This window comes from Prionailurus bengalensis, chromosome A1 (genome assembly GCF_016509475.1).
Source record: "Prionailurus bengalensis isolate Pbe53 chromosome A1, Fcat_Pben_1.1_paternal_pri, whole genome shotgun sequence".
In the NCBI taxonomy this organism is placed as follows: Eukaryota; Metazoa; Chordata; class Mammalia; order Carnivora; family Felidae; genus Prionailurus; species Prionailurus bengalensis.
This window is the reverse complement of record NC_057343.1, coordinates 81,982,843-82,110,000: the sequence shown is the minus strand read 5'-3', so window position 1 is coordinate 82,110,000 and position 127,158 is coordinate 81,982,843. Positions and strand designations below refer to the sequence as shown.

General features: G+C 48.8%; 1 protein-coding gene across 3 annotated transcripts; it reads left to right on the top strand.

Annotated features, from left to right (window-relative positions):
* Positions 1 to 25,322: 25,322 nt before the first annotated feature.
* TUBGCP3 (tubulin gamma complex associated protein 3) lies at positions 25,323 to 96,407 on the top strand. 3 transcript variants are annotated; one of them, XM_043583028.1, is made up of 22 exons: positions 25,323 to 25,578; positions 35,335 to 35,442; positions 37,741 to 37,808; positions 42,022 to 42,099; positions 42,760 to 42,977; positions 44,816 to 44,988; positions 46,957 to 47,075; positions 47,812 to 47,937; positions 49,264 to 49,332; positions 49,740 to 49,872; positions 51,438 to 51,604; positions 67,240 to 67,350; positions 67,909 to 68,017; positions 69,751 to 69,940; positions 72,311 to 72,446; positions 73,776 to 73,844; positions 77,516 to 77,651; positions 85,424 to 85,512; positions 85,634 to 85,765; positions 89,757 to 89,897; positions 92,386 to 92,502; positions 95,342 to 96,407. In XM_043583028.1, the coding sequence occupies exons 1-22, from the start codon at positions 25,503 to 25,505 to the stop codon at positions 95,498 to 95,500; spliced, it is 2,724 nt and encodes a 907-aa protein (XP_043438963.1). In that variant the 5' UTR covers positions 25,323 to 25,502; the 3' UTR covers positions 95,501 to 96,407. The 3 variants fall into 3 exon arrangements, with proteins under 3 accessions (XP_043438963.1, XP_043438955.1, XP_043438968.1); XM_043583020.1 differs by having other exon boundaries at positions 25,332 to 25,578; positions 92,386 to 92,563; XM_043583033.1 differs by lacking the exons at positions 49,740 to 49,872; positions 51,438 to 51,604 and having other exon boundaries at positions 25,358 to 25,578; positions 92,386 to 92,563.
* The last annotated feature ends 30,751 nt before the right edge of the window (positions 96,408 to 127,158 follow it).

The following is a 127,158-nucleotide window of genomic DNA, read 5'->3' as shown; positions in this document are numbered from 1 at the left end:
CACGGGGCTCAATTTCATGACCCTGAGATTGTGACCTGAGCTGAAATCAAGAGCTGGGCCCTCAACTGATGGAGCCACCCAGGTGCCCCTAAGATGCAGTGTTTTACACTTTTGCTGTTCCGGTGACACAAAATGAGCCAATTCTCCGTCAAACCCCCGTGACGTCACATCTCCTGTGGTGCACCTTTGAAACTTTGGCCTTTACTGGAGTTTCTCTGATTTACGTGTCTGCTTTTATCTGGTTTGATTTATAGAAATGTGCTTGACACATAAGACGTGCCCAATCTCTACAACCTATGTGTCCCCAAAATATGAGAAGCCTTAATCTTGTCTTTGTAGTCATAAAGGATACGGAGTCATAGATGCAAAGATATTCCTTAGAGGGACTCATAAAAACGTGGACGTGACAGACAACCATCTTCATGTTATTATTATTATTATTATGCAATTCAGTTAATCTTAGCCATTTTATAAAGCAACAAGTCCAAGAACCAAAACCCCAAAGGTTTAGGAAAATTGGAGGCTGGCAGTGTAGAAGTGCCCAGAAAGACAATGCCTGGCCTATAGTGATCACACCCAGGGGTGCTAACCAAATAAATCTTTGGAAGGACAACAGTAGAAACCATTATAATTTGTCACAACCTTGTGACATCAAACTTGAGAGCTGAGGACACTCACGTTCAGAAAGATAAGTAACTCAGATTTCAAAGGACCCCAAGTCTGGCTCCAAGTCCCTTGTCCGTTCATTACCATGCTGCCTGCGAGGCCACAGAATGAGAGGGACCGGGTGTGGGCTTGTCCACGGACACGCCATTTAGTCTCCTGTCACCAAGGCCAATTCTACTCTTGGGGGCAGCTCTGGGTGTGCCACCCCTCCCCCTAGGAAGGAGAGCAGGAAACACTGAGAGCCCTGAGGGAATCCCCCCATTTGCTCAGCACTGTGAGAGGTTCTCCACGGTGCCAAAGTCAACGAGGTTGGAACTCAGTAATTCCGGAGTAACTGCTACTCAGTAGTTCCTACACGTGGTCGGAACTCAGTAATTACCGGCTAACTGTTTGGGTGTCGGTTCACCTCTTTGCAGGGACACAATGGCAGAGTTTGCAACAGGAACAGTCTGTTCAGCATCACGCTGGGGGTGAGTGAGCTGAGCTGGGTACTGGGGGGGGGGTCCCCAATAACTAGCATGTCCTGCCTTGCGATGGTCCTCTGCACTTGTGGGGATGGGGGCGGGTCTCTAGGGTGGAAGGTGAAGTCCTGGGATGACTGTGTCTGGAGAAGGCAGCCAGCAGGCCCTGAGGGACTCGGCCTCGCTGGGTGGGTGTGATGTTTCCGACCCGGGAAGGATCTAGAAGATCCTGCAGTGAGGTGTGGGTGCCCAGCTCCCTGTTCCCACCCGGGGCCTCATGGCCCAGAGCTCATGCGCACGCGCGCACACACACACACACACACTCACACGGACGCGCGCTCAGGCCTGTGCACCTGCTGACAAACACAGACCAGGGGGTTGGAATCATCACGGTCCTGGTCTCCGAGCAGAAATGATCCTCCAGGGTAGGCCTGCTGGATCCAGGTGTCCTGACGGAGCAGTTCCGGTAAGAACTGAATGCCGACGACAGACTCAGGGTCACCTTCTCTGAAGGACTTCAAAGGTCAAGGATTATGTCGCCCAGTCTGGGGCGAGGGAAATAGTTCCCCTGAAGGGAAGAAAATGGATCAGACTGTCAAGATCCTTTCTTGCCCTGCGATTCTGTGGTTTCGGCACCACTTGGCATAAGGAAGGTTTGACTCTGAATGCACTTTGGCAAATTGAAAAGTCCAGGTGGCCTTTGCCGGGTCTCGAATGTGATCTGTTTGCACATGTGGTTGGAGGTACTTCAGATTATAGAAAATACAGCTTGTCTGGGCTCTTAGAAACCACGGCTTCGGGGTATGGTCAGCGCAGCGGAAAGTTCCAGGTCATCCAGGAGGCACTGAAGGTAAATGTAACACTTGAGCGCCCCCGGAACGGGTCCTGCCAAGTCCACTCTGGGATGCGAGGCAGAGTTCCGGGCACTGATGGAAACAGACCAGACAGACAGTTCTCAGCCTAGAAATAAGAAACCTTCAAGGGCAAGACTGCCTTCTGTAACGCCACGAAGATCGGAGTAGGGTGGACAGACTGACTGTTGTCCCAGGACCTCAGGATTTGGGGACGTCCCTCTAGTTTGGAAGAGGCAAATTTACTACTTTTCCGAGGAGGCCTTAGCTTTTCACAGTAGGCACATCCGTGAAGCTACTTATCCTATAATTAGCAGCAGGGGAATTTAAAAGGCTTGAATAAGTGAATTGGTGGTTGACACACAAAATGCCGTGAAGGAAGAGGGGACTTTTAACCATCTGACGTCGGCAGTGAGGACAAGGGCACGGCCCACAGAGTATCCCCGCGCCTTCACCCCGGGAAGGTGGCCCCGGGCTGGCGGGTCCAGTGCTGCACGGTGACCTAGGAGCCGGCCGCAGAGCTGGCCTCCGCCAGTGAGGGCGCTGTGCGTATTTATGGCCCTTGAGGTCCTCGTCCAAGGACCGTTTCAAGTTACGGGTTTTGTGCCAAACACATGACTGTCACACATCACCTATGTTATCTCACAAGGCCAAATTAGGGGTAAAGGAACCTTTTCTTGGCCCCGTGAAGCGCTCAAGGATGCCTCCTACTCGGCCTCTGAATATTTATGACTCACAGAACATCTCTCCCCTAAGTGCCTTTTGAATCATATTTAATCAGTATTCATTTATTTATTCATAGCAAACTCTTATTGAATGGCAAAGTATCGATATTGGGTTATAGGTATTAATAAAACGTGGCCTCTGCCCTCCAGGAGCTCACAGTCAAGGGATAAATCACAGGAGTGGCGGGGGAGGGGTGCTGTGAGCAAAGGCCACTCCTGGGCACCCGAGACCCCTTCCACAAGCTGACAGAAGCAGGAGTCACGGGACGAGACACAATCAACCCGTTTCATAGAACAGGGGGCCCCAAGAAAAGAGAGTTTTCCAAGCGGCCGTGGCCCCATATGGGGCGAGCTCGGGTCGGACGAGAAGTGAGCACAGGCTTCCAGCCTGGCTGCTGGGAGTGCACGGTGGCCTAGATGCCAGCAGAGAGGCTATCTGGAAGGATGGGAGCAGGATGGGAGCTGGGGAGTCTCCCAAACACCGACACCTCCGTTTCAAAGCCCGTCGGTGAGGCTTGAGCCTTGGAGGGAGTGCCCAGCTCAGCGATTCAACAGCTTCCTGGATAAGGACATTCGTAGTGTCCCGTGTGCTCATCACAACCTTACCAGGTACACACACAGGCCAGCTATTTTTATCCCCAGTTTCCATGGGGACGGTCCACCATAAACAAAGAGTGCCAAGTTAAAAAAAAAAAGCTTGCTGGCTCTCATTTTAGTTACATTTTGTATTTGTCTGGTTAAATATCAATGATCTACCCAAACATGTCAGGATGCCATGGTCAGGAGTTTGAGATTTGCTTCATGGCATCATGGAGGGGGGTGGGTAGTGAGTCTCTGAGCGGGGGACGCTCTGGGCCAGGGCCATGGAGGGAGGTGTGAGTTCTACAAGGGGTCGGGGGGGGGGCATCTAGGGACACTGAACAGCAGGTGCATGTGGACAAGGAGCGTGCAGGTTCTTCTTCAGTGACAGGAGTCAGAGGTCACAGAGAAGAAGGGTGACCACGGGTCAGGTGAGTGCAACGCCCCCGAAGAAGAAAAGAGCAGCTGGAGCCTGAGAGCCTGAGGTCGGCTGGGGACAGGGGTCCTTGGGGATGGGGGCGGGGCCGGGCGTCTTTCCGCTGCCCTGGACGCTGAGGCTTTGACCACATATCAGCATCACGTGGGGACATTTTAAAATCACCCTGCCCGGGCCCAAGCCCCGGAGGTCCTGATGGGGTTGGAGGGAACCCTTCAGGCCAAGGCCGAGAAGCAGGGGGCAAGGTGCTGGCCGGGACCTTGTCGGGGGTCGCTGTGAGGATCGTGTATGTGCACCCAGCGGGCACACCAGGACCTGGCTTTCTCTCCGTCTCTCGCGCCTCTGTCTCCATTATTGCAACGTCTTTTCTTCCATCTCCCGCATATTCTACGAGAAATGTCCTTGATGTCAATGTTGCGACCTGTGAGATCATTGCAAAAGAAAACCAGTTTTTTAAACCATCATTTTATTTATTTTGCCAAAATTGCACTTTTGAGTCTATTGTTGGCAGAGACCGCAGCATCGTTTTGAAGCATTATCGCAGAGTCAACAGTGGCATTACGGAAACCTGATCTAAAACACTCTTCCTATCCTGCTTTGGTATTGATTTACTATCAGAAGACCACTTTCCGTCCATCTCAGCCAGATGGTAAGAGGAACGTGAGGTGGGTCGGATGCACATTTCCTGACAAGGTATTTCTCGTCCAACCTGAAGGGACAGACAACCTTTTCCTTTTGCCCGACACACCTTGTCGCATTTTTTTTATGGAGGGAAAAGAGCATGAAACTGTGTTAAGAGACGGTAGGATTCTTGGGGCGCCTGGGTGGCGCAGTCGGTTAAGCGTCCGACTTCAGCCAGGTCATGATCTCACGGTCCGTGAGTTCAAGCCCCGCGTCAGGCTCTGGGCTGATGGCTCGGAGCCTGGAGCCTGCTTCCGAGTCTGTGTCTCCCTCTCTCTCTGCCCCTCCCCCGTTCATGCTCTGTCTCTCTCTGTCCCAAAAATAAATAAAAACGTTGAAAAAAAAATTAAAAAAAAAAAAGACGGTAGGATTCTAAAGGATAAAAATAAATCCAAAGGACACATTTTGCCTATTTATGTGTTTCCTTCATTTTGTCCAGTTTTATAATTGATAAATGACCCTGTGTGAGTTCGAGGCGTACAATGGGTTGAGGTGATAGACGTCCGTTTGAAATGCTCACTGCCTTACGGTCACTTAGCACATCGGCCACTCGCACAGCTACCTTTTTTGTGTATGTGTGTATGGCAGTAACATTTAAGACCTGCTGTCTCAGTGAAGTTCAAGTGCTCAGTACAGTGTGTTAACTGTAACTGCCTTGTTGCACATTAGATCTCCAGAACTTAGTCACCTCGTAACTGAAAGTTTCTATCCCCTGGCCATCTCCCCACTTCCCTCAGCCCCCGCCCTCCTGCAGACACTCATCCGCTCTCTGTTTCTACGAGTTTGGCTTTCTTGGGTTCCACAAACAAGTGAGATCATGCACTATTTCTCTCCTCCGTCCGACTTCTTTCACTTAGCATGACTTTCAGGTTCATTCATGCGTTTGCAAACGGCAGGGTTTCCTTCTTTCTCGTGGCTGAATCATATTCCTCTGTGAGTGTGCAGAGCACGTCATCTTTGTCCTTCGTCCCTCGATGGGGACTTAGGTTGTTTCCACGTCTTGACTGCTGTGAATAACGCTGCAGTGAATGAGAGCAGAGATCTCTTTGAGAGAGTGGTTTCGTTTCCGCTGGACGTACACCCAGCAGTGGGATTGCTGGATCCCATTAGACTTTTGCCTTGAAGATTTTGAGGACCCTGCACACTGGTTCCCACGGCGGCTGCACCAGTTTGCACTCCCACCAACCGTGCACGAGGGTCCCTTGCACCAATTTGCACTCTCACCAACTGTGCACGAGGGTCCCTTGCACCAATTTGCACTCCCACCAACCGTGCACGAGGGTCCCTTTCCTCCACATCCTCGCCAGCACTTGTCTCTTGTGTTTTTTATAACAGTCATTCAGTAGACGTGAGGTGGTATCTCCTCGGGCTTTGGGTTTGCATTTCCCTGACGATGAGCAGCGTTGAGCACCTTTTCATGCGTCTTTGGCATCTGGACGTCTCCTGTGGAGACGTATCTACCCGAGACCTTTGCCCACTTTCGAATCGGATGCTGACGATTACCCCTTGCTAGTGAGCCACGTGAGTTCTCTACCCTTTGGATGTTCACTGGTTATGCTGGGCTCCCGAAACCCTCCCTTGTCTGATGTTTTCTGGAGACAATTTTGTGATTCTTCTTCAAATGCGTGCTAAAGTTTTTCGGCGAAAGTATCTGGGTCTGGATGTTTCTGTTTTGGTAACCTTGGCAAGATGAATTCTTAAAAAAAGGTTATATACCTATTCAACCCACGTACTCCATTTCAGCCGAATTTCGGTAGTCTGTGGTTTTCGAGGAGCTGGTCCCCTTCTCCCAAGTTTTCCTATGTAGGAGTGTAAGCTGCTCACAGCAATCCTTGTTTATCCCTTGACGGCCACCGGATCTGCAGCTGGGGCTTTTATTAGGTTTATACCTCATATTGGTGATTTGTGTATCCTGACGATCTTTCTCAGCCTTTCTAGAAATTTACCAATTTTGTTGACGTTTTTGGAAGAACTAACCCGCTTTGCACTTCATCGATTTTCCTGACGTTTCTTCTGTTCTCAGTTGTATCGATTTCTGCTTTTCTCATTATTATTTTCTTCATTTTTCTTGCTTTGTATTTACTTCGGCCTTATTTTTCTAGTTTTTTCAACTGGGAACTTACAGCATCGATCTGAAACTGTCCCTCTTCTCCAATGTAAGCACTTGGCACGAGACGTTTCCCTGTCAGCGCTTTTCTGGCCGCATCCCACAGATGCTGATAAGCACAGGTTCCTCTTCATACAGCTTCACGTCTCTCCAAAATTTCTTTTCCAACTTCCTCTTTGGCTCATGGGTTACTTACAGGTGTGGCGTCTAGTTTCCACACGGTGGGGACTTTTCTGTTGTCTCTCTGTTACTGATTTCCAGTTTGATTCCGTTATGGTCAGAGAACACGCTTTCAATTCTGTGGGACCTATAATCTGGGTTATTGGTTACCTCGGTGACTGAGACACTGCTGAGGGCGGGGCTCTGAAAACACTCGTGTGGTTCCGTCGGTTGTGGGTTTTCTGTCGTTCTCAGGTATCTTTACCGACTTTCCATCTGGTAGAGCCGTCTGTGTCACGGGGGAGGATGTCTCCGACTACAATTTTGGGTTTGGCCAGCTATGTTTTTAGCTCTGTCAGTTTTTGCTTCATATACTGTGAAACTCTGTTTCCTGGGGTCTGCATTTTAGGATTATATACATTCTTGGTTGATTGATTCTTGTGTCACGAGGTGATGCCCCTTCCTGTCCTTAGTGATTTCTTCATTCTGTAGTCTACTTTATCTGCTGTTAACAGGGGTCTTTAAAATTAATGTTTGCATGATATATCAGTTTCCCTTCTGTTCTTTCCATCTACCTGTTAATTACATTTGACTTGAGCATCTTACAGACAGCATATAATGAACTGGGTTTTTATTTACTCTGATAATCTCTGCATTTAATTCAATTTTAATATTCTGTGTATACAGGCTGCTTACATTTAAGGTCATTGCTGATGCATTAGGGCTTTGCTTTGCCATTTTATCATTTGGGTCTGCCTCTTCTGTTTCTTGTTCCTTTGTTTCTCTTTTCTTAGTTGGGTCGCTTGAATATTTTTTAGAAACGAATTGTATTTTTAACATTTAAAAAATGTTTATTTTTTGGAGAGAGAGAGAGAAAGAGAGAGAGAGAGAGAGAGAGAGCAGGGGAGGGGCAGAAAGAGAGGGAGACAGAGAATTCAAAGCAGGCTTTGTGTTGACAGCACAAAGCCTGATGCAGGGCTCGAACTCGTGAACGGTGAGATCATGACCTGAGCCAAAGTCAGAAGCTCAAGGAACTGAGGCACCCAGGCGCCTCTATTTTTAACATTTTTTACTGTGTCACTTTATATGGTTTTCTTAGTGCTTGTTCTAGCGGTTACAGTATTCATACATATGGGTACAATACACATGCACATGTGGATACAGTGTTACAGTGTAGGCATGGCTACAGTAAGCATGTACTTGGACACACGCACATTTTCCCTGGTACTGACAGCAGTTCTAGAACTTCAACTCAGGTGCTGAAATCTTGCCTCCGTTTAGATTCTTTTCCCATCTCCGTTAAGAAATTTTGATGCAGGGACGCCTGGGTGACTCAGCCGGTTAAGCGTCCAACTCCTGATTTTGGCTCGGGTCATGATCCCAGGGTGGTGGGATCAAGCTCCGAGTCAGGCTCCGTGTAGAAGTCTCTACGGAATTTGGAAGCAAGGTTTCCGGGACCTTGAGGAGCCAGCTGCCGTGAGGAGAAGGTCATTTACTGGCGTCTAGTAAAACCTCAGTCATGAGACCCTGCAGATGCGTAGCAGGGGCCACATGCTTGGAGGATGATTGCCGACATATATTTGGGGGGTAGAGATCAAGGAGGTTTCCAAAGGGATTTTTAGATGTTAGAGAAGATTCACGGGATCCTGGGGGGTTGGGACAATGTCAAGCTAAGGTTGCCTTTAACCCTCAGCAAAGTGTCATCATCGAGGCAGCTGAGCTACCCGGGAGAAGGTCCCTCTGTCCAGTTGTAAGGAAATTTAATTTTTTTCTTCTGCTTTTGTTCTCCACATCAAATACAATTGTCTTAAGTCTTTTGTTTACATGTGTTGAATTCCACCATTAGACGGTGTTACAATTTTTGCTTTAGCCATCAAAAATTAAAGAACTCTATGGAGTAAAGGATAGTTTATTATATTTACCCCGGTTATTACCATTACTATTATCATCCTGCTTTTCATACTGAAATTCTGTCTTCTTTGGTCATTTTCTTTTCATTTGGAGAGTTTCCTTCAGCCATTCCTTAAGGCTGGGTCTGCTGCTGCTAATTTCCCTGAGTTTTCCTTTATCTGAGAATGTTTTTATTTCCCCTTCATTCTTGAAGAATAGTTTTGCCAGGTATAAAGTATTAAATAACAAACATTCAACCGAGTACATTTGAGATCTAACTGGCTTTATTAAATGTTTCATGAATCATCAGCAGCCCATCTAGTTCTGGGGAATTGTACAAATGGAAGGTTTTTATGGAAGGAGGGTAGGGCAGGGAAGTTATTAGCAAAAGGAAAGGATAATTCCAGGCACGGTCTGTTTCTAGGGCGAAGGCACATGGGTGACCTCATCTTCCCTTGAGGGGACAGAGAGGCCCAGGTGGCCAGTGCCCATCAGAAAATTCCTGACCAAGACTTCACTCTGGGGAGGTTGGAAGTGCAGTCACATTAGGTATTGAGCCCTGGTGTGGGGACTTGGCCTAAGTGGCGCCATTTTGGATCTGTGGTTTTCTCTGTAACAATTGTGGTTGAGAGTTTGCTCTCTCCTGGCCCTTCCTTCCTCTTGGCCTCCATGGTTTCAGACAGGACATCGATTGTCACTCACATCGGGTTTTTTTTGTAATAGGTTACGCATCATTTCTCCTTTGTCTTTTGTTTGAAGAGGTTTTATTTTTATGTGCCTTTGTGTGGACTTTTTTTTTAAGTTTATCCTGATTAGCGTTCACTTAGATTCTTTTTTTTTTTTTTTTTTTAGTTTTTGATCTGTTACCTTTATTTTTTTAACTTTGCCTTCCAAGTTTAACTTTTTAAAAATTATTTCATCTTTTTTAGTGTTTATTTATTTTTGAGAGAGAGCAAGCACGAGCAGGAGAGGGGCAGAGAGGGGGGACAGAGGATCTCAAGCAGGCCCCACGCTGACGGCAGAGCACCTGATGTGGGGCTCAAGCTCACGAACTGTGAGGTCATGATCTGAGCCAAAGTCAGACGCTTAACCGACTGAGCCACGCAGGCACCCCCTCTTTATTTTCTGCAGTCTCTTTTCTCTCTGTCGCTCAGGTGGGGGACATGATCTTGATCCGTCCTCAAGTTCACTGACACGGTGCCACCACTGAGCTCCGCCAACCTTCTTTCACTTCTGTTGTTATATTCTTCAATCCTGTAATTCCTACTTGGTCCTTTTTTGTCACTTCTCTCTGTCGAGATTTTCTGTGTTTTCATTTGTTTCAACCTTCCGTCATTGCTTCTGGAAGCATTTTTATTATGGTTGCTTTACAAACCTTGCCAGACAATTTTACTGTCGGATTGATTTTGGTGCTCACGTGAGTCTGTTAGCTGGGACCAAGGATTGGAACCAAGGGCCTGTGAGGAAGCCCCCAAGACATCCCGAACTTACCTTCAGCTCATTATAACACTAACATCTCCTCCTACCAGAGGAGTTTTCCACCAGTTTTTGAAATACGATGTGTGTGCCAGCATACAGACAAGCTCCCCACCCCCACCTGGGACGCTGAATGCAAACCTTCGGTACAAACCCTGTGGGGAGACAGCGCTTTGAGAGCGAGCTCCCTGCCTCCTTACTCGTAACAAATAATAAAAAGTTCTTGGCTTCTGGGGCACATGGGTGGCTCAGTTGGTTGAGCGTCTGACTCTTGATTTCAGCCCAGGTCATGATCTCACAGTTCATGGGATCCAGTCCCTTGTTGGGCTCTGTGCTGACAGCAAGGAGTCTGCCTGAGATTCTCCGTTGACCTCTCTCTGCCCCTCCCCCATTTGCTCTCTACCTCTCTCAAAAAATAAATAAGTAAACTTAAAAATAAATGTTCTTTGCATTTAGGGGCACCTGGGTGGTTCCGTCGGTTAAACACCCAACTTTGGCTCAGGTCATGATCTCACGTTTCGTGAGTTCGAGCCCCGCGTCGGGCTCTGTGCTGACAGCTCGGAGCCTGGAGCCTGCTTCGGATTCTGTGTCTCCCTCTCTCTCTGCCCCTCCTCTGCTCATGTTCTGTCTCTCTCTGTCTCTCAAAAATAAGTAAACATTAAAAAAAACTTTTTAAAAGGATTATTCACCACGACTAAGTGGGATTTATCCCTGGGCTGCAAGGCTGGTTCAATACCCATAAGTCAAACAGTGTGATGCATCGTGTCAATAAAAGGACAAGAATCACATGATCCTCTCCATACATTCTGTCCCTTTTCAAGACTCACGCTGTATTTTCCCTGCTTCCTGTCATGACAAGTGACTTCCACGTGTATTCTGTGCATTTTCCATATTCTGTAAGGAGATTCTCGATCCCATTCAAGCCTCCCATTTGCTCTGTTTGGCTCAGCGTGTGGGGCCCGCCCACTTTTGCCAGCTGTCATTCCAACGCCAGTTTAGTCTGGGGGCTCTCTCAATGCGGCTGAGGTCTGCTCCTCATTCAGCGAGGTTCAAAATCTTAGTAAATGAAAACTCGGTATGGACATGAACTTCATACCCCGTGTGTGCGGGTGGAAGGCACCAAGACTCAATCAAAGTGGTGACCGGCATCACACTGGTCCTTCCTGCGGCCAGGAGGAGAAGGGGCCAGAGGGCTGGCCAGCCCGACCTGATGCCGGCTGGCAGCCGTTTGCAGGTGCGAGGTCTCTGTGCCCGCTGGGTTAGGATGTGTCCGTCCATCTCAATCATGTTCTCTGGCATCTGAGAGGTGTTTGTTCAGTGGCCAGAGCTGGATTCAGAGTTAGGGTCTCCCCTGTGAAGCCGGAATGTTCTCTCCCAGAAGGAAAATGCATAGCAACAGAATCCTAATTAATGCACTAATTCCTTAATGTGACACATGTACGACGTGGTTACAGCACGTTTACGTCAGATGTGCGACCTCAGCGGTGACTCACACTCCAAGGGGACAGTGACACCCCAGAGAGCGGTTTCTGCATCGCGTAGACAGAACTATGTGGGCAGGCCATGGCTCATGGATTACTACAACTGAAGTAATTGTATATATTTAGACCTTCTGCTACTTTTCAATTTATCTCTGATAAGATTTTAATACATGAAACAATACTTTAATACATGAAACAATATTCACACACCTGTAATGCTGAACTAGGCTTCCTCTTCAGATAGATTCAGGGTAATGAAATGAGTCTCCCTGCAGCCTTTTGTGTCATCCGGAAAAAAGAAATCAAACTTAGAAACCCACTAGTAGACATTCTGTAACCACTTTTATGCCATGGTTTGCAAAGGCTCACCAAGTACCTGCCTTTTTAAACATTGACTTATTGAAGCCTTTCAAAACCTTGCAGAGGAAGTGCATGTTCTCCTTCTGTGTTAAGGCGGAGAAGCCTGGAGGTGGGAGAGCGAGCCTGCCCAGAGCCACGGGGCGGTGGGAGGTTTGAGCACAGGCTTTCCGGAGAAATCCGCCGCACACTTGGCTGCGTCCTCCTCTCTCTTCTCCATCATGAGCGGATCGGCCTTGCGAGCCTTCTGAAAACGAGACGGGCTGTCGTAACAGCAGCTTTTCTCAGTGAGGCAAAGACTGAGGGCCAGGGCGGGGGCCAGCGGTACACCTGCCGCGACACCAGGGGTTCAGCGCACCTGCCCGTCCCTGTCTCCGCTGCAGTTCGGCGCTCTGGCCGGCAGAGGGCAGCACGAGGCCGGCTCCGGGCCGCCCTGGCCTGCTCTCCCGGGTCACCTGCGGCAGTGCATCTGGGGCCCAGCGGGGCAGGTGTCCGGGCGCCAGGAAGTCGTGCGGGGCCCAGCGCCGGCGGCAGGCAGCACGGGGAGCCCTTTCCTCTCCCTCCCCGTCCCCGGCCTTTACGGAGGGAGGTGAGGTCGTTCTGAACCGCTTCTTCCATCTGGCGACACTCGTCTCTGTGGGAGTGAGTGTTTCTGCGCTGAACGCCGTCTTCAGAAGCTCTTCTGGCCAGAATCCCAGGTGGTTTCCTGAGGTGACGGATCACCAGGAGGGAAGCTGTGGCCGCTCAGTAGGTGAAGTGCCCACTCTGGACTGCGGCTCGGGTCATGATCTTACGGTTGGTGGGTTCCAGCCCCGTGTGGGGCAGTGACATCTCAGAGCCTGCTTGGGATTCTGTGTCTCCCTCTCTCTCTGCCCCTCCCCTGCACGTGCTCTCTCTCTCTCTCAAAAATAAACAAAACTTTGAAATTAATAAATAATAATAATAAAGAATTACAAAGAAACTGACATTTCCATGCAACACACCAGAGACTTCGGGGAGGGAAACAGGGCCCCTTTGGGAAGCAAAAGAAATGTTATTTTCCAAAAGACAGCTTTGAGACATGATAAAAGATTTTAGGAGACGATTTTATATTAGGTTCTTTGTCTCTTAGTTTTTAAGTAGTGCTAAAATAAGAAGTATGAATGCATTTTGTAGAGCATTATTATTCAAATAAGGATTAAAAATTTTTTTAATGTTTATTTATTTTTGAGACAGAGACAGAGCGTGAGCAGGGGAGGGTCAGAGAGAGAGGGAGACACAGAATCCAAAGCAGGCTCCAGGCTCTGAGCTGTCAGCACAGAGCCCGACAACGGGCTCAAACTCAGGCACTGTGAGATCATGACCTGAGCTGAAGTCGGACGTTCAACTGACTGAGCCACCCAGGTGCCCCTAACCTTTTAAAATTTTTTTAATGTTTATTTTATTTTATTTTTTTTGAGACAGAGAGGGAGAGAGAGAGAGAGAGAGAGGGAGACAGAACGTGAGCGGGGGAGGGGCAGAGAGAGAGGGAGACACAGAATCTAAAGCAGGCTCCAGGCTCTGAGCTGTCAGCACAGAGCCTGATGCGGGGCTCGAACTCACAGACCGTGAGATCATGACCTGAGCCGACGTCGGACGCTCAACTGACTGAGCCACCCAGGCGCCCCTCAAATAAGGATTTTAAAGTTAAATTCCAGTTGGTCACTTAAATTCCTATTACAAAGGTATGATTGGTTCGTGAGCTACAGCATGAAGACCGTCGGCTTGTAAGACTCCTGAGTCTTACGGCCTCTGGCCGTTTACCGCTGTGTGAACTCAGGGAAGGCACACAACTTCTTGGAGCCTCAGTCTCCTTATTTCTAAGGGGGATCATAGTTCCTGCGTCGGGGAGGTTTGCCGAGGAAAAGGCTCATCGATAACTTTTCGTTGTGATAGAAATATAGTCCAAGGCAGCTGCACAATGTTTATGAGTTTCGTTAGTGTAGTGTTTTATCCTGTGCCGCGCACGGTGACCAGGAAGCCACAGTCTAGGGTATTTCCGTGCCTTTCCACAGTCACACAGACGGCCGACGGCAGAGCGGGGATCCACATCTCTGTTCCCCCGGCTCCCAAGCCCGTCCCTTCGTCCCCTGGCTCCCAAGCCCGTCCCTTCCTACCTCACGGTACTGCCCCGTCGCCTTTGTGAAGAGTCATGTGGAAGCAGGAAGACTGCAGTCGTCCCTAAATCGTACTAACTCTTAATAGGATTGGCTAATTGAGAAATTCAGCTTCAAGGAAACGTTTTTGGAAAAGATTTAGGGCAATTGTTCAATCCAAATTCGTGGCTTTACGACTGGGCTTCACCAGTGATTTGGGTCCAAAGCTGTTTTAAAACGGGCTTAATGTTTTTCATATGCAATCGAGAAAAAGTTGAAAACAAAATGGATGTCCAAGAATATGAAGAGGGAAGTTAGTGACATAAATTGGATACACCCATCAGGACAGGGTATTATGCAGACTATAATAGGCTGTAGCCTATCTGGTGATGTAGATTCTACACATGGAACGGAAGAAACAGAATGCTGAAAGGGATAGGAGGTCACAGAAGAGCGTGTGCAGATCCAAGTGTGTGTTCCCACGCGCACACAGAGAAGGCTGGGCGCGTGGATACTAAACCACCAGCGGTGGCCACCCCTGTGGGTGCAGTTATGCCCGACTGTTACCCTTTAGGTGGTTTTTAGGGGCTTCTCAATTTTTCAAGGTACATTTGTTATCTTGGGAACAGAAAAAGCTAATTATTTTTTATTATTTAAGTACACGTGATATACAGTATAATAGTTTCAGGTGCACAACCATCCTGCACTTTATACAATGCTCGCCACAGGAGGTGCGGTGACCATCTGGCTCCTTACGACATCATTACGATATTATCGACTACGTTCCCTGCCCCCCAGGCGCCCCTTGACTTGCTTGTCATGGAAGTTTAATTGGAAGTTTGTACCCATGAGTCCTCTTCACCGCCCCCCCCCACCCGCTTGTCCCTCACCTGTCTTCCCTCTGCATCTGCCATTTTTTTCTCTGTATTTAGGAGTCTTTCTGGTTTTTGTTTGTTCATTGGTTTTGTCTTTTAGGTTCCACATATAACTGAGATCATATTTATCTTTTCTCTGACTTATTTCACTCAATACAATACCCTCTAGCTCTATCCATGTTGTCACAATGGCAAGATCTCATCCTTTTTTAAGGCCGAGTAATATCCCATTGTACACACAGCACACCTTCTTTAGCCATCCGTCTATCCACGGACCACTGGGCTGCTTCCATATCTTGGCCTTTATAAATAATGTACGTATCTTCTCAAATTAGTGTTTTTGCAATCTTTGGGTAAACACCAGTAATGGAGTCCTGGGTCACATGATAGTTTTATTTTTAACTTTTTGAAGACCCTGCACACTGATCTCCACAGTGGCTTCAGCAGTTTGCAGGAGAGTCCCTTTTTCTCCACATCCTTGTCAACTCATTATCTCTAGTCTTTCGATCTTAGCCATTCTGACCGGTGTGAGGTGGCATCTCATTGTGGTTTGATTTGCATTTCCCTGATGATGAGTGATGGGGAGCATCAACATGTGTGTGTTGGCCATCTGGATGTCTTCTCTGGAGAAGTGTTTATTTAGGTTCTCTGCCCATTTTTCTTTTTTTTTTTTAAATTTTTTTTTTTCAACGTTTATTTATTTTTGGGACAGAGAGAGACAGAGCATGAACGGGGGAGGGGCAGAGAGAGAGGGAGACACAGAATCGGAAACAGGCTCCAGGCTCTGAGCCATCAGCCCAGAGCCTGACGCGGGGCTCGAACTCACGGACCGTGAGATCGTGACCTGTCTCTGCCCATTTTTCAATCAGATTATTTGTTTTGTTGTTGTTGTTGTTGTTGTTTGGCTTTTGGGGGGGGTATTGGGTTGTATAAGTTCTTCATATATTTTGGATACTAACCCTTTATCGGATATGTCATTTGCAAATATCTTCTCCCATCCGTAGGCTGTCTTTTCATTTTGCTGATGGTTTCCTTCACTGTGCAAATGCTTCCTATTTTGGTCTAGTCCCAATAGCTTATTTTTGCCTTTAATTTAATTAGTTAATTAATTAAGTGAATTTAAAATTAATTTTTAGAGAGTCGTGTGTATAAAATATTGCCAATAAAATAAAAATATACGGAGACAGTTTCCCAGACTAAAAAGAAAAGTTAGGAATGTAGGAAGACTGAGCTGAAACAAAAGGTCTTAGGGCCCATTGTGGGGTGGGGGGCTGGGGGGAGGGTAGCGCCCATCACTGAGGGGCGGGAGGGCCTAACAAGGTTCCATGGGAATTAGAGCAGAGCATTGGAATTGGACTGTGTTTTTTTCTCACAGGAAGGTGGGTAAATCCTATTTGTTTGTCACTAAAATGCTTTCTGGAATCCTGGAAATAGAGCTCAAGCAGTGGGCTGTTTACCTGGAAATGTGCTGTGGGACCCCAGGGGGAAGCACTCACCTGAACAGAGAAGGTAGCCAGTTTTCCGGCTGAAATCTCTTGGGATGTCGTCCTGGAACCGCACAAACGCGCAAATGCTGTGCCAGCCGAGCCGACCTCCCGTCTCCTCCTCCTCACCCTGTTCCTTCTCCCTTCCTGCTGTTTGCATGGCCTTGACCCCATTCTGTAAACCAAAGATAAAAAAGTTAAGTGTGATCAAGTTGTGGATGTCGTTAGCATTTAGGATTGTTATGTTGAATTCTCCATAGCTTCTGAATTTTAAGAACAAAGCAAAACAAATCTGCTAAATATAGAGAATTAGGAATTAAATGTGGGGAATAAGCTTAGGAACAAGGCATGAAGAATTACAAAGCCACAGGATGAACACACCCATGTTTGGGTAAACAGGGCAAAGGCCCCCAGTGTAGGACAAAGGTATAGGGATAGGGAACCTCAGGATGAAAGCATCCAAGATGAGGTAAGCAAGGTTAGGTATTCAGGGTGGAAATGCCCCCCAACTTAGTACCATAGCAGGAAGCTGTTTTCACAGGAGGGAAGGACCATGAGAGGTAAATAGGTAAATAGGGCTACAGACTGTAGCTGGGCCAACCTGCCCTGAGCAGAGGTAAGTAGCAGAAGAAGGGTGCCTTGTTGACCCTGAGGTAGCTTGCCCTGTCTTGTCCCCTAGGTCAGTTCAGGTAAACAGAGGTGCTGCCTCACATCTGCTGCAAACAACCTTCTGCCCACTTTGTTTTGTACTGACCCAAACCCCTAGCACCGCATAACTTCAAAACCTCTTTCCCTCACACCCATGAGTTAATGTTCAAGATTGCATTGTCTCTTTGTGCACGTCCATCAAGCTTGTGAGCCTTCTGATCCTAATAAAAACGGAGCGAGGACCCTTGCTTGGGGCTCTTGTCTCCTCCCGGACATTAGCCTCTCTCACGTGTTTAATCCTGCATCCGCTCTCTTGCTGGATGAGACAGAACTCCAGACCCAGAGTCTATGACAATTAAATAAAATTGTCGGGAGAGAACAAAGACCCAGTTCTAGACGGAGCCAACGCTGGCGCACCCCACTTTTAACACGGGGACAATGACACAGCAGTCCTCGGGTTCCTGGTGACGGGGGAGCCGCAGAAGGACAGCGAGGCGAGGTCACATCTCGTGGCACACGATCATTGGCCGCTTTTAACTGGGTCAGAAATTAATAAGTGACTGCAGTTTAGTTTTTCAGGTTAGAAGGAGACGGGAGCAGTTGGGCGACTCGAGCTGGCCAGCAGGAGAGCGGCCACACCACCCTGTCCTCGGCCCGGCCATCTTCCCGCGCTGACCGCGGTGCCGCTGTACCGAAGGCGCACACACAGCGACACTCGGCCCGCAGCTCTGATGCGGTCCTCTCACGTCTGCGTCACACGCCCAGTGTTAAATGCTAGCGAGGAACCGTGCAAGGAGTTGTTTGTGCAAACTGAAGTGTGTAAAACCCAGGACGGGACTTTTCCTGGCTTTCATTCTGTGCCCTGTACCTTCCCGCCAGACCGCTAAGAACACATCCAAACTAATTGTGTGTCGTCAACAACAGCAGCACCTCTGATGGAGGACGGCGGCCTGTTAGCTGTTGCGTGAGGCACAACGAGTAGAAAATGTGGCAAAGAACGAACGCTCTTCTCCTCTCGGCAGAGATGGACCGGGTTCCCCACCGCCAGGGGAATTGATGACAGATATTTACAGAAGTAAATGAGCCATCCCGTGAGTCGTGGGCTTCAAATCCATCACCGAGCTCCCAGCTCTGTGGTTCAAAGCGCCTGTGAGGCCTCAGCCGACCGTGGCCGCTCCTCCAAGAGCCCGCAGCTAAAGGTTTTGTGGCCAAAAGAGGCTGCCCGGCTGCTTTATGAACTCGGGGGAAGCATTTGTTTGAGCAAAAGGGGAGTAAGCACTGCAATCATCCAGAAAACCAATTAACTCCTTTTTTCAGCTGCCTTATCAGATTTCCGCGGCTTTCCTCACATTCCTCACATTCCTCAGGACTAACGGGCTGGAGACTTGGAGTGGGTATCACAATGGCTTTGAGGCAGAGGTGCCCTTGCAGCAGCTGTCTCCGGGCCTTCGACGTGGCCTTGAACCCTGGGTCTGGCTGGGGCCTTGGGCAGGTGATCTGTAAGTTCACGTGGCAGCCTCCGGTTCCGCTTCTGCAGAGAGTGATGACCCAACTGCCCTGTGTGATGTGGGGGCCGGGGGGCTCAGCCTGCGGGTACCCACACAGACACGCGGGCCAGCGTCCCGCCAGATAGCAGTGACATCCGAGGTGGCTGCAGTGGCCTTGTGGAAGTGTGTGACCCCACCAGTTGGAGGACACGCCGTTCCCCGTGGACGGGCCCCACGGGGCCCGGGAGTCGTGGATCTGGACAGACGGCCTGGGTCCTAGCAGCTCAGCAGCCTTGCTGGGCCCCTGGAGCCCCACACTGGAGACCAAACCATGGTCAGGGGGAGCCGGGCTGGGCAAGAGCTTTAATGAAGCTTAGAAGCCCCGAAAGGAAAGGACATTCGCACCCGCTTCATCTGCCTGGGGACCGGTCAGGAGGGCCACACCCACTGTCACCTTCAGCCTGAAAGATGCTGTCCAGTCCTTAACCTTTGAGGTTTAATCTTCCAAGTCCATCAGCCCTGGCCCCTGCTGACCTGAGACCTCGACGTTCCAGGTGTGATTCACCTGCCGGGAGACGCAGCCTTGTCCCCATCCTCCTCCCTGCGAAGCTCCAGGGTCCTTTCGGAGTTCCTCAGCCTCCAAAGTAACTGACACACCTACCCCGCCACACACACCGGGCACCAGAGCCGCAACATTCCACCGGCTTATGAGTAAAGAAGTTCGTGGTAAGAGAACCATTAAATGCGGGTTGTGAGGAACAGGGGAATTCTGTGCTCAAGCAGACGTTCCGTCACTGTCACGAAAAGCCACTTATATTCCCTTTTTCGTAGCGCTTTAAAATTATTTTAAAACACGTTTGGAATCAAAGAAACAACATTCCAGTTGACCACCACCCTAAAACATTTAATATGCTTCGAAAACTGTAAGCATAGACCCAAGTGATAAAAGAACATAAACAGAAACAACTGTGGCAAGGAGGGAGTGGGGGCTCCTGCTGACGTGGAGACGGGCAAACCGCGTCTTCAGTCCTGCTGGTGTTTATGGCACAGCCTGTCAAACGTCAACCTTTGAAAGTCAACTCCAGCTTTGAAAAGGTGTAAGCATGCCAGGGCTGGATGGGCACGCGGGACTTCCTCTACGCTCCACTGAATGTTTTTATGAATCTAAAATGGTAGTAAAAAACATGAAGTCTACGTGTTAATTTTTGAAAACGATGTGGGAATGTCAAAGGGAGACAGGCTGTGGAGGGTCGAAGCTGGAACAGTGTGAGCAAGAAAACAAGTCACGTGGTGTCGGATTGTAACTCAAAGTACAGCGTGAATATCCCTGAGTACCTACAGAGTGAAGTCCGTTATTAAGCAAAGAGGGGAGGATAAACACATCTTGCATGGAGAGCAGGTTCATACTTACCTAGATACTTCATACGTGGGGATGCGGAGCCTAGCTCCCCATGCCTTTAGCGTGTGGGGGCTGCACAGCCTGGAAAGGGAGAGAAAACGCGTGGCTTGACCAACACTGGCTCAGGCAGGTGATCAAGGTCGACAACAACAGAGAAGTCAGGTTGACAGATCGCAGCTTGGACATACAGTGACTAGAATTGCAGCTCACATCTGCGGACTCGGTTCACTTACAGTCAGTGTGATACTTTTATTTATTTTGAGAGAGAGAGAGAGAGAGAGAGAGAGAGACAGAGTGTGATCAGGGGAGGGTCAGAGAGAGAGGGAGACACAGAATATGAAGCAGCTCCAGGCTCCAAGCTGTCAGCACAGAGCCTGACGCGGGGTTGAACTCACCAACCATGAGATCACGACCTGAGCCGAAGTCGGATGCTCAACTGACTGAGCCACCCAGGGGCCTCACACCTTTTCAGTATTTAAGATTGTAAGAGGTATGAAGAAGTTCTTAATAATACAGGTGTGGAAAATGAGCGGAACGAACACACTGAAAAACTGGGAGAGAGTGGCATAGAGTTCCCAGTTTTTAAATTTTGCTAAAAAAAAACAGAGAAAATTACATTTTAAAAATACTTTCTTTATTTCTGAAAGAGAGAGTGGGGAGAGGCAGAGAGAGAGGGAGAGAGAAAGAATCCCAGGCAGACTCCACACTGCCAGCACAGAGCCTGACATGGGGCTTGAATCCACAAACCGTGAGATCATGACCGTAGCTGAAAGCAAGAGTTGGACGCTTAACCGACTGAGCCACCCTTTTTGTGATATACTTTGGCTTAACTATACCATCTTAATTTGTTTTCTCTTGTCCCTCCTGTTCCATGTTTATTTTCCTCTCTCTCTCTCTCTCTCTCACTGTGTGTGTGTGTGTGTGTGTGTGTGTGTGTGTGTGTTTTGTGGATGAAAATTTTTTATTCTATATTCTACTCTTTTTTTAGTCTGGTAATAATATTTTACCCTTTATTTAGTGGTTTCTAGGCCCTTGATTTATTAAAGTCTGATATAAATTAGTACCCTTGCCTCTGCAGGACACTTTGAAGACACGAAAACACTAATTACATCTACCGCCCGGTTTATTTGGAAGGTCATTTTTTATTTTTGTTTCTCTGGGGCACGCTTTCTTTCATTCCTTCATCTGGATTATCTGAATCCTGTGGAAGTCCACTTTCTTTGCTAATGAGAATATCTGCTAATGAGAACTGCTTCAGGAAAACAAGGATTTCAAGGCCATTCTCTGCATACAGAGGAGAGGTTTTATGCTCTGTTTTAGAAAGTCCTGCTGATTCGGGATTTCACGTTTATTCCAATGTCTCCACCCCAAATCTCAGGGTCTCACTTCTCTTCCATTAATGACCAGCCCTTAATGTAAGAGTCTTGGCAGGACTGTGTGTCCAACTTACATCATAGTTTACAACTTGAAGTTCGGAGTCTGGTCCTCAGTTCTGCTACTTTGCCAGCGCAATAATAAGACGTCCCTCGGGGCACCTGGCTGGCTTAGGCGGTAGAGCAGGTGACCCTTGGTGTCAGGGTTGTGGGTTCACGCTCTGTGTTGGGTGTAGAGATTATTTAAAAATAAGTAAATAAAACAAATCTTAAAAAAAAATAAGAGATTCCTCTGAAGGCTGCTGTTGGAGCACTCTGGTTCCATGACTGCACCTTAAGGTATACCCAAGCTTTCCAAATATACTCCAGTCCAGTCCACCCACACTGTGGTCTTGGTGGCCGTCCTTGCTGCCCTGACATCTGACTACGGCAGCTACTTAATTCCCCAGGGTCTTGCTATCAACCGGTGCTGATAAAAGCTCGGGTTGGTGCCTCCACACGTGATGGGTTCCACCTTCAAAAGGATCCTAACATATCTGAGCTCAGACACGAGCAGCTCCATCCTGGAACCCCAGCTGAGGATCTCGGCCCTGCGATCATCCCTTACTAGCAAGGACTGGAGAGCAGGGGCCAGTCTGCAAGACAGAAGCCACGCCAGCAATGCAGGGGCCTTAATACAGGGAACTGGTCATGCAGGCGGTTGCAGCAGGAGGTGAGAAACTCGGATTAGCAAGTGCAGAGAGTGGCTACTGGCATAGGGCTGAAGAGACGGCGAGAAGAGCTGATTTACCATATGCCATGTTCTGGAATCTTCCCGTGGGGGTGAGATCTGGGAGGAGAGCTTCACAGGGGAGATTGGGACCATGAAAGAAGGGGCAGGCTGGTAGCAGGTGCAGCTGTAGAGGATGTTTGGCTGCTGCCATGGAGAAGGAGAGGGCCGGATGCCACAGGGTGATCGCTGCCGTTGTCTCCTTCTGACCTCCACTTCTCTACCAGTGAAGTTTGGTAGGTTTGGCTGAACCTAGCAGGGGGGCCAGCTGTCCCGGGGGCTTGCATTGCAGTGTTGTCCAGATGTAGGGCAGATCGGGGCAGGGCAGGGCAGACAGGGAAAGGCAGGCCCGTCCTCCACGTGGCCATGCTCGAACCCTCCAGGCAAACACCCGGCACACTAGTGCTCTCTGCTGTGTGACAAACCATCCCCAAACGTAAGGGCTGAGAACGATGAGCATTTTATCTGCTAACAATTCCACAATCTGGGTGGATTCTGTTTGCTTTGCACATAGTCTCTGCATTTAGCTGGCTCGACAGCAGGGGACCGGGTTCAGCTGGGACACTGGGGTAGCTGGCTGCCCTCATTGCCTGGGGTTTCAGGGTCCTTCCCTTTCCATGTGGCCTGCACCTGTGGTCTGTCCTGCAGAGTGGCTGGCCTTCTGACACGGCGGCTCCAGGCTCCCAGGAGTGCAAAGAGGTGCTTGCCAGGCCTTCTGGAGGCTGAGGCTGGGAGCAGGCCCTCACTGCTCCTACCAAGAAAAGCAAACCAGTGGGTCTGTCCAGAGCTGAGGGGAGGGGACTACAAACAGGTGACAATTCTGGGAGGCAAGAAATGTGAACAGGGCCCCATGGTTGGTTCCTACACCATAGCATCGGGGACCTGCCTTTAAGGAGTCTAACGTCAGGGCTTAAACACTAAAAGTAGAATTTTTCTGGTTACAAAATCTTGCCAAAAAGATACTTGTGCCAAAAAGTATTTTTTGCCAGCCAAGTTCCCCAGATGGGTTAGGTCGCTTCTCCCTGTCCCGTCCTTAGTGGCGCCTGAGGCACTCGCGGCCTCTTGGTCACATCCAGTGTTTGAGGAAGTCCTGCCCAGGTCGACGCAAAGCTCCCATGTTGGACTCAGCCTGAAGCTCATGGGTTTTCCTCATCCCTGCACAGCCTGAGGCGCCCGAGGGAGACGGTGACATTTGTTCTTCCCTCTTCCTTCACCTCCCTGCTGATTCTAACTCCCTGGATTGGAGTCAGGGCAGAGGGGTCAGGACAAAGGTCAGGCATCTCTCGGTTAGCTCTGCATGCAGGCACACCCTCTGTCAGGTTGGCCCCGAGTGGCTATCTCCACATGGGCATCTGAGACCAGTTGTCTGTGAGGCACACACGTGGCTTTCCTTGTGGGTTCCACGCAGGAGGTCTTGACTCTGCAGGGTCCTGGCAGGTCCTGATGTCCCTAAAATAGTCTCGGGACTCCAGAGCGCCCTCCTTCTCCATGGTCAGCTGATCAGCAGGGGGTGGACCTTTAGGGTGGGAGTGAACATGGCCGGAGAGTTAGCATGTCTGCTGGGCCACGTCCTATCAGTCCTGATGCAGCATCTGCCTCCCGTTTTCCGTGGCTTTCTTTAAAATGTGGGGTCCTCGGTTTTGTATTTGAGTTGCCACTTGGTGGGATATCCCTGCCGCATGCCTACCACACTGCATTTTAGTTGCTGTGTTTCCATCTTCGTATTGGAAGAGCCGAGGCACCTTCAGGTAAATTTCAGCGATGGGCGTTGACAGGACACGCTGGCACCGTGTCCACTCTTCTGGGCCACGCACTGTGCAGTCTCCTTCCCTCACTGTGCCTCGCACGGTCTTGGTGCTGTGTGATGTTGTTGTCACGACTGCGATGGGGGCTCTGTTACCTCAGAAACCCCGCATGCATAGTGGATCGCTGGGAGGGAGGACACTGGTGCGACCTGCCACATCTGACGTCTGACGCTGCAGCTCTGTTCTGGGCGTGAGGTGCTGGCCTTGCAGTTGCCTCTCTCAGACACGTGCTTGACGATTGTCCCGGGGCTCTTCTGGTTTTCCTGTTCCTAGAATCCATGTGGTGCAAAGTGGGTATTAAATGCATGGTCCGCCAAGTAGGTCCCTTTAGGGCCCTACTTGGACACCTCATTCAGGTGCCATCCTCAGTGGGAAGCCTCAGGGGGTCCCGTTTGTAAGGCCTGCTGTCTTCCTCCACCCTGGGAAGGATGGGGTGGAGTTTTCTCTTGTGCTCAGCTCACTTGATTGTTGTTAGGTGTCTGTTTTTCTGCGGTATAGTGCAGCCCATCTGTGGATACAAGCTCTTTTCATCTTAATTCCAGATTCTCAGGAAGGAAACAGGTTGGTCCGCAGTGGAGTAAGTGTTGCCTGTGTCTAACTGGCTGCAGTCACGGGAACCGCAAAGCTCCTGGCCACCAGCATCTCACATCTTTGACCAGTTGGTGTGTGGATTGGCTCATTTGTTCTCGGGTGGGGCATTTCTCAGTGCCTGCAGCCTCCCCCCTGCACTTGTGTGCAGGTGTGTATAACAGAGTTTCAAATGCCTTGTGATGGCCTGCTGATCTGCCTTGTTCTCTTCGGGCCCTTCCCCCCTCAGTCTTCATAGGCCTGACTTAGTCTTCAGATGACTAGTTACCCTGGACGTGTGGGGAGGGGAGCCTGGGGTTAGGGATGGTGAATAGTCACATGCTATCTATGAAAACCTAGAAAGTGTACCGGGTGTCAATGTCAATCAAGTGTCAAAACCCATAAAATTTTGCACTCCTTTAAGCAGACTTCTTCCACCAAAAGTTAGCTTGAGCCAATGATGTTTAAAAAAAAAAAAGTCTACGGGGGCGCCTAGAGGGCTCAGTCAGTTAAGCGTCTGACTGTCTCGGGTCATGATCTCACAGTTCATGGGTTCGAGCCCCGTGTTGGGCTCTGTGCTCACAGCTCACAGCCTGGAGCTTGTTCGGAGTCTGTGTCTCCCTCTCTCTCTGCCCCTCCCTTGCTCACACTCGTTCTCTGTCTCTCAAGAATAAATAAACATTAAAACTTTCTTAAAATTATGGATTATAAAGATGCTATTGAGCACAGAGCAAATCAGTGGCCTTCCTGACCTCAGGGGTGTTGGGGGACCTGGGCCACAGGACCCCGTGTCGGGGAACATGCGGTCTGAGCAGCTGGAGCAGCTGGTGCCGGAACCCTTCACGCGCGGTAGCTGCGGTCCGGGGACCGCGCGCCACGGAGCGGGGAACTCTGAGGCCGGCGCACCAGCGCCCCGAGCGGCCGGAAGAAGCGGGGCATTGTGGGAAGGGCCCGCGGTTTCGGCGGGTTCCGTTAAAATGGCGGCCTGGTCGCCGGCGGTGCCCGAGAGGCCGTAGCCCGTCGGGGACGACCGGGGCCTGCGTGGCGTGGGGCGTGGGGCGGGCGAGAGCCGGGGGGCTCTGCGGGGCCCCCGCGGGCGGTCCCAGGCGAGGATGGCGACCCCGGACCAGAAGTCGCCGAACGTCCTGCTGCAGAACCTGTGCTGCCGGATCCTGGGCAGGAGCGAAGGTAGCGAGGCTGGGTCGGCGGCTCGGGGCCGAGGCGCGTTCCGGAGGCCGCCCGTCAGCCTGGGATCCGGAGGCCTCGCATGGGCGGCGGGATTGGGGAGGGGCGCGTCCCCGGGGCGGGGCGGCCTGCGGAGGGCTTGCAGCCCGGGGGCGGAGGCAGGGAGGCCGGACCCCGGCGGGGCTGAGTCACCGCTCCGGGCGCAGCGGGCCCGGGGGGCGAAGCCGGGCACGGCGGCTCGCGAGCGCGTCCACCTTGTTCAAAGTCACCGGGGAGGCAGGGCAGCGGTGGCCTGGGCCGGGTGGCCGGGAGCTGGCGAGCAGCAGCGTGCTCCCTGCCCCCCCGGGAAGGTCGAGCGGTCGGAGAGTGCTGCGAAGCGGGGGTGCGTGACTGTTACCTCCCTGGTTTTCTTCCAAGGGCTGAGGTTGGACTTGGTACGAAGCTGTCCTGGAGAGGCCGCCCTGCGGATGCCGATACCCAAGCCCAGCCCTGCGGGGTGTGGAGCCATTGCGGCCGCGGTGTTTTACTATTTGACATGGCTTGCCCTCTTGGTGTTTGTTTTGGCGGGACGCGAAGGGGATGCGTGGAGTCCACCCTGGAGGGATTTTCTGTGTAACTGAAGACACGGGGTTGCTTATGCCTTCAGCGCTGTGCGGTGGACGAGAAATCGTGCAGTTTTTGCTGGAAGACTTTACACAAAATTACTTTGAAAATATAATGACCAAATTTTAACTTCTCGCGATTCATGACAATTAGGTACATACTTGAGTTGATGTTCTATGATAGCTGTAGGGGTAAAAGCTGGATTTTTTTTTTTTTTCTTCCCGTCAGCCTATTCAATGACACCAACCTCACACAGTTCTTGGGACATTTTATAAAGTTTAAGTCTGTCCCTTTGGGCTCCCCAACCCTAGGCACTATGCTGGGTGCTTGTGTGATGCGGAGATGCACAGACCAGTCATTCCACTGGTAGATGTACATTCTAGGGGAGGAGTCGTGGTAAAATAGGTAATTGTAGGTTAGGGATAAATGCTGAAACGGAGATAGAGCGGGGTGCTGGGATTTTGAGGGAAGAAGTGAGGGAAAGCCTCTGCGGAGATGATTCGATGGACTGGAGTGAGGGTGGGGGGGCCCAGGAGCACCTGGAGAGGGTTCCCCAGAGAGAGGACAGGTGCACAGGTTGCGAGCCTGGCTTGTTGTTTTCAGGTTTTGTCTCCAGCTTTCCTGTACGTGCACCTCAAGCACCCCGAGTTACCTTTCTGATTCCATGTTCCTGATCCTAGGAGAAGCCAGAGGGCTGAGCTTGCTGGTTACCACTCACTCACTCTAACGCCAGCGGTCTCACTGTGCTGGCGGGTCCTCGGTTTTCCTTCCAGGATAACCCACACGGTTGTCCGTTCCCCCCATGCTCATACCTGGACTTTGAAGGCCACTCATTGTGAGGTAGCATGATGTTTCTCGATAAAAAAAAAAAAAAAAAAAAAAAAAACTTTTTTAAAATTTGAGGCTCCTTTTGATTGTTTCACCCTTCAAGGAGATTAAAGCACTTATCTTCAGCAGAGTTCTGCCTCCTCCTGTCTCTCTTTAGAACCGTGTTTAAATATAAGAGTAAATATGTTCTCTGCGAGATCCTGAGGGGATCCTCTCTGAACCAAATGGATCATAAAATCCATCAAAGATGATTCTGTTAGCTCTGTTCTGGACCGCGAGGATTGCCAAACCATTATATTTGTAATTCCAAATACATGCTATTTACTGAAGAATTTATAAGTATTTAATAGCTTGCCTTGTTCTGATTTGTTCTACCTTACTGAACAAAAGCAATATTAATTGCTTCCTTTACAGTGTTTGACATTTAAAAAAATCTTTTCGTTAGTGGGTATTTTATCTGGTAACTAAGTAGAACATTTGATTAATTCTTTTTCTAAGGTCATGTTATAAACAATTGGCCTTGTATTATTATAATATTGCTTTTCCAAGACTATGATATTGAGGAATAATTGATACCTGTTACTTTTATTTTATATATATATTTTTAATGTTTATTTCCGAAGGAGAGAGAGAGCGTGAGTGGGAGAAGGACAGAGAGAGAGAGAGAGAGAGAGAGACACACACACACACACACACACACACACACACACACACACACAGAATTTGAAGCAGGCTCCAGGCTCTGAGCTGTCAGCACAGAGCCCGACGTGGGGCTCGAACTCACAAACTGCGAGATCATGACCTGAGCACAAGTTAGATGCTTAACTGACTGAGCCACCCAGGCGCCCCCTGGTGCCTGATATGTTTATAAAGTTAATATAATCATTATTTCTCACCTTTTCCAGCCTTCGAATTTGCTTCAAACACACACATACTGCCAGCCAGTGTGTTCTGGATGTTTCAGAAGCAACCTTCCTTTTCATACTTTGTAATCCTTTTCCTAACTAGAAGATAACAAGCACAGTGGGTTTTATTAGGTGAGTATTTGAACACAAATGCTCAGGGGCGGCTCCAGTACACTGTGCACTGAGGTGAGATGACTATCTTCTGCTGTGACAGTGCTGTGAGTGTGCTCCGAGCCACGGCGCAGGCGGACGGGGTGCCGTCCTGGTGACTCGTGGGCCTCACGTGGTATTGCTGTTGGTGTCATGATTTTCCCAAGTGGTGAAGAGACCTTGATGAAGTTCCAGATGAATAAATTATGGTCTTCCTTGATTATATACTTGGGAAAATCAATGTATATTAAATATATGTTAAAAGTTACATTAAGTGTATGTTGAAATGTGCACTAAATGTCTACTGACATAGAAATTCCAGTGTTTTAGGCTTCATTGGAAAGTTGTGCTTAGTGGGCTTACTGTTATTTTAAAATGATCTAAAATTTAAAAATCATCTCGGTTTAAATTCCCAATCCAGTAAATATTGATATAACCTACACGAATAAGTAAATCCTCTTAGGGATCCTCAATCATCAGCATGGAAGGGGGCCCTGAGACTGAAAAGTCTGAGAGCCCCAAATCTAGAGCAGCATGTCTTGTTTCTGTTTTGGAGCATAGCCTTGCATTCCGTGGGAGCTGCGCGTGGAGCGTGGCCACACGAGAACCTGGTACCAGGGTTGCTGTGGCGGGACTGGTGGTGTGGCAGTGGTCCAAGGGGGGGGCCTTTTACGGTAGCTAAGCCTTCACACCTTGTCGCCGTGCATCTCTCCATGTGATACCTCGGAATTGATGTCGTGGGCACCGTCTCCAGATAGTATGACTCTGTAGGTCCGTGTGGGAGTGTGGTGTCTCAAGCGCAGAGTTCCTGTGGCCTGTGGCCTGTGGCCTGCGTCTGGAGGGGCAAAGAATTACAGGTTTACATGCTTGCTCTGTGTTGGCCTACGTGCCTTCCTGTCCCATAGGACAGCAGTGTCGTGTGTGCATCGCTTCCAAACCGTGCACCTCCACCCCGCTCACTTTCCGAATCCCAGGAGAGCACGCAGCCGCAGGCTTTGGATTCACTTATTTCTGTGCATCTTTATGTTCATTTTCTACCTGAGTGCTCGTGGAACCCTTTCGGGGTCTAGAAGGTAACTGTCACTTACGAACTCTTGGGCCCACATCGGAGTGCTCTTTGGAGCCTTCACGTTGGCATTGAGGCCATGTGGTCCCGCTGTCTCCCTTGTCCTGAATGCGAACCTCTTCTGTGCTGCAGCCACGGGTCCTTTCTAGAGGAGACATCTGATCACGCCAGGTGAAGAGAGTTTGTTTCCCATGTGTAATCTACAGGATGAAGGCCACATTATCTTGCTGAAAAGTTAAAAGCCGGGTGCTTTGAGTTGTGGTTTTAATGGCTATGGCAGACAGATCATGCATTGAAATGACATTTTCAGATTAATACTAATAAAAATACCTAACGTTTTTCAACAACTTACTCTCTGCCACACTCTGCATACACTGTGAGCTGGTGTATTTAACTCCCAATGTTGCTGGATGGTTGGAATACTTCTCACTAACCTCGTTTTGTAGATGAGGACATGCACACGGAGAGATAAAGTAGTTTGCTCACCGTCACCAAGCTGGCGAATTGCAGGGCCAGGATCGGAACCCACATCTCTGGTTCCAGAACCTGATGTCTTGAATTAATTCCTTCCTGCTCTTCTGTGTGGAATCTGGCACCTTCCATCTCTGTGCTGAGTGCAGGAACCTAAGCGCCTGTCCGGCTGTGGAACGGCCTCTCGTCTCTGTCCTCACCTGTGTGTTCTCTGCACGGCTTGTTTGGAGAGTGTGCGTGGGTACAGCGGCTGCTTGGGCAGTGTGTCCTTGAATTCACTGGTACCTGCTTCTCAGGGGGATACTCTCAGGGGCTGGGCGGAGGAACACTGCCTTCCTGCCTTGGCTCCTGATACCCAGAGCGGATTTGACGTGAGGACGTAGCACATTCCTTTGGTGTTTGCTGGTGAAAACAATGCAATACTCTAATTTTTCATCTTGGACCTAGCCAGTCATCAAAGAGCTTCAGCCTGGACCTCCTCCCCTGGGACTCCGGATGGAACACGGCTTGGATTTTGGAACTAGCGACACTGGCATCCTTTGAGGGACCGTGGACACAGTAGCCCTTGAATCTCCTCGTGTCCTTTCTCGTGGCAGGTTCCTACATGTCAGAGGGCTGCTTCCTCAGAGAGGCCTTCCCTGACCAGCCCACGTCACGAGGTCCTCCCTGTTGGCCGGCACAGTGCCTCGCTCATTTTCTTAGGAGCTCTTATCGCAGACCGATTGCCTGTGGAGTTACTTGCCTTGTGTTTCGTGTTGTCACTCAGCTGCCTGGTGAACTACTATTTTCTGTCCCGTCTTAGGGCCCGTGGTGTTTGGCGCTTAGGAGTTTTCTTTGAATTACTGATTGAACTTAGTTTTTACCTTAGAAATGGAATAATGTTGTGGGAGTGTTAAACTGGAAATCTGTAGTGGATATTGTTTGATGGTTAGGTTCATCAAACAAGGAATGATTGTCACTGTGAAGTTAATAGCCTGTATTCTGTGCGTCTACCTTTGAAACTTAGATAGATTTCACCTAAAAATACAGATGGAATTTTCAGATATTTTCTGTCAGCAGCAAAGAGAGACTGCACACTGGTCTGGCCAGCAGGTAGGGAAGTTGAAGGTGGTTGGTGAGGTGGCAGTGAAATGCTACACATGGCACAGGTGCAGGGCGTAGAGACGGGAGAGGAGAGGATTTCTGGTGTTGAGTTTTGAATTTTTGTTGGAAAAGTGGAAAGTTTATGAAACTTTTGGAGTGGAGATGTTTGTCTCAGGTACTTGAGTATGTTAATGAAGTATTTTTTTTTTTTTGTAGAACTCAGGATCATGGTAATCTAAAAACATTTTCTCAACTAGAACAGTTTTACAGGCACCCTTGCAGGTGAGAAATTTTCAGTGCCACTTTTAACGTATTAAAATTAATGTTTACCCCTTAGAAAATGTTAAAGGTGTGGAAAAGTATAAAGAAGAAAATTAAAACTACTCCCTGATCCTGGGACTCCACAAAAACCCTTCAGATTACTTCTCTTTGCTGTTTCCCTGCCCTGCTTTGTCCGCACTCACCAAGTCCCGAACACATGCTGTGCTGATGTGGTGGAGTTCGGGGAGGACTCTGTAGTCTCTCTCCTGCGTGCGTGTTTGGGTGTGCTTGGGAGAGGAGGGCGGTCTGAAGGGGTGACATTTCCACGGAGAACCGGGGGAAGTGATGGGGTGAGGCCTGGGAGGATGCGGGAGAAGAGTGTCAGGGTCCGGGCCACAAGCCGGGGGTGGGGTGGTATGCTCAAGGGTTGGCAGGGTTGGCCAGACCACGGAGCGCTGCTGGCCTGTGGCCAGTGCAGCTGGGAGGGGAGAGGCGGGACGTGGTGCTGGGGCGTGGCCGGGGACCAGGGACCAGGTCGGGCAGGCTGTCCTCATGAGTTTGGATTTGATTCTGGGCCTGACGGGAGGGTCAGGCAGAGCGATGACTATTTATGTTCTAAAAAGATCACTCTGACCGCCATGTGGATAATTTGCTCTAAGGGACAAGAGTAGACACAGGGTAGCTGGCTACCTAGGACACCTACTGCAGGTGGATAGAGCCGTGGAATGGGCATGTGGGGATGCACCGTGAGAAATGGATTCAACAGGATTTGCTGGCCTGGATAAGTGCTTAAGAGCCTCATCTCCTAAATCATCAATCAGATACGGAAAGTTTGAAGTGATTTTCCTTCCGTCCACTTGGAAGGTGTTCATTCCTTCACTGATGAGAATCTGCCATTAAACTGATTCTTACTCCTTTGAAGCTCCATCTGGCAGCTTATAGGATCTTCTCTTTATCTTTTATGTTCTGAAATTCTGCTCTATGTAAATTTTGCTGTCGTGCTCTGAAACTTTGTCTAGGTGCGGGACTCAAAGTTTATACGGATTAACACTTGGCGCTCCATCAATTTGAGGACTAATTATGGGAAAAGTGCCATTCTTCCTCGTGAATTCTAACTTGTGTTTGTTGTGTTGTTGTGTTTATTGACCCCTGACTAGCTCCATCTGGTATCTGGCCTAGTTTTTAAATATTTAATAGTTTTAAAAACATTTCACAACTGCTTCCTCTGTGTTGCTATTTTGCCTCTGGCAGCCGTCCTCTGTTCTAGATTGTTCTGTGTTGCCTTTTTCAGAATATCGTGTAGATGAATCATACCGTGTGTGCTCTTGAGACTGGCCGCTTTCACTTTGCTGATGCTTCTGCGATTCACTAGTGGTGCCGCATGTGTTAGTAGGTGACTCCATTTCACTGCAGAGCTGCGTTCCACTGCACGGATGCCCTGTGGCTTACTTGTCCCTGCACATAGCGGGGGTGTCTGCACGGGTCCTGGGCTCTGGCGGTCACGGGGAGTCCTAGGGAACGCGGCTGCAAACATTCATGTACAGAGGTTTATGTCACCCTAAGTTTCATTTCTCTGGAATAGATACAACTGGGACTGCTAGGTCACATGAAAAGTGTATGCTTAGCTTTTAAAGAAACTGCCAGAATGTTTCCAGAGTGCCTGTGCCAGCACCGCCCCCCCCCCCCCCCCCCCCCCCCCGTCCCCGGCCAGTGTGTACGGGACGCCTGGCCTGGGTGCTGGTGGTCTGTTTCATTCAGCAGTTCGGATAGATGAATAAGGGTGTCTTATCGTGGTCTTAACTTGAGTTTCCCTGATGACTAACGTCATCTATTTCTGTGCTGTTCACCTTCGTGCTGATTGTCTGTTTAACATTTTTACGCTATGTTTTTTATTGGGTATTCCCTGCCCCCCTCCTTATTGAGTTTTCAGACCTCTCTCCCTATAATTTGGATTCAGGTCCTTTGTTGTGTTTTGCAAATATTTCCTCAGTATTTTCATTCTCTTAAAGGTGTCCTTTGCAGAGCAGAAGTTTAATCTTGGATGAAGTCCCGTTTATCACATTTTTTTAAAAAAAGATTTTAGGGGCGCCTGGGTGGCGCAGTTGGTTAGGCGTCCGACTTCAGCCAGGTCACGATCTCGCGGTCCGTGAGTTCGAGCCCCGCGTCGGGCTCTGGGCTGATGGCTCAGAGCCTGGAGCCTGTTTCCGATTCTGTGTCTCCCTCTCTCTCTGCCCCTCCCCCGTTCATGCTCTGTCTCTCTCTGTCCCAAAAAATAAATAAACGTTGAAAAAAAAATTAAAAAAAAAAAAAGATTTTATTTATTGTATTAAAAAATTTTTTTTTACTGTTTATTTATTTTTGAGAGAGACAGAGAGACAGACCATGAGTGAGGGAGGGGTAGAGAGAGGGAGACACATAATCCTAAGCAGGCCCCAGGCTCTGAGCTGTCAGCACAGAACGCGATGTGGGGCTTGAACCCACAAATCATGAGATCATGACCTGAGTTGGAAGTCGGACGCTTAACTGACTGAGCCACCCAGCCCCCCAAAAAAGATTTTATTTTATTTTATTTTTTATTTTTTTTATTTAAAAAAAAATTTTTTTTAATGTTTATTTTTGAGACAGAGAGAGACAGAGCATGAACGGGGGAGGGGCAGAGAGAGAGGGAGACACAGAATCGGAAACAGGCTCCAGGCTCTGAGCCATCAGCCCAGAGCCCGACGCGGGGCTCGAACTCACAGACTGTGAGATCGTGACCTGAGCTGAAGTCAGACGCTTAACCGACTGAGCCACCCAGGCGCCCCAAAAAAAGATTTTATTTTTAAGTAATCTCTACACCCAGTGTGGGACTCGAACTCACAACCCAGAAATCAAGAGTCACACACTCCACTGATGGAGCCAGCCAGGGCCCCACGTTTAACACATTTTTTAATGGGTCAGAATTTTGTTATATTATGTAAGAACTCTATCTGAGTTAGAGTCACAAAGATCTCTTCTGTTGGTTTTTTTCCTCTAAGAGTGTTATGTTTTACTTATGTTTTACTCTTACTGTGATGTAGTCAAGTTAATTTTTGCATGGTTGTATGGTATACGGTGAGCTTCTTTTTTGATTTTACAAAAGAAACCATTTTTTCCCTCACATTTAAGTTGCTTTCTTTTTTTTTTTTTTTTTCTTTCTAAGTAGGCTTCACGCTGAGTGCAGAGCCCAATGCAGAGCTTGAACTCATGGGAAGGAGGGATGGCATCCTTAAGTTCAGTCTGCTACTTTTTGTTTTTTAAGTGTATTTATTTATTTTGAGAGAGAGAGAAAGCACATGAGCGCACACGCTAGCAGGGGAGGGGCAGAGAGAGAGAGAGTCCCAGTGTAGAGCCCAGTGCAGGGCTCAAACTCACGAACTGAGAGATCATGACCTGAGCTGAAATCAAGAGTCAAGATGCTTAACCGACCGAGCTGCCCAGGCACCAGCCAGTCTGCTGCTTGCCTTCGTGCACCTTTCCAGCAGGCCCTGTGCGAGTTGCCCGGTGAGGTGGTCAGTGGTTGTGTGGGGGACAGAAGGGGGAGAGGCCCCGGGGGGCCTGTGGTCCAGCCAGACCTTCTGCTGGTCCTCTTCTGCCCCAGTTCCTTCACACCTTCCGAGGAGTGGGGCCCCCTGCCCTCGGAGCCTCCCTGGGCTTCTGCAGAGGGAGCTGTGTTTCTTGCTGGGACTGGTGGCTCTGCCCCCTCCACCCCCTGCTGCCCCTCCAGTCAGACCTGGAACGGCCCATCTCACTGTCCTGAACCTGCTCCCACCCGTCCGTTTGCTTTGCTGCTTCTCACACTGGCTGACTTCTGTTCAGTGCAGTTTCTACCTTGTCTTCTTTGCCCTTGTGGGTTTCTGCTTTTGTTAAATAAGCAAACCACGAAATTCTTTGTCAGTTTAGTGGGGTTGTTGAAGGAAGTAGAGGCAGACATCTGTGGTTAAGCCGTCATAGGTGCCTGAGGTGCACACTGTCTATTAAGTTAGCTGCCCACTTTGGTTTTCTGTGTTTGTTGACCTCAGCCTTGGACCTTCTCGGACGTTCTCGCGAATGGGCTACTTCTCACGGGCCGTGTTCCAGCTGTGACTCTCCCTGCCCCATTTTTGTGATCATTGGTCCAGCTCATTGTCTGGGATTCTTCAGCCTTCCTGGCCTGTTGCTGTCTCCCTTTCTTGTTTCTTGGAACTCTCGTTATATTCATTTATTCATTCATTTGCTTTGGTTTCTGAATAGCTTCTCTGTTCTCTCAGTTAAGACCTTGGGAAGCTGGGAGGGAGATCTATGTGCCCGGCCCGCTGTCTCTGGCTGGAAGCGTGAGCTGGTCAGAGCTTAGCCTGATTGGCAATAATTTGCATCTTCTTACTTACTTTTCAGCTGACGTAGCCCAGCAGTTCCAGTACGCAGTGCGGGTTATTGGCAGCAACTTTGCCCCAACCGTCGAAAGAGATGAATTTCTCGTAGCCGAAAAAATCAAGAAAGAACGTACGTATTTTTCTTCAGCGCTACCAGGTGTTGGATTCTGAAACTTGTATACATGCATATGCGTATGTATCTCTGTGCATGTGTAGGTGTGGTCCCCAAGCACAGTGTGATTATAAGTACTATCACGTATATGTAAAAACATGTGTTAACAGTATGCACAACTTTGTTCTGATTTTTATCAGAACATAGTGCAATGTTTATTTTTGAGAGAGAGAGAGACAGAGAGCAAGCAAGGGAGAGGCAGAGAGAGGGAGACGCAGCATCCGAAGCAGGCTCCAGGCTCTGAGCTGTCAGCACAGAGCCCGACGTGGGGCTTGAACCCACGAACCGTGAGATTATGACCTGAGCCAAAGTCAGACACTTAACCGACTGAGCCACCCAGGCTCCCCGAGGATTGTTTTAAATACTATAGAACTGAATAATTTGAGAGTGTGAGGAAGATAAAAGGGCTTCATGTATTTTCCTGTATATCTTTTGATTTGCAGTATTTAATATTATGCGCCTTTTGACCACATGTCCTAGAACACTGTGTTGGCAGTGAAGAGGTCAGTATGGCTTCTGGGGATTGTCAGTATTCAAACTTCTAATACCTTAGAATGGTCTTTGTGAACATTTTCATTCTGGGCTGATACTGAAAGCTTTCTTAAACGTCATTACCTTGGACAAGAAAGCTCTCATTTACTCGCACCGGGGTGCTGGTGTGTGCTCTGTGTGAGGTGGGGCTTTGCTGCCCTCTGCCCTGCAGGACTGTGTGAGGGAGGGAGGCTTGGAGCACAGGTACCCACGTGCGAATATTTCTCTTGTGCCGGTTGGAGGGTTGTTTTTCTCCAGAGACCAGTTCCCAGCCCCTCACAGTTCTCTAGGCTCCGCGCCAGGAAAGCAGGCCCTGTCAGCGTGTTCTCCCTGCTGAGGCCTGGCTGTCCACTGCCCAGACGCAATGAGCTTTGCACTTCCGACTGTGCTGGCAAACTGGTGGTGACGCCGTCTAGAATTTCCATTCTTCACGGCACGGTTTGCCACCCCCAGCTGGTGCTTGGTTCACTGGGTTTGGCCGGTGGTCTGTGACGTCCTGCTGCACGGTGCGTAACCGAGCTGGACGGGAGGCGGTCCTGACACGCGAGTGCTTGGACCTTGCGGTCCTCGCCCTGGCACGCTTGGGCCCCGTGAGCAGTCAGGGGTGAAAGTGCCCGTCCACTGAGGTAACTCCGACCCTGGTGTTATGCAGCGTGATGTGTTATTTAATGTAGGGGCTGGAGTATTTATCCTGCTATTAACCTCTAAAAACTTATTTTTATTCAGTAAATGAAACTAAACGTAAGAACGCTGTACTCTTTCTGAACCCTGATGAATATTAATTACATCTCAAATCGTTCTTATATGTCAGACTGTAGATGAGCGACCACCCCAGCTGTTAGGTCTGTGTTCACAGAACCTTCCCTTTGCAGCTTGATGTTTCGAGACCACCTGGTGAGCACATTACCTGTGTAGTAGTTAAAAATAAAGTTTGTCTAGACTGAGAGTTACGGAACTGGCAGTGACGTTGTTGGAGTGGATACGGCAAGGAAGTCTTGGACTTTCTTGAAGAAGAAAGCTGTATCCGTCACAGTTTGGTTTTTTCTGGTGTATCCTCTTATGTTTTTGAAGAAAGACCTGTATCTTGCCACAGTGCGCCTCCCTGCCCCTCTCTGCCTCTTACCACCGAGGGCCCGCCACACCGTCCCTGGACCCTGCTGTGGGGCGGCCCCGCCGTGGAGACAGCATCACCCTCTCTGGGCCTGCCGTGGGGAGAGCGTCACCCTCCCTGGGCCCCGGGTCCGGGGCGGCCCCCCTGTGGGGAGAGCGTTTCTGATGGTCTTTTCATGTAATGGTCACCACCGAGTTCTTCTACTTTGTATTTGGTTAATTCTTAGATACAGTGTTTACATTTTAGCACTTTTGAAATTTGATTACAGTTTTTGGTAGATATGCTGAGTTGGGGTAGTTCTGGCCTCTTGAACAACACAAAATAATTTTCTATTTTATATGGCCCACTTAGAATCTAAAAGTTCCCATCGTTTCTGTTACTTCAGCTAACTTTCTCATAGACGCTGATTCCAGCCTAATACTGTCAGCATTTCGCAAATGTCAGATCAAAGGAATTGACCAAATTCACGGAGCCGAAATGTCACTCATTATTCTGATTCTTAAGCTCAGGATTCTTTTCAGACTTCAGCTACCTGTGACCGTGGGTGAAATAGTGTCCTAGAAGGAGTTTTGGTGTAGGTGACTAACACGTCGCTTTCTTTTCTAACTTTTCAGTTATTCGGCAGAGAAGAGAAGCGGACGCTGCGTTGTTTTCAGAGCTCCACAGAAAGCTTCACTCACAGGTAGCGTGCACTCCACTACCCGTGAGGCTGTCGGGCTGGTTTGGGGATGTGGGGACTTTTTTTGTGGGATCACATTAAACCTTTCTGTGCTGAGTAGTGGATCTTCATTGTAGATGGTGTTTGCTTTTGAAGAGATTTTTGAGATTAAAAGTAGGTTTGAGCTGGATTTAATGGGAAATTGCTTATGAAGGTGGAGGAAGCTACATTGGGAAAGCAGCCAGAACGAGGTAGCCCTCAGTTCGTGTGACGGAAGGCTGCGCATGCGTAGGAAGCTGGTAGAAGCCTCGACTCGGCTGCATGTAAGGTGACAGCTCGACTTCTCCATTATTATTCCTCAGGCCCTAATTTGTGCTGTTGTAGTGAATGACCTAAAACAGTTCTGATTTTGAACATTTTGTGATTGATTGTTGATGACTTGGCCACACGTGGTTTTCTGACCTGTTATTTTTGGAGAAGACGCTGCTCTTCTGGACACCAATAAATTCACTGAATTACAGGGTGAGAGCTTGGTCCATCTGTCTCCCTCCTGCCGCAGAGAAGAACGTGAAATCCCAAGTTTCGTGCTTTGCTCATCCAGTACTGAGTTCGCAGTACAGCGATCAAAATCCCCGAGTTGTGCCTAAGGCTGCTAGTGATTAAACTCTTAACTCTTCCAAGTTTTTCTCCTCCTTTCTAACTTAAAATGGTTGTTTTCCAAAACTTTGTTTGGAACACTGAGTGCTTATCCCTGAGCAGTGTGGTGAAGCAGAGCTGGCTTCCTAGGGCTCTCGCCCCCAGAAGCAGCGTGTGGTTCGGCCGGTGGCTGACACAGGATGAACAATGTGAGGACACGATAGTACAGCGCTAGTAATTAACCAGATGAGGAACATACGTGCAGATGAACAGCCGGCCCATCTTTGTGCTAAAACATCCAGTTCTTGGTTTCCCTGTTCTGTCCTCTCTCTTCACTGGGTACCCTTCTCGGCAGTGCATGCCGTGCGAGGTGTGGTGGGGGGTGCAGGTGAGGTCTGGGCAGGATCGGGGAGGTGATAGAGGCCTGTGGTGCAGTGTGGAGTGGTCGGGGAAGGGGTCCCAGTGGTCCTGGGCTGCAGTCTTCAGTGTGGTTGACGGAGCTGTGGACAGAGGAGGATGGCTGTCTGGGGGAGGGCAGCCCGTGCCTTGTGGAGGGCGCCGGGAGAAGGGCAGGCATGAGGGGGTGGTGTGGGCAGCAGTGAGGGTCTTGGAGGAGGTGAACCTTGGTGGGCGGGGTATGGACGCTGGAAGAAGCTAGGTGTCTAACTGCTTCACAGACCCACTTGTGTGGGTGTTCCTCCAGATCTTACAGTGCCCTGGCGTGCATCCTGACATTTAGAATTTGATACGTGCGTACATTTAAAGTCTTGAGTCTGAATCAAGGTCCTTAGGTTTCAAAATCTAAAATAATGGGGTCTGAAGTGGTTTAGAAGCATTGAAACGTCTGTGATGCTGGAGTCGTTCAGCCCGCTTGCCCCAGCAGATCTCTCTCCACCCTTCCCTGCCCTGCTTTGGGCTCGGGATGGCGCCCCTGGGGCTCCCTTGTTCCTTCTCTGCCCTGCTTCGGGGTGTCTTCACTCAGAACTGATGGGGCGGGAGGGGAGTGAGGCCAGGCCGCCCTCCTCCTGACAGGCAGTGGCTTGGCAGTGGCTCTGCTGTGCCGCTGGGCCCCGCGGACCGTTCCGCTGCCCGCGCCCTGCATCCCCGGCTCATTGGCTCTGGTGGCCCATCTCCTCCCTGGTTCCTCAGGCCTCCATCCTGGCCGTGGTCCCTGCCGGCGTTGTGCCGTCCTGTTTCCCTGGTCCGTCCATGCCTCTGCACAGTCCCTCCGTCAGACGCTCTCCAGGCCCAGCCTGCGTGTTTACATACCTGTTCTTATGGTAAAAGAATACTGCCTCCTCCTTTAAAAATGCCATTTGCTGATTGTTTTTGGTGTATGATTTTGTTTGGATTTGGAATTTTCTCTGCTCTCCACCCCATAAATTGTCCTTATTTTTCTAAAGCAAGAACTGAGGCTGTAACCCAGAACTCGCTGCCCAGAGGGACCTCCCGTTGCCTTCCTGATGCCTTCTGGGCATCTCTACACACATGCCCCTCAGGAAACTCCCACAAGGCCTTGCAGCTTGACATTCTCAGAACTGAAAGGAGCATTTTTTGTCTTTTTCCATACTCCAGGCATCCGTTCACATGCACCCACGCACACCCCTGCCCTTCCCCATTTTCTGGTGAATGATGACATTGTTCAAGTGCCAAAAGCTGGAAACCCGAATGTCACGTCGACTCCACCGCTCTCCCCAAATTCGCTCTGTCCCCAAGCCTTATTAATTGTTCTCTCAAGCATGCCTCTCTCCTGTGCCATCTGGAGTCCGGCGCCCTGCGGTTGGCCTCCCAGTGCACGGCTTGGTGATTTTGGTAGGGGAGTTAGGTGCTCACCTTTGCTTCTGCCCACGTCCCAGAGTGGTGGTGAGGGTGCAGGAGGAGGTATGTGGGAGGGCGTCCATCCCACGGGGCCCTCCTTTCCACGGCAGCAACGGGAGCTCATCTGCCTCCAACCCTTCAGGGAGACGGGAGGCAGGAGGATGGGCTTCGGCCCTCGGTGCTGCACCCGAGGGGTCACCTAGCCCTGGGAGCCCGGGACCTGCTCACAGGGCACTGTGAAGGTTCCCTGGGTGGGTCCTCAGTCACCGAATGCCAGCCGGCCTTTGGCCCTTTCCTCCTGAATGACTGCGTCTCCTTTTGTGTCCTCTGCAGTCCAGCCTCCTGGGCCTGGCCGCAGGTGCAGTCACACCTTCAGGGGCTCCCTGTGGTCAGGCTTTCTGGTCCCGTACGTGAGACCCCTCTGACCTGATGCTTCATTCCGTTTTCCGTTCCATCTCATGCCTGGCTGTGGCCAGGTGTACCTGTCTTCATTCCCTAAAATACATTTCCTTCTGTGCCTGCCCCTTCCTGTGCGTGTGCTCCGCCCACCCTTCTCGAAGACCCCATCCCCTCTGGGGGTCCTTTCATCAGCCTGGGCCACTTGAGTGACCCTCTTCTCTCTGAAATGTCCCGTACCTACTGAAGTGTGTTTGCTTATTTGTCTGTTTGCTGTCTGTTTGTCGGGGTCTCTTTGTTCCCCGTGTTGTGCTAGCTGGGCAGTTTATCATTTCTGGAAAATTGTGTGTAATTCAGATTTTTAAAGTTAGACTGTAATTTAAATACCTGAGATAAGCTTTTTCTTTAAAGAAACTTTCAAGGAATATTCTCTATAATGAGGACCTTGTGTAAAGTAAGCAGCCATCCCATAATGTGTCTTGTAAATAAAGTTATTTTTGTATTCTAGCGTGTGCGTCCCAGAGGTAAGGCTGTGAGAAGAGAGTAGAAATGCTCTGCAAACTTGAGTTTGCACGTGACTGGAGGGTGGGCTGTTGTCAGGGCTGTGAGTCAGGGCGGAGCAGTAGACAGTCCATGCAATCCGTGTGCTAATTACCCAGAAAACTGGGGTTTCTTGTCGACCACTCTTACTTCAGAACCTCAAGTTAGGTGTGCAGCATGCCGACTTACATCGTGTGTTTTACAATTTCTCTTTTTTTTCTTTCTTTAATCCTCTATGGCCTACACGGGACTTTGGTAAAAGGGGAAAAAAAGCGTTCACCTATTTTATGATGGCATTTGCCTTAAAACGACTATGTTTAGGAAGTTGGTTATTCTAAGAATTATTCTAAGGGGAAATGCTATTATTCAGGAATAGGGTAGTTTAAAAACATGTTCTCATTGGGGACTTTGGAGTTAGTTTTCAGCGGGTGAAATGATCCAAGGGTAATGACCTCTTGAGAATAGGGTTTGTAGCTTTGTAATGGGTGGCACTGTTTGCAATACCTGAAAAATGAACAAATTTAGATATGCTGTTACCGTGTGAATGTATTTATTTTTTTGGTTTTGATTAACTTCTGTGTACCAAGTACAGTTCTACGTTTAATTTTTATTTCGTTTTATTTTATCTTATTATGTTTTTAATTTACATCCATGTTAGTTAACGTATGGTGTAATGATGATTTCAGGAGTAGAGTTGAGTGACACATCACTTACATACAACACCCAGTGCTACCATGTGGCTTTTAAAATACATTTCCGTTTTGGAAATAAGGATAATTGAGGAGAAAGTTACATGAAACTGGAGAGCAGTACAAAGTTATTCTGTTAATGTTTTCTTTTTAAACAGGGAGTTTTGAAAAATAAATGGTCAATTCTCTACCTCTTGCTCAGCCTTAGTGAGGATCCACGCAAGCAGCCAAACAAGGTGAGAGAGAGGCTGTCCTCACAGCCAGCGCCCTTCGCGAAGCAGCTTCTGTCTTGTCGGCACAGCCATGCCCAATCGTGACAGGAATCGGCTTCTGTACTTAAGAAAATAGTAACTTGTCTGGTTGATTTTCTTTCTTTCTTTCTTTCTTTCTTTCTTTCTTTCTTTCTTTCTTTCTTTTTTCTTTTCTTTTCTTTTCTTTTCTTTTCTTTTCTTTTCTTTTCTTTCTTTTCTTTCTTTCTTTCTTTCTTTCTTTCTTTCTTTCTTTCTTTTCTTTCTTTTTTCTTTCTTTCTTTCTTTCTTTCTTTCATCAGTGCACTGCTTTTCCTTAAGATGTTTTCCAGGGTTGTTATTACCTCAAATACAACAGTGTCCCAGGGATGCCAGGGGGGCTCAGTCGGTTAGGCATCCGACTCCTGATCTCGGCTCAGGTCATGATCTCACGGCTCGTGAGTTCGAACCCTGCGTCCTTTGCACTGACAGTACGGAGCCTGCTTGGGAGTCTCTCCCGCCCTCTCGTGCTCTCTCGCTCACTCTTGCAAAATAAGTTTTTTAAGAACAGTACCAAATCAATTACAGAAAGAACTAAAACTTGCGTATAAATCATCTCTGTTGATTTAGGAAGTGTTCTGTGATTTCATATCTCTCTATTCTTTTCAGGTCTCCAGCTATGCTGCGTTATTTGCTCAAGCGTTGCCGAGAGATGCGCACTCGACTCCCTACTACTACGCCAGGCCGCAGACGCTCCCGCTGAACTACCAGGACCGCGGCACACAGTCGGCACAGAGCTCGGGCAGCGTGGGGAGCAGCGGCATCAGCAGTATTGGCGTGTACGCCCTGAATGGCCCGACCCCACCGTCACAGTCTCTCCTGCCGGGGTGAGTCAGGCTCGCGGGCATAGGCTGCTTATCAGCAGTAGAAATAGCAGAATCCTCAGGTTTGTAGGAAGGCATTTTGTGTGTTCACTGAAATTATCTTTAGGGCCTCGTATGTGCCAGAAATGTTCCAGGCACTGTGTCTGATATGCTTTCTCCTAGGATTTTATTCTTCCCCAAAACTCTTGTTTCACATGGGAATTCTTCCCACTTCTAGTCATGGTTGACTGTAATGATTTTTGGCCAACCCTTTCCCTGTTAACGCAAGTGCATATTAGTGAAGGCCTCCGTTCAGAAGCGTAATAGGACGGGCCTTTGATTTGGTAACTGACATTTCCCTTGCGGTGTTCCCATTTTTATCTCTCAGTGAATATTGTCTGCTTTACTGATCTATGCTATTCTCTTTATTAAATTATTTAAAAAATAAGTAAACTAAAATAAAGTTGTCTCGTCCTCAAGTGCTGTTATCTTCAAACTGAGAATTGTGGCACTCACGGATTAAGAGGAGGGACTCTGGGAGCGCATGGTCAACGTGCCATCAGCTCTCCCTTTTCCAGGAGATGCAGAGTTTGTGGTTGAGAGAAAAGCAGTGGCTAATATAGTAGTGGACTTGGAAATTTGGTTTTCTTTATCTTTTTGTATATTTCTACACATGGTTCGATCCTGGAAATCACATTAGAGCAGACTGTTACAAAGTGGGTACTTTTCCAGAACAGTGACTAAAGAGATTTACAGTCATGTGTGTTCCACGTGAGCATAATACTAATCGTTGTGTGACATAAGTACACTCGTGTTAAGTGCACCACACGTGCGTTGTAAGTGGAATGTGGTGTTCTGGAAAGACAGTGCAACATATTATACAGATTTAATCTCTGACTTGTATTCTGGCTAAAAGAGTAAACTAAATAGACTTTGTCATTTTTACCTTAAAATTTGAAGAAAACAACAAAAACAAAGCGCTGTATAGAGGACTTTGAACTGAAATGGTCCCTTAGAATTTTTCTCTGAAATTTAGAACTGTATTGAAAGTCCTAGTTTAACAAGTGTTGTTGATGACTTTTTCCCCATGAAAATAGAGAAGAGGGAGGGCTGTTTTTGGGGTCTTCTTTCCTGTGTCACTTCATTAGTGGTTGCAGATGGGCCCAGCAGTATTGCTCTGGTACTGAATCTGAGTTCTGCCCCTTAGGAGCAGTAGTGCTGTTGAGATTTTCATTTTTGTGTTGGGTTCCCGGGAAATGACATTTCATTACACTTGTCAAAACACAAGAAGTCAGCTGTTCAGAGACCAGCTCTGACACGTTCTCGAAGTTATCACAGGCAGTCTTGACCTTTTTACTCTTGCCTTGGACTTGATGTTTTTGTATGTTTGAAATTAATTTGCAAATTATGATACTTCTTTTCGTGTCGAACACCGTGAAGGCTGGGAGACAAGCGAGGATATAGAAGGATGGTCCTCCAGAGTTTAAATTGCTGTGCCCTGCAAGTGCTGAGTGAATGAAAGGTGTTAAGTTCAAGTTCAAAGTTAAAATTAGTCGTGAATTTCATTGGTTTTAGATGGGTCATGTATGTTATGTGCTTGTGAAGAAAAGTCAAGTAGATTTTGGTCTTTAGGCTGAGAAATATGTGGGAGGTGCCAGTGAGAGCCTGAATGGCAGTCTAAACATCCCAAAGAGGCCTTGGACTGGTCGGTGGATGGATTCTGGTAGGGCGTTGTGCGTCTAGCTCAGATTTCTAGCATGTAACTCAATATAGGAATTTTAGGAACATTTCCAGCAGTGTGTTGTGTTTCAAGTGAATGGTCTGCGTGTTTGGAGGTAGGAAATGCTCTCTCCTTCTTTTAGACAGCCTCATCACACTCCCGGAGTTGGAGACTGTCTTCGGCAGCAGTTGGGGTCACGTCTTGCATGGACTTTAACTGCAAACCAGCCTTCTTCACAAACCACTACCTCAAAAGGTCTCCCAAACACTGTTTCTCGCAACGTGACAAGACCAAGGAGGGAAGGGGATGCCAGTGGTGAGTAAGGATAGATCCTAACATGGGTTTTCTTTGCAATCTAGATTTTGTGCTTCCCGTGTTTGAAAATACTGTCGAGGCCCTGCTTACAACCATTGAGGGCCGGCTTGTTCTCATGATGAGAACTTCAGAGTCCTAAGTATGGTCCGTGATGCCTCAGCAAGTCGGGCAGTGCCTGGGACATTGGAGAAACGCACTGAAGATTTATTTGATGGTTAAACAGACACCTCGCTGAGAGTTTTAGAGCTCTGCTAGATCGTAAAAGAAAGTTTGCATTTCTTTCCCAAGAGCCCTTCAAATAGCAGTGTTTGGAATGCTTCCGAGAATAGAGGAATGGGCTTCGTTGTTGGCTCATAATCCGCAGATTCTATAATCCCTCCTGCCACCCTCCTGCCTGCTTCCCCCGCTGCTCTCTGTTCTTGTGCAGAATGTGAGGACCAGGTGCGTCTTGTGTGGACCTGGGAACACAGCCCAGAGTGCACAGCCCGGCCCGTGCAGCCACACTTCCTACCTGGGTCCGTCGTGTAACCCTGACAGCTGGGGGGTGGGGGGGGGGACACTGTGACTGGGCGGCTGGCTTCCAGACAGCAAGAGTGCCCCTCACTGCTCCTCCTTGTTTGCTGTGACTCCTGGCCCCTACCAGGGCCTTCAAGCCTGCGTGACACACAGAGCTCACAGATAAAAGGACTTCACAGTGTACTTGATCAGTCCCAAAGAGCAGGAGAGGAGGTGCAAAGGAAGAAAGAACAGGCAATAAATAGGAAACATACTGCAATGCAGGGAGTTTAAATCAAACACGTCTGTAGTCACATTAAATGTGTATAGATTAGACACTTCATTTAGTTTTTAAAAAATTACATTTAGACCATTATGTACTGCTCGAAAGAGATATATTCCAAATATAGAGACACAAATAGGTTGGCAGTAAATGGATGGAAACACGCATCTTGTATTTAACCATGGGAAGACGGGCTGCTCCCTCACTGTCAGAGTAGACACTGTAGGAGTGTCATCAGGGCAGAGGGATGTTTCCTAACAGGGAAAGGGTCAGTTCTTCAGGAAGGAATAATGCTCCTAAATGTGTATTCACCTACCAACAGCTTCAGATGCACAGTGGAAAACCAACAGACCTACAAAGAAAACAGACCCACAATTACAGTTGGATATTTCAATTACTCTCTCTTAGTAACTGATGGAAAAGGCAGACAAAGTAGTCAGTAACGACAGGTAGATAACATTTGAACAATATTACCCGTAGTTTGGTGGCGTTGATATTTATGGAATATTATCCCCACAACTGAAGTACGTACCTGTCCTTACCTTCTGACTCACTACCCTGGTTCTGGGAGTGCTGGGCCCTGACTGTACTCATTACATTTTTCCTCCCACCGATGTCTTGGGTTTCTGAGCATTGCCTCTTTGTCGTTGAGTAACACCTAAATTCTGACTTAGCTTTTGTTCCAAAGTTTATGGAAATCATAACTTTTCTATCGTATTCGCTTCTTTTAATGTGATTGAGAATGGAACCAAGTTCATACTCATGCCGTGAAATAAATTTTCACAAACGCCGTCTATGAAATAATTACCCATCCCTTTGTGATTGGTTGTGAAATCGGCTTCATGCCACAATGCGGAGCCCAGTTCGAGGCTTGAACTCATGACTGTGAGGTCAAGACTGGAACTGAGATCAAGAGTTGGACACTTAACCAACTGAGCCACCCAGGCACCCTGCTTTTTTAAAAAATTTCTAAAGACTTTTTGTATAACAAATTCTATGATCTCCATATCTTTTTGAGAAAACTCTTGGTTTTTAGGACTTCATACTTTTTCCATCTTAAGCTCATTTTTTTTTAATTTTAAAATTTTCTCCTGGTTGAAACACGTAATGTAAAACTAGGTGTGGTATAAAATAGATTCCATCTTAAAATGTGTTGTTCGATAATCCCTCTTACAAAACCCATGTTTCAGGTGCTGGGGAAGTTACGGAGGCGGCCCTTGTGCGGGACATTGTGTACGTCTTCCAGGGCATAGATGGCAAGCACGTCAAGATGGACAGCGTGGAGAACCGCTACAAAGTGGAGGCGAAGGTACAGTTACCGGCCCCCCGTGTGAGGTGTGAGGTGTTCAGGCAGGAAAGACGGGTGTCGGTACAGCCGGCCGGGAGCTGTTAACCTGTAGGGGCGACAGGTGCACTTGGGGTACTGGACCCCCAGAGCCGGTGTGCCGGTTGGGCACACGGGTCTGCCTCCCCGCGGGCTTGTGGCTCTGGTGCTTTTGCTGAGACCTTGCTTGCTTCTCCTTCCGTGTCTTCTCGTGTTCACGGATGCAGCCACCCACGAGCTGACTCCTGCTCTTGGTGATGGTGGTGTCGAGGCACCCGAGGGGCGGGTACCACTCGGCATCTCTGCAGTTGGTACACCATTCCGGATAAGGTGCCTCCACTTGCCTGCTTTCCCCTTCTGGAACCTTCTTCCCCACGGCCCTTTCGTGTTGATGTCGTGGTCTTTTGCAAGTCCCGGCCATTCTAGGACGTGGCTGACGTCACAGGGCCCCTGCCGTGCCGGGGAGCTGGCCAGCTACGTCTCGGGGTGATGCTGCTTGAGCCTTACACTTGCAGAGAGAGGTTCTACTTCCCTTCCTTGCTGGCACCTGCTGCCCTCGTTTCCCAGACTCTCGTTGTTCTGTCTTGGTGGTGGTGCATTCGTTACTTGTAAGTGCCATGTGTTGGGGCCTAAGCATTAGGATACTAAAAGTGTAAATGGTTTAGAAAAGCAATTGAAATTCTACTGTTAATTTTTAACTCTTGATATATTTACTTTTTAGGCAAACCTAAGTAAATCTTTGAGGGATACGACAGTCAGACTTGCTGAGTTGGGATGGTTGCATAACAAAATCAGAAAATACACTGACCAGAGGAGTCTAGACCGTTCGTTTGGACTTGTGGGTCAGGTATGTTTGTTGTTACCACAACATTTAGGATGCCTTCATTTTGGGGAGTGCTTAGTCTACCTAGAATCTTATTATGAAAGTAATTCTTGAAAAGAGGGTTCTTTTTAAGTAAGGAAGTTTTGATACTGCAACACTGGAGCCATCCTGGTCCACTTGAGAAAATAGAGACCACGGTGAGTATTGACAGAGATAACCCAGTACCACACATGGTTCACGGTAGCTGTTGGTGGAGTGTGAGCACAGAATACATAAATGCATTAAAATAAACCTGCAGATGACTGACGGTGTATCACTTTAAGATACTCAGAATGGTGTGGAGCCTGATATTTAACGAGAAGAAGTTTTATCCTTTGCAGGTTCTTCCCCCTGAGGTCTCTGGGTTTACATTCTAGGGTTCATTCTAGAAAGTTTTTGTCACAGGACTGTGTGATGGTCTTTCTTACAGATTCTGGTTTGACATCTTTTTAGTATTTTTAAAAAAAATATTTGAGAGAGAGAGAGACAGAGTGAGCGGGGGAGGGGCAGAGAGCGAGGGAGACACGGAATTGGAAATAGGCTCCAGGCTCTGAGCTGTCAGCACAGAGCCCGATGCAGGGCTTGAACTCAGGAACTGAGAGATCATGACCTGAGTTGAGGTCGGTTGCTCAACCCATTGAGCCACCCAGGCGCCCCTCACCTTTTCTGTATTTAAGATCCTAGAAATACAAAGAAGTTTTTAATAATATGGGTGTGGAAAATGAGCGGTACAAACAACACTGAAAAATTGGGAGAAACTGGCATGGAGTTGCCAGTTTTTAAATTCTAATTAAAAACAGAGAAAATTACATTTTAAAAAATGTTTTATTTATTTCTGAGAGAAAGAGTGTGAATGCAGAGAGTGAGGGAGAGAAAGAATCCTAAGCAGGCCCTGCACAGTCAATACAGAGCCCTACTCGGGGCTTGAACTCAGAAACCTTGAGATCATGACCTGAGCTGAGCTGAAATCAAGAGTCAGACGAACCCCTCAGGTGCCCCCGAGAAAATGACGTTTTAACTCTAAAGATTTAGAGGGTATATAATATTAAAAGATCATTGTCAAAGTGAATATACGTTTAGCTGTAATCTGATTTTCCAACTGCAAAGCTCGTGCTGGGGGAGAACACCCCCCTTGTGGGATGAACTATGGCCATGCTGGTGGGTAAAGCTGCCGGCAGGCCCCTGGCAGAAGCAGAACTTAAACCAGCAGAATGTACCAGTCGTGGTCCAGCGCTGAGCCTGTGGCGATCAGATGCGCTGGCGCATGAGGGATGTGCCGTGTGTTCACAACGCCTGCTTTTTCCCACGCAGAGCTTTTGCGCGGCCTTGCATCAGGAACTGAAGGAATACTACCGATTGCTGTCTGTCTTACATTCCCAGGTAATGCTTTGCTTGTATTTTAATTTCTTCCTGATTTGCCATCATACAAAATTGCAACTATATAGAGCTTTTAAGTTTCTTTGTAATTACTTTTAAAAGATAAAAATGTTTGCTAATGCTGTTCGTGAGGTCTCGATACCCATGGAGTTTCAGTGTATTCGAGAGGCAATTAATGCTGATTTTCAGAATTCTGTCTACCATTTCACTTGATCTTAGCCAAGAGGCTGAGAAGTGATCTACCATTTCAACCGATGACTAGTGGCTTGAAGAAACTATTGTTCTCTGAGGGGACCTGTCGCTTCGTTTTATGAGAATAATCCGCTCCCCATGCTGACTTCCGTGGATTAAGAAATGGTGGACATATTTGGTGACTCGTGTTTACATGTTACGTCTTTGTTGTTTTTCAGCTACAGTTAGAGGATGATCAGGGGGTGAACTTGGGCCTTGAGAGTAGCTTGACGCTCCGGCGCCTCCTGGTTTGGACGTACGACCCCAAGATAAGACTGAAGACTCTCGCGGCCCTAGTGGACCACTGCCAAGGTTGTTTTGAGTCTCATGGACCTGCTTTATTTCAAAGCAGGTTTTAGAGAATTTCATCTGCGGTCATTTGCGTGCCTGCTCTCGTGTATCCTTGACAGCCATAAATGTGCAGATTACGTACAAGTGCGTAGATCACTTATAGGGAAAGTCACCAGTTGCTGACATGGCCCCATATTTATGTTTGTGGAAGCTTAGTAGTTCATTGAAATGAGGGAAGAAAGGAGAGGGTGTCTAGTTTGTAAGCATTTTGTGGTCCTTGGTGTTGTAACTGTTCATCTCTAAGCCCCTTTTACTTGTCTCTGGCCCAGCAGCCTTCCCTGGGGGTTTCCTCCTCCCGAGGTTACGGCCCAGGTCTGGGTCCACAAGCTAGGTGTTACAAGTCCTCCAGTTTGCCTGTGTGGCTGGGGCCTCTCCCAGGCTCTGGCTCTGCATTTCTACCTGCCTTCTGAACATTTTTTCTCTCTGTTGGAGCTACCTTGACCAAGAACCTCTTTGTCTTTTCTTTGTAATGCTGGAGCGTCAATGGCCTCCTCTTAGGATTGTGAGAACTGAGTGAGGTGGGAGAAGCTGAGGGTCCGCCCCTAGGTCATGGCCCTGTGTCCGCTGCCAACCTCTTCTGTCTGTGTGAGCACAGGGGCTGGGACTCCAACACGTGTGGTCTGAGCTCGCCAAGCTGTCCGTGCCCTGCCTCCTCTACTTCCTGCCACCTCCCCTCAAAAAGAGAAAGCAGTCAGGCAAAATATGTGTCTTTTCTCAGATGATGAGCACCCCCATGTGGATTCCTTCTAGACTCTTCCTCTGTCTCTCTCCCCAGTCCCCGCACCTTTCTGTGTGCACTGAGTCCCTCGTGTCCTGGACCTCCAGCTCCTTCTGACATCTCTGCCCCTCCCTCGGGCAGCTGTGTGTGCTCCTGCCAGGAGCATCTAAGTAACATCGGGTCACATTAGACCTTCCTGAAAATCTTTCAGCAACCTAATCAAATCCTGAATTCTTACCGTAAGAAACTTTCTATGTTTGTGTTTTGGGGCCTGATATTTGCCACTGCCAGTGCTTCATCCTGAGCTGTGATCCCTGGGCCCGGGACTCTTCACCGTGGCAGGATTTTTCAGAATGGGAGTTCTAGCCACATAATGGGGTTGTAAGATGAGTTTGGTAAGCCGAGACTAGCGTGTTGTACTAAAGGAGGAAAGGAAGAAAATAGGAAGCATTAAAGTGCAAGTACTGTTTTGTAAAACTTTCATATTTTCTATATGTGTTTATATCCCTGACTGCAGTATAAAGTGTGAGTCTTAATGCGTGTCTTGGTCAGAAGAGGTGACAATTCATGTTCCAGCTTGAGTAACGAGTCAGGGGTGTTGCTCTTGAAAAACCCCGCAGTGGCTGCGCAGAGGTAGGAGAGTGCCTTGCTCTGACTCGTGAAGCCTGGGGCAGGCTGGTGCTCTCTCTGTTCCTCAACACGTTAACTGCCACTCCTCAGTCCCAGATGGTAGCCAGGGAACACTGCATCTCGATGACCTGGTCTCTGCCGGGAGTGTAATTTGGGTGTTTTGCATGTGTCCCCCCAGGGAGGAAAGGAGGTGAGCTGGCCTCTGCCGTCCACGCGTACACGAAGACGGGGGACCCGTACGTGAGGTCCCTGGTGCAGCACATTCTCAGCTTAGTGTCACATCCTGTGCTGAGTTTCCTGTACCGCTGGATATACGATGGGGAGCTCGAGGACACGTACCACGAAGTAAGGAGCGCCGTTTGAGTCTCCGGCTACTCTCTTGAGTTTTTCTCCCTGGGAACTGTTTCCTCTCGACTGTAACGCCACCGCACTGCACGAATGCCGTGCGTGTTTTGTGCGGTGCTTTGAAAACCAGTTACCTCTGAGCGACAGAGCCGCCTGGGGTCCGTCGGAGATTATCATCCCAGTTTTAATGGTGGGAAAGTCAGAAGGCCAAATCCCCTGGCCAGGTTTGCGGCAAAGCCAGACCTAGGTGTCCCGTGTTAGTCCTCGTGTGGTGCAGTATCGCACGCTCTGTCACTTTGCAAGGTCACTTACTGAGGCCCTGGCACTTTTAATGGGTGTGTGTGCTGTGTGCCTGTTGGAAGCACAGTTGGTTCTGCCATGAGGCGGCGTGTGTGCTCCTAAAAGCCACTGTGCTGTGCAAGTCACGCAGCACAAACCATAGGTCCTCTGACAAAGAGTGGAATGAGGGGCTGCACCCTCAAAACCTCGGGTATATCACATTAGGAAAGGACAGGAACTTCACAGAAGTTGTAGTGCTGTTGACACACGTTCAGTGGTTAAGCCCACCGTGCATCCTAGATTTTTTTCTTTAACATTTATTTTTGAGAGAGAGAGAGCGAGAGCACACGAGCAGTGGAGGGGCAGAGAGAGAGAGACACAGAATCCGAAGCAGGCTCCAGGCTCCAAGCTGTCGGTACAGAGCCCAACGCGGGGCTTGAACTCACGGACCGTGAGATCATGACCTGACCCGAAGTCGGACACTTCACTGACTGAGCCCACCAGGTGCCCCAGCCCTCTGTACATTCTAGAGTGAGCATGGCATTTACCCTGTAGACGCCCTGATGTGGGCTTGTGGGTGTGGGGCTCACCTGCGGTGTAGCAGAAGGCTGGGCTCCTGTTTCCACCTAGTTTTTTGTGGATGAACTTGATGTGAACAGTCATGAAATTCGTGTTATGGTCCCGTTGTTTCCTCATAGACCAGTTGTGCTGGGACCAGTGGCTTTTTAAACCAGCATGGCGGCAGAGCCGATTGTCGAGAGTGGTTTTGGGGAGCCTCTGGTGCACACGGGCAGCACCTAAGGTGCAGGTGTTGTGTGGGTTGCTCCATTTGGCCTGTAGTTCGGCTGTGGCTGCGTTACAGTCGTCCTTTGTTACTATGTGTAGGAAAGGTGGACATCCTCTTTGTGTCTAGTGTCTTGTACCGACGGATGGTCTTCATAGTTGTAAACCTTTTGAATGTCATTGAAAACAACGCCCTTTCATGTGTCTCCCTGTGCATACATACGAGTTCCTCTGAGGTCGGTCCTGCGAGGTGGGATGGCTGGCTGTTGGGGAGCGAGCGCAGTCTTTTAGTTTTGATCCTGCCCTTCCCGGCTCTGGAGTGCCAGGCCACTCCGCAGTCGGCCTTCCGTGGGTCCCCCTTCTCCAGCTTGGTCAGTGCTCCTGTCACTCAGTTCTATTGAAGGTTTTTACTCTAATGTGTGAGGTGCGGTGTCTTGGAGGCATTCTACTGCTTCCTAGTGAGGTTGACCAGCTTTTCATGTTTGTTATTTTTATTCTACCAATTGCTGGGCCTGTTCTTTGCCCGCTTTTCTGGTGGATTTGTCTGTCTTTCTAGACTTGAGTCATGGCGTGGTTTTATACATTTGGATATCTTGTGTCTGTGGTGGTTCTTTTTTTTTTTAATATTTATTTTTGAGAGACAGACAGAGACAGAGCATAAACTGGGGAGGGACAGAGAGAGAGGGAGACACAGAATCCAAAGCAGGATCCAGGCTCCGAGCTGTCAGCCCAGAGTCCAACATGGGGCTCGAACTCACGAACCCTGGGCTCATGACCTGAGCTGAAGAGAAGAGTCAGAAGCTTAACTGATTGAGCCCCCCAGGTGCCTCTGGGTGATACTGACCTTTTAAATAGCTGGTGACCAGTTGACTTGATGAAGCTGATTTTCTTCAGAGTTTGGGACAGGAATTGCAGTTCTGGTCCTATTGTGATATATATAAAATTGTTGTCAAGTAAAACAAAAGTTAAAGCCACAAACTGGTTAATTATCTTTTTAAAATTTAGAACCTAATTTCTGATTTGCAATGCTTTTGTCTTTTTTTTTGAGAATAATTTAGTTTGCAGTTTCTAGCAACTGGGTTTTTAAAGTAGTCCTTAATTACACCACTAATTCACTGTGTGCGTCTGTGTTTTCAGAATCGTCCCTAAAATACCACCAGTTCGTTATTGATTGTCTGACCTGTGTGTGATCTGGGCCTATTTATAATTGTGGGGCCGGAGAATTGGGCCTTGACTTGCAGATTGATTTTCCTCTAGACTGTTTTCTTTTCTATTTTTGGACATTGATTCACTGAGGTAAGGCAAAAAAAGCAAACTCTCCAAGACTGGGATAGTTTCACTTTGGGATACTTACTTTGAAGAAGTCTTGTCGCCCAGAATATGTGTAAGGCAAACCTTAGGTTTTATGTATTTAAGGATAAAATGCTAAGTAAACACCCTGTCTGTTGAATTCAGTGTTAGGTCATTAGCTCAAACGATCCCTTCAGCTTAATCTCAGATCTTGCCTCATCGATAAAGTTACTCTTTTTTTTTGTAGGTATCATTAACACATTTTATTTATTTTTCTAATTTTAGTTTTTGAATTTACATCCAAATTAGTTAGTATGCAGTGCAACAGTGATTTCAGGAGTAGATTCCTTAGTGCCCCTCCCTCATTTAGCCCATCCCCCCTCCCACAACCCCTCCAGTAACCCTCAGTTTGTTCTCCATATTTAAGAGTGTCTTATGTTTTGTCCCCCTCCGTGTTTTTATATTATTTTTGCTTCCCTTCCCTTATGTTCATCTGTTTGGATCTTAAAGTCCTCATATGAGTGAAGTCATATGATATTTGTCTTTCTCTGACTGACTCGTTTCACTTAGCATAATATCCTCCGGTTCTATCCACATAGTTGCAAATGGCAAGATTTTGTTCTTTTTGATTGCCGAGTAATACTCTATTATATGTATATATACCACTTCTTCTTTATCCATTCATCCATCGATGGACATTTGGGCTCTTTCCATACTTTGGCTATTGTTGATAGTGCTGTTATAAACATGGGGGTGCATGTGTCCCTTTGAAACAGCACACCTGTATCCCTTGGATAAATTCCTAATAGTGCAGTTGCTGGGTCGTAGGGTAGTTCTATTTTTAGTTTTTTGAGGAACCTCCATACTGTTTTCTAGAGTGGCTGCACCAGTTTGCATTCCCAGATAAAGTTATCCTTAAATTTTTTTTTTTTTTTTTTTGTATAGTTTCAGACTTCTGGAAGAGTTGACAGAACTATAAAGCACCCTCAGGTACCCTTTCCTCAGATTACTTCGAATACTAACATTGCACTACAGTAAACTTATATTTTTTAAGGTTTTATATTTACTGATATTCCTACTCGATGTCTGAGGTTAGAGAAGGCTTCAGGAAGTTCAGGATTTGTAAGTGTTCATTTGCCAGTTACTTTATACCCACATGGTCTTGTTTGCTTCACTAGTTCGGCTGCTGGGATTTCTCAAAAATGCACTGTGACTATAGAGCTAACATGAGTCCTTGGCGTAAAGTAGATTCTGCCCTTTGCTGTGTGCCTGCTGTTGGGTACCGCCGTGCTAGCAGGCAGCTCATAGCGTCTTACAGGGGCCTTGTTTTAACTCCCTGCCTCGTCGCCGTGCGGTGGGGCTCACCGGCCCAGGTTCTGGGGTCTGATGGCTTGGGTTTGACTGTTGGCTGCAGTTTGGAAAAGCTCTGAGTTCTGGGTGAGTGCTGTAGTCTCTGTGAGCCTTCCCTTGCACATCTTCCCTGCGTGCGTAATAGCAGCAGCCTCACAGGATTGTGTGCGTGTGTGCGGATGGAGTCAGGCAGGTAGTAAGCGCTCAGTATGTTACTAGGTTACTTGCTGTTAATTTATGTAAGAAGAATGCTGGATATAATTTGAGTGCCCGCTGGCCCTGATATGTCTGTGGCCTTTCTCTTAATTGTGGTGTTCTTTGACTTCTCCTTTTTTCGTTGACCCATACATTTATAAATGTTCCTGACTCTGATTAAGTCTCTGACTAAATTTGGGAAGTTCTCTTTAATTCACTCTAAACAATATATTTACCATAAGAATTTGGTAGTTGAGACAATTGCGTTTTGTGTTTGATCCTTACACAATTAAAATTTGGGTATTTTTGTCTCTTCAATTCTAACATTGGTTAATTTCCCCTCAATTGTGTAATGAGTTATAACTTAGTTGTAAAATCATATTTCTTTAAGCATATGGTTAACTGTAAGTAGCTACATGTGAGCCTTATGTAACCACTCATTTAAAAGTAGTTTATTAGGGACATCTGGGTGGCTCAGTCGAGCGTCTGACTCTTGATTTTGGCTGAGGTCACGATCCCAGTGTTGTGGGACTGAGCCCTGTGTCAGGCTCCTCACTGAGCCTGGACCCTGCTTGGGATTCCCTCTCTCTCCCTCTGCTCCTGTCCCCACTCATGCGCTCACTCTCGAAAATAAAAGTAGTTTATTAAATATTTGCATAATGCAAGGAAATGCTACTTTCTTTTTTTTTAAATTTTTTTTGCCCAATGAGTCAAACTGTATGATTTTTTCAATTATATTTGGATTTTATATGCTTTATGTTTTATACATTTAAAAAAAATTTTCTTTTTTTAACGCTTATTTATTTTTTGAGAGACAGAGACAGAGCATGAGCGAGGGAGGGGACAGAGAGTGAGGGAGTCAGAGATTCTAAAGCAGGCTCCAGGCTCTGAACTGTCAGCATGGAGCCCAATGCGGGGCTCGAACCCACGGACTGTGAGATCATGACCTGAGCTGAAGTCGGACGCTCAACTGACTGAGCCACCCAGGTGCCCCAGGAAATGCTACTTTCTGTAATCAGAGGGAGCACAAAACCTGGATAAACAGAGATTGTAAAAAGGACCCAAAGTAGTTCTGGAGATGAAAAGTACAGTAACCGAAATGAAACAAATCACTAGGGGGCTCAGCAGCAGATTTGAGCAGGAAAAAGGAAACACATGCCTTGAGGATAGACCCAACTGAGTTATCCCGCCGGAGGAACAGGAAGAGAAGAGGAGAATGTCAAGGGTCTGAGAGACCCATGGCGCCGGGACGCGCAGGGGGCTCCCCAGACTCCAGTGGGACAGGTCGCCATGTCCGCAGGAGCCTTGTGATCGAGTCGTGGGAAGACAGAGCCCTAGGGAAACTCTGCATGGAGAAGGCCCTCGATTAGGTCGGCAGCTGCCCTCTCCTCAGAAACCACGGAGGCCGCGAGGCACTAGGATGTACACTCAAAATGCTGGAAGGAAAATCTGCCAGTCAGGAATTCTGTGTCCTGCAAAAACTCCACCTCAAAAATGGTGGAGAAATGAAGTCATCTGCAGATAATAAAACCTGAGACCTCCTAGAAATACCGACCGTTGACACGGAGTCTCGGAGCAGTAGGAATTTGGAACAGGCTTGTAACTCGTGAAGTGAGTCCGTAATCTCAAGCTTTCCAGTAAAGAGCCCAGGACTAGATGGCTTCACTGGTGAATTCTACCAAATATATAAAGTTAGCACTAGTTCTTTTCAAACTCTTCTAGGAAACTGAGGAAAGAATACTTGTTTTTACACATTTTATGAGGCTCATATTATTCTGATCCCAAAGCCAGACAACAACACAAAAAGACTACAGAACAGTATCTTTTATGAATATAGATGTAGAAATCCTCATAAAGCACTAAAAAATGGATTAGAAGTTAAACGGACCGTACACCATGACCAAGCGAGATTTCTCCCAAGAACGCAGGGGTGGTTACAGCATAAGGAAAGTGATGTAATACACCACACTGTTCAAACGAGGGAAAAACGTACAGTCATCTCAGGCGACGCAGAAATAGCATTTGATGAAACTCAACACTCTTGCGTGATCAGAACACTCACCGAAGGAATAGAAAGGAGCCTCCTCGCCTGATAAAGGGCGTATATGAAGCGCTAACAGGTAATGTCACGATGGTGAAAGGGTGTACACTTGGTCCCCAGCTCAGGAACAGACAGCAGGTCCATTTTCCCCACCCTGCTCAGGGTTGCACTGGGAGCTGGAAGCTCTCATCAGGGCAGTTAGACAAGGGAGCAGTTGAAAAACAAAGATACTCAGATTGCAAAGGAGATAAAACTGCTTCTCTTCATAGATGACATAATTTTATACATAGAAAACTAAAGTGTTCACAGTCCAAGTCTAATAAACATGCTTGCCAAATTAGCTGGATACAAGATTAGTACATAAAAATCAGTCCTATTTTTATATACTTGCAATAAACAATCCCAAAATAACAATTCTATGTATGACAGTGTCAAAATTAATCAGATACTTAGGGAGAAATTAAACCAAGAAAGTGGAAGAATTGTACTGAAAATCATAAAACTGTTAAGGAAATGAAGGCAGACCTAAATAAACCGATGGCTCTACACGTTCATGGTTTGGAAGACGTGATACTGTGCTTTCAAATTTTTTTTTTTAATGTTTATTCATTTTTGAGAGAAGGAGAGAGAGAGAAAGCGGGGGAGGGGCAGAGAGAGAGAGGGAGACACAGAACTGGAACAGGCTCCAGGCTCCAGGCTCCGAGCTGTCAGCAACAGAGCCCAATGCAGGGCTCAAATCCACAGACCCATGTGAGATCATGACTTGAGCCGAAGTCGGATACTTAACTGACTGATCCCTCCAGGTGCCCCTCTGTGATATTGTTAAGGTAGCAGCACTACTCCAAATGATCTCACATTGGATGTGATCTCCATCAAAATTCCGTGGCCTCTGTTGCAGAAATGGCAGCACTGGTCCTCAAAGTCACATGGAAGTGCACGGGGCCTGGAAAGCCACACGCTCTTGAAATGAAGAACACAGTGGGAGGACTCACATGTCCCGACGTCACATGTTACAGGGCACAGCAATCACAGGTGTGTTTCTGGCATGCGTATGGGCTCAGAGATTCGAGAGCAGGATTGAGAGACCAGAAATACACGTGCTCATGTTTGTTGAGTGATTTTCAGCAAGGCTCCAAGACCACTCAGTGAAGGAAGAAAAGTCTTTCCAGCAGGTGGTTCTGGGACAGCTGGATGTCCACACACAAAAGAAAGGATTTGAACCTCACCTGCATACTGTGTATAAAAAGTTACTCAAAGTAGGTCCCACAGCTGAAGCTGTGTGTAAATCTCTGCGACTATGGATTAGATATGTCACCAAAAGCATAAGCAACAAAAGAAAAACACACAGAATGGGAGAATGTATTTGCAAATCATAGATGCGGTAAGGGTCTAGTATCCAGAACATATAAAGAATTATCACAACTCGGGACCAAAAAGACAAACACTGCAATTGAAAAATAGGCAGGGTACTCAGGTTTTACCAAAGGAGGTCTACCGATGGCCAGTGAGCACCGGAAAAGAGTCTCAACGTTAGTCATCAGGGAAGTATGAGTGGAAACCACAGGGGGCTGTCATACCACACTCATGGGGATCTCATTGGAGCAGAGCACAGGCCAGAGCATAACAAGTGCCGGTGGAGACTTGGCCACCTTGGAACCCTGATACAGTGCTGGTGGGGACACGGCGGTGCGGCCACTCAGGGACAGGGCTGGCAGCTTCTCGGAAAGTTACACGCACCCCCAGCGGTTCCAGGTGTGTGCCCAAGAGAGGTGAGGACACATGTTCACGTAGAACTTGTACGTGATTGTCACAGAAGCCTCATTCATTATCAGGATGGTCAAGAGGTGGAAGCAGTGCTGGTGTCTGTTACCTAATGGGTGGTCTATCCAAGTGACAGAATAGAATATTCAGCCCCAAGAAGGAGTGAAATTTTGATGCATGCTACAGCATGGATGAATCTTAAAAGCCTTAGGCTGAGAGACATAACCAGACACAAAAGCTCACGTGTTGTAGGATTTCGTTTATGTGAAATGTGCAGGATAGGCCAAGTCACAGAGGCAGAAAGGTTAGTGCTGTCAGGGGTTGGGGAGAGAGGGGTGGGGAGGTCATTGCCTGCTGGGTATGGTGTTTCTGCAAATAAATGCTGAGGGTGTTCTGGAATTTGATGGTGATGGCGGGTGCACAGCCTTGTAGTGGATAACGTTAAAGTGCTGAATTCACGCTCTAAAATGATTAAAATGGTGACTGTAATATGCGAAGGGGTGCCAGCCATGTCTGGCTCCTAAGATTTAGCTTTCCTCCCTTGCTGAGGCTTTATTCTGCCTCAGTGCTGGTTGTAGGGAGGTCCTTGATTACCTGTCACCAGGCCTGGCCATTTGCAGTCTCCAGTCCCTTTGGCTGCCCTCTGGGAACCTCGTAGGGAGGTGTGACGTGGACTGTGACTTGGGCATGAGGATGTTTCAGAGGCCCAGTGAAGCCCGAGACCCTGGGGGCCTGTCCTGTGATTCTCTGCAGCCCCAGCCTGACTGGAGTGGGACAGAGACAGAGTGTGTCGGAGGGGCTGAGGTGAGGAGAGGGAGGGAGAGCAGAGGGCCTTCTTTTTTTTTTTTTTTTTAATTTTTTTTTCAACTTTTTTTTTTTTTTTAAATTTTTTTTTTCAACGTTTATTTATTTTTGGGACAGAGAGAGACAGAGCACGAACGGGGGAGGGGCAGAGAGAGAGGGAGACACAGAATCGGAAACAGGCTCCAGGCTCTGAGCCATCAGCCCAGAGCCTGACGTGGGGCTCGAACCCACGGACCGCAAGATCGTGACCTGGCTGAAGTCGGACGCTTAACCGACTGCGCCACCCAGGCGCCCCAGAGGGCCTTCTTAGTTCACACCAGCTCTCGTCTGTACAGTAGTCTCTCAGGGGGTTTTCTGTGAGGGGGAGGGAAAGCGTAATCGTCAATTAAGAAGAGTAAATGCACACCAGAAAAATTCCCTGGTAAAGAAGTGTGTTTATTTAGTGTTTCCAGACTTCCTATTAGATAAGCGATGCGGTAACAGATGTATGTCTTTATTGACATGTTCAATAAGAAGGGTTAGTGGCCGTTTTGGATCTGTGCACCCACTTGAACAGGTCATGTGAGAATATGTGATTTCTTTTGGTGACAAAGTCACAGGTACTGTGGCTTGTTGTTTGCATTTGTGATGGAAGGAAGAGTTAAATTTCAGATAGAAGTTAGTGCCAATAAAGTGTAATTCCCTTCCCTTCCACGTTTACAGACCCTTCTGCCTTCTGGGCCCATGGACCCCAGGTCAGGAAACCCCCAGTTAGAACAAAACCTACAAGAAAAGTCGTGACCTGGCCCCAAGAATGTGGACAGGAGCTAGTTTTCTGTAGAGTCAACGTAGGTGTGAGCTTGTACTTGAAGCTCCAGTTCTCCTGCCTCGGGACGGGTGAGGATGCCAGTCAGGGGCGGGATCAGAACCTTCCCTGCTCTCGGCCCTTCTCTCTCTGACCCAGCTGTCCACTGCTCAGTGACTGTCCTGCATTAGGCTCCGACTGATTGCAGGGGGTCCTACTGTCTGTTGATGGCTATTCAGAGCTCGAGTTTGTCCTTCCCGGAAGCTCCTTCCACGTTTTCCGAGGTTTTCCCTGGAAAGGCTTGTCTGTCTCTCCTGCTGCTGGGCAGTGGTCAGTGTCCTGCCTTAGCTACCTCTGGGCTTGGCTGATTTGCAACCCAAGAATCAGTTAGAGGCCCAGGTAGCCTCTGAGCTTGGCTGTCTCTGGTATGGAATCATTCAAGACTGCCTCTGGGCCTACCAGTTGGGATTTTACTGTGAATTGTTATAAAAAGATAGGACCCTTTGGCCCAACCAGCAGGAACTGTGTTTTGTGTTTTGTGTTCTGTTATGAAATGGAAAGGTAGACAAATGTTGGAGCACTCGAAAAATTTACAGATTTTGTAAGTGATTAAGTACTTTCAACACTTGGGGGAAGTTTGTAGTTTTATTTGGTTACAAATTAGTACAAATGAAAACATGGGGTTTTCATGTTTCAGTAGTTCACATGGGTTTTCTGCCCTGAGTGATTGAGGTGAACAAATTATGCCAGTAGTTCAACGTTAATCTACTTTGTTTTTATTTTTTTGCCTTTTGGAAAATTCTTTTCAAAGGGCGAGGGACTTCATCTGGGAGCAAACACGGAAGGAAAAGGTAAATGTAAGCTTTCTTGCTTTCAGAATCCGAAAATTTCCAGACTTCACATGTTTACTTAAATGGTGTAAAAACACTCAGGGCTCCTGGGTGGCTCGGTCGGTTGAGCACCTGACTTCGGCTCAGGTCATGATCTCGCGGTCAGTGAGTTCGAGCTCCACATCAGGCTCTATGCTGACAGCCCAGAGCCTGGAGACTGCTTTGGATTCTGTCTCCCTCTCTCTCCCCTGCTCACCCTCTGTTCTGTGTCTCAAAAAAATGAGTAAATTTGAAAAAAAAAATTTAAAAAATGCTCTAAAAATCTATGTCCTTGAACTGGAAGGTCGGTGGAACTGGAGATAATGTGGTGACTGCTGTTGGGAATATCTGTGGGTGCCTTCAGCTCTCTTGTTCTGTTTCTTGTATGTTTTTGCTAAGAATTACTGAATTTAAAAGTGTACTATGTAAGATCATGTTAGCATTTTGGCACTTCCAGCCTCACCCCTGACGTGCTGGGATTTTCCTGCCTACCGTGTGGGAGACCTTTCTGGTTCCCTGTGCGGAGCCCGTATGGCTTCCTGGGTGTGGTGGGCCGCAGGGGCGGGGGGTGGAGGGGGCCACAGGGGCTCTAGGGGGGCCATGGGCTTTGGGGGGGGTGCAGAGGCTCTGGGGGGGCCACAGGGGCTCTGGGGGGCACAGAGGTTCTGGAGGGGCACAGGGGCTCTGGGGGGGGTGCGCAGGGGCTCTGGGGGGCTGCCTGCCTATTGCCACTTGGGGTTGGGGTCTTTGTATAATAATGGCTGTTTCTTAGAAGCTATGTTGCTTGCTAAGAAAATTACCCTCTTCATTTCTGTTTTTAGTAGGGAGGCCTTGGCATTTGTCCAACAGTTAATGAGAAATCATGGTACAATTATGTTATATTTTTTTCTCCGTTCTTTCTGTGTTTGACACATGGTGAAAAGTAAAGAACCTTGAGTGGAAAATGCATCAGTGAAATACAAGCAATTATGTTCTGACCTTGGTTTTTTTCGTCTGTAACTATATGTTTTTCAGAGGCTTAATTAAATGCCAGGATGGACCTACTCCTCTCAGTGTTTGCCGGGAGAGTGATTGCACCCTACTCTGCCCTCAGATGAAGTGACGCTTTCCTAATTTCTAAAGATGACTGAATTGTCCGAGTTTTTTATCTTTTAAATTAAATCGTCTTACATACTGATACAAAGCCGGCTGCACTCCATCTGTCAGGACGAATTAGTGCGTTGTTTGTGGGACTAGCTCTTCCGTTTAAGTGAATAACTGGTAACAGCAGAATTTACACCAGCCCCTCTCTGCTGAGTGGGGGGCTATGGGGCGGTCCTAGCGCGGTGATTGGGCGAACTTTTGCATGACTCCTGGTGGGCTCGTGACAGTTTTCAAGTTTCTGTTGGGTGATTTAAGTATCTCTTAACGTGATGATCGCTTCAGGATTGTGGGACCTGTTATCCCTCAAAGCAGTCATTAGTTATGTGTTTAAAATTAGGGGATAGAAATCAAATCTAAAAGTACAAAGATCAGTACATACTAGTTTGTACGTAAAGATAAGAAACTTGATCTCCTCCACATGGTTATAAACATGTTGGCATTTATTCATGTCCCTCCTTATATATGGCTGTCATGTAGCCCTGACTTAAGAGGGATGGAATAAGACCTTAGCATCATTAAGAATTTTGTTCTCTTAAATATTTACCCTCAGGAGTAGATTTCTGTGAATAGAAAACAAATCTTTTTTTGTTGGTTGCTATGAGAAGGTGATGTTACTGCAGTTTTCTTTGCTGGTATCATATGTTCTCTCATTGGTCTTAATTACTCAGTTCTTTTGAATGATATTTTTTCTGATTTAAAAATGTTTGAATAATTAAAAATTTTTGAGCATATAAACAGAGGAGAAAATTTATTAGTAATCCTGTCATGAACAGATAACCTGCCAATATTTTTGTGTATATTTTTTATAGTATATTCTTGTGTATTTTTCAATGTGTCTATCAGATATGGTACATGCGTAGTATTTTGTAAACTTTACTTTTACTTTTGTTTTAATTTGAAATAATGACAAATTTCTTTTCAACCTTCATTCACTGTATTTCTGAAACACACTACTTTGCATTCCTGCTTGACCAATACAGTGGGGTTTATTTAGTAATGAAAATTTTGTGCTGTTAAATTTTATTCTTCTCTACCCAGGGCTTCATAAAGCATGATCTCTGAAACTCCTGAATAGCACATAATAGTGTTATTTTGTGGAAAGAAGATCTGTACTTTTCATCAAATTCCCAGAAGAGTTTGTAATAATTAAGAATGAGCTTTATTTTTAATGACTACCTGATACTATTTTATACTTTGTTATACATTCTCTTATCTTTAGGAGTGTATTCAGGGGCGCCTGGTGGCTCAGTTGGTTAAGCGTCCGACTTCGGCTCAGGTTATGATCTCGCGGTCCGTGAGTTCGAGCCCCGCGTCGGGCTTGTGCCGACAGCTTGGAGCCTGGAGCCTGCTTCGGATTCTGTCTCCCTCTGTCTCTGTTCATCCCCATTCTCGCGCATGTGCTCGATCACTCTCGCTGTCTCTCTCTCTCAAAAATAAACTTAAAAAAAATTTTTTTTGAAGTGTATTGGGAGTATGGTGTGCCCTGACCAAAAGTACCTTATTCCAGTAATGCAAGGATGATATTTTATTCGTATTTTTTCATCTATGTTTACAAATGGAATTAGCCTATAGTTTCTAATTTTGGTATTATTTTTGTCAGGTTTTGCTGGTGTTATACTAGATCCATAAAATAAATGTTCTATATATTTTTCTGTGGTCTAGAATAACATAGAATGATCCCTTTTTTTTTTTTAAGTTTTTATTTTGAGAGAGAGAGTGAGAGAGAGCACACGCGTGTGTGAGTGGAGAAGGTGCAGAGAGAGAGAGGAAGAGAGAGAGAATCCCAAGCAGGCTCCATGCTCTCAGTGGGGCTCCAACTCACTAACTGACTCGATTTCAATCGAGAGTCAGACGCTGAACCAACTGAGCCACCCAGGCACCCCAAGAATATCTTAAAGTTAAGTAGGTTCTGTGCCATAGTGATAGCATTTTACATTTCTCATTTCAAGTTTTCTCTTTCTCTCTTTGTTTTTTATGTTTTGCCTGGAAACCATCAACTTTGCATTGGCATATAATTACTAAAAATATTTTTAAAATTCTTTAAATCTATTTTGTTTCTGTGGACACACTTTCCTTAGTCTGGGTTGTGCATTGTTCACCTGTTGGTGATTTAGAACTTGTGTAAGAATCACTAGAGAAGTGTGTTACGACTTAAGTGGATCTTATGGTCCCACGGGGGAGCCAGGTTGTCACGTTTAACGTGGCCAGTGCTGCGTCTCAAACCGTCCAGCTTCCGTGTTAAGATACTACTAAGTACTGAGGGCCATTTCTCTCCTCCCTGGAGGAGTGGCTGATTCTAGGTCTAGAGGAGAAAGGAGTAAGATGAGCTTGGCACATCCTCCACACCAGAAGCAAGAAAGACACCTTAGGTCGAGTCTACAGGACTCAGCAGCCAGCTTGAAGGGGCTCCCATCATCCTAGAATGGAAAACGTGGTGGAGTGCCAGTGAGGGTAATAACTCTAATGGACTGAAACATAGATGCACTTAAGTCCATGTTCATGATGATAAAACACAAAGCCACTGGTCACCGTTGGAGGCTGGGAAGTAAAGATGTTATCACATAACTCGTCCATCTCTCGATCTAGTCGCCTTTCCCCTTTTCTGATCTGTCGATACAATTATCATGACAGCTTCTGATGAGGCATTTTAGCTCAGAGAAAAGGATAGCATATTAAATAAAAGGTGCTAGCTCGGCCAGTAGAGGGAGGATGCTCCAGAAGGAAACACTAGCCCCGACATCATATCCAAGGTAAATTCTAGACGGATGAAAAATGTAAGTAATAAAAATAACATGTCAGGAATAGTAAGAGAAAATTGTCCGTAATCTAGGAGCGGGAAGATCGTAGGAAGACAAGAAAGTCTTCTTCCATAAAGGAAGACATCCACCTACACAACAGAAGTGGAACAAAGCGAAAACATGGAACATGCTGTAAACGGTGCCAAGTGGTTAACTTGGAGAAAGTAAATTAGTAATACTTCATCCACAGATGGTCATTTCCCCTAATATAACAGAATTTTCATACGTTGATGAGAAAAGGACAGCGTCAGTAGACGGTTGAGGAGATGAAAAGACAGTTTATGGGAGAATAAAAGCAAATGGCCATCAGCATCATGGAAACAGGCCCCACTTCCTGTGTCAGGATGGTAACAGTACAGGTGGCCACAGCTTCACCAGCTGACTGGCACAGTCTAACACAAGTGAGGATGCAGAACAGGGGCCATCCTCCTTGTGGGAGTGTCCGTGGACGTGCCTGTTTGGTTGGGAAGGGGAGTCTGACATGTCTCTAAAAATTAAAAATTGCTTTGACTTGGCAGTTCTACTAGAAATTGAATTTATAGAGATAAAAGCCCAAACGTATTTAGGACATAGGGCTGAGGGGCACCTGGGGACTTGGTCAGTTAAGCATCCAACTTCAGCTCAGGTCATGATCTTGCACTGTGTGGGTTCAAGCCCTGCGTCGGGCTCTACCCTGTCAGTACAGAGCCTGCTTGGGATTCTTTGTCTTCCCTTCTCTCTCTGCCCCTCCCCCATCCCATGCTCTGTCTCTTTCTCAAAAATAAACCTAAAAAAATTTAAAAAAAAACTTAAAGGACATGGGACTGAAACATGAGAGTGGCCTCGTGCCCTTTCTCACATCAGGGTCAGGTTGGGCAGTGGGATCAGCAAAAGTGAGGAGCACAGTGGACAGGGGAGAAGCTTCTGTGCAGGGTGGTTCTTGGGAAGGCACTTCCTGCAGTGCTGCCAGGCAGGCAGGTGCTGGCCACCCACACGCCCAGGTCAGCCTGCAGCCAGCAGTCCGTGAGCAGGGTCCATTAGCTCTGGCACCTCTGTGTTCTAGACCGGGAGCTCCGCAGGGGAGAACCTGCAGAGGGCTGCACGTGGGCAGGAGGGGACAGCTGAGCACAGGGACTGCCGCACCACACCCCTGGACACCCACAGGTTTTCACTAAGGTAGATGAGGCGGCCCTCCCAGCCAGAGCACAGCAGAGGCTACAGCAGAGGTTGATGATTGTGATCAGAGTGAAGATCATGAATCCTCGAGAAAAGGCCTGTGTTGTTAGACTCGGTTTAAAAAGTCTGGGACGTCTGTGATTCCATTTACAGAGGGATGTATCCAAAATGCTTTTTTTTTTTTTTAATATGAAATTTATTGTCAAATTGGTTTCCTTACAACACCCAGTGCTCAAAATGCTTTTGAAGACGGTTTTACTCTGTGAAGGGTAAGTCTCCCGTCTCTGGAGAGCTTTCCTTCAGGGTGACTTCCTCGGTGTGGCTGTCAGCGAGCGGTTTGCTGTAAGCATTGTCTTCTGACCTGGCCGTGCCTCTGCTTTCAGTTTTTCGTAGCCTCGGATCCAGCCGTCAAGACGGACCGGCTGTGGCAGGACAAGTACACTCTACGGAGATCGATGATCCCCTCCTTTATTACGATGGACCAGTCCAGGAAGGTGAGGCCGGGGGGGTGGGTGGGTGGGGGGGGGACTGGGGCTCTGCTGTGGTAATTCTGCATGTGGGCAGCAGGTGACAAAACTCTTCTATCGCATCTTAGGATCAGAAGTATGTATTGATTGAATACACTGATTAATGTGTGTTTGTTAATAAGTCTTCTCAGTTCCTACAGTTCCCTTGATGCTATCCTAGATGTCCTTGCTACTTAGTTAAAAAACAATTAAAAAAACTTTTTTTAAGTTTATTTGTTTTGAAACGACAGACACAGCATGAGCGGGGGAGGTGGAGAGAGAGAAAGAGAGAGAGAGAGAGAGAGAGAGAGAGAGAGAGAGAGAGAAAGAGAGTCTTAATCAACGCAGAGCCCGACATGGGGTTCGAACTCATGAAACCATGAGGTCGTGACCTGGGCCAAAAGCTTAACCAGCTGAGCCACCCAGGTGCCCCTCCATTACTTAATTTTTAATTAATAGTAGATTTGTTGCTTATGAATATTTATAGTAGTTGGATGACTAATCATTTTTACATCATGGTAACTGGAGGATATTTTTCCTTTTTAGGTCCTTTTGATCGGAAAATCAATAAATTTCCTGCACCAGGTTTGTCATGACCAGACACCCACTACAAAGATGATAGCTGTGACCAAGTCTGCCGACTCCCCCCAGGATGGTATGGTGGCGGTGGTGGCAGTGGTGGTGGGGGTGCGATAGAGCTGTCACTTGAAGTGTTTTCCGTCCGGTAGGAATGACAGTTTCTGAGTTGTCATCTGAAATACCTTCACACTTAGTGTGATGTGTGTAAAACATTACTATGTAAAGTTTCAATTTCTCTTTTTACGTGGAGTTCACCAGTAAGTACTGGATTAGGTGGAGCTGTTTTACTCTCTTAGAATTTGTATTACTTTGAAAAGAAAATGATCTAGCGAGTTATGCCAAAATCAGAAAATAAAGGAAAAATGTTTCTACTGGTGGCCACATGTAACACAAAGAGGCTTATTCAGAAGTTAGCAGGGGAAGTGCTGGGTGAAATGACTGCCTGTGTGAGATGTCCTGTGGTCCCCTTGTTCGTTGCTGCCCTCGCTTCCATTTTTCCCATCTGCTGCCCGCCCCACCGAGGTAATTCCACAGTGTTTTGTGTGCAGCCGACTTGATGTGTGCAGCTTTCCCTCCTGGCTGTTTGCTGTTCATGTTGTCGTTCTGACTCCCTTCGCGGTGTCAGCTACAGGCGTCATGACATGACTTACTCTTCATGAGAATGACTGTGCCTTTCGTGAGCTTAAACTCTAGGTATGAAGATGAAAATGTACAAGGAAATGAAATACTAAATAATCAAACGTAGAGAGTGGTAAATGAGTATAGATAACATGCTGTAAGTATGTGATACCGTGGAGTTAGCCACAGGCACTGCGCTCCATGGTCGTCCTGGCAACTCTAGCTTGCAAAACCCAGACTTTGTACCCTTTCACTGCTTTCTCCTCCCCTCCGGCTCTGCAACCACCAGTCTACTCCCTGCTTCTCTGACTTTGACTACTTTAGAGTCCACACATAAGTGATACTGTACGGTATCTGTGTCTGCCTTCTTTCACTTAGCGTAACCCTCCCAGGTCCGCCCATGTTGCCACAATAGCAGAATAACCTTTCTCCAGGTAAATGATAGCCCACTGTGTGTGCACACCACCTCTCGACCGTTCAGTCGTTGACGGACACTCGGGCTGCTCCCGTATCTTGTGTATCATAAATAATGTGCGGTGAGCTTGGGGGTGCGGGTATCTTTTTGAATTAGTGTTTGCATTTTCTTTGCGGAAATACCAAGTACAGTTGCTTGATCATATGGTGGTTCTGCTTCTAACTTTTTGAGGAGCCTCCACACTGATTTCCACAGTGGCTGCACCAGTTTGCGTTCCCACCAGCAGTGCACGAGGGTCCCTTTTCTCCGCATCCTCGCCAACGTGTGTCATTTCTTGTGTTTCACCCCGAGGCCAGCAGGTCCCAGAGCTTGCTCACTGTGGGCACCTTCTTGTTCGTTCTTGAGACCGTGCGGGCAGTTCAACACTGACCCTCCCTGTGCTGCCTTCTTCACCTCAGTGTCTCCATGAGGTGTTGAGTTAGTAGTGTTGTTGAAAGTGACTTGACCTTCAGGTCTAGGACAGGACGGACTGTTGTTGGGGCCTCTCATAGGTCAGAGCTCGGGCGTCCACTGTGCGTCCAGCAGATGGCGGCCTTTTTGGTTTCTTGGGTTTCTTGGGCTCGGGCTCATTCGCCTTCCTGCGCACCCGGCCCATTGGGTCTGTCGCCAGGGCCGTTTGTGAGTGTAGGCGGTGATGTTTGTGCGTGGAGCTGGTAGTTTTATCTTTATTGAAATACAAGTTATGTACGTATATGCTCTCGTTTTGTTCTTTACAGCTGCAGATTTGTTCACAGATTTGGAGAATGCGTTTCGGGGGAAAATCGATGCTGCTTACTTTGAGACCAGCAAGTACCTGTTGGACGTTCTTAACAAAAAATACAGCTTGCTGGACCATATGCAGGCTGTGAGGCGCTACCTGCTCCTTGGCCAAGGGGACTTCATCAGGCACTTAATGGACTTGCTCAAGTAAGAACACTCTTTGGATCTTTTAAATACACAGTTGATTGCAACATGAGGAGTCTTAACAGTTCTTGTTTTAAAGAATAAATGCCATTAGGGGAAATTGGCTGAGTTCTTAGAGAACATATCACTAAGATGAAATCTGAAATTTTTTTGGAAAATTTTTTGGTGAAACCAAGATTGTCACATCGAAGTCTGTTTGTTTTCTCATATTCTGTACCTTTCTCACAAGCCTGTGGGCCTTGTGGACACCCTGGCACTGACAGTCCCGTGTCCGAGGCGTGTGCAGTGTGATCACACTTAGTGCCAGTTTCAAACAAGTTCAAAAATTGTGTATTTCACACAACTTTTTCCATATTATGAATTTTAAATTGTTCCTTGGGGGAAAAAAACCTATAAAACAAAATTACTACTCTTTTCATTTTGTTCTGTGACATTTTCATGGCACCTTTTGTCCCAGAATTAGATGTGGGTCCCTCCCTGGCCTCCGTGGAGACTCTCCCAGCCCCTCAGCAGGGTGTCTGTCCCATCCCGGGCTCTAGACACACCGACCTCGGGTGCAGCCAAGCTCCTAGCCAGAGTGCGGGTGATGTCCACTCAGGCACTGAGGAATGGAGATTGGCACTTTTTGATGTTCCCTTTGGAACACTTGAAAGAGTGTGTGGCCTTCCAGTCTTACCTGTGTGATCAAGGGGTGGTTTTGGTGGCCTGGTCCTGAGATGTCACTGTGCCTCGGAGTTACCGAGGGAGCTGGCTGAGGTGAACCCTGGGCCTGCCCACAGAGGGGCTTGGTCCCTCGGGGGTGGGGCCAGGAACGTGCGTTTCTAATGAGGCCCCTGGTCCAGACACAGGCCCCTGCGGTCCCTCCTCTGCCCTGGAGCCCACCTTCAGCATGAAAAGTAGTTTAGGGCACACATAGCTGTCACTGACCTTCTACTTGCCCGTGCTGGGTGGGTGACTGTGTCGTCAGCTTGAGAAGGGGTTGGTGAACTGTGAACTGAGCACACGTACTCGTGGAAGTGTCCCGTCTGGACCCTGAGCAGGGAAGGGGCCTCTGGTGAGCTCAGTCCTGGTCTCCAGCCCAGCGCCTGCCGGAAGCATGGGTGGGCAGGAATGTTTGGAGGGGAGATGCCATTGGCCTAAATGGGGGTTCCCGTGAGCATGTGGGGGGAGCTGGCCCAGGGTGCAGCTGTGCAGGTCAAGGTGGGCAAGGCAGCTCTCACGGTTTACAGGTGAGGCCAAACGCAGGGGTGCCTGTCATGCTACGGACCAGGTCGTGTGGCTGATGTAACGTGTTTGCCTTATGCGTGGTTTTGATATTTAGAGCATCTCGTAATCAGAAGATTTGTTTCTTGAAGACATGTTTGAAGTTTGTGGCTTTAAAGTGGGGGATGTCCCTGGTCTCCAGCTAGCCTCAGACTTCTCTGAGGGATGATGTCATGGTCCCTCTTCATCGGTCTCTGCCCCACGTTTTGCTGCCACGAAGACCTGGAGCCGCACAGCTTATGTGCACGCCTGGGGGTGATGGGCAGGCTTTGCCCCCAGCGTATTGAGCAATAGTTGACCTAGATCACTGTGTGAGTGTAAGGTGTACAGCACGATGGCTTGATTCCATGTGTTGTGAAATGGTGACCACAGCAGGCTCAGCTAGCATCCATTTTCTCACATAGACACAAAGAAAAGAAAAAAAGGAAAGAAACCCCTTTTCTCCTTTTGATGAGAACTCCTAGGATTTGCTCTCGTACTGACTGGTCCTGTGTGTCACACGGGGTGTTGGCTGTGGCCCTCAGGTGGCGCACTCCAACCTAGTGCTCACACACAGCGCCTTGTTTGCACTGGGTGGCCCCTTTCCTGCACTTCCCCTCGCCGTCAGGCTGTGTTGGTAACCTGGCCGGTTCTTGCCCGGTAACGTTAGCTTTCTGTTTAGCAACCTGGACATGAGTAACCCCAGAGAAGTGTTTGCTGATAACGGGGCAATTTTTAGCTTCTAGAATCATGACGTCTGTGTATCTAGTTGTTTTGATTTAACAAAGACCTCTCTACCCATTGGGTCTGTGCAGAAAATTCCAGTAGTTCCTGTTACTGTAGGCCAGACTTAAGTTGAAAACTTGATTTGTTAATGTGTATGGCATATGTTAAGTATTTTCAATTTAAGCAGAATCAAAATTAATTTTTTTGAGATTTAAAGAAATGTTTTATTCCCCAAAAGACTTGGTGAAATCCTGTTTACAGTTAGTTTTGTGAAACTTTTGTTTCTATGTTGTAGTGGTTTGTCTTTTTAGTTTTTATAATTTCAACTCTTTCTACAATTTTAAGTTTTTGCAAAGCTCTTTAAGAATTCAAGTAACATCTTTTATTTTTACAAAATCTGTTAAGACCAGAACTTGTCCGTCCAGCTACGACTTTGTATCAACACAACTTGACTGGAATTCTTGAAACCGCCGTCAGAGCCACCAACGCCCAGTTTGACAGCCCTGAGATCCTCAAGAGACTGGATGTGAGGCTGCTGGAGGTACTGTGGCCCTGGTTCTGCTCAGGCCGTGAGCTCCCCGGGCCAGCACTCCCGCCAGTGTTCCGGTGTGTGGCGTGTGGCGTGCATCTCGTCTAGCCTGCCGGGTGGGAGTCGTTGCCAGAAGGCTGGCCGGCCTGAGCCTGCACTGTGCTGCTTATTGGTCTTCAACAAGGGCCACATCTCTAAATTGCACTGGGCTCTCCGTCTGCTCCCTGTGCAAAGTCCCCACAGGGCTGCGGATGGAGAACATGCAGCGCTCAGCCCGGCGCTCGGTAGCACATTGTGGAGTGAATCTTGTCTCCTGTTAATGGTAATGTTGCAGGAGGCACAGGGATGGCATGTAACAGTAATATTCATCAAAAATAGATGTATTTAGTTTCAGTTTGATAGACAGTGAGTTTTCTTAGGGGAATGCATGTCAGAAACATCACACACTGTTTGCTTAGCTATGATGAAGGACCATTAGTAGGGCTTGTTGGCTTTTTTAAAATGTTGACTCTTGTTTTTTTTTTTTTTTTTTTTAATGTTTATTCATTTTTGAGAGAGAGAATCAGAGCACGAGTGAGGGAGGGGCAGAGAGAGAGGGAGACACAGAATCCGAACAGGCTCCAGGCTCCGAGCTGTCAGCACAGAGCCCGACGCAGGGCTCGAACCCACGAACCGTGAGATCATGACCTGAGCCAAAGTCAGATGCTTAACCAACTGAGGCCACCGAGGCACCCCTAAATGTTGACTTTTAAGGGATTCAGGACATATGAGGCAGTGAGTTCTTGCCATAAACTGGTGACGAATTTTAGACTGATTTTATGGTATTTATTCAAAATACATGATAAGGGCACCTGGGTGGCTCAGTCTGTTAAGCGACCAATTCTTAATCTCAGCTCATGTCACGATCTCACAGTTTGTGGGTTTGAGCCCTGCATCAGGCTCTGTGCTGACAGCTCAGAGCCTGGGGCCTGCTTCAGATTCTGTGTCTCCCTCTCTGTCTGCCCCTTCCCCACTCATGCTTTGTCTCTCTGTCACAAATAAACATTTAAAGAAAAAATCTTTAAAGAAATAAAAATAAAATAAATAAACATTGAATAAAACCCCATAACACACCATTCATTTCACAGTATCCTTAGAGCATCTCCTCTGTGCCCATGGTTTAAATGCCGAGGGTACAGGGGTTGACAAACAGATCTCTGCTGTCCTATAGCTAACACTCACAAGTATTAAATGCTTTTCAAAAATTGGGCTTTATTTTACTGCCTTTTCTTGGACGAGAGATTCTTTGGCACTAAGTGCAGCACTGGTGGGAAGGCCTGCAGTGTTTGTTTCTGTCCCCAGGTCTCTCCAGGTGACACCGGGTGGGACGTTTTCAGCCTGGACTACCATGTCGATGGGCCAATTGCCACGGTAAGGCCATGCTGGGCTTTTTTAATGTTGCTGCAGCCTTTCAGCTTGCTGTTTTGTTGTTTCAGAATGGGCTCTCTTCTCTCAGAGCTTCAACTGAAGGCCATCACTTGGCCTCTGGTCAGACCCACTGAAGGAATACCTAAGCCACAATTCTGTGTGGTTTAGATAATCATTAACGAGTGCTGAAATGCTCTAGTATTTTACGAATTCCTACAAATACCCTTTTGTAGGGTTCAGCAGGAATGTAGTAAATGGAGTGCTCGTTGGAACCCATAACCCTTAGACCACAGTAGCGAATTCAGAACAGACGGAGAGAGACTAGGACGTGCACTGTAGAGGTCACACTTATGCTACTTAGATGAAGTCTGACCTTCAGTGTTCCCTGGGACCCAGGAGCACCCAGGAGCAGCCCATGCTGCTGCTGTCCATGGTGCTGATGCTGCTGTCCATGGTGCTGCTGCTTGGAGCAAAGTACCGGTTCCTCCCGGAGTTCCCAGAACGTGAGAGGCTGGCTCCTCTGCGTGCTGTCTGCGGCCCAGATGCCCTGCCTTAAGTGCCCACTTTCTCTTCAGCTTGGAGTCAGTTCTCCTTGACCAGGACGCTTCTTTGGAGTGATGTCAGCCGTTTGATATCTGAAATACTGAAGGAGAACATGCGTTTCTTTTAGTTATTGGGAAAAATATTTTGTTAAGAAGTAATGTAGTTTGGCTGTGAAAATCCTCCTTGACGGTCCTTGCAGAGTGTGACTCCATGGCCGTTCCCACGTCTCCGGGTGTAAGTCACAGCCCTGCCAGGGTGCACCAGCGCAGCTGCCTCGCACTTTGGGGCAGTAGCCGTGCCTGGGACATGTGGCTCTTGTGTCTGCTGTGAGCCGGAAGCTCCTGGTGCGCGTGTTTCACACATATTCCAGGTGTTTAAGCTGTACCAGATCAGAGCTACTGTATTTTAAATGCATAACTGCTCTTAAATTTGATTTTTTGTCATATTCAAATTAGTTTTTTCTTCTTTGACTTATATCCTAGTTTCCAGTACTTACTTGTTAAAATATCCTGTTGTGTACATTATTATTTAAATCAGAAACTTTTGTATTGTCTGTTTTGTTAATACTGACTATGTTCATATCATTTTGCCACAGATGCCAGAGTAGAGGCCCTTGTGTTTGTTATTTCCTAGAACGTGAGTGCCTTGAATGTTAGATAAATTGAACATACTCATACATGCAGTTAATTATTTCACAATAGTGTAGACTCACGAAGCATACAAAGTTAAACATTGCACACCTTGTATATAAACAATTGGTTATGCAGTATATTTTTTAAATTTTAGCTTTTTGTAAACTCTAATCGAGAGGGTCAGGAGAAATTTATATCCTAGATTTATTTAAAAAACAACTTTGGGGTGGATCTCTGTCTATGGCTAACAAGTGTTAACTTACCTGCCAATTCCAGCAGGTGGAGGGTGTGCCTGGGAGGCCGCACTGGGTGGGCGCAGGGCCCTGTGACTGCCGCAGGATGTGGGGGATGAGGTCTTGCACGTCCGGTTTTGCTATTCCAGTTCTGGGGTTTGCTGATGTCCCAGGTTGTTATATTTTTAGCTAAATGGAATCTTTTATTTAAAAATACACTTCCAGAGTCGAATTTTGGAAGAAAATGGATTTTCTGCTTTTTCCCTATTAAATTTACAGTATTATCTCCATCCCCTTTCTATTCTCATTAATTGAGATTGCCAGTTTTGTGTATAATTTAATTATAATGAGTACATATATTAGTCACATAATTTCATCTTATATAATATAGTATAATTTTAGCTTCTTGTTAATTCTGTGAAGGAGGATGTGGAGAAGTTATCTGTGATCTTCTCACTGGGATCTTGGGCAGGATAAAATCCATTGACTTGGTCTCCAGGGTGTTAGGTGAGATGCTTATTTTGTATTTATTATGTATGCTCATATCGTATCAGAAGCTTATTTCATATTCTGCTAAACTTCCTGGTGCACAGACAGTGAACCAAAAGACGATGCACATGGCAAAACTAAATGTGGGTTATCTCCCCATGTAAACGCCGTGGGATATAGGAGTGTCTCTCTGAAACAGTGCCTGTTTCTAACAAATCCTGATTAAACTATGTTTGTAAATTGGGTCACGTGAAATGCGCTCTGGGAGGCCAGCACTGAAAGGATCCCTACAAGGCAGCGTTTGTATAGCAAGGGTTTCTGTGGTTGATTTGTAAAATTATTTAATCCAGTCACCCTTTATTTCTATAGTTGCAGACACAGTAGTGTGGTCAGCACAGCAAAGTACATAATCCCCAAAACAGTCCTAACTGGTCTCAGAGTCCATTCAGAGCAGTTCCTAGCCAGTCCAGTATAGACACATACAGTCATCAGTCAGTACTGAGCACTGCTGAATATTGGCACAAAAGGCATACAGAAGAATAAACAGATAGTCCTTATAACACATGAGCCAAGAATACACAAAAATAAGAAGACAAAGGTAAAGCAGTCTACAGCTAAATGCTCAGATTGTAGGGGTCCAGTGATAAATGTCCTGTCTGGAGAAGAGGGACATTGGTGAGGCCAGGGAAGGGTGTGTGGCCTTTGTCCTTGAGGGCCAGGTGGAGTCTGGGCCAGAGGAGAGTGTGGAGCATTCCGGGAGTGATATGAGGAATGGCCCCGGGGCGTGAATGAGGCTGGGCTCCAGGGTGAGAAACCAGTGATGCAGGGCCCAGCCTGGCTCCTGGATGCACAGCGCAGAGCTGCTGGGAGCTGAGGCCCCAGGGAGGGGTGTTTCCAGTTCTCTGTACTGCAGGGAGAGGGCTGCCGACTCAGGGAAATGCATCCTTGCTCGAGGGACTGGGAAAAGTAAACGTACCCACGTCTGTTGTGCACACGTTGGTGTGTGAGATGTGTTTGGCTGCCATCTGCAGAAAACCCTGTTACTGTACACACGGGACAGACTTCCTAGACGATGTTTTGTGGTTCATCTGACATTCGTACTTAACCAGGTGTCCTGTGTTCTTATTTGCTAAGTGTGGCCCCCGTGGGAGGGAAGCTCGCCCAGCCCCTGCCCATAGGTCCATCCTCCCAGGGTATGAGACCACCACCGTCCGTCCGTTTGCAGTGAAGTGGCTCCACAGGCAGTAAATACCTGTGTTAAGATAACCCGGAGGCCTCTTGACAGACAGGAGACTCTCCTAGGCCCACCTGGCTTGAGATGTAGCAGCCTCATGTGTCCGTCCGGGTGGTTGGGGCGGAGGACACTGCTACACAGTTGACGTTGGGGTTAAGAGCCCACATTTTGACTGGGTTTAGGCAGCATTTAAAAGACCCGAGAAACTGTTTACTAGCTCTGTGACCTTAGGCTTCTGTCTTTCAGTTTGTAAAATTGGTACCAAAATATCTGCTTCTATCCTTGTGAGTTTGCCCCATGTACTACTTAGCACACAGGTCGTCACCGTGGTTGTATTTGATGATACTTTCCTAAAACGTGTTATATTAGTTGCCTATGTAATGCTTGGATTTATTAGAGTTGATTGTGTGTTCTCTGGCTTCTTTTGCCTTAAAAAAAATAAGATGCGTCAGAAAGGCTGTGTTGTCACCGTAGTGTCACCTGTGTGTCCCTAGGTCACCGTAGGTCAGAGTGCTGTCAGCTGTCCTGTGCCTTTTTTCGCAGGTGTTCACGCGAGAGTGCATGAGCCACTACCTCAGGGTGTTTAACTTCCTCTGGAGGGCAAAGCGGATGGAGTACATCCTCACGGACATCCGCAAGGGACACATGTGCAATGCCAAGCTCCTGAGGAACATGCCAGGTAACCCGCCCGGGGAGGTCGGGCCGCTCCCCTGCCAGCCCCGCGTCCCCATGCTTCTGGAGTGGGCTTCTGTGGGAGGCTCATCTGTGATACTGCTCATCCTGACTTGGTGCAAATCAGAAAGAAAATTGAATCCAGTTAGATTTTTTCAGACCACGAGATTTCTTTCAAAATTACATTTGTTCTCACTCTGCTGTTCATGTCTGGACTTTTTTTTTTTTTTTTTTTTTTTTTTTAATTTTTAAGGAAGGAAAGCTATGTTTATTTATTTGTTTATTTTACAGGAAGGAAAGCTATTTAATAAACCACTGTCTCATTTAAAATTCACTTATTGTTTTGATTAAAGTCTGTTTGGGAATCACTTTAATGTTTGTTCTGGTTCATAAACCGTGACATGAAAATTTTTTATATTATTTTACAATTAAAAGCTGTGGTAAAATTTAGATGGGTTTATTTTAATGTTACAAATACTGAATAACTGTAGTTATGAAACGCCCAGAGTCTAAGAGACCCCCAAAAACGAACCACCAGAGTCCAGAGTCAAAGCTAAGCAGCAAGGGTCATTTATTGCAGGTTCGAACCTGGACCTCTGCGCCCCCGTTGCCGGTGACGCCAAGAGGCCCTGAGAGAGGTTTTTACACCCCTTTTATAGACAGGTACAAACAAGTCATGGGGAAATCAGGAATTTTCCACAGTTACAGAGCTGCGATTGGTTGGTGTTTAAAGTTGGACACTTAACAGTATTCGATTGGTTCCTGCCTTTAGGTCAGACCACAACCGGGGGTACGGGTATCACAATGATTGATCAGGCATACACGGATGTGCCAAGCAACAATGATTGATCAGGAGTACACGGATGTGCCAAGTAACAATGGTTGATCAAGAATATACGGATGTGCTAGGCAATAATGATTGATCAGGAATACATGGGCATGCCAAGCAATTGTACAGAAGCGGAACAAGCTGGTTAAGCTTGGTTAGGTTTCAGTTTCCCATAACTTAAGCTTTTAAGTTTCAATTTTCTCAGGCCTCTCAGTTACCGATAATTTTGAAATTTTCATATTGAAATTCATTTGGTCAAAACCTTTGAGAAAGTATTTCAACAGTGTGTCTCCAAGGAAAAACAGCACTGAGCCATTCTTAACCCTTTGATGAAAGTGATTATTGAAGAAGGAGCTGTTGCTTGAAGAAAGGTGTATGTGACCTTTGCGTGATTGCTAGGTCAAGGCTGATCCTTGAGCAGCTCCCAAAGTCCCAGGATAATGACACCCCGGAAGCCGGGGGCCTGGAGGGTACCTGACTGTGTGGACAGAGTGGCCGGTTTTTACTGGGCGTCCCTGCTTTCTGTATACACAGCAGGCCTTTTCCAGGGGCATCAGGACGCTCTGATTATGCTCCTGGCCTGGCTTCCTCCGGACTCACTTCATAGGTTGATAATAAGGACCCTCTGATGTAGCCGAGAAGGACGTGAGAGGGAACGTTTTCTTGTCAATACCATAATGGTTGTGGACAGGAGATACTGCCTTCAGCTATTTCTAGTACCTGTGTGCTGCCTCGCCGGCTGGCTCTTCATGAAGGAGGCAGAAGGAGGCGTCAGTCACTCAGAGGGCCTGCCTGTCTCCTGGCTCTGCACTTGTCTCTCGTCCCCTGGTGTCACGACCTCGTGCTGTGTCTCGGGGTGACTCACACAGTCTATTGGGTGCGCCCTGGCAGGTTGACCCCTTTGCCGGCCACGTGCCTTCTCTGGGGCTGCCTGGCACTGCCGCGTGTGTGTGCCCAGGTGTCACCTCTCTGTGCCCGACTCAGATCCTCTCCAGGCAGGGCAGACGCTTTGTTCCTGTCACCCTGTTTCAAAATAAGTGTCTGTTATTTTTAGCCCTGGGAAGTCTGAGCTCTGTGACAGTTCTAAGTATTAGCTCGTGGTTTGAATATCACCTCACCAGTGTCTGTATGAATTTGCTGTTCTCTTGTATTGAATAATCAGCGAGCTTTGTTTTCTACTTGAAGGTAGTGTGGGAAAAAATAGACCTCCTCTTTTATAAAATCAATAACTTTAACATAACCGGTGCTATCTCGGAGAGCTTAGCGTTAGCTTACTTCACTGACCCTTTTCTTGTCACTGAAGCTTCTACAATCTTTTTAATAGCAACATTTGCCTCGTGTGAATATACCATTCGATTTTTTTTCCCTTTAGTTGTACTTTTTCTCACTAACGTAAATAACACCATTTGCTTGTATTATATGCCTCTGGCTATTTCTTTAGGTAACCGAGGGAAGGAACAGCTGGGTTAGCAGGGATGGATTTGTTTACTTCACATTCATGAATAGCGATCCTGATAGTTCAGCTGTGGGCACGTACGGTCACATGACTTGAGGAGCCAGGCACCAGGTTGAGGTGCATCTCGAGGGGCACAGTCCTCTGGCGGCTGTGTGCGTTCCTGTTAGCTGGCTGCTGTTGGGTGTTGTGTTCAAATAAATCGTCAATTCGAGAGGGGAAGATGGAAGTTCATTTTAATTAATTTAATGCTTTTTAAATTATTGATGACTAAACACTTTCTTGGTCATTGTGTTTCTTTTAGGACACTGGTTTTTTTGCTCATGTCTCGGTTGGGGTGTAATGTTCTTACTTTAATTTATAAAGAGTATTTTAAAGTTGTTGCTGTCCAGGCAACTTAACGAGCAGAAATCACCCAGCTAGTTAGTCTTGTTAACACAACAAATCTAGAAACATCTTGCCAATCATAAATCTGAGGCAGAACTATAGAAGATTACAGAAAGTGCTTCTGGGAGCACCTTTGGAGATTTGCATATATGTATGGTATGTGGAGCTGTCTTGGTCCATACGAACAGTATCACTGATTGTTATCCCAGATACTTTAATAATATTTATTAAAATAAGTTTTTTGGAGTAAATAGTTACACTTGAAAATGATTTGCTTAGGGGGCACCTGACTGGCTCAGTGGAGCATGTGACTCTTGATCTCGGGGTTGTGGGTTCAAGCCCCATCTGTGTTGGGTGTAAAGATTACTTAAAAAAAAATAAAAAAACTTAAAAAACCAACCACACAAAAAGAAAATGATTTGCTTAGTACAGGAGTTCTTGATAGTGTCTACCAAGATGTTTATGCCTGTTTTTATATATCTGTCATTCAGCTGGACAGAAGGCAATTGTTGATACCAAAATCATTTAAAGATTTGGTTCTAGTGGTATGGAGATTTTTTGTTGTTTTTGGATTCAATTAATGTAGAAAGTATCACAATTAATGGCAACTCCATTTGTGTTTCAAGTAATATCTAACAAAATGAAATAGATAAATACGGTCAAATGAGCTTGTAATTAAAAAAAAAATTTAATGTTTATTTTTACGAGAGAGAGAGAGAGAGAGAGAGAGAGAGAGAGAGTGAGCGAGCAGGGGAGGGGCAGAGAGAGAGGGAGACACAGAATCTGAAGCAGGCTCCAGGCTCTGAGTTGTCAGCACAGAGCCTGATGCAGGGCTTGAACCCATGAACCATGAGATCATGACCTGAGCTGAAGTTGGATGCTTAACCAGCTGAGCCACCCAGGTGTCCAAATGAGCTTGTACGCTTCTCAACCTTTGTGTGTTGAGGGAAGAGAGTGAAAGGAGGTCCCTCCCTCCCCAGAGGGTGGTATTAAAATGATCTCCTTCTTGGTCCTTGTAAGAAATGAAATTGAAGGTGGTGGAGGTGGGAGAGGCGGTGGGGTCCTTTGGGGAGACCTGTCACCACAGGACTGCTGTGGCATTCTGCCAGTTTAATTGGCAGTAGTTTCTCTTTCTTGGTGATTAATACAATAATGGTTCATCTGATGATTGACAGTGTTCCAGACCTGCAGAAATGATAACTTAAAAAACGAGTAGGCATTTTTCTCCTTAGAGGCTCTCTTTGTGTGTATCATTTTTGTATACGCTGATGAGTAGGTACTCGTCAATAATTACACATTTATTAACAGCCCTCAATGCCGGACTTTTGCTGGGCGGCATTGCCCGGGTTTGTGCGCGGTCCCTCAGCACCAGGCTGTGGCCACAGCTGACTTCCTTGTCTCCTGCCTCAGTTTCCTCATGGGGGGAGGGATGTCGACAGTGCTTACTTCCAGGTCTGTGTAATGCACTTACCAGTGCTGGCCCCGGTGGGGGTGGATACTTGTTCAGGTGTCACTGCCACCTTCCTGGTGACGTGGTGACAGCAAATGGCGTTTGCAGGAGGCCCTTTGTGGTGAGTAGAGATTCGGAACACTCTTTGAAGCCTTAGCCTTGAAAAATTAATCAGATGGGTAATTTGATAGTCACTTTTAAATATAGTAGTGTCAGTTATCAATGCAGGTTGAAGGAGGTGGTTTGCAGTTGTGAAGAAACTGTTTTAGGGTACTTTTTAAAAAAACAAACTTGGTGTAATTTTTAATGACCCTGCATGTTGTCGAAGGTGCTTCCCGCTGAAGATGCCCCCATAGCACGCCGTCCAGTCCTTCTGGAGCCTGGGGCAGGGTGTTTCATGAGACTCTGTGTTCCTCAGGCACCTGTAGAGGGCAGCAAGGAGTTAGGAGTGATCAGCCACAGGAGAGACTCCTCATTCCAGATTTTGTGCAGGAAACTGCTTTTTTTTAAATGCGTTCACTGGGAGATGCTTGTGTTTATGTATTTTTTGGACCTCGGTGCGAATGTTGCTTTGCTTTTGCGATTATTTGTAGGTCAATCATAAAAGCACAAGTATTTATGTTTTAATTATGTTTTATTTATTTTTTTAATTTACTTATTTTAATGTTAGGAGAGAGCACACACATGCACATGCGTGCACAGGTGGGGGAGGGGAGAGAAGAGAGGAAGACACAGAATCCGAAGCAGGCTGCAGGCTCTGAGCTGTTAGCACGGAGCGCAAGACCCACAGAGTGGGTCTTGAACGCATGAACCTTGAGATCATGACTTGAGCCAAAGTCGGACGCTTAACCAACTGAGCCACCCAGGTGCCCCTTAAGTATGCTTTAAATGTCTTTTCAAGGGTGTGGGACGTGCTCGGACTTGTTTGGTTCTGAAAGCCACTATGTCGTCAATGATGAAAATGAGCATCAGAGGCGAGGTTGGAGGTTGGTGATGGTGCTGTGAGGAGGGTGGCTGTGCTGGATGCCTGGTGGACACAGCAGCTGGGGTCAGGGGGACGTGCGTGAACTTGATGGAGCTCTCGGGCGCAGGGCTGGGTGACTGGGCCCTGTTTGGAGCTGGGGGGGGCACCTTTGGGGGTAATGCTTCAGTTTTAGGCATGTTAATGTGAGGTGCTTATAAGAATCTACGTGATACATCTGGTTTGAATTGGTTTGCAACCTGAGACATATCTGAACTAGAAATGAGGGTGTAGACCGTGTGAGTGGGGGTGACCCTGGGTGCCGTGGGAGCTTCTGGGAGCTTCCTGGGGGAGGGCTCCAGGGCAGAGGTGGTGGGCGGGAAGCCGCTGTGTCAGAGGAAGACAGGAAGGCACGGAGATCCTGGGGTTTCCAGGTAGCATGGATGACTAGCCAAGGCCCACAGCCAGGAATTTGAGGTTGGCGCCAGCGTGACTCGAGACACGAGAGGTTTTCGTAGATTAATCGGCGGTGGAGAAATTGTGCACCAGGTCACCCCGTGTCATGAAGTGGAGTCAGCAATGGTGGGCAGGGCACCGTGTTGTCAGCTGTGTGAGGCCCGACCGAGTTCCTCGTTTATGCGATCACATGTGACATGTAGAATGCGTTAGCAAAGTCATATAAGGCGTTAGCAAAGTCATATAAGGCGCACATAAAAGCCAACACATTATCCAAGGACTGCTGGATTGATAGTGGATGGGACCCCAGCGCACCCTCGGGGGCCCCAAGACCTAGAGATGAGAGCAGTGACACCCGCGTGTTTGTTGAGTTGAGATTTTCCCGTTGCGTGTAGCACACTGACTTGGGCAGGTGATGAGATGGGCCACACGGATTTCTGTACTCCTGTAGCCCATCTGGGGCCTGCTTACCGTCTTCATGCACGTCTGTCAGGACAGGCATGGAATCTGCAGTCCATGGGTGATGTTAAACTCTCTGTGGAAGGAATGTCAGGACACAGAGATGCCTTCTCACGAGGCTGAAAGACAAGCAGACGGCTTTCACTTGGCTCCGTGCAAAGTGGCGTGTTTGGACCCAGCGCAGTTGTGCTGGAGGGAAGACCTGGAAGTTTGGGTGTCACAGTGAGACCTGTTCGCTGTCACGTATGCTGTGTAAAGGAGCGTCTGAGTGCTGCGGGTGTTCTGAGTACACATCTGTCCAGGGGAGACTGCCTGGCCTTGCGGGGGAGGGAGCACCATCCCTGTCCTCACAGCCCTGGGGCAAAGCCCAGGATGGAGTTGTAATAGAAGCTTGCTTCCCCCGTGACACGGGTGAGTTGTACTTACAGCAGCCTTTTATTATACTCTTTTATGCTGAAAGTAATTTAGGTAAATGGGCTGGGAGTGGGAGTTGAGACATCTTAGCCCCCTCTGAGAGTTTTATTAGGAGAAGTACATTCTTCATTCGGGGCTCATGTTACCTATTCTTTTTTTTTTTTTTTTAATTTTTTTTTTTTCAACGTTTATTTATTTTTGGGACAGAGAGACAGAGCATGAACGGGGGAGGGGCAGAGAGAGAGGGAGACACAGAATCGGAAACAGGCTCCAGGCTCTGAGCCATCAGCCCAGAGCCCGACGCGGGGCTCGAACCCACGGACCTCGAGATCGTGACCTGGCTGAAGTCGGATGCTTAACCGACTGCGCCACCCAGGCGCCCCACATGTTACCTATTCTTTACGACACCGTTGACCACAGCCACGGACGGCAGGCTCCCGACGGCAAGGAAGACATCAGGGGGCTTGTCGCTCAGGCTCGTCTTCTGAGGGGGCCTGCTGTCTCCGCCAGCCAGCACAGTCCCCACGTGTCCCATACCCCTTAACCTGGAGAAAGGATTGTTTTCTAAAGTGTGCATCACCACTGTTTCTCTACAAGTCCCTATTTCGCTTCCTCGTTACTGTCTTACAAAGGGACAAGAATGGTTTCTCGAATAACTGTGTGCAGTGATGATTATTTTAACCACGCAATTAAAGGCATTTGGGGTGGAAACAAAAATAAATGTGCTTAAAGCATTCCTTTGATGGTCTCATCTCTGACTGAACCCTCTATTGTGGTGGCTCTGGTACTCTGGTGGAGTCTTTGAATGAAAAATTGGAAGTGTGAGCAGAGAATGGCTGTTCTGTGGTGACCTTCAAGCCTTTTGATGGCTTTATAATCTTGCAAAGAACAGAAGCAGAGTCTGGGCTCAGGCCCATCTCCTCCCAGTTCACCTGTCTCTCAGGTGATGAGGTCCTATTTCGGCCTTTCAGGAAATGTCACTTTTGTCTCCAGATTGCTGGGAGTCCCGAGGTCTCACACAACAGCAGCACACGTGTTGTAAAGAAGCCACGGCATTGAGCGTGAATTCATACTTGTGAAGCAACTTGTCTACTGAATTTTCAGATGCAAATATTTTGTTTTGTGCTGTTCCTTGTCAGGTCCTTATGTCACGTAAAGTAACGTGATGCTGTTGATTAGGTAGCTAAACCCTTGTGTAGCTTGAATGGCACAGAGGTTGACCATGGAAAGACTGCTCCCTGTTTTAAGGGGCTAAGAGTTAAAGCCAGCGATTGTTTGTTTTTGAAAGTGATTGCAGATGAACGGGTGGGAGCAGGTGTGCCGTTTGAGCGTGTTGTGTGTGTGACACCAGCTCTGCGGCTCTCTTGCAGAGTTCTCCGGGGTGCTGCACCACTGCCACATCCTGGCGTCCGAGATGGTCCATTTCATCCACCAGATGCAGTACTACATCACATTCGAGGTACTTCCTGAGCACCCTTTGGTTTAAATAAGTCACGATGTCTTATGTGGTGAGTTTCGTCAAAGACCCTACACCAGGAAGACACGACCTCCGTCCTGAGTCTCACGTTGTTGTTTCCTAGGTGCTTGAGTGTTCTTGGGATGAGCTTTGGAACAAGGTGCAGCAAGCCCAGGACCTGGACCACATCATCGCCGCACACGAGGTGTTCCTGGACACCATCATCTCCCGCTGTCTGCTGGACGCTGACTCCAGAGTAAGATGGACATGCCTTTTACACGGAGACCAGTAGTGTGGCCTGCGTGTTGGGCTCCTGTCCCAGGGAGATCTTAGAGATTGCCTGATGCCCACATTGTGGTAACTAATCACTTGGAGTTCAAGGTTGACTGTTTCTGGGCAGAGTTAGAATAACAACACGCTCTGAAATGTGTATGAAACTGGTAAAGTGTGTGTTCACACCCACCCGTGGGCTCTCACCCACCCGTGGGCTCTTGGGCTCGGAAGACACAGGTGAACCACGAGCGGTAGGAACTGCCCACGTTCAGGAGAGGATGTGAGGATGTACGGAGCACGGGGCTGTGCCTTCACGTGCTCTCTAGGGACAGTGGTGTTTCCTGTGTGTGCCTTCACGGAGCGAGCCTCTGGCTGCACAAGTCGGAAAACAGTATTTGTCTAGATGAACTCTAAGCATTGCTTGTGTTCCGCCGCCCTGGCTTGGTTGTTAGCATCGCTTCCCTGTGGGCCCCTGTTCCGAAAGTGGCTGTTCATGTGGCCGAACCTTCTGAAGTCGTGATTTTATTCGGACATCTGGGGAAATCTATCCTGATGTAAGAGTCAAAATGTCAGGCGCGTTTTTGACACTAAATGTGTGACTTTGGGGTCGTGGAGGGCTGCGTCTGGCTAAGCCGGCAGCTCCCCGAGGGGAGCACAATGCTTCTGGGGGCTCGCGCTGGGCACAGCTGCGTTCCCCGGGCAAGCAGGTGTTAGTGTGCCACACTGGGGAACACCGCCTTCGTCTGCGTACCACAGTGCTCACGTGCTCCTGGGTGGGAGTCGATTACCCACATGCTTGGGTAAGTGGGTTGAAACGATGGCACAGAAGTAACTGAAAGCACTTGGGGTGTGATGAGTGATGTAAGAACTCTGTGCCTGCAGCCTTTTGTCCTTGGTTACTGTTAGTGAGCCTCGTCTTTATCGGCTGAGCTCCCGGACACTCGTGGGGTCATCTTGTCTGCTTGGCGGCACGCGTGCTGCCTGTCTGCGGATGTGCATCTGTGTGTGCTGTGTGGGCACAGCGCTGTCGTGTCAAGCGGGTGTGACGCTCGTCTCTCTCACATAGGTCTGTGGGGGGTAAATGGTATAATTGATGGAAACCATCCATCGTGGTGGTGCCTGATGCACGACGGATAGTGACCTGTGTGTAAGTCAGGTCCAGAATGGTTCAGAGCCATTCTGTGTGTGTTACAGAGATCGAGCTTGGGCAGGTGTAATGCGTGAGCTCCTGAGGGTTACACCCACACTGACCTCAGTCTATGTGGGGAGTGAGGAGCAGTTAGTGGCCAACTGCGTGTGGTTTCAGCCACACGGGACAGTCGCGTACGCAACAGTCACACCTCTTGCCTCCAGAAGATTCCCACTGACATGAGCAGAATCCAAGCAGAAAGTGTTTTACCTGTAACACACTCTCTCGTGGTCGTGGAAAGTTCACATGTGAGTTGGTCCTATGTCTCCTTCAGTGAAGAAGTCAGTACGCTAAAGACTTAATGTCCATTTTTGAAATGGCCCCTTTGCTGATGGTTTTACTTTAAAATGTTGTTTTTAATTTTTTCTTTTTAAATTTATTTTTGAGAGAGAGAGAGAGAGACAGAGCACGAGCAGGGGAGGGGCAGAGAGAGAGGGAGACACAGAATCAGAAGCAGGCTCCAGGCTCTGAGCTGTCAGCATGGAGCCCGATGCGGGGCTCGAACCCATGAACCGTGAGATCGTGACCTGAGCCAGAGTGGGACACTTAACTGACTGAGCCACCTAGGCACTCCTAGTTTTACTTTTAATTTGATGATTTAAAATAATCACTAGAGGTCTTGTTTTTTTTTTTTTTGTTTTGTTTTTTTTTTTTAATTTTTTATTTTTGGGACAGAGAGAGACAGAGCATGAACGGGGGAGGGGCAGAGAGAGAGGGAGACACAGAATCGGAAACAAGCTCCAGGCTCCGAGCCATCAGCCCAGAGCCCGACGCGGGGCTCGAACTCACAGACAGCGAGATTGTGACCTGGCTGAAGTCGGACGCTTAACCAACTGCGCCACCCAGGCGCCCCGGTCTTGTTTTTTAAGGAACCCAATCTAGAATAGGTTCAAGCAATCTGTTATGAAAATTCAGTGTATTTTTGGTGTCTCCCTTAGTCAGAAGTAAGGCTTTCTGATACTGCATCATCCTGCGGGTGTGCACACACATGATCCTCGCCTCTGCATTGCCAAGGAAGGGCCTGAACCCCACCCGACTCTGCTGCCGACTGATGGTGGCCCAGAACACACGGTCACGGCCGTGCCGTGCGGGCATACTGCTGACAGAGTCCTCCTCGCACCCTGAGTGAAGAAAGAGCATTCTGTCACCTTGTACAGTAGTTAACCGCTCCTAAGTAGCGAATACATCTTTCTTAAAAACAAAAGATTAGCCCACGTCCATCTTTTGTTTTGCTTTCTTGTTATTAAGCAAGAGAACAAGTAGCCTTATGGTAAGCCTGGTGTCTGCCCCGGGTCCTGGCGTCCTCACCCTGGGGGCAGCTACAAGGTAGTGAGGTTCATGCCCAGCAGTTAGTAGCCCCATGCGGGGGCGTGTCTGAGTGGGTGCAGTGAGTCCCGTAGACAGTGCCGTGACGGTGGCCTTGCACATGTCCTCACCAACCCGAGCTCCTTCTCCAGCAGCGGTAGGCCGGGCCTGTCAGCCTCACTGCTTCCGCCTGCCCGTGAGCTTGGAGTCCCTCTGCTTTCTGGGCTTCTCCTGTGCTTCTCTGTAAAGTCACATCATCTTGTCCCATAACATTCTGCACATCTCTTGTAGGCCTTTAGTACGTGTGTGCGGTTTGGCTGGTCTGTAGGGATGCTGTCGATTTCATTTTGCTCTTTTGTCTGCTTTTTTATCCTAGTAGTTTCTAGATCCGTGTAAGTCCTGTTTTTATAGGGAAAACCATTTTGTTTCTTCCTTTCCACGGGTATGTTTGGCTCTTTTGACTTAGGATGTTAGCTGGGTCAACCAGGAGCACGCATGCCACATCCCCGACATGGAAGACACATTTTCTTCTTTCACCCCTGACTGCAATGTCGCCGGGAGATCTCCCAGGACCTTTATCAGATTACAGAGGGTCCTTGAGTCCTAGTTTGCTTAGATGCTTTGGATAAATCATGAGTGGCTGTTACGTTTTAACATGACTTTTTTCCTGTGATTTCAACATTTTCTTCCTCTCAAATTGTTAATGGGTTTTTTAAAACTCTAAGCTGGCGGAGGATCGAGTAGACGCCCCTCTTCAGTCGTGGGGCGCTGTTGTCCGTCCGTGAAAGACTTGTGTTTATTGGGTTTCACATCCCACCCCCCGCACCCCTGCCATCCCCACCGTTGGTCCAGTTGTCTTTGTGTTTGCTGTTGGGCCTTGGATGCATATGTGGCATTTTGCACGGATGTGTCTTTGGCTTCTACCTAAATGATGTTTGCTGAGCTCTGTTTCGGGGCCGCACTGGGAGGAAGCCCACCTGAAATCTCGTAGGTACCTGTGGAGGGCGCCGTGCAGCGTGGAGACGCTGGGCCCAAACACTGGCGACTTCCAGTGTGGGACCGTCTGTGTGTGCCTGCTGTGAGCTGATTTTTAAAAACTGTGCTGAATCTGTTTCTTCTTTTATTTCATTAAGAATCTCTTTTCTCATATCTCCCACGTCTGGTCTGGGTGTGTGTGGCTCCAAAGGGTGGAGAAAATGGAATTGCTTTCCTGTTCCTTTCTGCCCTCGCAGTATCTCTGCTCCTGGGGCTGCGCTGTGGCTTGTGATGTGCTCTGAGGGTGTGGGTGACATGGGACCCTGTGCCTCATGGTGCGTGCTCAGTACGCGCGAGTGGACAGGCAGAGCCCTTTGAGGGTGTGAGTTGATACCTTGTTTCTTCGTGCCTTTTTACTATTCGTCCATGTTCTTTGGAACAACTTCAGAATGAGCATGTTGGGGCTCTAGTCGTTAAAAGAAAAATCTTTGTCTCCTGTCCTCAGGCACTTTTAAATCAACTAAGAGCCGTGTTTGATCAAATCATCGAACTTCAGAACACTCAAGATGCGATATACAGAGCGGCTCTGGAAGAGTTACAGAGACGATTACAGTTTGAGGAGAAAAAGAAACAGAATGAAGTCGAGGTATGGCTGTGACACCGGGGGGTTTACCAGGTTTAAAAATGAGCTTATTGCCACCATAGTCACGAATATGACAGGTAACTTCCCTGCTGAAATGTTTGACTAACGCCGTGTGCACACCTGCGTGCGGAGTCCTGAGGCGGTGCTGACTGCTCCAGGGGACCGGTCACCATCGCTGTCATCCTGTCTTGAAAATAAATGAAGACAGCACCCGCGGGAATCCCGCGAGGGAGGTGCTGACGTCTCTGCAAACGGTGCCCAGCTCTGCGTCACCTGTCCTCTGGAGCTGGTGGCTGTGTGTGTCCACGTGGGAACTTAAGTTGTTCACTTGTGGCTGTTTTCAGTGACCTCCCTAAAGTATGTTTGTGTCCTCCGTGACCTTGGAATGTGAAGATTTATTGAGCAAGTTGGGCTGTTTAGGAGACATCTTGTATCTGATATAATCTGTATAATTTTTTACCTTTTCAAGGTGCTTCTTCTTGAGTGACAAATTTTTCAGTTGACACAGTTTGATTCGTTTTATTTTTAACTGTTTCCTTAAAATTTGTGTTAGGACCTATTTAACGTGGAAAACTCACAACCACTTAGAGCACATGCCGTCCATCAGGGTTTCTGGGAACAGGAAGAGGCCTGCTCCACTACTGTTGCCGAGATGGGGGTGTGTGTGTGTGACCCCGAAATGCCGCCTGGCCCGTGTGCAGGCACGCCCGGGTGCCAGACCGACCAAAGACTACACCCTGGCCATGCTCGCTGGGGGCGTCCTTCTGGGTGGCTTGACTTCTCCAGGGCAGGTCTCCTTGTCTATGAAAGGGGAGTGACGCTAAGTAAGACTCCGTGGTGACCTGTTGGCGTGTGTCATGCACACCAGTGACTTAGCGTTTAGGAAGCATTCAGTAAAAGCTAGTTACTGCTGTGATTTGTAAAGCTGCCCACAGCCCCGCAGAATCTACCCTTCTCGAGAATTACTAAACTATATAAAATCTGCAAAAATCAGTCCTTGGGATTTTCACATTCTTGTAGTAGCGGGGCGGCCAGTTGAACATTCTCTCTCCAGACTGTAAGCCATCAGCACCAGAGTGGAATGCATCTACATAATGAGTCAGGACTATTCGGTGTGTTTCATTCAGATGTGCTTAGGGATACTGTAGGACAGCTGAAAGCTCGAACTGTCTCAGAGAAATTATTTAAATCCAGTGGACAAAATAACTGCAGAAGCAGTCACTTGGACCTAGGGTCACTGTGGTGTTCAAGAGACTGTGCGCGAGGACGGGGGCCCAGCCTCCTGAGTGTTCCCGCAGACGGAGTTGTGTTGGAGCAGCCGTCCGTGGCTGCCCGCATGGGCTGGTGGCAGCGCCATGATGGTGTCGGCCTGGCGGCCCACAGACTCCACGCTGTGTGCCCCCTGGCCCTTGGCAAACAAGGTCTGCGAACTGCTGCGTCACAGAGATCGCAAAGGGCCCCTAAGTGGAATATGTTGTATTTGTGGATTGGAGAACCGACTCAGTTCCATCCCGGTTCTGATCCCAGCAGTTCTGGGATTTTTGTGGGCCTTCATACTTTTTTTTCTTTCGGTAAGAAATGATAAACCAACTCTACAGTTGATGTGCAAATATATAGGGCATGGTGTACAGAGACGAGACGTTGAGTAACCTGAGCACTCAGGACTTAGCTGTGAAAACACGGCAGGGAGCAGGACGGCGTTGGAACCGCCACGGGCAGTTGTGAGCAGAGAGACATCCAGAAACGGCCCTACGCCTCCTGGGACCGTCAGTTCCTGACTGAGGACAGTGGGCGATGGGTCGTCAGTAGGTGGAGTCAGGCAGCTGTGGCTTGGCCCTGCCTCACACCCACAGGCAGCACAGTGGGCTGAGTCTGAACAGGAAGGGTGACGTGCTAAAGCTTCCAGAGGACACAGAAAGAGCAGCTGTAAGAGAAACCAGTGTTTCATCATTGTCTTACCAGGATGCATTCCCACTGATAAACTGAGTTCCTACACTACTTCCTGTGCAGGCCGGCTGCAAAGCCCTTTAGTTAGACTCACCGCCCATTGAGAACAGTCTCTTAGAACCAGAAGTAGGTCTATTTCCAGTGCAGAAAGAGCCGGCATGCTTAGGAAAAGTAGCGAGAGGTGTTCCCACCACCGTCAAGGGCTCACGGACTCCCACTTTGGGCCAGTTGGCCCCCCTTTGTGTGTGCTATCTGTGCCGAGAAAGCGCGCAGTGATGGACCGGTGCATTGCTTGGTGCGAGAGGCTGCTTGGCTTGACGAATTATCGGAAGTGTCGTGTGCTACGTACGCACTGTAAAACCGTAGTCACTAAGAGTGAGGGCGTTCTCTGTGCCCATGTATGCTGATGGAAAATGTCCGTGCTCAGCGGCAGCACAAGGACACGGGAAGCACGCCTCTCCCCGCCCTCCCCTTCTAGCCCTGTCCTCCCTGGCGGCTTCTCGCACCCATATTTTAATTTCATCTGGTCCTTCCTATTCTTTAGGGCCGGTGGGGAGTGACGGCAGCAGAGGAGGAGGAGGAGAACAGGAGGATTCAAGAGTTTCGAGAATCTATCCCGAAAATGTGCTCGCAGCTGCGGATACTGGCCCATTTCTACCAGGTGCTGGCAGGGCCCGGACCACACTGGTGTGTTCCTGCAGTAGACCGTTGCCATCAGAATGGTTAGAACACAGTCCTTTCAGTCCACCCTCCACCCAGGGTGGTGCCCAGTCTTGGCTGTGACCTTCCCAGGGACGCTGGGCTCACCCCCGATGCTGGCCTGGGATGGTTCCGGTAGTGTCGGCGGTGGGCGGGGGCTCTGGGAGGGCCGGGGTGAGGCCGGAGGGTGCTGCGGGCGTGCGGGGGGCTGTGGAGGAGCCGGGCTCGCAGGGCAGCGGGCGCTGAACTCGGCACACAGCCCCAGGAGGCTGAGAGAGACGCCAAGGCCCAGAGTCCATGGGCTCTGCCTTTTATGCCTGTGGTGGTTTTGCCTTCTGGTTCCGTCTGTTGTCAGTGCGTTTTAGTGATGGAGATACAGGTGAAAAGATTTTGTGAAGAATTTTTACATTTGGTTGCTGGTAACTAATAAGACAAATCGAGCATTGACGTTAAAACCTTTGAAAATTACATATTTGTGTGCTAATGTCTCCACGTGGTTCAGGATTTCACACGAAGGTGCCACCTGTTCATGAGCATCTAGTTTCTTCCCGTGTCCTCACACTTCTGATGGCGGTCTTCCACGTGACGTGGGCGGGGAAAGACTTTGTCCCTTTCCCAAGTGTCTTCCTCTGACGTTAATGACTGTTGCGTGTTTGTTGAAAATATGTTTCCTAACGATGATGGGGTTGTGTTCAGTGCAAAAGTATCTTTACCGGATACTGTTTTCATAATGAAATACCTACTTGACCTCTGTGTGGAGAAATAGCATGTATGCACATTTCTTAAAAATGGACATCTACGGGCACCTGGGGGGCTCAGTCTGTTGAGTGTCCGAATATTGATTTTGGCCCAGGTCACAATCTCACGGTTTATGGGTTCAAGCCCCACATCAGGCTCTGCACTGCCAGCATGGTGCCTACTTGGGATTCTCTCTCTCCCTTTCTCTCTGTCCCTCCCCTGCTCATACTCACTCTCTCTCTCTCTGAAAATGAATGAATAAACTTAAAAAAAATGGATACCTAATGGTCAGCTCCATATTATTTTTTTTAATTCAAAAATTTTTTTTTTATTTTGGAGAGAGAGCACAAGCAGGGGAGAGGGACAGAGAGAGAGAGAGCGAGAGAGCGAGAATCTCAAGCAGGCTCCACACTCAGCACAGAGCCCACCATGGGGCTCGATCCCACCACCCTGGAATCATGACCTGAGCTGAGATCAAGAGTCGGACAGTGAACTGACTGAGCCTGCAGGTGCACTGCTACTATTAAGAGAGTTGTGTATCTGCTGCAGACAAATCTTGAAAATGTCTGTTCCCATGCTTGTTTCTCAAAGAGATAGGGGTGATTACATATTTCCTGAGAGAGTTAATACATTTTTGAAAAGGAATCTTAATCTGTATAATCCCAGTTTTACTGAAATTACAGTCTTAATATTCTTTCTAAATCATGGCCATTGGGATTTCTTTTCCCTTAACAGAAAAGTCCTCTTCTGTTCTCTGAATTATGGAAACAGCAGGGCATCAACAGCCACCATCATGTTCTGCTTTTGAGCCATGACTGGAGTCCCCAGCCTGAGCACAGACCTGTCCCTCACATGTCCCCGTAGTGACCTTCACACGTCTGTTTTGTTGCCCAGCAAGGAGCCACTGTTTATATTTTTGTGATAGAATTGCTTAGAGACTGTCTCTGAAGCCCTCTGTTTCCCAGAATGACACAGGTGTCCACAGTGCCCTGCTGTGCGCCGGCTCAGGTGTGTGTCCCTTGGTGTCACATGCCCGAGTCCCCAGGAGCAAGGACAGGGACCGAGGTGCTGTTGGGGTTTGGGAGGACTGTGGCATGTGGTGTTTTAGTGAGGACTTCTCTGTACATGAGACCTCCTGCGGGTCTGCAGGCGTGGGGACAAACCTCACCTGCTTGACGGACACACACCTGCTGGCTGTGACTCAGGAACCTGACGGTGGGGTTTGTGCTCCTAAGTGACTCCACCCTGCAGAGAGGCAGCTGGGTTTTGCCGTCTGAAGGTTTGAGGACAGTCATGTCCCCTCACGTTTACAAAGCCCCTCAATAAGGAGGTGACGCTCCACACTCTGCCTGTGAATCTTCAGGAAGGAGACTCAGCCTGGGAGCTGATGGTCGTGCCTTAGAGGCTGGTCCTTCCTCGTGTTTGCCTTGTGCTTTCCTGTGAGGGCTTTATGATTCAGGCCTCTAAATAACTCAAGGGAAAGATGAAAATGTAACTCTGGGTTTTGTATTTAAAATAAAAAGTGGCTCCTGGGGGACTCAGTCGGTTAAGTGTCCGCCTTCGGCTCAGGTCATGATGTCACGGTTCTTGAGTTTGAGCCCCACGTCCGGCTCTGTGCTGATAGCTCGGAGCCTGGAGCCTGCTTCGGATTCCGTGTCTCCCTCTCCCTCTGCCCTCCCCTGCTTGTGCTCTGTCTCTCTCTCTTTCTGTCTCTGTCTCTCTCGGAAATAAATAAACATCAAAAAGAAGGGTACATTTCTAAGAGCGTAAGGTTAAACATAATAAAAAGAATAGGCTGTTTGAACATCAGAAGCTTCACTGCTTTGCATATTCTTACAGAACTTAGGGCAGAAAGGGAAACGTGTTGGTTCTTTTAAATAAAATCGATTGATAGCGCATTTGTATCTGTGCCCATGGGCATCTCCTCCCCACACCCTGCCCTCCTTTGGGACGCCTGCCGCAGTGGGGGTTTATGCAGGACCGTGGGTGTGGACAGAAACCCCAGCCCACTGAGGCCACAGGGCGGGCCCCCACTGACGTGCCTGTTCCTTTCCTGTCCCCAGGGTGTGGTGCAGCAGTTCCTGGTGCTGCTGACGACCAGCTCCGACGAGAGCCTGCGCTTCCTGAGCTTCAGGCTGGACTTCAACGAGCACTACGAGGCCCGAGAGCCGAGGCTGCGGGTGTCCCTGGGCTCCCGCGGGCGGCGTGGCTCTCACGCGTGAGCCCTCCCGTATCCCCTGGCGCCGCCTGTGCCGGGGACTGCGGGTCGAGGTGAACACGCTCGCGTGCGAACCCGCGAGGCCGCCGGCGTGCTGCCCACGAGCCCCTGAAGCTCCTGGGGGCACGGCATCTGTCACATCCAAATCTTGTCGTCACACACAGAGTGGATGTATTTGTAACGTCACCGAGTTACATAGGCCCGTTTGCACTACTCAAGTTTGTTTTTTAACGTCTTCGTATTTACGAGATACCATACTTCGTTGAGGCTTCTTAAGCTCTCCATGATATAATTTATATTTGTCACTTTTTGAGAAATCCCTGTTGCTTTTAGAGAAAATTAGAGCAAATGGATGTTCATCACTTAAGATGGTAATTTTGTTCTTGCTATTTTTTTAACCTCCTCCTTAGAGGCAATTTTTGTTATATGATCAAGTTCAATTGAAACAGAATGTCCCTGCTAAGAAAATATACAGAGCATTTTATTTTGGTCTGTAGTGTGTAAAATGTCAACTTCTGTAAGAACGTTTACACGTTTATCCTTCTTTCAAAGTTTACATTTTTATATTTAATTTACTCTTTCAGATAACTACTCTAAAATAGCGTAGGACGTCCCGGTGATCTGAACAGCCACCCTCAAGCCCAGATTTCCTCAGCCGTCGGGACGATGTAAATAGAGACTAGAGAGTGAACGAACTATTTTATTTTCAAATTCTGATGAGCATTTTAAAGAAACTGACATGAATACGGAAGGCTTCCTTTTCCCTTGCCTATTTTTTCATTGTAAATATTTATATACTGACCAGGTGTGGGGAACTGTTTTTTGTAAAAACGTCATCAAGTCACATAAATCCGCCTTTATTATGTTGCATAAGTGAAACTTAGAAAATTAAAAGCGGTCTGTCAGCTGTATCGGTTCCTCCCTGAATGGAGCAGCTGTGAGGAGAGCTGGTCCCTCGCCATGTGGCAGGGCACACGTGGGGACGAGGGTGACACCTAGGACGCAGCCCGCATGCCCTTTGGTGCGGAGGGGGGCGGCCACCTCTCAGGGCTGGCGCTGCCCTCATAGCTCGCTCTGCTGTCCCACCCAGTTCCCCAGGGCTCTTGGGGGGTCCCCGCTCTGCAGAGTGCATCTGAACGTTGTAGGAGAGCAGTGTAGTTTAGGTTAAAAGTTTGTAAAATTGGAGTTTGGAGCAGGGTTTTGTCCCGGAACTCTTCCCAGGAGCGAGGGAGTGCCGTGTCCAGAGTGGTCCTCCCGTGAGGACTTCCATGAGCCGAGACGGAGGAGAGCAAAGTAGCAGCCCGCTGTGACGTGTATGGAGGAGTGTCTGCGCCCCCCCGCCCCAAAGCGACCTTTCTTAGGCTTTTCTCGGGACGCATCTTGCTGGAAGAGGCACAGGATCGAGAGAAGGCCCGGGTGCCGGCAGACGCGGTGCAGAACTCTGGCTGGCTGCTGAGCAGAGCGATGGGAGCACAGTCCCCCAAGGGTGCTGGGCTGCAAAGCCAGCCCTGAATGCTCTGGAAGATCCTCTCCAGATAGGCACTGATGTGGGCCTTTTGTGAAAGCCAAGTGGCGTGATGAGGGCTTTTGAAAAGCAGGGGTTACCTGTATCTCCCAGAGAAATTTCCCTAAGATTGTTGACCTCGGAACCTGTTTTTATTTTATTTAAAGCATTTCTCTTCTAATCTTCCGTAGGAGCCACTCTGGAAAATGCTAATCCAGATTTGGTGCCTAAAACTCCGTTTGAGCTTAGGAAGAAGTGATGAGTGGGTTATGGAGGTGCTTTCTGAGGGGCCTTCCCTGGGGGGGGGGGGGGAGGGTCCCTGATCAGAACCGTGGAGGTGGCAACCACAGGGGAGCTGGCGGTCCAGGTTGTTTCAGACCCCACTGGGGACGTCCTGTTACCCGGCAGACCTGTCACGGAGCTGGTCTCCTCAGTGATGAGTCGGGGTTCCCCATGGGGTGGTTGAGGTGGGAGAGCCCGCTGGAGCGGTGAGTCGTCCCTGGAGGCAGGTACCCGGCGTGGCTCTGGGAGGGCCACTGCTGCTTCACCCGGAGAACGGTAGCGGTGCTGACCTTTCAGGCCTGTCGTGTAGATCGGACAGAACTGTGTGCGTCTAGTCAGGCTCTGGGCACGTTCTTGATGAACGGAGCTCCTGTGTCTGGTGTGCTGACGCCTTTCGCCCCGGGCAGCTCCAGGGAGCCCAGCCCAGCTTTCCTGTCACTGGGGACGCCTCTTACCGCCCGGGTCAGGTCAGGTGCCAGGCTGTAGGTACGGCTTGTCTCCGCTCAGGACTTGCCTCTCTTGAGTCCTGTTGGGTTAGCAGGTTTGACAAGCTGGGGCGGGGGGCACCTTTCCTTCATGCGTACACATTTGTCACCAAGGGAACTCTCCCAGCCCTATGGAGAACGTGTCTTGGCTTTATGGGACACCATGGGACAGCCAACGTGAAAATGTGATTCGGAAAAAAGCACTTGTATCAAATAGGCACAGTCATACTCAGAGTGAGTCACGAGGCACAAAGTCTACGTGAAGGGACGAGTGTTCCCAGAAACCAGCACCCGAGGTCTGAGGACAAGGAGCTGGCGGGCTAGTGGCCTCCCCGTGAGCACGGCTCCTCAGCGCTGGGAACGTTGGTGTGGACGCTGTGGCCGCAAGCAGGGAGGACAGGCCTCCCACCAGGCTTCCTGGCAGACCTGTGTAGAGCTGAGCATGGCCGTCTGGGCCTCGGTGGGCGAGAGGGACTCAGCACCCTGCTCGTGCGCATGTAAGTGGATGAGGGGTGCCGAACAGCACGGAGGAACTTACGCTTCAGGAACGGTAGTATTTGCAGATGTATGGAGGTAATCAAGGGAGGGCAGCGCCTACGTAAAAGGTGGAGGTGCTCCCTTGTGTGTTGGTGACTTGAACGGAGTGGCTTGGGTCTGCTAGACTCTGACCTGGTGGGGAGAAGATGCCGGATGCTCTGGCTGTGTCAGAAGATTGTGGTCCTGAAGTCGTGATTATTCCTCCCAAGGACCCTGCTCGGTTTCAGCAGTGTCATCACCGGACACGTCTTGGTGGGTGTGTCAAACAGCCTTTTTTCCTAGTCTACTGTGGTTCTGAATTCCAGGTTCCTTTTTCTTTCTAGGAAATCATGTGTTTTCATTTAGGCTGTCAAGTTTGTTGGCATTAATGGTTAAGTAGATGCCTTTATGGTAATTGAAATACTCACGTTTGAGTTCTAGCTCCTTCGTTCCCGGTATTACGTATTCGTGCTTTCTTTTTTCTTTCTGGTCACCTTCCCAGTGTGATCATGGCTCTGTCTTTCAAGAATTATCTCTTGATATTATCATTTGACTATGCATAGATGCCATTTTTTGCTTTATTTTTAAATTACTATTCCGTATTTAATATGTTCCTCTTCCTCTTTTGGTTTATTTTTTCCTGAATTGAAAACGTATGGAATTTCTTTTTCTCATTGTGTTTGTGACTGAATCATTCTCTGCTTTGCATTACATCACAGGCTTCCACGGAGTGCATTTTCCGTTTCATTAATTCCTAACCAGGCTGTGATTGTCTTATTCTGACTGTGGATATAGTTACAGTTCAAAATTTCTGGGAAGTTTGCTTTTTTCTCAGTTGTTAGTTTCTGAAAAGGAAGAATAATAGATACACAGATTTGTCAAACCATGTATCAAAAAATGTAATGCTACTATGTAAAAGCGGTAGGACACAAGAACAGAAAGAGACACGCACAGACGAGAACTTGTGGGTCTTTAGAGTGTGTGAAGGGTTACTTCGGGTACGTGGAATGGTTTGGGGCAAACCACTGGGAAAAAATTTTAAGCGAGAGCTTTTAACTCCCATCACACAAGGAAACACATTCACCTGTTGGCCATTTACCTTGTTTCCAGCATTTGTTGTAAGTAAAGCTGCTGTGAACAGCTGTGGCGGAGTCTGTGGATAAAGGCCTTCACGTCCTTCACGTCCTTCACGTCCTTCCCGTCCTTCACGTTCTGGTGGCTAGGACAGGGCACGGCTAGCCGTCCACACCTCACACGTTTACATCTCATGTCTCAGAGCCTGGCCGGCGAGGCAGGGCCCATGAGCCAGAGCTCCAGTGTCCTCGCATCCTTGTCCACGCTGCAGGAGGAACAGCCTCTCAAGTTCAGATGTTCTCACGGGTGTGTGCTGGCCTTTCACTGTGGTTTTAACTTGCGTGTCTCTGGGGTCTAATGACACCGAGTGTGTTTCCATAGGCTCATCTGCCGTGAAATTGTGTCTGTCAAGATATTTTCCCATGTTTTATTGGGTTCGTTGTTTTCTTACAGAGTTTTGAGAATTCTTTATATATATCTGGATGTAAGTCTTTTATCATGTAGGTGATTTACAAATATATTTTCCCTGTTTAGGCCTTTTTAAAAGACTTAAGCACCCCCCAGGCTCTGTGCTCGTCAGCATAGAGATTTTTATTTCTGTCCGTGGTGTGGACAGAGTCTCCCACAGGTACAGTTTGCAGGGAAAAGACTGGACAAATGAGTATGTAGAGAATCCTAGCAAAGCTGCTACTGCTTTTTTGCTGTCATTTTAACCACAAATTGAAACTTGTCAGAGGAAGCGATATCTGTGTATTAGCCTGCAATTAACCAAGAGTCCTCACCGTGATTATAGTAGTTTCCAATTGCTGTCAACTTTAGATTGTAGCTATTAATTTAGATCTGCCTGTCCATCACAGGTGTTGAGCACTTGAAAAGTGCCTACTCTGCACTGAGATCTGTGTAAGTGTAAAATACACTGCAAATCCCAAATATTTAGTATGAAAAAAGGAATGTAAAATAGCTCAATATTTTTTCATACAGTTACATGTTGAAGTGATATTTTGTATATGTTTGCTTAAATAAAATATATTAAAATTAATTTTGCTAGTTTTTTTCTTTTTTTTTTTTTTTAACATTTTAAACATTGCTACTAGAAAACTATAAATTACCTGTGCATCTCCTGTATGTTTCTGCTGGATGTTTTTTCTGTTCTATTCAGGACACCTGTCCATAACGAGCACCTGTCCATTCAGGACCTCTGTCCGTTCTGGGCATCACATGACATTTGGTTGTCTTGTCTCCTTAGGCTCCTTTTGGTTGTGACATTTTTCTCAGGTTTTTCTTGTTTTTCTATTATCCAGTTTTAAGAGTACTGGTCAGATATTTTATAGAATGTCCCTCAGTTGGGTTTTGTCTGATGTCGTATGGTTAGACTGGGATTATGAATTCAGGGAGGAAGACCCCAGAAGTGCCCTTCTGCTCTCAGGGAATCCAGGGTGCGCACTGTCTACATGGCTTATCACTGTGGGTGCCGACCCTGGTCGCCTGCCTGAGATGGCATCCTTCCCTGCGAAGTTACCCCTTTACCCTCTTTTTCATCCTGTGCCCTTTAGGGGGAGGTCGCTGGTGCAACCCACACTTAGCGGAGAGGGGCTTTGCTCTCCCTCCTTTGAGGGGAGAGTATCTACAAAAATTATTTGAAATTTCTTCTGCATGGTAGGCTTGTCTCTCCTCCCCACGTATCTGGCTAGAGATTAATCAGTTTCATCTCAGATGAGCAGCTTTTGTTGCCATTGATTTCCCCCCATTGTTTTCTGCTTTATATTTTACTGATTTCTACTCTGATCTTTGTTATTTCTTCTGCTTACTGAGCTTTTTTGTTTTCTTTCCTTGAGATGGAAGGTAAGGTAATTGATTTAAGATCTTCCTGTTTCATTCAACAAATTTTAATATGTTCTTTCATTTTTGTTCTTTTAAAATACTTTCCATTGGGGCGTCTGGGTGGCGCAGTCGGTTAAGCGTCCGACTTCAGCCAGGTCACGATCTCACGGTCCGTGAGTTCGAGCCCTGCGTCAGGCTCTGGGCTGATGGCTCAGAGCCTGGAGCCTGTTTCTGATTCTGTGTCTCCCTCTCTCTCTGCCCCTCCCCCGTTCATGCTCTGTCTCTCTCTGTCCCAAAAATAAATAAACGTTGAAAAAAAAAAATAAAATACTTTCCAAATTTCCCTTTTGGTTAATTCTTTGACCTATGGGTTATTTAGAAGTTTGTTATTTTGTTCCCAAATTGTTATGGATTTTTCAGGTACCTTTCTGTTTTTGATGTATAATGTAATCCCACTGTAGTCAGAGAATATACTTTTTTGAGGTGAATCCATTTAAATTTATTGATATTTGTTTTATGACCCTAGAGAGGGCTTATCTTGGCAAGTGTTCTGGGTACACATTAAAAGGATGTTTATTCTGATGTTTTGCGGTGTTCTATGAATTCCGTTAGGTTAAGGTGGTTGGCTTAAGTCTTTTGCACTTGCACTAATTTTTGTCTACTTTTCCTATTTGTTGAGAGAGGGGGTGTTGCAATCTTTTCACTATAATCATGAATTTGTCTTATGCATTTCTCTCAGTTTTTGCTTTATGTATTTTGAAGCTCTGTTGTTAGGTTCATAAGTATTTAGGATTGTTATAATTCCTGGATGAACGGACCCCTTTTATCATTGTAAAGTGACCCTCGCAATCTCTGGTAATACTCTTTGCTTTGAAACATACTTTGTCTATATTACAACCACTCCAGCTTTCTTTTGATTTGTGTTAGCATGGTATATCTTTTCCATTCTTTTATATTTAGCATATGTGTGGCTTTATATTTAAAGTGGATATTTTGGGGCACCTGGGTGGCTCAGGCAGTTGATCATCTGACTCTTGATTTAGGCTCAGGTCATGATCCCAGTGTTGTGGAATTGAGCCCCGCATTGGGGTCTGTGCTGGGCATGGAGCCTGCTTAACATTCTCTCACTCTTGGGGTCCCTGGATGGTGCAGCTGGTTAAGTGTTTGACTCTTGATGTTGGCTCGGGTCATGATCTTAACAGTTTGTAGGTTTGAGCCCCCATCAGGCTCTGCACTGATGGTGTGGAGCCTGCTTGGGCTTCTGTCTCTTCTTGCTGCCCCTCCCCTGCTTGTTCTGTCTCTTTCTCAAAATAAATAAATAAACTTTAAAAAAAAAAAAGGATTTTCTCTGTCCTTCTCCCTCCCCCTCTGCCTTTCTCCCCCACTCATGCTCTCTTTCTCTAAAATAAAATAAAATAAATAAATAAAGTGGATATCTTGTAGACAGCATATAGTTGGGCCACACTTATGTTTGTTTTTTTAATCCAATATAAAATCTCTGTATTTAATTGGGATTTCTGGGCTATTTACCTTTAATGTGGTTATTTGTGCAGTTGGGGTTAAGCCTACCATCTTGCTATTTGTTTTTCTCACTGCTGAGACACCCTTCTTTGTACTCAGTGGTTTTAAAGTTAGATACTTCATTCACCAAACATTTATTAACATTTATGATGTACTGATTTGCACTTTCAGAGTTATTAAAGAGGGAGGGCTGCCATTTTTGGCCAAGATGGAATAATAGAGACCAGATGTATTCTGCCTGATACAAACCAAACCAAATACAACCAGGGAAACCAGACAACAGGTTGCAATGGAGACAACGTACTCCTGGCAATGGAGAGCGCTGATACCTGGGAGATTTGCGAAACAACCAGAGGTGACCCCTAACTTACTTCCTGGAGAAAGTCTGCAGTGCAGGGAGAGGGAACCTAGGGAGAGCATGGAAATGTCTAACTTCAGTGGAGGTGGTTGTCCTGGGAGGCCAAGGCAGCTAGAGGCTATAGGATAGAGCATCAGAGAAGTGAACTCTGGATTTATGAGTCTGGGATTCAGAGGAGAGGTCACAGCTAGAGTTAAACATTTGGGGATCATCAGCATATACAGAGCATTTGAAGGAATGGGTTTTAGTGAAGTTACCCCAAAGAGGGTGTAGAGAAGATGATCCAGGACTCAGCCTCAAGTATGCCCAATATTTAGAGGCTGAGCAGGAGCATTGGGGTGTCGCAGAACCCGAGGGAAGAGCGTTGCAGGAAAGGAGTGGTCAACTCTTTTGCATGCTGCTGAAAGGCAGAATTAGATTCTGGTAGAGAATTGATCGCTGCATTTGGCAAGATGATTTTGACGAGCTGTTTCACTGGAGTGCTGGTTTGTCACGTTTTTAGAGTTACTATTTTTTAAGAGAAGCAGCTTTCGGCGATGCAGATTTTTTTCTGTGTAATTAATCTCTGCATATGTTTATGACACGTCAAGTTTAAAGATTAACTGCAAAGCCAGAAGCCATGTTCCTACCTTCTAGTTTAAAATCTAGAGCATTTCTACCAATGTGGGAGCCTCCTGTGACCTTTCCTGACTCTGTCACTCACCCCTTTCCCCTGTAATTTTACCACCTGCATTTGCATTGCTAAGAATAACAGATTGTTGGTGGGATCTGTAATTCAACACTTTATGTGTGAGGGCATACTGGTGCCCATAACTTAAGTGTGTTGATAATGGACACCTTGAGCAGTAACTGAAATTCACTTACTGCTACGTGTCACTCCAGTTTTTGAACATACCACAGTTTATTCAGCCCTTTTATTCTTTTTTTTTTTTTAATTTTTTTTTTTTTCAACGTTTATTTATTTTTGGGACAGAGAGAGACAGAGCATGAACGGGGGAGGGGCAGAGAGAGAGGGAGACACAGAGTCGGAAACAGGCTCCAGGCTCTGAGCCATCAGCCCAGAGCCCGACGCGGGGCTCGAACTCACAGACGGCGAGATCGTGACCTGGCTGAAGTCGGACGCTTAACCGACTGTGCCACCCAGGCGCCCCTCAGCCCTTTTATTCTTAATGAATGTTTGGGTTATTTGCAATTTTTGGCTTTTACAGTCATCACTAGATTTTAATGTCAGTCTGGCTGCAGTATGATGGTATCTCATGGCTTTAATTTATATTTCTTAACTAGTAATGAGGTTGGATGTGATTTGATGTATTTGCTGGCTATTGAATTTTCCCATTTTTTGAATGGCATGTTTTTGTCTTTTGTACTTTTGGGAGAGTTTTGTTTTCTTGTCGTTTTGTTATTGATTTATGGGATATTTATATTTTTTTATTGTTTATTTTTGTGAGAGAGAGTGTACCTATGAGCAGGGGAAGGGCAAAGAGAGAGATGGGGACAGAGGATATGAATTGGCTCTGCGCTGACAGCAGGGAACCTGATGTGGGACTCAAACTCACAAACCAAGAGATCATGACCTGAGCCGAAGTCCAACCCAAATGAACGCTTAACCAGGCACCCCTTTATATAGTTTATATACGAATCTTCTGTCAGTTATAGATATTGCACACATCTTTTCTCAATTTCTGGTATGCTTTCTTTGTGTTGTCTTTTTATCTTATTAAATTTTTTTAATGTTTATTTTTGAGAGACAGAGAGAGACAGAGTGTAAGCAGGAGAGGGTCAGAGAGAGAGGGAGACACAGAATCCAAAGCAGGCTCCAGGCTCTGAGCTGTCAGCACAGAGCCTGATGTGGGGCTTGAACTCACGAACTGTGAGATCAGACCTGAGCCGAAGTCAGATGCTTAACCAACTGAGCCACCCAGGGGCCTCTGTATTGTTTTTTTCATATTTTAAATTATAATATTGACCCATCTGTCAATCTTTGTTTTATAAAAATGTTTTGGTTAGCAAATGCTGCATTTTGTTTAAGAAATACTTCCCAACCCTGCAGTCATGGAAGATAAAAATGAAATAGTTTTATCTTTCACATTTTGTTTTCAATTTACCTGGGATGAATTTTTACATATGGTGTGGGGTAGGAGTTCAATTTCATTTCTTTTCCATAACTATTCAGTTTCCAAGTCCCAACAGTTGAGAAGTCTGATCTGAAATACTCTCTCTGTCATAAGCCAGAAATCTAGATATTCATGGTTTTGTTCCATTGGTCAAATTGTCTGTCCTTGCGTCAACATGAGACTGTCTTGATTTCTATAGCTTTATAGTAGATATTGGTATCTCTTAAGGAAAGTGCTTTAAACTTCTTACTCTTCTTCAAGGAACCCCTGGCTATTTCTGACCTTTTTCCTTTCATGTAAATTTTAGAGTCCAGTCCCCAGAAAAGAATAACGTTTTGATTAGGGTTGTACTGTCTATAAATCAATTTGGAGAGAGGTTGACATGTTTATACTATTGATTATTCCAATCTATGAAAATAGTATAGCTCTCCGTGTTTACTTTTGTCTTAATGCCTTTCAAAATCCTATAAATTTCTCCATGACGACTTTGTACAACTTTTGTTAGGTTTATTCTTAGGGGCCTTATTTTTTTAAATGGTAGTGTATTAAAAAAAAATGTTTAGGGAGGGAGTTGGGGGTGGGGGGAAGGGGCAGAGAGAGAGGGAGAGAGAATCCCAAGCCAGCTCTGTGCTGTCAGCACAGAGCCTGACACGGGGCTTGATCCCACGAGAACTGTGAGATCATGACCTGAGCCCAAATCAAGAGTCAGATGCTTAACCAACTGAGCCCCCAGGGGTGCCTGTATTTTCTTTAAGGTAGGATTTTTACGTGTTACTGACACACAGAAGTGCAACTTTTATATGTTGATTTTGTATCCAGAAGTCTTGCTAAGTTGTTGTAGCAATTGCCCACTGATTGTACTAGCATATCTATGGGTTCTTTGGATTTTCTGTGTACCTGTGCTGGTTCCCCCAGCAGCAGACAGCAAGGTGGGATTACTTGTGTGAGAGCTTTATCGGGAGAGATGCCTGAGAGAGAGCTTTATCGGGAGAGAGACCATGGCGGGAGGGATTCGGTGGAGGCTGAGAAGGCCGGCTAGGCGTGATTCAGGTCGGATCCTCACAGAAAAGGGCCGTGGGGATGAAGAAAGTTCTCTGGAGGAAGGGTCAGATGGCAGCACGGTTCTGGGGAAGTTTGACAAAGCATTGAGAGTTCCTGAGCCAAGTTACCAGAGGGGTCCCCTGTGTGCAAGCGTGGGCTGAGCAGCTTGCAGGGAGCCTGGCCTGGCAAGAAGGACGTGGCGGACTTCAGAGCATGCCATCTGGGGCTTCAGATCAGTGACGTGCCCGCAGGTGAAGATCTGAGGTTACAATGGATGTGTTTGCTCACACTGTTTGGGGCGGCTCAGAGGGAGGTGGTGAGTGGGGTGAGCCCCTGTCACCCTGGCCCTCCAGTCTGAATTTTCGAGGACCACTCTGGCTGATGGTGTCTTGCCTGCGGTGTGGCCCAAACCTTCGTTCCTGGTCAGGGATCTGAATCTCTGCGGTCCTGCCCTCGTAGGCCAGGGTTGCTGCCTTCTGAGGGGATGGCTGGATCCCTGGGTCCCCCACATATTTCTTCCTGTTGGGGTGCCCTCCCATGCCTGCCCATGTGGTGGCCCCTCACCTGTGGTCGCCACGCACGAGGGGCCTACGCTGCCTGTGTCAGCCATCCCTGGGGCCTCGGGAGCCTTGCTGTCTGGGACTCCTAGCCCTGGAGTGGCCGATGCCCCTGTGGGCATGACGCCCGCAAAGCGAGGCCTCAGGGGCACAGACTTGCCCAGCGCAGGGCCCTGGAGGGTGTTTCTGCTGCTGGTTAATCTGGGGAGGAGGTGGCCTGTCTTGGCCAGAGCTGGCTGGCAGGCACTGAAGCCTTGGAGCACGGCCCCAGACCGCAGGGTCGGCCCGTGGAACTACGACCTGCATGGGGGCCCAGCAGGGACATGGGGGACCGGTCCGGCCACACCCTGGCCGCCTGCGTGTTGCGGGGCTCCGGGTGGGAGGCGGGGAGGTGAAAATTACACAATCTCCCCGCTCTGAAAATATACCTCTCCTTTCCAGAAAATTGAGTCAAATGGTATGGAAATGTGGCTGAGTGATTATGGATATTGTTCTGTGGACGTGTCGCCAGGTGTCTCTTCAAGAGGAGAAATAAATTTGTATATCTCTGCCTTTATTCTGGGTTTAAGGTTTTAATAAAAATGCAGCGAGGGAATCCTGCAGAGCAGCTTGCCGGGAGCGGAGGTTCCCGTTGCTGGCAAGAGCCTCAGGCTGCCTTCCCTCACACAAATCCACCACGTCTACGCTGTCACCCCCGCGGGACACCTGGGAGCCCAGGGCCTCACTGTCCATCCCGGGATGCAGGCCCGGCCTCGTCCATCAGGCTGCCCCTGCTCGCCCTTCTGGTCCACGGCCTGGGGCCCGTACCCTTGTGTCGTCAGAGGGGTCTGCGGGTTCCCCGCTCCCGGGGACGTTGCTGGGAGCTGAGGCTGGGGGTGGCCTGTCTCAGCCTCCGCCCTGGCCGGGGGAGGTCCTGCGGTGTGGAAGGCCTCCCATCCGCCCTTCTGGAGAGGCGAGTTCCCTCCGTCAGGTGCCAGGATGGGAAGGGTGGAGCTGGGGAGAGGGGGCCGAGCCTCCTGGGGCCGAGGCTGCAGGCCTGGGGTGGGGGCTCCATGAGTCAGGCCCCCGGGCCCGTGAGCGCTGAGCCACCGTCTCCTGCCGAATCCAGAGCTGCTGCGCACAAGGCTTCGGGGAAGATTCCAGAAGGGCTTGTACTGCTCCGGCCATGGGGGACCCTGGTGACCCAGCCTGCCACAGGCAAATTCTGGGGGTGCCCTGAAGAGGCTCAGTGGTCTTCAGGGTGGGGTGCCCGGCCTGGCACATCCGTCAGGCAGTCCGCGGAGGGGGCGAAGAACGTGTTAACAAGAAAGACAAGTGCAGGTACTTCGCATCGAGTCTTCGTGCTTAGAATACAGGTGGACTCCGGGGCGTGGGAGGTGTCCTTTACTGCGCTGGGGTGACCCCACGCGTCTCTGGTTTTGAGGGATGTTTTTGCAGAGACAGAAATGTGGGCTGGTGCTGTTCCACCTGCGGCCGTGAGCTCAGATGATGGCAGGGGTCTCCGCCTTGATTCCCTTGTCGCACTGTCCTTTTTTCTTTCTCATGCGGCTCTTTTCAGGATTTACCACCCATCCTGGTTTCCAGCAGTTTGCCGTGTGCCTTGGAGGGTTTTCTTTGTATTCTCCCGTTGAGTTTGCCAAGCTTCTTGGATTTCTGGTTCTCTGCTTTTTTTGCAATATCCTTGCCTGTTATTTCTTCAGGCATTTTTATGCCTCAGATTCTGTCTCCTCTGGGGCTGCAGGTTCACATGTGCCGGCCGAGAATGTTGCCCTCAGGTGGCACTTCCCCCAACGCACCGTCCTTGTGCTTCAGTTTGGGTAGTTTCTGCCTGTGCCCCCAAGTTCAGAGATTGCCTGCCGTGCTGCTCCCAGCCCACAGACAGACGGCAGACAGACGGCAGACAGGTGGCAGACAGACGGCAGACGGGCGATGTCTTCTCTGACACCGCGTGTTCCGCGTCGCAATTCTGTCTGGCTCTCTTCACAGACATTGGCCTCCTTGTTTTCTAGGTTCCAAACACACTTGTTATGGTTTTTTTAAAGTTTTGCTCTGAGATTCCAATATCTGAGTCATTTCTCCAGGTTTGGTTCTATTGACTCTTAGTTTCTTTAATCTTTATTTTTTAAAGCAAGCTCTGTGTATAATGTGGGGCTCAAACTCATGACCCCCGTGGTCAAGAGTCGTGTTTGCCACCGACTAGGCCGGCCGGGCGCCCCTCCCAACTAGTTCATGTTGGCGGAGCACGTTTTCTTGTTTTTTGATGTATCTTGTTTTTGTTTTTATTGACTGCCCGAGTCAGCTTGTGTATGAGAATAGCAGAGACGAGAAAACTGAAACCACGGAGGTGCGAATTAACAAGATGGGGAGCCCTGTCGCAGTGTAGATGTGCACCCTACCAGCGCGATGTGCACTTCAGAGATATTCCAGTGTTAGTGACGCTGCAGCAAAGCTGGGAAAATAGAAGGAGCAGCAGACCCCAGCGGAAGCAGGTGACACTCACACCCGGCGCGGGCGCCTTCTGGCCACACGGGTGCAGTGGGACAAGTCCGCCTGTCCTGTAGTTGAGCCACGTGGAGGCTTCATGGCCAGTTGAGCTGGACTCAGATGACATGAGGCTGGTCAGGGCTTTCTTGTCCTTTGGGATCGAAAGTGGCCACGGGTTCATCTCCCTTCCGCTGTCTTGTCCTCAGGTGTCGCCCTGCACCTGCCCCTGGGGAGTTCCCGGCCACCACCCCTGCCCCTCAGGGAGTGTCTCCTGTTCACCCAGGGCGGGGTGCAGTGCCTTCGGGTTTCTCTGCTTTTCTGCCTGACACCACTGGCCCCGTGTGCCTGCCACCCAGAGCTGGGTCCCCCTCTGCTCCCCTGCGTCTTCTGTCTCCAGTGGCCGAGGTTCCCCTGTGTCTGTGGGGGCCTCTCAGCTGCCGCTGTTCCAGTCCCCCCACGAAGGGTCACCTGGGCGGGAGTGAGGGGTGCCAAAACTCGCTCCTGCCTCCTGGGCATGTGGGGTCCCCTCAGAGGGTCTAGGCTGCTCTCATTTCTGGGGCGGGAGCCACGGTCTCTCCGTGACCCACCGCGTCCGCGTGGAAGCGAAACCACAGTGTCAGTCCCAGCATCAGTGGGTCCTTGCCGAATTTTGTAGGGACACAGGGAGTGATCCTGAAGCACCTGCTGCACCCGGAGCCTGGCGGTCACCTCAAGTAAAGAGATGCCACCGCTCTTAGCGATGAAGACGTTCCGAATCTGTGCGTGGTCTCTGTGCAAGACGGGGCCACTGAGCAAACATTTTCATAGTAAAACACTCAGCCCCTGTGAGGAAAAACCTGGCTAATGATGTTTTGACAACGATTCAGGAAGGAGCTACTTTTCAGAAGAAATGTGTCTGTGGAGAAGACGCTTGGAAAATGTTCAGCAATGTTATGTTATTGTTATGGGGGTTTGTTGCCAAGAATAATGTGTGTCACTTTTGTTTAAGTTTAACTTAACACTTAAAAAACTTGGAAATAGTTTTTAAACTTGTTCTAAAATATCACAAACAAAGGGTTTTCGTAGATTGGACTTATTCATAAAAATCATTAAAATTCAACACTTTCTAATTAGCCTGGAGAACACCTGACTGTTATTATGGAGTATAGAAATTTGCTGCCCAAATTTTAACAAAATGAGGCCAAATTGGTCGATGGGATTGTGTCACGTGCCATGCAACTTGGCGGTCCAGCCAGTGACGCACGATGGAGCTGCCCTGTGTCCTGTGAGGAATCTTCTCAGACGTGATAGAAATTAAAACCAAGAGTCAAAATTATCTGAATGTCGGTGTCTCTTCAAATGGTCACGTCGCAAGTGGTAAACGCGATTTCGTAAATAAGGAAGCGTTTTCAAGCTGGGACTCCCTAAAGTCACTATTTTTACCGTATTTTAGTACAGCGAAGACCTGGTACATTTAAAATTGTTTTAAAATATTTCATTTCAGGGGCGCCTGGGTGGCGCAGTCGGTTAAGCGTCCGACTTCAGCCAGGTCACGATCTCGCCGTCTGTGAGTTCGAGCCCCGCGTCGGGCTCTGGGCTGATGGCTCAGAGCCTGGAGCCTGTTTCCGACTCTGTGTCTCCCTCTCTCTCTGCCCCTCCCCCGTTCATGCTCTGTCTCTCTCTGTCCCAAAAATAAATAAACGTTGAAAAAAAAAATTTTTTTAAATATTTCATTTCATCCTTATACGGTCCTTCTAAAATGTCTCCTTGTGTTGATAATATGCATAACAGTAGTTGTTTATACGATTTGTAAATAAATGCTCATGCTTATTGGGATTCATGCTTGGATTGTGAAATTCTTCTCAGAGATCACTGTCGAGACATCACTGCTGTAGGTCAGTTCTTATCTGCACTTTCGGGAGAACCAGGGGTTAGGATTTGGGGGGAAGTTGCAGATAATTTGTGGATAAAGTATCTGAGGCAGCACACGATCTGTTTTCTGAATATAAATAGAACCGATTCTGAGTTCTCCTTTTCCTGCAAGTTGCTTGAGGGGCGGAAGGCAGGGAGGCCACTGGACACAGACTCCAACGCTCAGGCCTCCCCGGTGGGCTCCCTGGGTGGCGACCCTGGTGAGCATCCCCGGTGGGCTCCCTGGAGAGCACCTGGAGGGTGTCCCTGGTGGGTGTCCCTGGAGGGTGTCCCTGGGTGGCTGGGTCTGTTGGCCAGAGTTCTACGTCAGAAGCATTCAGATGTGTGGACAGGGGGGCGTCCTGTTGTTCAGCCAGGCTGCTCCGCGGCCCTGCGGGGGCAGAGACAGACGGCCATGTGCGCGGGGGCTTTTGCGCCTCCCCGCGTCCCCTGTGCCCTGTAGTTTGGATGCCCCCGGGCCGCAGACCCTGGCTCCTGGCAGAAGGGCCCATTCTGTGCGGGGCGGGCGGGGGGCCGAGCGAGAAGCTCACCGTCTTTATTCCTTCTCTTCGATGCCCAGGAAGATGTTCCTCTGTGGGCGCCTGTGTATTTTGTCTGCCTCTGGGACCCAAGACCGGGAGGAAGGGCCATCGGATAGTGCCGGCTGGGGCCTGGGTGGTACCAGTGGCCCGTGGCCAGTGTTCGGGTCCGCGTGACGAGAAGGGCACAGCCCAGCGGCGCTGGCTGACTCCATGGGGCTCCCGGAGGGGTGCGCAGACCCGGTGGTGGTCGACAGCACCATGTAGCTTGGGACGGACGTTCTAGCTGTAGGACAGCAGTTTTGTGTGTTTTTGTTTTTACAAAATTAAAAGATTAGGTAGCTGGATAAGGCAAATTTAGTCCACGGGCTCGGTGTCTCATAGCTGGCCCCTTGGCTTCACCATTTGGGATGTTTGCTATCACGTGGGGGTCCCCCCCGTCCCCCCCAACCCCCTACCATCCGGGCAGCTCCAATGTTGATGTACTGTGTCTCACAAATAACTGATTTTAAATCATCACTCCAAGAGCTAATATATATTTTTTCATAATAATCTGCAAATATTTTTTATTAATTTCCTCTGAAGAGGAAAGAGAAGCCTTGCCTCGTTTCCAAGAGAGGATATAGCTCCTGGCCTGGCCTAAGCTGATGCGTTATCAACTGCGTCCTTAGCTTGCCAGCCTTATCTGCATGTTCTTGTTTAATATTTCGTGTCACTGTGTGGCCTTTTGTGCCAAGATCCACGCGTCTCTGAAATATCCATTCATCACGTCTCATTGTTGATGTCGTTACTCAGCCGTTTATGGCAGCTCTTAGCTGGCCCGCCCGTGCCCGGGAAAGGAGGTCAGCCCGACGCGGGGTGTGTGGCCCTGGCCCGTCCTTACCTGCTGCCGCCCGGGCTTCCCACTCGGGGCCGTGCCCCGGGCTTAACATCGCGTGAGCTGTGTGCACGTCAGTCCCGGTGGGCTGGGTTCTCCGGAAAACACGACACTGAGTGCAGACGCACCTTGAGGGGTGAGGCCGGGGGACCCCGAGGTGCGGGTCGGATAAGGAGTGGCCCCCTGGAGCCCGGGCCGGGCCTGTTCATCTGCACGAGTCCTGTGGCCGGGCCCAGGGCCACCTCCGCTTGCTCGGCAGTGCCAGCCACCTCCGCAGTGGAGGCCCAGACGGCAGGCAGGTGGCCATTACTGGTGGGTGGAGCAGAGTTCCCATGGGGCCACGGCTCTGGCCACGGTGGGGGGGGGGCGCCGGTCTTGCTGGGGGAGGGGACTGAGGGGCGGTGGAAGGAGCCAGCCCCTCTCCCCACAGTGGCCTTTCCTCCGCCCTGCTTGCTGCCGGCTTTGGCTGCTTCCCTGAGGGCTCAAACCCAGCCCTGGCTCCCAAGGGGCTGAGCTCCAGCTAAGTGTGCCCTTTCCAGGCCAGGTAGCTGCCCTTGTCTGTTCCGGCTGTGCCGGGGTGCCCCCTGGGGGCCACCCACGTCCCACACGCTCCTGCCCTAAGCGAGCCACCTGCCTGCTGCGTCTTGGTGGATGGCAGTGTCCTGTCGTCCTCCTGGACACCGGGAGGTCAGAAGAGGCAGCCACTGAGTGGAGTTCAAGGCCACAGGTGGGAGCTGCACTTCCAGATGGGGATATGTGTGTCCTTTACGCCGGCACTGCATGGGTTGAAGTGTGACCCCCAAAGACACGTTCCCCATGAAATCACTGGAGCCTGCGTTACCTTGTTTGGAAAAAAGGTCCCTGCAGGTGTAATTAAGTTCAGGCTCCTGAGATGAGATCCTTCTGGATCATCTGGGTGGATGTCCTCCTGTGATACGCTGGGAGGAGGAGGCCGTGGGAAGGCAGAGCCGGGGTGGGTAGGGGGGAGGAGATGGGAGAAGAGGTGTTGCCATAAACCAAGGACGGCCAACAGCCGCTGGAAGCTGGAAAAGGGAGGAAGGACCGTCCCCTAGAGCCTGCGTGCATCTGGATGTCGACTTCTCTGGGCCCGTGAGACAATGAGTTCCTGCTGCAAACCACCCAGCAGGCTTGGTGCTTTGTGGTGGCCCCAGGACACCGACACAGGGACACAAAACTCCTGCTCTTTGAAGGCCGGAGTGGATCCTGGGGGACAGAGATGGGCTCTGCCGGACACCCTCTGTTTGCCCCGTGGACTCGCAGCCCCCCAGCAGCCCCAGAGGCTGACCTGTGTGGATCACGGCCTGTGTCCCCCCCAGTGTCATCCTGTTGCACCGTGGCCACACCTCCTCCCAGCGGCGCTCACCTGCGCGTGGGGCTGAGCATGTCCTGCCCGCCGCGGGTGCCCCGTCACTGTGGCCCCTGCCCACCTTCCTGTGCTGCGGGGCACCCACATTTGGGGGGTCCTGTATGACGCCGTCTTGACGCCGGAGGTTACGTGACACTGACTCGCGGCCGCACGGAGCAGCATCTCGGATACTAGCATCTCCGTCCTTTCCTCCGTTTTAACCTCGGTGGGGGCGGGGGTGAGGTGACAGATGATGCAGGAAATGTGAGATCTTGCTGGTTTGTCCTTGGAGGGGGCGGCATGGACATGCGAATGCTTCCCCGTGGGACCCCGGTGGCGCACGTGGGCCCAGCAACTATGCAGACGGTGCAGCTCCCAGGGTGGTATCTGCACCCTGGGGGTCAGGCAGGTGCTCCCGGCCACCGTCTGTACCCTGCCTGTGGCACCGGCTCCAGTCCGAGGCCGCAGGGCATCTGCCGGTGGAGAGCAGGATGGGGGCAGCCAGGATCACAGCCCGAGGATCAAGGTACCCCTGCCTGGCACCGGCCCTTCCGTTGCCCTCACGGGGCAGTTTGGGGGTCTGGCAGGTGGTCTCGGGTGGCTGGGGCAACAGGGAGGTAGGTGGCTGCTGACCCCCTGATCTGCATCTCCGTCTGTGTCCCCACACCAGTGCCCCCCCCCCCCCTCCAGCTGCTCCGCCTGGGCCCCATGGCTTCTTCCCGTGGCCAGTCTTTGTGAGACACCCGTCACTGGAACAGGTGCCGTCCAGCCTTCTGGGCCTCTGTGTGTCTCTGGGAGCTTCCTCCAGCTCTGCGGCTCTGTTGGAAAAATTCGGCATCACGTGGTCACTCTTCCAGCCCAGACCTTCTGGACTTTTCTGTCACAGGTCACAGGCAGCCGTTGCCCACCCTCACCTCCCTCCAGTGTCTGGCCCTTAGTGACACCGTGGGCAAGTCTTCTAGCGCGTCCTCGGATGTCATACGTCTGGCCTCCCGGGCCCCCCTGAGGCCACCCGGCCACCGGGCCAGCCACACAGCCTCGCTCTGACCCAGGGTTCATGGGGTTCGCCACCACCACCACCCCATGGTGCACGGGGTGTTCCTACTTCTGAATTCTAGAACAGAAGGGATTTGCTGTTCAGCCATTCACATCTAGGAAGTCACCAAGCCATTCTTGTTAGTGTTGTTTGTAGGTCTTATTTCTTGTGTCTCCCTTCATTAGAGGCTTTTATCATAATCTCTCCGCCTCAACAAAGACAACGAAATTTGCCCTGTTAATTCTGTAATTGAGGGAGGTCTCCTCAAACATACCCCCACCCCCACCACCACGGGAAGATGTTTACTCTCAGCTGAACACACACAACATGTTTAGCTGAGCAAGATCCAACTGAAAGGCATAAATCAAGGGTTTAAAAATAGAGCGGGGCTTGCGGGAGCTTCGTCAATATACTAGTCAAGTATTGAAGGACAAGAAAGACTATGTTGGCAAAACTCAATTTGGCCCTTTAAACGTTTCACGGTGTTTACAGCTCGTTTCTCAAGGAAAGCGGCGCGTGTTCTGGCAGGACCCTGGGGCGCTGGGAGGTACAGGCCAGAGAGGGAACCGAGACTGTAAAATAGTTACCGTCCTCTCTTCTCAGCAGCCAAGCTCTGTGGCCACCGGACTTTCTGGTGTCCCTGAGGGGATGCACAGGTGCTGGTCTCAGCGGTAAGGCCCGGGGCAGAGTGAGTCAAGGCCTGAGACCAGAGAGCGCCCAGGCCAGGAGGGCACTCCCATCCGGGAAGCGGAGGCCGGAGGGGACTTTAGGGAGATGTCGCTGCCCCAGAGCCAGTGACCAGTGTTGCTCGCTGAGCTCCTGTGTGCCTGGGGTCCAGGGAGGCCCTCGGGACCCAACGGCAGAGCTCCATGGGTGGCCTTTCCTGAAGGACTAGCACGGAACTGCATCTGTCAATCAACGAATCAGCAAGCGTCCACTCTTATAATTCACTAATTTTTACTTTACATATGAAAAAAATAAAACTGAGCTCTGCAGACACTTAAGAACTTATCCAAAAGTCACAGAAATATCCAGAATTCAAATCCCAGCTGCTGTGCTGGGCTTGTGAGGGGAGCAGGGATGAGTCAGACCCAGGCCCCCGTGGGGGACTCCAGTCCAACTGAAGGGTGCAGAGCACATGCAGTGATTGTAGCAAGAAGGAGCCAGTGGTGACAGCCTGGTGACCCGGGGAGGAGCAGGTCCAGGAGCGGCGGCCAGGTCCAGGGCCCGCTGGGTCAGGACGCATCTGCAGGGAGGAGGTGGGAGGGGGGGGGGGCTGGCTCCGGGAGGAGGGGCAGGGCTGGGTCACGCTGTCCCTGGGGCTGGGGTCCCGTCTGGAAGCTCGACTGGAGAAGGGTCCACCCCAGCTCACCAGCATGGTGGTGGCAGGGTTCGCGGGCCAGAGGCCTCTCTCGGTGAGTAGGCAGTGGAGGAGGTGACAGAAGCCACTGCCTGCTGGTGGCCTGACAGTGACAGGGATGGCCCAGCACTTTCCATGTCCTGCCAGTGAGGAGCTACTGAAGGAGGAGGGAGGGTGTGGCTGGGAAGACCACCCCTCCAGACCCCCCCCTCCCCCCAGTCCAGCTGGGGCCTTGAGCCCATGCCTGAGGGGCAGCCCCAGGGGAGGCCCTCCCTCCAGTGTGTCTGTGTCACAGCCACGAAGACACTGGAGAACAGCTTTGGGGACCATGTGGTCTCAGCACAGCTAAATGTCAGGTAAACACCCTGAACCATTCAGCTGCCTCTCCACGGACATGACCTTGAGTCCTTGTGCCCTCTTGTTCCCGCACCAACTAAAGCATTCCTCTCAGCTCATGACGAGCACCCCTGGGAGGCAGCACCCAGATGTGGCCTGGCAGGTGCACCCCGGAGGTGGTAACGGTGTGGCATAGACACAACCCTTCTTTAGGGCAGAGCCTGAGGCTGGATTAGGTGGACGGTGGCCCCACCCACTGCTAACGGCTGAGCTCCCTGGTGACAACCTGCCCAGTCTTGTGATCCTGTCATCAAGACACTTGCCCCACCCCCGCAGGACACCCCCTGCTCCCCAGGACCCGTCCTGCCTCCCTGTGGAACACCTAGTGCTCCCAGGCTCCCACCCCCCCGCCCCCCACCGCGGGAACCCCGTGCTCTCTGGACCTGCCTCCCCCCCACTGGTAGATGCTCCGTGCTCCCCAGGACCCTTGCAGGACCCCCCCCCCCATTAAATTTTATTATGTAGGACTCTGCCCATCATACAGGGTTGCTATTTTGTTGATTAGATGGTTGCTCTCCCCCAAAGCAAATGTTATTGTGGCACCTGGGTGTCAAAAAAAGAACTGTGAGGTAAAAACCCAACTTAGATGCACATCTGGCTTTTGGCTGTTTCTGGTCAGTGTGGACAGGATGTGAAGGGAAGCTGGGATCCAGTCCTGCAGGGAAGTGGTGGCCTTGACGACGGCGTGTGTGACCTGTGGTGCAGGTGTGCTCGCTCTCCCTCCCTGGAGCGACCGCCTCGCCCGCTCTGGCCACTCCCAGGGGACCCGTGGAGCCCGAGTGGACATGTGACCTCCAGATGACCAGTCCCATTATGCCACGCGCCTCTTGGAGAACTGAATTCAGTTCAGTCTAGCTCAACAGAAAGTCCCACAGGATGGCGGGTGGCCGCGTGCCAGCCACCAAGTCGACCTGGCTGCTCGGAGTGATGGCAAGCGTCTGGTCTCCTGGACGGGTCCCCAGTTCCAGATGCTGGTGCCTTGCAGCCCCCACCCCCTTTCCCCACCGGTGGGGCGGGGAGACAGGGAGAAGAGAAGGGAGCAGGGAGGGGGGCCAGCAGGGCAGGGCCCCCCCTGCCCCCCCAGGAGCCGTCTGGGCCTTCCACCTGTGGCCGTGGGGCCCTTTACAGAAAGCTGAAGGACAACCCTGAAAGTCGCCGCCATGGGGACATGGAGAGTGGCAGCTGGGGGAGGGAACAGGCTCCGGGCCCCCCATGGGCTTTGCTGTCAGCATCCGGCTCTGTGCTGCCCTCTGAGACCCCGAGGAGGGACACATGGGGCAGAGAGCCGGCATCCCCGCATGGCTGCCTGAGGCCGCACCAGGTGGTCTGACCTTTATGGAGGTGCATGGGGGTCCTTGCGCGGGGCTTTCTGAGGCCCTTTCCGGCCTGCAGCCTTTTCCGGGATGAGGGTCGTAACTCCCGCCTGCTGACAGGCACCTGTTCGATGCTCCAGCCATAGGCTGAACACCTTCAACATCCCAACCATCTTAACTGCCGGCACATTTTGCAGATGAGGAGTTCAAGGCCTACACTGGGTAACAGCCCTGTGTGCGGTCACATGGGCCCTGAGGGCCCGGGCAGGGCCTCACACCTGGTCTGACTCCAAGGCCGCACAGTCTCCAAAGACCTTCTCCCTGTTAGCTGTGCCCAGTGTCCCCACCACACAGCTTCAGCGTCCAAGCCTCGGTGCCTGGGATCGTTGCTGTCTAGGGCCGACATCCACCTACAAGGCTGTCTCCTCCTTGCCCACTCCCGGGGGGAGGTCTCCGGTCTGACGCCGTCGGTGGAGGTGGGAAGCGCTGGGGCTGAGGGCTTCCCGGCGGAGGATGCACATCCAGGACAAGCCCCTGACCGCAGTGTCCATTGCACGGCCGCATCCTAGGCTGGGGTGACTCCTGACTTCCAGAGTAGTCGGGAAGGGCAGAGTGGTTGTCGTTCTTAGACGAGCCACGGGGAGGCAGCGCAGGACAGAGATTGAGGTCCTGGGCCAGCCAAGCCCCTAAGGCTGCCCCTGCTCCACCATTCGCGCCTGGGCCAAGGCGCATCCAGGCCCCATTTGTTCTGTCTGGGACGATGGCACCCGTGCAGGCTCTGGTCGATTTTACGGGTCCATGTCTGGGCCGTGGACACAGCCGGTCAGGATGTGGCCGTGAGTGGATCAGAAGAGGGTCCGAGTAAAGTGGGTCACCCTCCCTGGTGCGGGTGGGCTGTGGCGTTGCATTGAACCCGAGAGAAAAACCCCGAGTGTCCTGAATAGGAGGGATTCTGCTTGCAGACAGCCTTTGGGGTGGGAATCTCCATACCCTTCCTGGGTCTCCAGCCTGCCTGTGGGCCTGCTCACCTCAGACTTGCCAGCCTCCTGAATCGGGTGTGACAGTTTCTGAAAATAATCTCTAACACACTTCTGTCTGGAGAACCCCCATTAATACAGGTAACGAGGTGTGATAGTGTGTGTCCCTCGCAGGGGGACAAGGAGGGTGGAGTAGGTGGCCGTGGCGATGATGGTGGGGTGGGGGTTGGGGGTGACATTGGGGGAGGGGTGATGACCAGGGTAGAACAGTGGGGGTGTGTGACGGCTGGGGAAGTATGTGATGGTAGGGGAGTGATGGCAGGTGTGTGTGTGTGTGGGATGGGAGGTATGTGTGTGTGTGATGGTGGATGGATGTGTGTGACAACTGGGGAGTGTGATGGCGGGTGGTGTGTGTGTGATGGCGGAGGGATGTGTAGGACACTCGGGGGTGTTACCATGGGGGGCGTGAAGGGGGGCTGATGGCAGTGCTATTCCCACAGGTCTGTTGGGTGGGATGCGCTCATCCAAATGGAAACCCTTTGGACAACGCGTGGCACACAATTGGCCCGTGATGATGGTCAGGGTGTCAATTACCACTGTTAATTACGGCTATTTCCTCCAACTGGTTATTTCCATTTTCATCACGGCCTAAATTAATCCTTAGAACCACCTGTGAGCTGAGTGCCATCATCTCCTATTTTGAGTTAAAAAAACAAAACCCTGGAGTGAGCTCGGGACGTGGCATCGCCAGGCCCTCTGGTGACCCGTGGCGGAGGGGGGTTGGCGCCAGGCCCGCTGGTCACCCGTGGCGGGGCCTGACCTCCCTGCCTGCGGGACGCCCCCTTGGGTGCTGGCTGCTGGGGGTTGGGGGCCCAGAGCTGCCTCTGTAAAGCGCTGTTATCAGGGATTCAGATGCGAGCAGTTAAGAGTGAAATCTGAGTCGAGAAACATCATGTGCGATCTTTAGCTGGAAAACATTTTCTAGCAAATGTTTTTCAAGTCTATTTGGCCACTTAAAAATAGCATCTTTTTTAAAAAAGTGTTTTCTGGGCTTACGACTTTTAGCCTCTGAAGACTCAAGTGGAACTTTTTTCTCTTTCGGTAAAATCATGCACAGGTGTGTCTGTCACCAGGAGCGAATCTTCTCTGGACCTGAAAGGAGATACCGAGGAGGGAGCGTAACCGGGAACTCGGCCAGGTGCTCTCATGGAACCGGTCGGCCAGGTCTCGACCTCCCTCACCACGGGGCCACGCAATAGGCCTCCTCGATCGTTTACCGTTAACTTACCTGAAATACAGATTAAAATCTAGTTCTTTGCTCACACTGGCCACGTTTCAAGTGCTCACAGGCCCTCGGGGGCTGGTAGTTCCCACGCCAGGTGGTGCCCACGGAGAATGGCTGCTACACCGAGCCCTTCCCCTGGGTGGCGCTGTCCCACACAGCCGTCTAAGCCCAAGGCCAAGCCTGACTTTTGTAGAGTCTTGGACACGGCCACCCCCGTTCTGCGGAATGGTCTCTAGCTGCCACCATCTGACTCGTAGCAGAGGCCAGGCGGCCTGCAAAGCCTCCAGGACCTTCTATCTGGCCCTTTACACAGAGTGTTTGCTGAGCTTGCCCTGGCGCTGGCCTGCTTGTGGTGGCCACACGTGGCTCTTGAACCCTGGCCCCTCCGGGGGTGCAGCCGGGTGGACAGGTCTGAGACGGGACATAGCAGGGGGACGGGGGAGTTTCTGGGCACAGCAGCTTAGGTCACAGGGTGTGCCGGGAAGGGGTGTGGGGACACACGGCCTCATCACACGTGCATCGTACGTGTGGTCTGTGCGCGCGTGAACGTGTGTGTTCCCTGTGGGGTGGACGTACAGCCAGTGAGCACCGCTTCCGTGGGCAGAGGCAGGGGGGACCGTGGGGCTGCCTGGGGCTGTTTCCTTCTCCAAGGCGGATGGAGGGCTAGGATCCCACAGAGCAGAAACCCCCTATTCACCAGGGAAAGGCCACCAGGTTACTTGCCAGTGACACTGTGCCCCGGGAATAACAGGCCTCTGCTTTATTGCTCATTGCACCAGGAGGCAGATTCGTCCCTGCAGGGTTGTTTCTAGAAAACGCGGTGGCATAAACTCCAGAGCAGGGGAGGCTCACGCTTGCAATCAAAGCGAGGATGCTGCCCAGGACTGATACAAAGTCCTTAGAACCAGACGCAGGTGCCGACCCGTTGAGCTGGGGTCGTGACCTGTTTGCTTCGTCACCTGCGGGCTGGGCTCTGCCATCCAGAGAGGAGAGCTGCTAGGCTGGGGAGAGCTGGGGGACCGGTGCACCCAGCACATCTCCCCGTGGGAGAACCACAGCGCAGGGCACGCAGGGGCTCTTGGGGCACAACAGCAGCAGCTTTTACAACGTGGGTCTAACTGCAGAGCAGACGCTTGTGTGAGCAAATCGGGCTGTGCTGCTGGGGATCCAGCAAAAATGCTGGGAGAGAGACACTGTGTCTGAGCACAACGTCTGGGCGCTCCTTCCTTTCTCAGTGTCCCTCTACTTACCCTGAGTTTGAAGTCTCTCACTTATGCCCCTGCAGGGCAAGAGGACACTGCGGGTTCCTGGGTCTCTGAAGTGTGACTCATGGAAGACGCTGGATTGAAATCGGTTCATCTGAGCACAGCATTGGCCTGTGACACTCACCTTCTGACTGAGGCACCTTCCCCCATGGAGGAGGGGGGGCGATCTTGGACACAGATACAAGCGTACGACTGTATTTCGTCTCTGTTGATGAGAGAGAGACAGCCCGAGGCAGCGGTCCCCCCTGCACAGGTGCTGAATCTCCCGGAGTGACAGAGCAGGCTGAGATCCGAGCGCTTTTGCTTCTGACAGGTTCCCCAGGGGTGGACGCTGCTCACCCAGGAACGTCACTTTGAAGAACCGGAGTCTGAGGCACAGAGCTGGCCTCCTGGCACCTGCAAGGAAAGCAGAGCGCCCAGAGATTCTGCACCTGGGGCGGGGTGTGGATGCAGTGGAGCGGCCCAAAGGGGCTGGACTCCACCAAGCACGAGCCAAAATAGCAAGAGCAGGGATCAGCCATATCCCGAACTGCATGTGGTTTAGGGTCGAGTGTTAATTTGTCGCAGACAGAGGGACTGGGCACTCTCTGGGTGCTGCACCCACACAGTCGGCGGTGAGGGCATCTGCTCCCAACAGCAAGTTGGGATGGAACAGCTAAAGGAGCAGGCTCAGGCCCCGGATGAGGCGGGTGTCCCCACGACCTCGGCAAGGCAAGCTCTGTAGAAAGAAACTGCTTGATACATTCGTGGTGAAGGAGTGTGTGCAAGAAAGAACTGCTGGCCGAGTACCTGGCTGGTGAGGAGGGATTATAACTGAGCGCTAGAATCACAAATAATTGTACCTTCACACGATCTGGAACTTCTCGTCCATGCTCACGGCTTAGGTCTCCTGTTAGTAAGCTACACGTTGTTCATTCTGTAGCTTGGGCTTCTCAATCAATTTCTTTTGGTCCTTATTTAGAATCTATTCCCACACTCTTCCGACTAGATACCCAAATAAGAGTAAAATTCCTCGATACTGCATTTTGATCGGATGTACCCGGGAAAGCACTTGTATTTGCACCAGGAGAGAAAGACTCCCCACCTGCTTCCTCGAGTTCCCCCATAGTTCGACGGGGATGCTGCTAGTTAACAACAAATGTCCTATGTGTCAAATTCAAATAGATTCTTGACTCTCCTCTTTGTTCCTCTATTTTCTTTAATTTTCTCCACATCTTTAGGTTGGCGCACACAGTAGCAAAGGCAGACGCATCTAACTTGGCATCTGATACATACACAACTTGAAACCCTGGAGTCACGATGCCAAGTCGAGAGGGGGCGGTTCTTGGATGGACTGGTCTATGGGAGAGGGGGACAGTGTATGATTCAGGGGACCCCCTCCCCAACTCTGGGAAACAACTCAAAGTATTTCCTCATTACAGCCAGCGGCACTATTTTCAGGCCAGAAAGACCACAAGTTGCGAGAGAGAGAACTTCTTTGTGTTGTTTTCCTAAATATAAAAATTAACAAGTCTTATAAATCTTTACCTGTAATATTTTTTCTTTCATTTTCTATCCTCACTGCCCAGGACAGTCTCTGTTTCTCAGAGGTCCACTTCTGGAAGTGGTGGTTTGTTGGTAGTGGAGCTATTATCCCACTGGAGACACCATTTCAAATCTATGTACATTGGAAAGACACCAAGAACTTGGGGTCAAGACACCAGAGAGGACAATTCACTGATGTGAGCTTTGTATTCTAAACCCATCTTCCCTGTGAAGCATTTGCCAACTCTTACATAATCATAGTTACAGAGTCTGACAAGCAGAGCAGAAATCAGGCACTAAGAGTCTCCCAGTAATCTCCCAGGGCCAGGGATAAAAAAAAAAATATGAGTTCAGGGCTTCTGAAGTAGCTAGGACTGGGGTGCCAGAGAGAAGGCATGTGAAGTGTAGTGAGTCTACACATCTGATCTCTTTGTCCCTCAAAGCATTCTTTAAGTTCCCAGCCATGTGTTCAGAAATGAGGTGAGCAGAAAGTCATAGCCAAGAGGCTGAACACCCAAGGAGAGCTTTTATGCAGCCTCATAGCATGAAATAAAAATAAAACTCAAGTTCCTATAAATTCTCTCAGATTTAAATCAAACCTCCTGTAGAAATGAAGAGTAAGAGAAACTGGAAATAGACCAGATATTACAAAGACTGAAACCTGGTGTTACAACAACTCAAGATGATCAGTTCTTATTCTAACTAGATGCCAGAGCTAGACGAAGGCCCTCCAGAGTCTCTGCAGTATTTCACAACACAACGTCCAGCATTCAGTCAGTAAGCACCAGTCATACCAAGAGTCGAGGCGACAGAAATAGACTCCTGGTAATAACTTCGATAGTGGAGCTGTTGAATACAGATAAAAAATCACTATGACTAATCTAATTCAACAAAAAAGATGGCAAGCTTCACAGAGAAGTAGAATCCATAAGATAGACTCATATGGAAATTCTAGGTTTAAAAACACATTGATGGACATTTGGTACAAAGTAGATGAGTAGCCACAGCAGAGGAAAGTAAGTTATCTGGAAATAGGTCAGTAGAAAACATTTGGATAAAAGCAAAACAAAACAAAGCATGGAAAATAAAAGGAATAATAAGAAACCTATGGGACATAATAAGATCTAATATGTACAACTGGAGAAGGGGGAAGAGAGAAATCATTCAGAATTGATATTTGAAGAGACAGATTAGAATTTTTCAAAACTCACAAAAGAAATGACGCCATAGACTCAAACATCACTATAAGCTGGATCCGGGCACGATAAGTGCAGTGGACAACATCCAGGCACATCGCTGTAAATCTGCCGAGATCAACAGACAAGAGAAAGTATTTAAAATGCCAGAGGAGGAAAGGAGCCTTAACTGTCAAAGGAGCAATGAGAACACAGAGGAAGACAGCAGACTTCTCAGTGGAAACTATGGAAGGCAGAAGACAATGGAGACACTGAAAGAAAATAACTTGCTAACTCAGAATTCTATATATTTAGTAAAAATATTCCTCGAAAATGGAGATATGGATATTTTCAGACAAATACGAGCCTGATAACATACCCAGAAGAGCCACACTAAAATGCTACAAGGAATTCTTCAGTCATAGGAATGTATTGTCGGTTGGAAGCATTAAAAATGCACTACAGAATAAAGGGCAGAAGGAAGGGTACATATATGGGTAAACCTAAATGAATATTAACTGTATAAAACTAACTATAATGTTCTGTGGTGTTTAGGACATTTGTAAAAAATTCATGATGAATATAATATAAAAGATGGTTGTTAATGGGGTTAAATAGCCTCCTGTCCTTGCATTTCTCAGGAAGTAGTAAAAGCGCTAATTTATTTTCAATTATAATAAGTCTAGGATGTAGGGGCACCTGGGGGGCTCAGGTGGTTGAGCGTCTGACTCTTGATTTCAGCTCAGGTCACGATCTCATGGTTCATGAGTTCGAGCCCCGAGTCGGGGTCTACATTGACAGTGTGGAGCCTGCTTGAGATCCTCTCTCTCTCTCTCTCTCTCTCTCTGCCCCTCCCCAGCTCACACAACTCTCTCACAAATGAATAAACACTAAAAAAAAAGTCTAAGGTGCATATTGTAATTTCTAACGAGGCTGTTAAATATTAAAAGAATACATAATTAACAATGTAATAAAGGGGAAAATGGAACAAAAAAATATTTGAGTGACTTAAATAAGGTAATGAGGGAGAAAACATAGGCAAGGGAGACAAAAGAAAACAAATAGTAAGACAGTAAATATAAACCCGGCTATATATATCACTAGATACATTCCATGTACGTGGATTAAGTAATTAAAAAGCAAAAAGAAGGAATTTCAAAAAATACATCCTTATATTTAGTGCCTAAAATATATACATGAAATACAATGCACAGAAAAGGTGAAGGTTGCCAGACGAAAGATGATATACTATGCGAACATTAGCCAAAAGAAAATTAGTGTGGTTATGTCTATTAATATCAGAGTAGATTTTTTTTTTTTTAAGCAAGCTCCATGCACATGCATGGAGCCCAGCACGGGTCTCGAATTCACGACCCTGAGATCAAGACCTGAGCTGAGATTGAGAGTCAGACACTTAACTGAATGAGCCACCCAGGCGCCCCCCGAGTAGATTCAAGGCAAGAAGAAACACACAGTTAAAGAGAAACGTGTCACACAACTAAGGCTTCAGTCCACCAGAAAAATATAATAATTTAGTCTTTATGAACTTGATAACACAGCTTTGAAATATATAAAGAAAAACTGACAGCCCCGTAAGAGGGTGAGTCCCTCACAATCATCGTGGGGGACTCAAATGCACGTCCCGTAGAAACAGACAGTTGATGAGTCTATAGGACCCTGCGCCCAGCACCTGCAGAATACCTATTCCTCCCGACTTCCAGGGGGAGCAGTCACCAGAACCGTCCATGTTTGGCCATGAAGCAGGCCTCGGTCAATTTCCAAAATGGAAATCATAGGGCAAATCAGTATTTTTAAGCTTTTTCCAACCCATAACACATCACAGGGGATCACTCTGTGCCCCGGGTGGCAGTGCCCATGCCCATGTGCTTCCTGCCTCCAGAGGGTCATGTCCACGTCTTCTCTGTGGAGCTCTCACCCAGCTCGACTCCGGACCCAGTGGGAGACTCCCTCCAGCTCAGACTTAGTGGATCACCTGATGTTTGTTAGTAATGCTAATGTTTGTGTTCTTGTCCATAAGCGTAGTTCTCAGCTGCTCTCAGCAACCGTCTATCCCCTGCAGCACGCAGGGTCTGGACACGCGGGAGCCACCACCGAGAGGAGACATTCTGATGTGCGCAGACGATTAACTCATTAAATTTTCAGCTTTGAAAATCACCGTACTCAGGGATCCCCTGAGAGTGAGGGAGGGGGTGGGGGGACCTGGTCGATGATGTTTTTACATTTTATCTTATCGAGGTCAGTCCTGCTCTGTCAAAGCACCCTGGGGATAAACACTGCAAGGTCCTGCTTGGGACCAAGGATGCTATCGGCATGCCTGGCAGGGAGAGCCCGCCGGGATTGGCTCCACCAGGGACCCTGTGATGGTGTGGCGATGAGAAGGCCACCTAATACCTCTGAGTGGAGACAAGTGGAGGTGACAAGACAGAAAAACTAGAACTGCATGCAAAAACAAACCCCAACCCCCTGAGATACCTGTTTACTGATGGAGGGGCCGAAGTAGGAAAGGGGTGTCTGCGTCCTGCTCTGCCACCGACTCACTTGGTGATGAGGGAGTCCCGTGTCCCCTCTCTGCCTGGGGTCCTCAGCTAGGATCACAGGATGGGCTGAAAGCTTCGATCCTCTGGTCCCAATGCCCCGGGCCTCCACACTACCACCGACTTGATGATGTTGGGGAAAGAGAAGAGAGGACTTTTGTTTCACTGGAGAAGTGTGGGCAGCCGGCAACCACCAATAAGAAGAGTGTGTGTTCTAGAACAAACACGAGTCCATTGCCAACACGGCCTCAAGGCAGAAGTTCTCTCTCCAGGGCTGTTTTAGGACCTGATTCATGAATGTCCACCGACTTGCCCATTTAGAAAAAGGAGGCAGCTACACCCTGTCC

Excerpts from the sequence above, each read along its gene's own strand:
- TUBGCP3 (XM_043583020.1), top strand. The coding sequence starts at position 25,503 with ATGGCGACCCCGGACCAGAAGTCGCCGAACGTCCTGCTGCAGAACCTG. Across the intron at positions 42,100-42,759 it reads CACGCAAGCAGCCAAACAAG|GTCTCCAGCTATGCTGCGTT; the intron begins GTGAGAGAGAGG and ends TATTCTTTTCAG. Across the intron at positions 85,513-85,633 it reads AGTACTACATCACATTCGAG|GTGCTTGAGTGTTCTTGGGA; the intron begins GTACTTCCTGAG and ends GTTGTTTCCTAG.